Here is a 144,179-nt window from a genome sequence, read left to right on the forward strand (position 1 = left end):
CAAAGTCAGAAATACAGAAAAGACAAAGTCAGAGAATTAGAGAAAAGACGTAGTCAGAAATGGAGAAAAGTCAAAGTCAGAAATAAAGAAAAGACAAAGTCAGAAATACAGAAAAGACAGTCAGAAATAGAGAAAAGACAAAATCTGAAATACAGAAAAGACAAAGTCAGAAATACAGAAAAGGCAAAGTAAGAAATACAGAAAAGACAAAGTCAGAAATACAGAAAAGACAAAGTCAGAAAAAGACAGAAAAGACAAAGTCAGAAAAAGACAGAAAAGACAAAGTCAGGAAAAGACAGAAAAGACGAAGGCAGAAAAAGACAGAAAGTCTGAAATGCAGAAAAGACAAAGTCAGAAATACAGAAAAGACAAAGTCAGAAATAGAGAAAAGACAAGGTCAGAAATACAGAAAAGACAAAGTCAGAAATACAGAAAAGACAAAGTCAGAGAAATAGAGAAAAGTCAAAGTCAGAAATAGAGAAAAGACAAAGTCAGAAATAGAGAAAAGACAAAGTCAGAAATACAGAAAAGACAAAGTCCGAAATACAGAAAAGACAAAGTCAGAAATACAGAAAACAGAAAGTCAGAAATAGATAAAAGTCAAAGTCAGAAATAGAGAAAAGGCAAAGTCAGAAAAACAGAAAAGACAAAGTCAGAAATAGAGAAAAGACAGAAAGTCAGAAAATGACAGAAAAGACAAAGTCAGAAAAAGACAGTAAGTCAGAAATACACAAAGGACAAAGTCAGAGAAATAGAGAAAAGTCAAAGTCAGTGAAATAGTGAAAAGACAAAGTCAGAAATACAGAAAAGACAAAGTCAGAAATACAGAAAAGACAAAGTCAGAAATAGAGAAAAGACAAAGTCATAAATACAGAAAAGACAACGTCAGAAAAATAGAGAAAAGTCAAAGTCAGAAATACAGAAAAGACAATGTCAGAAATACCGAAAAGTCAAAGTCAGAAATACAGAAAAGAGAAAGTCAGAGAAATAGAGAAACCTCAAAGTCAGAAATACAGAAACGACAAAGTCAGAAATACAGAAAAGAAAAATTCAGAGAATTAGAGAAAAGACGTAGTCAGAAATGGAGAAAAGTCAAAGTCAGAAATAAAGAAAAGACAAAGTCAGAAATACAGAAAAGACAAAGTCAGAAATAGAGAAAAGGCAAAGTAAGAAATACAGAAAAGACAAAGTCAGAAATACAGAAAAGACAAAGTCAGAAAAAGACAGAAAAGACAAAGTCAGAAATAGAGAAAAGTCAAAGTCAGAGAAATAAAGAAAAGACAAAGTTAGAAATACTGAAAAGACAAAGTCAGAAATAGAGAAAAGACAAAGTCAGAAATACAGAAAAGACAAAGTAAGAAATACAGAAAAGACAAAGTCAGAGAAATAGAGAAAAGTCAAAGTCAGAAATACAGAAAAGACAAAGTCAGAGAAATAAAGAAAAGACAAAGTTAGAAATACTGAAAAGACAAAGTCAGAAATAGAGAAAAGACAAAGTCAGAAATACAGAAAAGACAAAGTCAGAAATACAGAAAACAGAAAGTCAGAAATAGATAAAAGTCAAAGTCAGAAATAGAGAAAAGACAAAGTCAGAAAAACAGAAAAGACAAAGTCAGAAATAGAGAAAAGACAGAAAGTCAGAAAATGACAGAAAAGACAGTCAGAAAAAGACAGCAAGTCAGAAATACACAAAGGACAAAGTCAGAGAAATAGAGAAAAGACAAAGTCAGACACAGAAAAGACAAAGTCAGAAATACAGAAAAGACAAAGTCAGAAATACAGAAAAGACAAAGTCAGAAATAGAGAAAAGACAAAGTCATAAATACAGAAAAGACAACGTCAGAAAAATAGAGAAAAGTCAAAGTCAGAAATACAGAAAAGACAAAGTCAGAAATACCGAAAAGTCAAAGTCAGAAATACAGAAAAGAGAAAGTCAGAGAAATAGACAAACCTCAAAGTCAGAAATACAGAAACGACAAAGTCAGAAATACAGAAAAGAAAAATTCAGAGAATTAGAGAAAAGACGTAGTCAGAAATGGAGAAAAGTCAAAGTCAGAAATAAAGAAAAGACAAAGTCAGAAATACAGAAAAGACAAAGTCAGAAATAGAGAAAAGGCAAAGTAAGAAATACAGAAAAGACAAAGTCAGAAATACAGAAAAGACAAAGTCAGAAAAAGACAGAAAAGACAAAGTCAGAAATAGAGAAAAGTCAAAGTCAGAGAAATAAAGAAAAGACAAAGTTAGAAATACTGAAAAGACAAAGTCAGAAATAGAGAAAAGACAAAGTCAGAAATACAGAAAAGACAAAGTAAGAAATACAGAAAAGACAAAGTCAGAGAACTAGAGAAAAGTCAAAGTCAGAAATACAGAAAAGACAAAGTCAGAGAAATAAAGAAAAGACAAAGTTAGAAATACTGAAAAGACAAAGTCAGAAATAGAGAAAAGACAAAGTCAGAAATACAGAAAAGACAAAGTCCGAAATACAGAAAAGACAAAGTCAGAAATACAGAAAACAGAAAGTCAGAAATAGATAAAAGTCAAAGTCAGAAATAGAGAAAAGACAAAGTCAGAAAAACAGAAAAGACAAAGTCAGAAATAGAGAAAAGACAGAAAGTCAGAAAATGACAGAAAAGACAGTCAGAAAAAGACAGCAAGTCAGAAATACACAAAGGACAAAGTCAGAGAAATAGAGAAAAGACAAAGTCAGACACAGAAAAGACAAAGTCAGAAATACAGAAAAGACAAAGTAAGAAATAGAGAAAAGACAAAGTCATAAATACAGAAAAGACAACGTCAGAAAAATAGAGAAAAGTCAAAGTCAGAAATCCAGAAAAGACAAAGTCAGAAATACCAAAAAGACAAAGTCAGAAATAGAGAAAAGGCAAAGTCAGAAATACAGAAAAGACAAAGTAAGAAATACAGAAAAGACAAAGTCAGAGAAATAGAGAAAAGTCAAAGTCAGAAATACAGAAAAGACAAAGTCAGAGAAATAGAGAAAAGTCAAAGTCAGAAATACAGAAAAGGCACAGTAAGAAAAACAGAAAAGAAAAGTCAGAGAAATAGAGAAAAGTCAAAGTCAGAAAAACAGAAAGGACAGTCAGAGAAATAAAGAAAAGACAAACTTGGAAATACTGAAAAGACAAAGTCAGAAATAGAGAAAAGACAAAGTCAGAAATACAGAAAAGACAAAGTATGAAATACAGAAAAGACAAAGTCAGAGAAATAGAGAAAAGTCAAAGTCAGAAATACAGAAAAGACAAAGTCAGAGAAATAAAGAAAAGACAAAGTTAGAAATACTGAAAAGATAAAGTCAGAAATACAGAAAACAGAAAGTCAGAAATAGAGAAAAGACAATGTCAGAAATACAGAAAAGACAAAGTCAGAAATAGTGAAAAGACAGAAAGTCAGAAAATGACAGAAAAGACAAAGTCAGAGAAATAGAGAAAAGTCAAAGTCAGAAATACAGAAAAGACAAAGTCAGAGAAATAAAGAAAAGACAAAGTTAGAAATACTGAAAAGACAAAGTCAGAAATAGAGAAAAGACAAAGTCAGAAATGCAGAAAAGACAAAGTCCGAAATACAGAAAAAACAAAGTCAGAAATACAGAAAAGACAGAAAGTCAGAAAATGACAGAAAAGACAAAGTCAGAAAAAGACAGCTAGTCAGAAATACAGAAAGGACAAAGTCAGAGAAATAGAGAAAAGTCAAAGTCAGAAATAGAGAAAAGAGAAAGTCAGAGAAATAGAGAAACCTCAAAGTCAGAAATACAGAAACGACAAAGTCAGAAATACAGAAAAGACAAAGTCAGAAATACAGAAAAGACAAAGTCAGAAATAGAGAAAAGTCAAAGTCAGAAATACAGAAAAGACAAAGTCAGAAATACAGAAAAGACAAAGTCAGAAATCGAGAAAAGACAAAATCTGAAATACAGAAAAGACAAAGTCAGAAATACAGAAAAGACAAAGTAAGAAATACAGAAAAGACAAAGTCAGAAATACAGAAAAGACAAAGTCAGAAATACAGAAAAGACAAAGGCAGAGAAATAGAGAAAAGTCAAAGTCAGAAATACAGAAAAGACAAAGTCAGAAATAGAGAAAAGACAGAAAGTCAGAAAAAGACAGAAAGTCAGAAATGCAGAAAAGACAAAGTCAGAGAAATAGAGAAAAGTCAAAGTCAGAAATACAGAAAAGACAAAGTCAGAGAAATAAAGAAAAGACAAAGTTAGAAATACTGAAAAGACAAAGTCAGAAATAGAGAAAAGACAAAGTCAGAAATGCAGAAAAGACAAAGTCCGAAATACAGAAAAAACAAAGTCAGAAATACAGAAAAGACAGAAAGTCAGAAAATGACAGAAAAGACAAAGTCAGAAAAAGACAGCTAGTCAGAAATACAGAAAGGACAAAGTCAGAGAAATAGAGAAAAGTCAAAGTCAGAAATAGAGAAAAGAGAAAGTCAGAGAAATAGAGAAACCTCAAAGTCAGAAATACAGAAACGACAAAGTCAGAAATACAGAAAAGACAAAGTCAGAAATACAGAAAAGACAAAGTCAGAAATAGAGAAAAGTCAAAGTCAGAAATACAGAAAAGACAAAGTCAGAAATACAGAAAAGACAAAGTCAGAAATCGAGAAAAGACAAAATCTGAAATACAGAAAAGACAAAGTCAGAAATACAGAAAAGACAAAGTAAGAAATACAGAAAAGACAAAGTCAGAAATACAGAAAAGACAAAGTCAGAAATACAGAAAAGACAAAGGCAGAGAAATAGAGAAAAGTCAAAGTCAGAAATACAGAAAAGACAAAGTCAGAAATACAGAAAAGTCAAAGTCAGAAATACAGAAAAGAGAAAGTCAGAGAAATAGAGAAACCTCAAAGTCAGAAATACAGAAACGACAAAGTCAGAAATACAGAAAAGAAAAATTCAGAGAATTAGAGAAAAGACGTAGTCAGAAATGGAGAAAAGTCAAAGTCAGAAATAAAGAAAAGACAAAGTCAGAAATACAGAAAAGACAAAGTCAGAAATAGAGAAAAGGCAAAGTAAGAAATACAGAAAAGACAAAGTCAGAAATACAGAAAAGACAAAGTCAGAAAAAGACAGAAAAGACAAAGTCAGAAAAAGACAGAAAAGACAAAGTCAGGAAAAGACAGAAAAGACGAAGTCAGAAAAAGTCAGAAAGTCTGAAATGCAGAAAAGACAAAGTCAGAAATACAGAAAAGACAAAGTCAGAAATACAGAAAAGACAAAGACAGAAATAGAGAAAAGACAAAGTCAGAAATAGAGAAAAGACAAAGTCAGAAAATGACAGAAAAGACAAAGTCAGAAAAAGACAGCAAGTCAGAAATACACAAAGGACAAAGTCAGAGAAATAGAGAAAAGTCAAAGTCAGTGAAATAGTGAAAAGACAAAGTCAGAAATACAGAAAAGACAAAGTCAGAAAAAGACAGAAAAGACAAAGTCAGGAAAAGACAGAAAAGACGAAGTCAGAAAAAGACAGAAAGTCTGAAATGCAGAAAAGACAAAGTCAGAAATACAGAAAAGACAAAGTCAGAAATACAGAAAACAGTAAGTCAGAAATAGATAAAAGACAAAGTCAGAAATAGAGAAAAGACAAAGTCAGAAAATGACAGAAAAGACAAAGTCAGAAAAAGACAGCAAGTCAGAAATACACAAAGGACAATGTCAGAGAAATAGAGAAAAGTCAAAGTCAGTGAAATAGTGAAAAGACAAAGTCAGAAATACAGAAAAGACAAAGTCAGAAATGCAGAAAAGACAAAGTCAGAAATAGAGAAAAGTCAAAGTCAGAAATACAGAAAAGACAAAGTCAGAAATACCGAAAAGTCAAAGTCAGAAATACAGAAAAGAGAAAGTCAGAGAAATAGAGAAACCTCAAAGTCAGAAATACAGAAACGACAAAGTCAGAAATACAGAAAAGAAAAATTCAGAGAATTAGAGAAAAGACGTAGTCAGAAATGGAGAAAAGTCAAAGTCAGAAATAAAGAAAAGACAAAGTCAGAAATACAGAAAAGACAAAGTCAGAAATAGAGAAAAGGCAAAGTAAGAAATACAGAAAAGACAAAGTCAGAAATACAGAAAAGACAAAGTCAGAAAAAGACAGAAAAGACAAAGTCAGAAAAAGACAGAAAAGACAAAGTCAGGAAAAGACAGAAAAGACGAAGTCAGAAAAAGACAGAAAGTCTGAAATGCAGAAAAGACAAAGTCAGAAATACAGAAAAGACAAAGTCAGAAATACAGAAAAGACAAAGACAGAAATAGAGAAAAGACAAAGTATGAAATACGGAAAAGACAAAGTCCGAAATACAGAAAAGACAAAGTCAGAAATACAGAAAACAGAAAGTCAGAAATAGATAAAAGACAAAGTCAGAAATAGAGAAAAGACAAAGTCAGAAAATGACAGAAAAGACAAAGTCAGAAAAAGACAGCAAGTCAGAAATACACAAAGGACAAAGTCAGAGAAATAGAGAAAAGTCAAAGTCAGTGAAATAGAGAAAAGACAAAGTCAGAAATACAGAAAAGACAAAGTCAGAAATACAGAAAAGACAAAGTCAGAAATAGTGAAAAGACAAAGTCAGAAATACAGAAAAGACAACGTCAGAAAAATAGAGAAAAGTCAAAGTCAGAAATACAGAAAAGACAAAGTCAGAAATACCGAAAAGTCAAAGTCAGAAATACAGAAAAGAGAAAGTCAGAGAAATAGAGAAACCTCCAAGTCGGAAATACATAAACGACAAAGTCAGAAATACAGAAAAGACAAAGTCAGAGAATTAGAGAAAAGACGTAGTCAGAAATGGAGAAAAGTCAAAGTCAGAAATAAAGAAAAGACAAAGTCAGAAATACAGAAAAGACAGTCAGAAATAGAGAAAAGACAAAATCTGAAATACAGAAAAGACAAAGTCAGAAATACAGAAAAGGCAAAGTAAGAAATACAGAAAAGACAAAGTCAGAAATACAGAAAAGACAAAGTCAGAAAAAGACAGAAAAGACAAAGTCAGAAAAAGACAGAAAAGACAAAGTCAGGAAAAGACAGAAAAGACGAAGGCAGAAAAAGACAGAAAGTCTGAAATGCAGAAAAGACAAAGTCAGAAATACAGAAAAGACAAAGTCAGAAATAGAGAAAAGACAAGGTCAGAAATACAGAAAAGACAAAGTCAGAAATACAGAAAAGACAAAGTCAGAGAAATAGAGAAAAGTCAAAGTCAGAAATAGAGAAAAGACAAAGTCAGAAATAGAGAAAAGACAAAGTCAGAAATACAGAAAAGACAAAGTCCGAAATACAGAAAAGACAAAGTCAGAAATACAGAAAACAGAAAGTCAGAAATAGATAAAAGTCAAAGTCAGAAATAGAGAAAAGGCAAAGTCAGAAAAACAGAAAAGACAAAGTCAGAAATAGAGAAAAGACAGAAAGTCAGAAAATGACAGAAAAGACAAAGTCAGAAAAAGACAGTAAGTCAGAAATACACAAAGGACAAAGTCAGAGAAATAGAGAAAAGTCAAAGTCAGTGAAATAGTGAAAAGACAAAGTCAGAAATACAGAAAAGACAAAGTCAGAAATACAGAAAAGACAAAGTCAGAAATAGAGAAAAGACAAAGTCATAAATACAGAAAAGACAACGTCAGAAAAATAGAGAAAAGTCAAAGTCAGAAATACAGAAAAGACAATGTCAGAAATACCGAAAAGTCAAAGTCAGAAATACAGAAAAGAGAAAGTCAGAGAAATAGAGAAACCTCAAAGTCAGAAATACAGAAACGACAAAGTCAGAAATACAGAAAAGAAAAATTCAGAGAATTAGAGAAAAGACGTAGTCAGAAATGGAGAAAAGTCAAAGTCAGAAATAAAGAAAAGACAAAGTCAGAAATACAGAAAAGACAAAGTCAGAAATAGAGAAAAGGCAAAGTAAGAAATACAGAAAAGACAAAGTCAGAAATACAGAAAAGACAAAGTCAGAAAAAGACAGAAAAGACAAAGTCAGAAATAGAGAAAAGTCAAAGTCAGAGAAATAAAGAAAAGACAAAGTTAGAAATACTGAAAAGACAAAGTCAGAAATAGAGAAAAGACAAAGTCAGAAATACAGAAAAGACAAAGTAAGAAATACAGAAAAGACAAAGTCAGAGAAATAGAGAAAAGTCAAAGTCAGAAATACAGAAAAGAATAAGTCAGAGAAATAAAGAAAAGACAAAGTTAGAAATACTGAAAAGACAAAGTCAGAAATAGAGAAAAGACAAAGTCAGAAATACAGAAAAGACAAAGTCAGAAATACAGAAAACAGAAAGTCAGAAATAGATAAAAGTCAAAGTCAGAAATAGAGAAAAGACAAAGTCAGAAAAACAGAAAAGACAAAGTCAGAAATAGAGAAAAGACAGAAAGTCAGAAAATGACAGAAAAGACAGTCAGAAAAAGACAGCAAGTCAGAAATACACAAAGGACAAAGTCAGAGAAATAGAGAAAAGACAAAGTCAGACACAGAAAAGACAAAGTCAGAAATACAGAAAAGACAAAGTCAGAAATACAGAAAAGACAAAGTCAGAAATAGAGAAAAGACAAAGTCATAAATACAGAAAAGACAACGTCAGAAAAATAGAGAAAAGTCAAAGTCAGAAATACAGAAAAGACAAAGTCAGAAATACCGAAAAGTCAAAGTCAGAAATACAGAAAAGAGAAAGTCAGAGAAATAGAGAAACCTCAAAGTCAGAAATACAGAAACGACAAAGTCAGAAATACAGAAAAGAAAAATTCAGAGAATTAGAGAAAAGACGTAGTCAGAAATGGAGAAAAGTCAAAGTCAGAAATAAAGAAAAGACAAAGTCAGAAATACAGAAAAGACAAAGTCAGAAATAGAGAAAAGGCAAAGTAAGAAATACAGAAAAGACAAAGTCAGAAATACAGAAAAGACAAAGTCAGAAAAAGACAGAAAAGACAAAGTCAGAAATAGAGAAAAGTCAAAGTCAGAGAAATAAAGAAAAGACAAAGTTAGAAATACTGAAAAGACAAAGTCAGAAATAGAGAAAAGACAAAGTCAGAAATACAGAAAAGACAAAGTAAGAAATACAGAAAAGACAAAGTCAGAGAACTAGAGAAAAGTCAAAGTCAGAAATACAGAAAAGACAAAGTCAGAGAAATAAAGAAAAGACAAAGTTAGAAATACTGAAAAGACAAAGTCAGAAATAGAGAAAAGACAAAGTCAGAAATACAGAAAAGACAAAGTCCGAAATACAGAAAAGACAAAGTCAGAAATACAGAAAACAGAAAGTCAGAAATAGATAAAAGTCAAAGTCAGAAATAGAGAAAAGACAAAGTCAGAAAAACAGAAAAGACAAAGTCAGAAATAGAGAAAAGACAGAAAGTCAGAAAATGACAGAAAAGACAGTCAGAAAAAGACAGCAAGTCAGAAATACACAAAGGACAAAGTCAGAGAAATAGAGAAAAGACAAAGTCAGACACAGAAAAGACAAAGTCAGAAATACAGAAAAGACAAAGTAAGAAATAGAGAAAAGACAAAGTCATAAATACAGAAAAGACAACGTCAGAAAAATAGAGAAAAGTCAAAGTCAGAAATCCAGAAAAGACAAAGTCAGAAATACCAAAAAGACAAAGTCAGAAATAGAGAAAAGGCAAAGTCAGAAATACAGAAAAGACAAAGTAAGAAATACAGAAAAGACAAAGTCAGAGAAATAGAGAAAAGTCAAAGTCAGAAATACAGAAAAGACAAAGTCAGAGAAATAGAGAAAAGTCAAAGTCAGAAATACAGAAAAGGCACAGTAAGAAAAACAGAAAAGAAAAGTCAGAGAAATAGAGAAAAGTCAAAGTCAGAAAAACAGAAAGGACAGTCAGAGAAATAAAGAAAAGACAAACTTGGAAATACTGAAAAGACAAAGTCAGAAATAGAGAAAAGACAAAGTCAGAAATACAGAAAAGACAAAGTATGAAATACAGAAAAGACAAAGTCAGAGAAATAGAGAAAAGTCAAAGTCAGAAATACAGAAAAGACAAAGTCAGAGAAATAAAGAAAAGACAAAGTTAGAAATACTGAAAAGATAAAGTCAGAAATACAGAAAACAGAAAGTCAGAAATAGAGAAAAGACAATGTCAGAAATACAGAAAAGACAAAGTCAGAAATAGTGAAAAGACAGAAAGTCAGAAAATGACAGAAAAGACAAAGTCAGAGAAATAGAGAAAAGTCAAAGTCAGAAATACAGAAAAGACAAAGTCAGAGAAATAAAGAAAAGACAAAGTTAGAAATACTGAAAAGACAAAGTCAGAAATAGAGAAAAGACAAAGTCAGAAATGCAGAAAAGACAAAGTCCGAAATACAGAAAAAACAAAGTCAGAAATACAGAAAAGACAGAAAGTCAGAAAATGACAGAAAAGACAAAGTCAGAAAAAGACAGCTAGTCAGAAATACAGAAAGGACAAAGTCAGAGAAATAGAGAAAAGTCAAAGTCAGAAATAGAGAAAAGAGAAAGTCAGAGAAATAGAGAAACCTCAAAGTCAGAAATACAGAAACGACAAAGTCAGAAATACAGAAAAGACAAAGTCAGAAATACAGAAAAGACAAAGTCAGAAATAGAGAAAAGTCAAAGTCAGAAATACAGAAAAGACAAAGTCAGAAATACAGAAAAGACAAAGTCAGAAATCGAGAAAAGACAAAATCTGAAATACAGAAAAGACAAAGTCAGAAATACAGAAAAGACAAAGTAAGAAATACAGAAAAGACAAAGTCAGAAATACAGAAAAGACAAAGTCAGAAATACAGAAAAGACAAAGGCAGAGAAATAGAGAAAAGTCAAAGTCAGAAATACAGAAAAGACAAAGTCAGAAATAGAGAAAAGACAGAAAGTCAGAAAAAGACAGAAAGTCAGAAATGCAGAAAAGACAAAGTCAGAGAAATAGAGAAAAGTCAAAGTCAGAAATACAGAAAAGACAAAGTCAGAGAAATAAAGAAAAGACAAAGTTAGAAATACTGAAAAGACAAAGTCAGAAATAGAGAAAAGACAAAGTCAGAAATGCAGAAAAGACAAAGTCCGAAATACAGAAAAAACAAAGTCAGAAATACAGAAAAGACAGAAAGTCAGAAAATGACAGAAAAGACAAAGTCAGAAAAAGACAGCTAGTCAGAAATACAGAAAGGACAAAGTCAGAGAAATAGAGAAAAGTCAAAGTCAGAAATAGAGAAAAGAGAAAGTCAGAGAAATAGAGAAACCTCAAAGTCAGAAATACAGAAACGACAAAGTCAGAAATACAGAAAAGACAAAGTCAGAAATACAGAAAAGACAAAGTCAGAAATAGAGAAAAGTCAAAGTCAGAAATACAGAAAAGACAAAGTCAGAAATACAGAAAAGACAAAGTCAGAAATCGAGAAAAGACAAAATCTGAAATACAGAAAAGACAAAGTCAGAAATACAGAAAAGACAAAGTAAGAAATACAGAAAAGACAAAGTCAGAAATACAGAAAAGACAAAGTCAGAAATACAGAAAAGACAAAGGCAGAGAAATAGAGAAAAGTCAAAGTCAGAAATACAGAAAAGACAAAGTCAGAAATAGAGAAAAGACAGAAAGTCAGAAAAAGACAGAAAGTCAGAAATGCAGAAAAGACAAAGTCAGAGAAATAGAGAAAAGACAGAAAGTCAGAAAATGACAGAAAAGACAAAGTCAGAAAAAGACAGCAAGTCAGAAATGCACAAAGGACAAAGTCAGAGAAATAGAGAAAAGTCAAAGTCAGAAATAGAGAAAAGACAAAGTCAGAAATACAGAAAAGACAAAGTCAGAAATACAGAAAAGACAAAGTCAGAGAAATAATGAAAAGACAAAGTTAGAAATAGAGAAAAGTCAAAGTCAGAAATAGAGAAAAGACAAAGTCAGAAATAGAGAAAAGACAAAATCAGAAATACAGAAAAGACAAAGTCAGAAATACAGAAAAGACAAAGTCAGAAATACAGAAAAGACAAAGTCAGAGAAATAGAGAAAAGTCAAAGTCAGAAATAACGAAAAGACAAAGTCAGAGAAATAAAGCAAAGACACTACACATGTAGTGTCTCCCACCCATCCTCCTCCTCTAACCTAATAATAAGACCCTTTTTACCCTCCTCCTCTAACCAAAAAGGACTGAACAGGTAAGCTATTTCACTGTTTTTGTTAATATCTATATTTGTACTTAATTAAGGGGTAATTGAGTAAAAGAAATGGCAGCCAGGGGAGTGCAGTGCTCCTCCTGCAGTATGTTCGAGGTGAGGGGAACCTCCGGGAACCCTGCCGACTTTACCTGCTGGAAGTGCATCCGTCTCCAGCTCCTATCAGACCGTGTTAGGGAACTGGAGCTGGAGCTGGATGAACTGAGGATCATTCGGGAAGCTGAGGGGGTGATAGATAGAAGCTACAGGGATGTCGTTACTCCACAAAACAAAGGAAGCTGGGTAACAGTTAGAGGTGGGAAGAGGTCAGTGCAGGGATCTCCTGTGGTCGTTCCCCTCAACAACAAGTATACAGTTTTAGATACTGTTGGGGGGGGGCGGCCTATCGGGGGCAGGCTGCAGTGAACGGGCCTCTGGCACGGGGTCCTGCACTGTGGCTCAGAAGGGAAGGAGGGAGAACGGGAGAGCACTAGTCATCGGGGACTCGATGGTGAGGAGTACCGACAGGCGGTTCTGTGGGAGCAAGCGAGACGCACGGATGGTTTGTTGCCTCCCTGGTGCCAGGGTCAGTGATGTTTGTGATCGCGTCTTCAGGATCCTTAAAGGGGAGGGGGAGCAGCCAGAGGTCGTGGTGCACATTGGCACCAACGACGTAGGAAGGAAGGGTGGCACAGATGTTAGAAGTGAGTTTAGGGAGTTAGGCTGGAAGCTGAAAGCTCGGACGGACAGAGTTGTTATCTCTGGTTTGTTGCCGGCGCCACGTGATAGTGAGGCTAGGAATAGGGAGAGAGCACAGCTGAACACGTGGCTGCAGGAATGGTGTAGGAGGGAGGGCTTCCAGTTCTTGGATAATTGGACTGCATTCTGGGGAAGATGGGACCTGTTCAAACAGGACGGGCTGCATCTGAACCAGAGGGGCACCAATATCCTGGGAGGGAGGTTTGCTAGTACTGTTCGGGAGGGTTTAAACTAGTTTGGGAGGGGGATGGGAACCGGACTTGTAGTCCAGGGACCAGTGGGTCCACTCAGAAAGACAAAGAGTGTAGTGAGGTATTGGGGAAGGTAGCACTGTCGCAGAGGACAGATGGGCACGGAGAAGGGTTAAAGTGCGTATACTTCAACGCAAGAAGCATCAGGAATAAGGTGAGTGAATTGAAGGCGTGGATGGGCACTTGGGACTACGATGTTGTGGCCATCACTGAAACGTGGATAGGTGAGGGGGAGGAATGGTTCTTGGAGGTACCTGGTTATAGATGTTTTCATAAGATTAGGAATGGTGGTAAAAGAGGTGGGGGGGTGGCATTGTTAGTTAGAAATAGTGTAACAACTGCTGAAAGAATTTTCGAGGAGGATCTGCCGACTGAGGCACTGTGGGTTGAGGTCAGGAACAGGAAAGGAGCAGTCACCTTGATGGGAGTTTTCTATCGGCCCCCCAATAGCAGCAGGGAGGTGGAAGAGCAGATTGGGAAACAGATTTTGGAAAGGAGCAGAAGTCACAGGGTAGTAATTATGGGGGATTTCAACTTCCCAAATATTGATTGGCAACTCTTTAGATCGAATAGTTTGGATGGGGTAGTGTTTGTGCAGTATGTCCAGGAAGCTTTTCTGACTCAGTATGTTGACTGCCCGACCAGAGGGGAGGCAATATTGGATTTGGTACTAGGTAATGAACCAGGGCAAGTGATAGAGCTGTTGGTGGGCGAGCACTTTGGAGATAGTGATCACAATTCTGTAGCATTCACTGTGGTAATGGAGAGGGATAGGTATGTGCAACAGGGCAAGGTTTACAATTGGGGGAAGGGTAGATATGATGCTGTCAGGCAGGAACTGAGGAGCATAAGTTGGGAGCATATGCTGGCAGGGAAGGGCACGGTCGAAATGTGGAACTTTTTCAAGGAGCAGATAGTAGGGGCCATTGATAAGCATGTCCCTGTCAGACAGGGAAGGGATGGTCATGTGAGGGAACCGTGGTTGACAAGAGAGGTTGAGAGTCTTGTTAGGAAGAAGAAGGATGCGTATATAAGGTTGAGGAAAAAGGGCACAGGCATAGCTCTGGAGGGATACAAGATGGCCAGGAAGGATCTGAAGAAAGGGATTAGGAGAGCTAAGAGAGGGCATGAAAAATGCTTGGCGGGTAGGATAAAAGAAAACCCCAAGGCCTTTTACGCGTATGTCAGAAATATGAGGATGACTAGGGGGACCGTAGGTCCGGTCAAGGACAATAGCGGGAGACTGTGTGTTGAGCCGGAAGAGATAAGTGAGGTTTTGAATGAGTACTTCTCTTCGGTATTTACGAATGAGAAGGGGTGTATTACTGAAGAGGACGGTGTGAAACAGACTGGTAAGCTCGAGGAAGTGCTCGTTAGGAGGGAAGATGTGTTGGGGTTTTTGAATAACTTGAAGATAGACAAGTCTCCCGGGCCTGACGGGGTATATCCAAGGATGTTATGGGAAGCAAGGGATGAAATTGCAGAGCCGCTGGCAATGATCTTTTCATCTTCTCTGTTGACGGGGGTGGTACCAGGTGATTGGAGGGTGGCAAATGTTGTGCCCCTGTTCAAGAAAGGGAATAGGAACAACCCTGGGAATTACAGGCCAGTTAGTCTTACTTCGGTGGTAGGCAAGTTGATGGAAAAGGTGCTGAGGGATAGGATTTCTGAGCATCTGGAAAGACACTGCTTGATTCGGGACAGTCAGCACGGTTTTGTGAGGGGTAGGTCTTGCCTCACAAGCCTGATTGAATTCTTTGAGCAGGTGACCAAGCAAGTGGATGAGGGTAAACCAGTGGATGTGGTGTACATGGATTTTAGTAAGGCATTTGATAAGGTCCCCCATGGTAGACTTATGGAGAAAGTCAGGAGGCATGGGATAGTGGGGAATGTGGCCAGTTGGATTAAGAATTGGCTAACTGATAGAAGGCAGAGAGTGGTCTTAGATGGTAAATACTCAGCCTGGAGCCCAGTTACCAGTGGCGTGCCACAGGGATCAGTTCTGGGTCCTCTCCTGTTTGTGATTTTTATTAACGACTTGGATGAGGAAGTCGAAGGGTGGGTCAGTAAATTTGCAGATGATACAAAGGTTGGTGGAGTTGTGGATACCGAGGAGGGCTATTGTCGTCTGCAAAGGGACTTGGATAGGTTGCAGTGCTGGGCTGAAAAGTGGCAGATGGAGTTTAACCCTGAAAAGTGTGAGGTCGTCCATTTTGGAAGGACAAACACGAATGCAAAATACTGGGTTAACGGTAGGGTTCTTGGGCATGTGGAGGAGCAGAGAGACCTTGGGGTCTATGTGCATAGATCGTTGAAAGTTGCAACTCAAGTGGATAGGGCTGTGAAGAAGGCATATGGGGTGTTAGCGTTCATTAGCAGAGGGATTGAATTTAAGAGCCGTGAGGTGATGATGCAGCTGTACAGGACCTTGGTAAGGCCTCATTTGGAGTACTGTGTGCAGTTCTGGTCGCCTCATTTTAGGAAGGATGTGGAAGCCTTGGAGAGGGTGCAGAGGAGATTCACCAGGATGTTGCCTGGAATGGAGAATAAGTCTTACGAGGAAAGGCTGAACATTCTAGGCCTCTTCTCATTAGAACGGAGAAGGATGAGGGGTGACATGATAGAGGTTTATAAGATGATCAGGGGAATAGATAGGGTAGACAGTCAGAAACTTTTTCCCCGGGTGGAGCAAAGCGTTACAAGGGGTCATAAATTTAAGGTGAAGGGTGGGAGATATAAGGGGGATGTCAGGGGAAGGTTCTTTACCCAGAGAGTGGTCGGGGCATGGAATGCCTTGCCTGGGGAAGTTGTTGAGTCAGAAACTTTAGGGACTTTCAAACGGCTTTTAGATAGGTATATGGATAAAGGAGAATGATGGGGTATAGGTTAAATTGTCCTTGACAGAGGACAAAGGATCGGCACAACATCGTGGGCCGAAGGGCCTGTTCTGTGCTGTATTTTCTATGTTCTATGTTCTATGTTCTTAAAGTCAGTAATACAGAAAAGACAAAGTCAGAAATAGAGAAAAGACAAAATCAGAAATACAGAAAAGACAAAGTCAGAAATACAGAAAAGACAAAGTCAGAAATACAGAAAAGACAAAGTCAGAGAAATAGAGAAACGTCAAAGTCACAGTGGCGCAGTGGTAAGCACTGCAGCCTCACAGCTCCAGGGACCCGGGTTCGATTCTGGGTACTGCCTGTGCAGAGTTTGCAAGTTCTCCCTGTGCATGCGTGGGTTTCCTCCGGGTGCTCCGGTTTCCTCCCACATGCCAAAGACTTGCAGGTTGATAGGTTAATTGGCCATTATAAATTGCCCCTCGTATAGATAGGTGGTAAAGAAATATATAGGGACCGGTGGGGATGTTATTGGAATATGGGATTCGTGTCGGATTAGTATAAATGGGTGGTTGATGGTCGGCACAGACTCGGTGGGCCGAAGGGCCTGTTTCAGTGCTGTATCTTTAAACTAAACTAAATACAGAAAAGACAAAGTCAGAAATACAGAAAAGGCAAAGTCAGAGAAATAAAGAAAAGACAAGGTCAGAAATACAGAAAAGACAAAGTCAGAAATAGAGAAAAGACAAAGTCAGAAATACAGAAAAGACAAAGTCAAAGAAATACAGAAAAGACAAATTCAGAAATATAGGAAAGACAAAGTCCGAAATAGAGAAAAGTCAAAGTCAGAAATACAGAAAAGACAAAGTCAGAGAAATAGGGAAATGTCAAAGTCAGAAATGCAGAAAAGACAAATTCAGAAATACAGAAAAGACAGTCAGAAATAGAGATTTACTCTCTCATTCCACGTTAATCTCTTTCTCTTTATTTCATGCTGTACCTGTCGAAATTTCGTTCACCCTCTTTCTCTCCCTCTCATTTTCTCTCACCCTTTCTCTCTCTCTTTTTCTCATTTTCTTTGCCGACCTGTCTCGCTCAAACTATGACTCTCTCTACTGTCAGTCTGTCTGATTCCAAGTCAGCCCCTCTCTTTCTCTGTCTCATTCTCTCTCACTTTCCCTCTTTCTCTGTCACATTCCCTCTCACTCGCCTTCTCTTTCTCTCTAGCACTCTATCTATCTATCTAGCCTACTGGCTCTTGCTCTCTCTCTCTCGGATTTTGCTCTTTATGACTCTCTCACTTCCGTTCTCGTTTTTTCTCTCTCTCTCTCATTCCCTGTCTGTCTCTCGTGCACATTCCGTCTGCCGAACAGTCTTTTTCATTCCTCTCCCCACGTCTCTACCTCACTCTGTTTGGTGCTCTGTACTTTTCTTTCCTCTCTCTCTCTTCAATCTTTTTTCTCACTCCCTGTCTGTATTTCTGTATCAATCTGTCTGCTTCCTTTATCTCACTCTCTGTCACCTCGCCTCTTTCGTTCATGTGGTCTGGCAACCTGTCTCCTTCGTCCAGACAGTCTGCAACCCGGCTCTTTCGTCTCTCTCTCTCTCTCTCATTTTTTTTGTTATCCATACTTTCCCACATTGTAGCTCTGCCTTTTATCTGGGCCAGCGAGAGGATTTCCCATTGTACAATACACACTGTAGAATTTCGTCATTCACCTTTTGGAACTGCGTATATTCTGGGCCAGAGAGTGCAGGTTGCATAGTTAAATTGAGTTCTGATATATGTTCATTCACACATTGCAGAATTGCTATGTTACTGGACAAGATAAAGAGAGAGAGAGAGTGAGAGAGAAGCTGGGGTTGACCATTGGAGATGGGGAAGTTTTGTGTTGTTCATTCCCGAATTGTGGAAATGTCTGTTATCTGGGCCAGAGCGAGGAGCTGGAACTGATCATTGGAATTCGATGCTACTTTTATTGTAGCAAAGGTATTATTCTGGCTGGAGGGCTAAATATTAATCAGAGATCGTCAGTTCTTGGCTAATTGAAATGAAACGTTATATCATAGAAAGAGAATCATAGAACGTTTAATGCACAGAAAGAGGCCACTTGGCCCATTGTGTCTGTGCCAGCCCAAAAACGATCCACCTATTCTCATCCCACCTTCCAGCATTTGATCCGTAGCCCTGCAGATTACGGCACTTGAGGTGCATATCCAGACTCCTTTTGAATGAGTTGAGGATCTCTGCCTCAACTACCTTTTCAGGCAGTGAGTTCCAGGCGCACATCAGCCTCTGGGTGAAAACATTTTGCCTCATCTCCCCTCTGATTATTTTGACAATCACTTTACATCTATTCTCCCGAGTCACTGACCTCTCTGCTGAGGACAATAGAACCTTTACTTCCACTCTATCCAGGCACCTCAACATTTTGTACATTTCAATCAGATCTGTTCCAAGGAGAACAAACCCAGCCTATCCAATCTTTCCTCAAAGCTGCATTTTCCTGTCCTGGCAACATCTTCGTAAATTCCCTCTGTACCCTCCAAGGAGGTCTTGTTTGACCTCCCCAAATGCATCGCCTCACAATTCTCTGAGTTGAACTCCATTTGCCACTTTTCTGCCCATCTTACCAGATCATCAATATCTTCCTGCAGCCTACAACTATACTCCTCGCTATCTACTACAAGGCCAATCTTTGTGTTGTCTGCAAACTTCTTGATCATGCCCCCTACATTTCCATCCAAAACTTTAATATATACCACAAAAAGCAGGGGACTCAGTACTGAGTCCTGCAGAAGGCCACTGGAACATCCCTCCATTCACTAAAACACCCATCAACAATTACCCTTTGTGATCTGCCACTGAGACACTTCTGTATCCACATTGCTGCATTTCCCTCGATCCCATGGGATTTTAATTTTTTAACCAATCTGTCCTGTGGGACCTTATCAAAAGCCTAGCTAAAATGCTTGTAGACCACATCAACTGCACTACCCTCATCTATTTTTCTTGTTATTTCTTCAAAAAATTCAATCAGATTGGTCAAACAAGATCTACCCTTAATGAATCAATGCTGACTATCCGTGATTAAACTATGCCTTTCTAAGTGACAGTTTATCCTGTCTCAGAAAATATTCCAATTATTTGCCCACTACTGAGGTTATACCGACTGGCCTGTAATTAATCGGTCTATCCTTCGCTCCCTTTTTAAACAGAGGTACAATGTCAGCTGTTCTCCAATACTCCAGTTACACACCTGTGTCCAGTGAGCACCCAAACTCCCCATCTCTGTCAACTCCGCCAGCCCCTACCACCCTTACTATCTCTGTAACCTGCTCCAGCCCATACAATCCTCCCAACCCTGGTAACTTCCTCCAGCCCCTAAAACCCTCCTTATTTCTGTAACCGCCTCCATCCTCTACAGCCCTCCCAATCTCTGTTAACTCCTCAGCCGCAGAACAATCCCTATTACTGTGGTCTCCTCCAGCTCCTAAAACCCTCCTAGCTCTGTTACCACCTCAGCACCCCAATTCTCCCTATCTCTGTAACCTCCTCCAGACTGCATAAACCTCCCCATCTCTGCCAGGTCCTTCAGTCCCCACAACTATCCCTATCTTGTCACATCCTCCTGTCCCTACAACCCTCCCTATCTCTGTGACCTCCACCAGTGCGCACAACACCCCTCCCGCTTATCTGTGTAAACTCCTCCAGCCCTTACAACTCTCCCGGTCTCTGTCACCTACTGCAAACCTGTTAACCCTGCCTATCTCTGTAACCTACTCAGCCCCTACAACACTACCTAACTCTGTTATGTCTTCCAGCCCCTCGAAGAATCCCTATCGCTGTCATTTCCTCAAGCCCTTACAACATTCCCTCGCTCTGTCATCTCCTCTAGCCCCTACAGCCATTCCGATATGTGCAGCCTCCTACAATCCTCCCTATCTCCCTAACCCCCTCCAGCCCCTCCGACCCTCCCTATCTTTGTAATCTCCTCTCGCCCCTACAGCCCTCCCGATCTGTGCAGCCTCCTAGAATCCTCCCTATCATCGTAACCTCCTCCAGCCTCTCCAACTCTCCCTATCTCTGGCACCTATTCAAGCCCCTACAACGCTCCTTATCGCTGTAACCTCCTCCAGAGCTACAACCCTCCCTAACTCTGCCAACTCCTCCAGCCCCTACAATCCTCCCTCTAAATGCAACCTCCTCCAACCTCTAAAACCAACCCTATCTCTGTAACCTCGTCCAGAGCTACAACCCTCCCTAACTCTGCCAACTCCTCCAGCCCCTACAATCCTCCCTATCTTTGTAACATCCTCCAGAATCCACATCCCTTCCGACCTCTCCAAACTCCACCAGCCCTGCAACACTCACTATCTCTGTAACCTCCTCCAACCCAACAACTGCCCCTGTCTCTGTAACGTCCTCCATCCCCTAGAAGCTTCCCTAAATCTGTCACCACCTCCAGTGCCTACAACTCTCCCTATCACTGTCCTCCCCTCCAGCACATCCAACCCTCGCGATCTCTCTAACATCCTGCAGCCCCTCCAAGCTCCCTATCTCTGTAAACTCCCCCAGCGCCCACAACACACCCTATCTCTGTGACCTCCTCCTGACCGTCCAACACACCCTATCTCTGTCACCTCCTCCAGCCCCTACAGCCATCCCTATCTCTGTAACCTCCTCCTGACCGTCCAACCCTCCCTATCTCTGTCACCTACTCCAGCCCCTACAACCCTCCCTATATGTGTAACTTCCTCCAGCCCCTACAACACTCCCTATCTCTGTAACCTCCTCCAGCCCGTACAACCCTCCCTATCTCGGTAACCTCCTCCAGCCCCTACAACCGTCCCTATCGCTATTACTTCCTCAGCTCCTACAACCCTCCCTATCTCTGTAACCTCCTCCAGTCCCTACAACCCTCCCTATCTCTGTAACCTCCTCCAGCCCCTACAACCCTCCCTATCTCTGTAACCTCCTCCAGCCCCTACAACCCTCCCTATCTCTGTAACCTGCTCCAGCCCCTAAAACCCTCCCTATCTCAGTAACCTCCTCCAGCCCCTACAGTCCTCCGTATAACTGTCAACCCTTCCAGCCCCTAAATCGATCCCTATCTCTCTAATTCCGCGCAGCCCCTAGAACACCACCCGCCCCGCCATGTCTGCAACCTCCTCCAGCCCCTAAAAACCTCCCGATCTCTGTAACCTCCTCCACCACGACAACACTCCCTACCTCTTTAACCTACTTCATCCCCTACAATCCTCCCTATCTCTGTTACCTCTTCAGCCCACGACACTCCCGACGTCTGTGACCTCCTTCACCCCCTACAACACTCCGTATTTCTGTAACCTCCTCCCCATCTCTGTAACCTCTTCCAGCCCCTACAACCCACCCTAGCTCTGTAACATCCTGTAGCCCCTGCAACACTCCCTTTCGCTATTGCTTCCTCAGCTCCTACAACCCTCCCTCTCTTTGTAACCTCCTCAGCCCCTACAACCCTGCCTAGCTCTGTCACCCCCACCAGCCCCTAATACCATCCATATCTCTGTAACCGCCTCCAGCTTCTATATTCCTTCCTATCTATCTAACCTCCTCCAGCCTCTACAGCCCTCAACATCTCTGTAAACTCCTCCACCAGCTACAACCCTCCGAATCTCTAACCTCCTCCAGCACCTACAGCCTTCCCTATCTCTTCAACGTCCTCCAGCCCCTACAAACCTCCCTATCTCTGAAACCTCCTCCACCAAGACAACCCTCCCGATCTCTGTAACCTCCTCCACCCCAACAAACTTCCCTGTCTCATGTTTCAGATCAGTGATGAAGGTTCTGATGAGGGGTCACCGTCATGCAAAGTTAACTCTGCTTCTCTCTCCACAGATGCTGCCAGACCTGCTGAGTATTTCCTTAATTTCCTGTTTTTGTTTCAATTTAGATCGATGCCCCCTTGTCACTGACCTCTCTGCGAAGGTAAATAGGCCCATCACGTACCCTCTATCCGGGCCCCTCAAAACCTACGACATTTCAATCTAACCTCACCTCAGACTTCTCTGTTCCAAGCACAACAGCCCCCGCCTATCCAATATTTCCTAACAGCAAAATTATTTTCCAGACCTGGCAACATCCTCGTAAATGTGCTCTGTACCCTCTCTAGTGCAATTAAATCCTTTCTGTAATGTGATGACCGGAACTGCACAAAGTACTCACGGTTCAGCCCAACCAATGACTTATATAGTTAGAGCATAACCTCTCTCCTATTCTACACCTCGGCTAATAAAGGAAACGTATTCCCTATGTCTTCTTAATTCTCTTCGTGACCAGTCCTGCTATCTTCATGGATCTGTGAACATTCACTCCAAGGTCCCACACTTCTTCTACACCTGGAAGGAGTCTCCCATTAATTGTGCATTCCTTTGCCTAGCTCGACCTCCCCAAATTCATCACCTCACAGTTCTCTGCGTTGAATACCATTTGCCACTTGTCTGCCCACCTGACTAGTCCATAAACATCTTCCTACAGTCGACAGCTATTCTGCTCTCTCTCAACCACACGGCCATTTTTTTGTATCACCTGCAATCTTTTTGATCATGCCCACTATAGGGGATACGTCTCCACTGACACGGTTATACCCCTGATCATTGCAATTAGTGACACTCAACAGAACAAACACATTATATCAGCAGTTCTGACTTTGATGTAAATAATGTGGTGGATAAAGCACAATAATTTCAATGTCAATGATATTTTCTGAGTAAGACCTCTCTCGGGAATAAACCTGAAATCTGTACTCATACTGGATAGATGGCAATTCTGAGAGGCGTAATTTACATTTTCCATATTATTGCATTGACCTTGTTAACTCCTGGCATTTCTATTGGAAATGTAACTGATCTGTCTGCAGTGGACACTGAATCCAGGGACAAAAGCAATCCCGCTTCACTCTGTTCCTCCCTTTTCCCAGTTAAAATGTGAACTTTGAGTCTCTGATTCGGGACCATGTTCAGGGTTACAGCCCAGAAACTACTGTGAGTGACATTACGGGACAGACAGTGTACGCATCCATTTGGGAGGCAGTTGGGTAGTGATAATATCACTGGTCACGTAATCCGGAGGCCCAATCTGATGGCCTGGGGACAGGGGCTCAAATCACCCCTTAACCTTCTAAATTCCAGGGATACAGAGTAAAGCTCCATCTACACTGTCCCATTAAACACTCCCAAGCCAAGCACAGTGTGGGGTTAGACACAGAGTAAATTTCCCTCTGTACTGTCCCATCACACACTTCCAGGGCAGGGGCAGCATGGGGCGAGATACAGAGTAAAGACAGGGCCTATTGTATTATAAACAGAGAAATGGTCTTGTGCAGTACAAACTGAGACCGGGTGAAATGCAGCATAAGCAGAGACGACTCCCAGGGCAGGAACATCATGGTGTGGATACAGAGTGAATCTCGCTCTACGCTCTCCGAAAAAGACAGAGAGAGAGAGATGGAAAGAGAGAAATAGAGAGACATACAAAGACAGGGTGACTGAGAGTGAAAGAAGGATATTGAACATCGGACATAGGAAGCGGGGAGGGCAATTTAACCCCTCAACCCTCTTTCAGCATTCAGTGAGATCAGGGCTGATGTGTGATCTAACTAACATCATTTACCCCACCTTTGCCCCTTACCTCTCAATACCTTTGGTTAAGAAGAATCTTATCAATCCCAGATTTAAAAATTAACAATTAAGTCAGCCTGCAGTGATGTCCTGAGACTGAGATGATTGACCTCCAACAACCACAACCATCTCCCTTTGTGCTCGGTATGACTCCAACCAGCGGATTCCTACTGACTTCAGTTTTACTCGGGCTCCTTGATGGAACACTCAGTCAAACGCTGCCTTGATGTTAAGGTCAGTCTCTCTTCCCAGTAGCAGACAGGAGTAAATCGTTCCCTTTGGCCCGTTGTGTACTGGGACATTTATTTCAGAGACTGACTCCTCACTAATGTAAGGTTAGTGCTTTAAACTTGACTGAGAAACTGATCCTGTGATTCAGCTGAATGCAGCTTCTCATCCTGAAAAGTGTTTGCCAACGTGTTGGGAAATGTGTCAAAAGCTGTTTCCATTCAGACATTCCTGCATTGTGGAAGTGTGGAGGAAGAGAGGGATCTTGGGGTCCGTGTCCATAGATCGCTCAAAGTTGCCACCCAAGTTGATAGGGTTGTTAAGAAGGCGTATGGTGTGTTGGCTTTCATTAATGGGGGATTGAGTTTAAGAGCCGCGAGGTGATGCTGCAGCTCTATAAAGCCCTGGTTAGACTACACTTGGAATATTGTGTTCAGTTCTGGTCGCCTCATTATAGGAAGGATGTGGAAGCTTTAGAGAGGGTGCAGAGGAGATTTACCACGATGCTGCCTGGACTGGAGGGCATATCTTACGAAGAAAGGTTGAGGGAGCTAGGGCTTTTCTCATTGGAGCGAAGAAGGATGAGAGGTGACTTGATAGAGGGGTACAAGATGATAAGAGGCATAGATAGAGTGGATAGCCAGAGACTTTTTCCCAGGGCGGAAAGGGCTATCACCAGGGGGCATAATTTTAAGGTGATTGGAGGAAGGTTGCGGGGAGATGTCAGAGGTAGGTTCTTTACACAGAGAGTGGTGGGTGCGTGGAATGCGCTGCCAGCGGTGGTAGTAGAAGCAGATACATTAGGGACATTTCAGTGACTCTTGGATAGGTACATGGATGATAGTAGCATGAAGGGTTTGTAGGTAGTTTGATCCTAGAGTAGGTTAAAGGTTCGGCACAGCATCGTGGGAAGAACGGCCTGTACTGTGCTGTACTGTTCTATGTTCTAAAAAGAGAATGTGTGTATGGAGGTGGGAGATGTGGGCATGGTTCCCCTTAAAATCTCAACAATTTGATCAAATCACCTTGATCCTCCGAAATTCCAGGGAATAAATCCCTAGTTTGTGTAATATCACCTCGTAATGTAACCCTTGGAGTCCAGTTATAATTCTGGTAAATTTACACTGCACTCAAATGGACAAGGACCCCTCAAGTCTCTTTGGACCTCCAGTGTTTCTAGTTTTTTACTATTTATGAAGTATTCGGTTCTCGTCTTTTTTTACTGACATTGAAATCTATCGACCACAGTTTTGCCCATTTGTTTAAGATATTAATAACTCTCTGTAATTTGATGCTTCCAGCTACACTGCTTACAATGCTGCCTATTTTTGTGTCATTGGAAAACTTGGGTATGTGTCATTCTACCCCATCATCTTAAATCGTTAATAAATACAGCAAAACTGAGACACACACGGACTTTGCACTAGTAGACAGGAGTGAATCATTCCATCCTAGAGGTTTTTTCATTCCAGATTTATGTTTTTTTAAAGAAAAAAACAGTTCAAATTCACAACAGCCCAGCGTGGGATTTGAATTCCTGCTTTTTCAATCATCAGCTCAGGCCTTCAAATTAAAACCCATAAAGAGATTCATTTTCCTCCTGCTGTTGTCTGACTGTCTCAGGTTTTGGATATTATTCCCTTCTCCTCTTCTTCCATGTGTCTGAAGTCTTTGAAGTTTGTCAGACATTGGTAAACTACTTCATGTGATGTTCTGTAAATACCTTCAATTCTGAGTATGTGCCAGGGACACAATTCAAATTCTTACCTTACTGCATCAACCAAAACCTGCAGGTCCTTTCAAGCACCCCTATTTCCTGTCTCTGCAAAGATAGCTCACACTTCCACAATGCAGGAATGTCTGAATGGAAACAGCTTTTGATACATTTTCCAACACGTTTGCTAACACTTTTCAGGATGAGAGGCTGCATTCAGCTGAATCCCAGGATCAGTTTCTCTGTCAAGTTTAAAGCACTAACCTTACATTAGTGAGGAGTCAGTCTCTGAAATAAATGTCACAGTGCTGTGGTAACATAAAATGGCCACTGAAAACAAACTTGAAATAGCTGACTGATGTTCTGAGAGAGGAGGGAAAGAGAGACAGACAGAAATACAAAGAGGGAGACATAGACCGAGAGGGTGTCTCAGACACAGAGAGTGATAGCAGGATATTTGTCAGAGGACAGAGGAAGAGGAGGAGGCCATTTGGCCCCTCAACCCTTTTCTGTCATTCAAAGTGATCATGGCTGATCTGTGATCTAACTGCATGTACTCGTCTTTGCCCCATACCATTTAATATCTTTTGTTCGCAAAAATCTATCAAACTCAGATTTAAAAATTAACAAATGTCTCAGGATCAATTGTTGTTTGTTGAAGAGAGTTCCAGAGTGAAACCACCCCTGGTGTGTTGAATTGTTTATCCATTTTACTTCTGAACGGTTTTTGGAATATGTTTAGATTTTTAGACTATGTCCCCAAGTTCAGGACTCTGCAGCCAGTGGGAATAGTTTCTCTCTGTCTACCCTATCAGTTTCCCTTAATGTTCTTAAAACTTTCATCAAATCACCCTTAATCTTCTAAATTACAGGGGTTAAGGGTAAAGCTCCATTTACACTGTCCCATTAAACACTCCCAAGAATAGCACAGTGTTGGGTTAGACACAGAGTAAATTTCCCTCTGCACTGTCCCATCACAAACTCCCAGCGCACGGGCAGCATGGGGTAAGATATAGAATAAAGACAGGGCCTATTGTATTATAAAGAGAGAAATGGGCTTGTGCAGGAAAAAAACTGAGATCGAGTGAAACACAGCATAAGCAGAGACACACACACAGATACAGACACTGATACTCACACAAACCAACACACAGAGACTGCACAATCTGCACATCGATAAAAATCAACCAACAGAACCTTCATAAAATATCCCCATGTTCTGTCCAATCCTATGTTGGGCGTTTTGTGTTCTTTTGTGTTCCATTTCACCAGACTACCTCTATCCTCCTGAAGTTTGCTCCCTGCCCCTTCCATGTTTATTGCATTGCAGATGCCACAAACATTGGCAAACTTTGAAGTTATGCCCTGTGAACAGAAGTCCAAGTCATTAGTATATATTAAAAAGATCAGTGGTCCTAATATGATCCTCCACTGTATACCTCCCTCCAGTCTGAAACAACCATTGTCCACTCTCTCAGCCAATGTCGTATCCACTCAGCCACTGCCCCTTTCATCCATGGAGCACCAAAATTGCTAACTAGTCAATTAGGAGGCACCATTAAGTCCTCCCCATGAGGACACTGGTCCCAGACCTCTCTGTTTGCACTCTCCCATCAATGTTTCCTGGGCAGGTACAGCATGGATTAGATACAGAGTAATGCTCCTTCTACACAGTCCCATCCAACACTCCCAGGACAGGAACATCATGGGGAGGATACAGAGTGAATCTCACTCTACTCTATCCGAAACAGAGAGAGAGACAGAAAGAGAGAAATAGAGAGACACAGACAGACAGGGTGACTGAGAGTGAAAGAAGGGTATTTAACATCGGACATAGGAAGAGGAGGAGGCAATTTAACCCCTCAACCCTGTTCCAGCATTTAGTGATATCAGGGCTGATCTGTGATCTAACTAACACCATATATCCCACCTTTGCCCCTTATCTCTTAATACCTTTGGTTAACAAGAATCTATCAATCCCAGATGTAATAATTAACAATTAAGCCAGCATGAATTCCTGTTTGCACATTACAGGAAGGATGTAATTGCAGGAGAGAGGATAAAGAGGATGTTTTCAGGAATGGAGAATTTTAGCTATGATGAAAGATTGGACAGGCTGGAGTTGTTTTCTTTGGAACAGAGGAGGCTGAGGGGAGATTTAATCGTGGTGTGGAAAATGATGATGGGCCCAGATAGAGTGGATAGGAAGGACCATGAGAACAACCCATGCTCTCCAATAAGTCCATATATCTGAAGGAACTAAAAAAAAGACAGAGAGAGAGAGAGAGATAGAGAGACAGAGTGAGAGACAGAGAGAGATAGAGGGGGGAAGGAGAGAGAGACAGAGATTCAACGACAGAGAGACAGGGCGAGGGAGAGTTAGAGTGAGGGAGCGGAGAGAGAGTGGGAGGGAGAGAGGGAGGGTGAGTGAGGGGGGTAGGGAGGGAGAGACAGGAAGAGAGAGTGGGAGGGAAAGAGTGGGGGAGTGGGAGAGAGAGAAGAAGAGAGAGAATTAAAGAGAGGGTGCGAGGGGATAGGTTCAGAGGGAGAGAGATAGAGAGGGGGAGAGGGGCCACCTGGGCCCCAAATTCATCTCCATTTCTCCCTCTATCCAGACCCTTCTCGAATATGTTTGTGCACACAGCAGTAAAGGAATAAATCAAATTAATATGTCTTACATTCTCCCTTTCAGTCCACCCCAACAATCGCTCTCCCTCCAACCTTGTCCATCTCGACAGCCCTCTCTTTGCCTGCATATCTAACCCTCTCTCCCTCTGACACCCTCTTCGTGTCAGAGATAGCAGGAGGGAGAGACAGAGAGAGGGGAAGACAGAGAAAGACACAGAGAACAACCCCAGCTTCTCCAATCTATCCACGTAACTGAAGTCCCTCATCTCTGGAACCAGGCTTGTGAATCTTTTCTGAACCCTCTCTAATGCCTCCACATCCTTCCTCAAGTGAGGCCAAACCAGTTTTTTACACAGGTGTAACATAGCCCCCTTGCTTTTGTACTCTATGTATCTATTTATAAAACCCAGGACACTGTATGCGTTTTCACCACATTCTCAACCTGCCCTGCCACCTTCAGTGATGTGTGCACAAATACCCCCCAAATCAGTCTGTTCCTGCACATCCTTGAGAATTCTATCCTTTTCTTTATATCGTCTCCCCTCCTTTTCCCGACACGTGGAGGCGGAAGATGCGGGCATGGTTTATTTATTTATTTTTATTTAGAGATACAGCACTGAAACAGGCCCTTAGGCCCACCGAGTCTGTGCCGACCAGCAACCACCCATTTATACTAATCCTACAGTAATCCCATATTCCATACCACCTCCCGACACTCGGGACAATTTACAATGGCCAATTTACCTATCACCTGTAAGTCTTTGGCTGTGGGAGGTTTTTAATGAATATATTGCGACTTTCTTCAGGAAAGAGTGGACGACACAAACAATGTAGTCAATGAGGAGGGGCTTGAAATATTGAATGGGATAAACAGTGAGAGAGGAAATATTAATAGTTCAGCATCTTTGAAAGCTGATAATTCACCAGGTTCAGACTGCCAAGAGGTGCAAGGGAGGAAATAGCAGAGGCTCTGACCATCATTTTCCAATCCACTCTGGTTATAGTCTTGCTGCCAGAGAACTGGAGGACTGTGTATGTTGAACTGTTGATTAACAAGGGATAAAGTAATAGACTGAGTAATTACAGGCCACCCAAGCTAATCACCGTGGAGGGAACATAATTGGGCACAAGGGAATGATTAATTCATTTCTAGTACTGTGTGTCTCAATGCCTCCATGTCTGTGTCTCTGTCACATTTTAAGCACTACCCTTACATTGGAGAGGAGTCCGTCTCTGAAATAAATGTCCCAGTGTTGTGTTAACATAAAATGCCCACCGACAACCAGCCTAAAATGGCTGACTAATGTTTGTGGATTTCCACAGATGTTTGAGAGAGGAGAGAGAGAAAGGCAAACAGACAGAAAGAGAGACAAAGAGAGAGACACAGACCGAGACAAAGAGAGTGATGGCAGGATATTTGTCGTAGGGAAGAGGAAGAGGAGAAGGCCATTTGGCCCCTCAACCCTCCGCTGTCATTAAATGAGCTCATGGCTGATGTGTGATCGAAATCTATGCACCTATCTTTGTCCCTTAATACCTTTGGTTAACAAAAATCTATCAAACTCAGAATTCAAAATTAACAAGTGTCTCAGCATCAATTGCCGTTTGTGGAAGAGAGTTCCAAACTGATACCACACCTGGCGTGTTGAAGTATTTCTTCATTTTACTCCTGAAAAGTTTTTAGACTGCGTTTAGAGTTTTAGACTATGCCCCCAAGTTCCTGACTCCGCAGCCAGTGGGAATATTTTCTCTCTGTCCACCTGTTCATTTTCCCTTATTATCTTGAAAACATTCATCAAATCATCCCATAACCTTCTAAATTCCAGGGATACGCAGTCAAGCTCCAGCTACACTGTCCCATTAAATATTCCCAAGCCAAGCACAATGTTGGGTTTGACGCAGAGTAAATTTCCCTCGATGCTGTCCCATCACACACTTCGAGGGCAGGAACATCATGGGGTGGATACAGAGTGAATCTCACTCTGCACAGACAGAGAGAGAGAGATAGAAAGAGAGAAACTGAGAGACATAGACTGACAGGGTGACTGGCAGAGAAAGAAGTATATTTAACAGGGGATATTAGAATAGGAGGATGCAATTTAACCCCACAACTCTGTTCCGGCATTCAATGAGATCATGGCTGATCTGTGATCTAAATTATGCCATAGATCCTGCCTTTGCCCCTTATCTCTGAATACCTTTGGTTAACACGAATCTATCAATCCCAGGTTTAAAAATTAACCGATAAACCAGCATGAAACTTCCACAACAACATATCATGAGGGTGTGATGGCTCCCACAGTGGAATAGCTTGCTGGATGTTTGAAATGGAGGATATTCCTTCTGGATCATCAAAAGTGTCCACCTGGGCCCCAACTTCATCTACATTTCTCCCTCTCCTGATGTTTTTTCTCTCCATACCTATCTCTTATATGTTTGTGTGCACGGCAGTGCAGGATTACATCAAATTAATATATCGTACATTATTCTTTTCATCCACCTCAACAATCTCTCTCTCTGCAACTTTGTCCCTCTCTACAGCCCTCTCTCTGCCTTCATATCGGACCCTCTCTCCCTCTGTCTCTCTCCAATTGTCAATGATAGTAGGAGGGAGAGACAGAGAGAATGTTGAAGGAACTGTACTCTGTTCCTACGCTGTGCTGAACCTGCTCTGGGAGTGTTTGATGGGCTACATTAATCAGCCGTGTACAGACCTGTATCAGGCTGTGAAGAAGCAGAACATGTTCAGTGCACAACGGGTCCATGCGAATGAATCACTCCTGTCTGCTACTGAGAAGAGAGACTGACCTTCACATCAAGGCAGCGTTTGACGAGTGTGACATCGAGGAGCCCGAGTAAAACTGAAGTCTGTGGTAATCAGGGGGAAAGCTCTCCACTGGTTGGAATCAAACCGAGCACAAAGGAGGATGGTTGTGGTTGTTGGGAGTCAATCATCTCAGTCCCAGGCCTTCACTGCAGGAGCTTATCAGGGTAGTGTCCTCAGCCCAAACATCTTCAGCTAAGATCCCAGCAGAAAATGCTGGATATACTGAGCAGGGCAAGCAGCTAATACACATTGTAGTTTAGAAGAATGAGAGGTGATCTTATTGAAACATACGATATTCTGAGGGGACTTTACAGGACAGATGCTGGGAGGATGCTCCCCTTGTGGGGGAGTCTAGAACTAGGGGGCAGGTATAGGGTGGGATTAGATACAGAGTAAATCTGCCTCTGTATATGCCTCTCTTTCTCCTCCTCCATCCAGATGGAGAGAGTAGCAGTGAGAAAGACAGGGATAAATATGGAGAATAACAGAGAGAGGGAAGGATAGCAATGGGGAGTGAGTACCAGAGAGAAAGAGGAAGAGAGTGGGATGGAGAGTGTTGGTCAATGTTCCTGCAAATCTGCATGCTGCAGCCTCAGAGGTCCCACGCAGATCCTGTTCCACAATAAATAGCACACGTCTTCAAAGATTCTGCAAAAATGTCAAGGGGCAGCTCACGGGAAAAAAAAACTGGACACGCACAACATCTAAATTTTCACGGGAACATCGGAGCCAACTGCGGAATATAGGTTTCTTACCAGCCTGCATAAGGCAGTGAAACCTCTGCAGATGTGGTGAAACCAAATGCAGCTGACTTCAAATGGTAAACTGATGTATGTGGAGTTTTCAAAAATGTCTGAGAGAGGAGAGAACCAGATAGACACACACACACACACACACACACACACACACACACACACACACACAGAAACAGAGTGACTCAGGGACAGAGAGTGAAAGAAGAATATTTCAATTTTTAAAAGGCATTTGATGAGATCAATCTTCGATTTAAAAATGACAATTGATTTTGCATCAATTTGCGTGTGCAGAAGACCCGTTCCAAAGTACTACCACCTTTTGCCTGGAGTGTCGGATTAACCCGGGTCACTCACTGTCCCCGGCTCCGGCTCAAGACTCACCTGCCTCAGTCACTGAGACTCTCCTGTATCACTTGCCATAATGCAAGCGGATGCCGGGTTTGGGAGCAGGACAGGACACGGGATTAGGACGACTGCTCATGTGGAGGATAAGCATCAGTAATCCCTCAGAGAATCCGAACAGATCAGCGAGACTCAGAAAAGTAAACTTGTGTTGAATTTGAGAGTCTTGCATTGTGGAATGCTTTAGTATTTGGCAGAATTTTGAGCCAGTGAAATTTTGCCCCAGTGAGTTGAATAGATACTATATGACTTTATTAGAACAATAAGGTACCGTGTGTACTGAAAATATATACTGAATTAACAATGTAACTGATCAATTGTCAGCTGAATACTATGACTACAGTTATACCTGCAATCCTGTCAGAATGTACACAAGACACGATGGGATGAAGTCAAAGTGGCCACTGTTGAATTTTCTAGCTTGATCTTTGTGGGAACACAAGGGTTAAGTAATATAAAAATATTAACTGTTCAATTCACTTGTTTAAGTAAACACTCAACAGAAATGCGTCTGGAATGTCCTGTGTGCTGCATTCCTACTCCTACATCTGTTCTGTCCGGACCCCTCATGATTTGGAATACCGCTATCAAATCTAATCACAAGTTTCTCTTCTCTCTGGAGAACAACCCCAGCTTCTCCAATCTATCCACGTAACTGAAGTCCCTCATCCCTGGAAACTTGCTCATAAATCTTTTCTGCACCCTCTCTAATGCCCCCACATTCTTCAAAGAACAAAGAACAGTACAGCACAGGAACAGGCCTGTCGGTCCTCCAAGCCTGCGCCGACCTTGATGCCTGCCGAAACTAACACCTTCTGCACTTCCGCGGCCCATATCCCTCTATTCCCTTCCTATTCATATATTTGTCAAGATGTCTCTTAAAGGTCGCTATCGTATGTGCTTCCACCACCTCCCCTGGCAGCAAGTTCCAGGCACTCACCACGATCTGTGTAAAAAGCTTGCCTCGCACATCCCCTCTAACCCTTGCCCCTCGCACCTTAAACCTATGTCCCCAGTAACTGACTCTTCCACCCTCGGAAATAGCTTCGGACTATCCACTCTGTCCATGCCGCTCATAACTTTGTAAACCTCTATCATGTCGCTCCTCCACCTCCGTCGTTCCAGTGAAAGCAATCCTCATAGCTAATGCCCTCCAGACCAGGCAACATCCTGGTAAACCTCTTTGGTACCCTCTCCAAAGCCTCCACGTCCTTCTGGTAGTGTGGCGACCAGGATTCTAAGTGTGGCCTAACGAAGGTTCTGTAGAGCTGCAACATGACTTGCCTATTTTTATACGCTATGCCCCAACCGATGAAGGCAAGCATGCCGAATGCTTTCTTGACTACCTTATCCACCTGCGTTGCTGCTTTCAGTGACCTGTGGACCTGTAAGCCCAGATCTCTCTGCCTGTCAATACTCCTAAGGGTTCTCCCATTTACTGTATACCTCCCACCTGCATTAGACCTTCCAAATTGTATTACCTCACATTTGTCTGGATTAAACTCCATCTGCCATTTCTCCGCCTAAGTCTCCAACTGATCTATGTCCTGCTGTATCCTCTGACAATCCTCATCATTATCCGCAACTCCACCAACCTTTGTGTCATCCGCAAACTTACTAATCAGAACAGCTACATTTTTCTCCAAATCATTTATATATACTACAAACAGCAAAGGTCCCAGCACTGATCCCGACGGAACACCACTAGTCACATCCCACCATTCAGAAAAAACACCCCTCCACTGATACCCTGTCTTCTATGACCGAGCCAGTTCTCTATCCATCTTGCCAGCTCACCTCTGATCCCATGTGAATTCACCTTTTGCACCAGTCTGCCATGCGGGACCTTGTCAAAGGCTTTACTAAAGTCTATATAAACAACATCCAGGGCCTTTCCTTCATCAATCATGTTCGTCACTTCCTCAAAAAACTCAATCAAATTTGTTCGACACGACCTCCCCTTCACAAAACCATGCTGCCTCGCGCTAATACGTTCGTTTGTTTCGAAATGGGAGTAAATCTTGTCCCTAAGAATCCTCTCCAATAGTTTCCCTACCACTGACATAAGGCTTACCGGCCTATAATTTCCTGGATTATCCTTGCTAGCCCTCGTAAACAAAGGCACAACATTGGCTATTCTCCAGTCCTCTGGGACCTCACCTGTAGCCAATGAGGATGCAAAGATTTCTGTCAAGGCCCCAGCAATTTCTTCCCTTTCCTCCCTCAGTATTCTAGGGTAGATCCCATCAGGCCCTGGGGACCTATCCACCTTAATGCTTTGCAAGACACCCAACACCACCTCCTTTTTGATGATGAGATGACTGAGACTATCTGCACTCCCTTCCCTCGGCTCATCATCCACCAAATCCTTCTCCTTGGTGAATACTGATGCAAAGTCCTCATTTCGCACCTCGCCCATTTCCTCTGGCTCCACCCGTAGATTGTTGCTTGTGGGATCTTGCTGTGCATCTCGTGCCCTGCCGCATTTCCTACATTCAAGCAATGAGGACACTTTAAAATTCAGCTTCCTGAGGGTATAAGTGTGGATTTCTCTGTGTTTTCTCTCCATCTTCCTCTGCTTTTCTCTCCCCTGCACGTTGCCTATTTTAACCATTAATCAATAGGAGCCACAATGTGACGTGTGGTTATTTTAAACGGTGACAGAAACACTTCAGAGGACGTTTCAATCCAGATTAAATCCCAGATCGAGAGAATAAGAAACAGATGTGGATGGGGTGTGGGGCGGGAGCAGGAGAAAGACAGGGAGAGGGGTGTTTGAGTTTTCAAACAGCAGGAATGTTCCTCCCTCTGCGATCTCTAAACTTACATGACTAAAAACAGATTACCTGCATATTGTCATATTGCTGCCTCTGGGATCTTGCCAGATTGCCTGCAGGTTTCCTGCATTGAAACATTGAGGCCCACTTTAAAATTTAATTCATTGAGTGTCAACTGCTCCTGAGGGGAACATGAAGCTGTATACAGGTTTGTAATATGTTTAAAGATGGAGTTTAGCATTTTCTGAGGACTGTATTGGGATATCTGGCTCTGATCGCATTGTGGCATCCTGCTGTGCATACATTCCCTTCATCAATTCCTGCATTGCAACACCGAGGCAGACACAGATGGAGAGAAAACGAGGGAGAGTGAGAAACAGCTGGAGGTGGCAGGTTAAACAGAGAGAGAGAATGATGTGGAGTGTGGGTGAGGGAGCGAAGGCGGAGAAAGATGGAGAAAGACAGAGAGAGAGAGAAATCCACACTCAAAACCTTGGTTGAAGTGTCACCATTGCTGGGATCTTGCTGTGCACAGCTTGCCGGCTGTTATCACACTGCTGCTCGTGGGATCTTGCTGTGTACCAATGGCCAGCAGCATTTCCAACTTTGCAACAGTGACGAGCACTTTAAAAATTAATTCATTGAGTGTCAAATACTGCTGTGAATCAGAAATGAAATGGATGAAATGTGAAGGTTTGTGAAGGCTTGTTCTCATTTCCGAATAATGTTGGTGTGTGAGGCTGTGGGCTGAATTTGACAGTGAAATGAAACACCTGGGGACCATTTGAATTCACATTTTCAGGGATGGAAATGTGGATTTCTCTCTCTATCCTTCCATTGGATAGGGGATGGGGGTTACCAGTGTGTGTGTGCTTTTACAATGAGGCAGAAACAGATGCAGAGAGACACACAGAGAAATAGAGAGAGAGAGCAGGAAATGACAGGGTAAACACATCCACACTTCCCAGTCTCTGGCTCTGTGCCGGGGATGTGTTTGTTAAGACAGGGAGTCACTGAGAGATTGTTTTATGTCAGTGGGTGAGAGAAAGAGCCCTGGGTTCTTGCTGTGTTTTATTTCTGTTCAAAAATGCTTTGCTTTGTTTTAAATCAATTTTATTTCTCTTATTCCCAAGGAGAATCTTTTCGGAAGCTGCAGCTGTGATGATGCAGAGGGAGAATCTTTCGGCCACGTGGAATTCACAGACAAGAGCTTTAACGAGGGAGGGAAAATAATAATACATATATATTTGTCATTGTCAAATTCATTTCTAAATACAAAAAAGAAGACTGTGTATGATTTCGGGGCTGATAGAAAAACAAAGTGCTGGAAATGCTCAGCATTTCCAGCACAGTTTTTATTTCAGATTTCCAGCATCCGCAGTATTTTGATTTTGTGTTTTCGGGGGTCTGTGGGTTTTTTACCAATAGGGAGGGGGCTGGAGAGCGCTCCCGAAGGGAATAGTTTGGGAAGCGCTGCTCGAGAACAGTCAATGTAATCCCATAGATTTCCCTCTCTCCATCTCTTGCTGCAACTTGTTCCCTGCACCTTCCTCCTTGTTCCTAGCTCTGTTTCTTCACATCTTTAAATCCCTATCTCTGTTTCTCTCAACATCCTCTCTATCCCTGCCTCTCTTGAGAGTCTCCCAGGTTTCCATTGTCACTCTCTTTCTGCGACTTTCTGCATCTTTATCTGCCTCTCTCTCTTCTCCCACTCACTTCCAAATCCCTGAATCTTTCCATCTCTGCTCCTCCTTTCCTGCAAAATTATCTCTGCATTTCCCCCAACCCGGGACACCCCTCTCTATTCTGTAAACGCATCTTACTTTGCATCTCTGCCCCTCCACTTCTTTCTGTCTTTGCATCTCTCTCTTTGTCTGAGATCTTTCTCAATATCAACATCTCCGTGTATGTCTCCATTTCTCTCTCTCTTTGCCCTTCTCGGTATTTCTGACCCTCTGTTCTCCGTTTCTCTAACTGGTTTCGGACTCCCTGCATCTCATTCTCCAGCTCCCTTTCCATTTATTTCTCTATCTGTTCTGTCCGAATCCTGGGATTTGTTTTCTGTGTCTCTCTCCCTCTGTCTGGGGGTGGATTTGAACTCGTTGCCTTGGTGTTGTACGGGGTGATTGTGCACCGGGATCCTGCTTTCCACCTCCCCCAAGTTTTGCTCCCATTGAGGTAAAAACAGGGGAGAGATGCTGAACGGACAGCCGATTAACAACCACCCTCCTCCCCTCCACCCTGGTTTGCACCATTGGCACCAAGTCCGAGTCCAGCCCAGTGTTTCTTTGAGACTCTGTGTATCTGCTCCCCGACTGTCTCTGCCTGTCTCCTTGTGGCTCAATGGGGGAAGGGACAAGTCAGCCATTATCAAACATGGGTGGGATAAGGTCAAAGGGCTGAATGGCCTCCTCCCGTCCCTCTGCCAGTCAGTGTGTGTGTGTTTCTATGTATCTCCCTGTTTGATTCCCTGAAGCCGATGGGGAGAGCAGGTGAAACACCTTTCTGCAGAGAGGGATGTGTCCGGGGCTGGGATCTTCCTGTGCGTTAAAGGCTCATTTTGCCAATTACCCTCTGGAGGCCCTTGCTTTATGCCCGGCCCGGTGTTTGGCCGGACAGGGGGTAAAGGTGCCGGGGGTAAGGGAGCAAGTTGATGGAATTCTGGCTTATCCAGATAAGGAATTAAAGTGAATGAAAGATTGTCGGGAGACGGAGCCAAACCCAGGAACGTGATGAGGTGGGAATAACACGGGGGGTGGGGGGGAAAGGGGGCTGTTCACGGGGGAGATGATACCAGGTGGGAATTAGTAGAGGGGGGGCTTTTACAGGACAGGGAGGGTATTTAGAAAGGAGGAGTGATTACAGCGGAGGGCAGGGAGGAGAATTAGATTAGGGGTCAGTAAATGGGGGGGTATTTAGATGGGAGTCTCTTCCTGGAGGTATTTAGATGAGGGTCTGTTCCGGGGTGGGGGGGATGGTATTTAGATGGGGGTCTGTTCCGGGGGTTATTTAGATGGGGGTTTGTTCTTGGGTGGGGGGCGGGCTTTGGATGGGAGTTGTTCCTGTGGGGGTTCTTTAGATGGGAGTTTGGTCCTGGGGTTGGTGTTATTTAGATGGGAGTTTGTTCCTGGGGGGTTCTTAGATGGAAATCTCTTCCTGCAGGGGGTATTTAGATGAGGGTCAGTTCTGGGGGTTATTGAGATGGGATATTGTAACTGTGGTGGTTATTTAGATGGGAGTTTGGTCCTGGGCGGGTGTTATTTAGATGGGAGTTTGTTCATGGGACTTTATTTAGATGGGAGTTTGCTCCTGAGTGGTACTTAGATGGAAATCTCTTCCTGCTGGGGGTATTTAGATGGGGGTCAGCTCTGGGGGGTTATTGAGCTGGGAGATTGTTACTGTGGGGGTTATTTAGATGGGAGTTGGTTCCTGTGGGGGTTATTTAGCTGGGAGTTTGTTCCTGTGGGGGTTATTTAGATGGGAGTTTGTTCCTGTGGGAGTTATTTAGATGGGAATTTGTTCCTGTGGGAGTTATTCAGATGGGAGTTTGTTCCTGTGCGAGCTATTTAGATTGGAGTTTGTTCCTGTGGGAGCTATTTTGATGGGTATTTGTTCCTGTGGGAGTTATTTAGAAGGGAGTTTGTTCCTATGGGAGGTATTTAGATGGGAGTTTGTTCCTGTGGGGGTTGTTTCGATGGGAGTTTATTCCTGTGGGTGTTGTTTAGAAGGGAGCTTGTTCCTGTGGCGGTTATTTACATGGGAGTTTGTTCCTGTGCGAGTTATTTAGATTGGAGTTTGTTCCTGTGGGAGCTATTTTGATGGGAAGTTGTTCCCGTGGGAGTTATTTAGAAGGCAGTTTGTTCCTGTGGGGGTTATTTAGATGGGAGTTTGTTCCTGTGGGGGGTATTCAGATGGGAGTTTGCTCCGGTGAGGGTTATTTAAATGGTAGTCTGTTCCTGTGGGGGTTACATAGATGGGAGTTTGTTCCCGGGGGCAGTTAGATGCGAGTTTGTTCCCGTGGGAATTTAGATGGGAGTTTGTTCCTGGAGGTATTTAGATGGGAGTTTGTTCCTGGGGGTATTTAGATGGGAGTTTGTTCCTGGGGGATTATTTCGCTGGGAATTTGTTCCTGTGGGGGACACTAAGATGGGAGTTTGTTCCTGGGGGGGTTATTTAGATGAGAGTTTGTTCCTGTGGGGATTATATAGATGGGGGTTTGTTCCTGTGGTGGTTATTTGGATGGGAGCTTATTCCTGTGGGGGTTATTTAGATGGGAGTATATTCCTGTGGCGGTTATTTAGATGGGAGTTTGTTCCTGGGGGAGTTATTCAGATTGGCGTTTGTTCCTGTGGGTGTTATTTAGATGTGAGTCTTTTCCTTTGGAGGTGGAGTGGGGGGGGGGTCCTATTTCTTTTAGAATATTACAGCGCAGTACAGGCCCTTCGGCCCTCGATGTTGCGCCGAGCTGTGAAACCATCTGACCTACACTATTCCATTTTCATCCATGTGTCTATCCAATGTCCACTTAAATGCCCTTAAAGTTGGCGAATCTACTACTGCTGCAGGCAGGGCATTCCACGCCCTTACTACTCTGAGTAAAGAAACTACCTCTCACATCTGTCCTATATCTATCACCCCTCAACTTGAAGCTATGTCCCCTCGTGTTTGCCATCACCATCCGAGGAAAAAGACGCTCACTATCCACCCTATCTAACCCTCTGATTATCTTATATGTCTCTATTAAGTCACCTCTCCTCCTCCTTCTCTCCAACGAAAACAACCTCAAGTCCCTCAGCCGTTCCTCGTAAGACCTTCCCTCCAAACCAGGCAACATCCTAGTAAATCTCCTCTGCACCCTTTCCATAGCTTCCACATCCTTTCTATAATGCGGTGACCAGAACTGCAAGCAATACTCGAGGTGCGGTCTCACCAGAGTCTTGTACAGCTGCAGCATGACCTCGTGGCTCCGAAACTCGACCCCCCTACTAATAAAAGCTAACACACCATATGCCTTCTTAACAGCCCTATTAACCTGGTTAGCAACCTTCAGGGATTTATGCACCTGGACACCAAGATCTCTCTGCTCATCTACACTAACAAGAATCTTCCCATTAGCCCAGTACTCTGCATTGCTGTTACTCCTTCCAAAGTGAATCACCTCACACTTCTCCGCATTAAACTCCATTTGCCATCTCTCAGCCCAGCTCTGCAGCCTATCTATGTCTCTCTGTACCCTACAACATCCTTCGGCACTATCCACAACTCCACCGACCTTAGTGTCATCTGCAAATTTACTAACCCACCCTTCTACACCCTCTTCCAGGTCATTTATAAAAATGACAAACAGCAATGGCCCCAAAACAGATCCTTGCGGTACACCACTAGTAACTAAACTCCAGGATGAACATTTGCCATCAACCACCACCCTCTGTCTTCTTTCAGCTAGCCAATTTCTGATCCAAAGCTCTAAATCACCTTCAACCCCATACTTCCGTATTTTCTGCAATAGCCTACCGTGGGGAACCCTATCAAACGCCTTACTGAAATCCATATACACCACATCCACTGCTTTACCCTCATCCACCTGTTTGGTCACCTTCTCGAAAAACTCAATAAGGTTTGTGAGGCACGACCTACCCGTCACAAAACCGTGCTGACTATCTCTAATGTACTTATTCTTTTCAAGATGATTATAAATCCTGTCTCTTATAACCTTTTCCAACATTTTACCCACAACCGAAGTGAGGCTCACAGGTCAATAATTACCAGGGCTGTCTCTACTCCCCTTCTTGAACAAGGGGACAACATTTGCAATCCTCCAGTCTTCCGGCACTATTCCTGTCGACAATGACGACATAAAGATCAAGGACAAAGGCTCTGCAATCTCCTCCCTAGCTTCCCAGAGAATCCTAGGATAAATCCCATCTGGCCCAGGGAGTTTGTTCCTGTGCGGTTATAGAGATGGGAGTTGGTTCCAGTGATGATTATTTGGATGGGAGTTTATTCCTCTGGGGTTATTTAGATGGGAGTTTGTTCCTGTGGGTTATTTAGATGGGAGTTAGTTCCCGTGGATTATTTAAATGGGAGTTTGTTCCTGTGGGGGTTATAAGTATGGGAGATTGTTCCTGTGGGGGTATTTAGATGTGAGTCTTTTCCTTTGGAGGTGGAGGCGGGGGGGGCTGCTATTTGAATGGGAGTTTGTTCCTGTGCGGTTATATAGATGGGAGTTTGTTCCAGTGATGACTATTTGGATGGGAGTTTATTCCTGTGGGGTTATTTAGATGGGAGGTTGTTCCTGTGGGGGTTATATGTATGGGAGTTTGTTCCTGTGGGGGGTATTTAGATGGGAGTTTGTTGCTGTGGGGGGTATTTAGATGGGAGTTTGTTGCCGGGGGTATATAGATGGGAATTTGTTCCTGTGGGGGTTACTAAGATGGGAATTTGTTCCTGGGGGGGTTATTTAGATGCGAGTTCGTTCCTGTGGGTGTTATTTAGATGGGAGTTTGTTCCTGTGGGGGTTATTTAGATGGGAGTTTGTTCCCGTGGGTTATTTAGATGGGCGTTTGTTCCTGTGTGAGTAATTTACGTGAGAGTTTGTTTCCGGCGGTATTTAGATGGGAGTTTGATCCTGTGGGTGTTATTTAGATGGGAGTTTGTTCCTGTGGGAGTTATTTAGATGGGAGTTTGTTCCTGTGGGAGTTATTTAGATGGGAGTTTGTTCCTGTGGGGGGTATTTAGATGGGCGTTTGTACCCGGGTGTACTTAGATGGGAGTTTGCTCCTGTGGGGATTATTTAGATGGGAGTTTGTTCCTGTGGGGATTACTAAAATGGGAGTTTGTTCCTGCCGGGGTTGTTTTGATGGGAGTTTGTTCCTGTGGGGGTGATAGAGATGGGAGTTTGTTCCTGTGGGGGATACTAAGATGGGCGTTTGTTCCTGTGGGAGTTATTTAGATGGGAGTTTGTTCCTGTGGCGGTTATTTAGATGGGAGTTTGTTCCTGTGGCAGTTATTTAGATTGGAGTTTGTTCCTGTGGGAGCAATTTTGATCGGAATTTTATCCTGTGGGAGTTATTTAGATGGGAATATTTCCTGTGGGGGTTATTTAGATGGGAGTTAGTTCCTGTGGGTGTTATTTAGATGGGAGTTTGTTCCTGTGGGGGTTATTTAGATTGGGGTTTGTTCCAGTGGGAGCTATTTTGATGGTAATTTGTTCCTATGGGTGTTATTTAGATGGGAATTTGTTCCTCTGGGGTTTATTTAGATGGGAGTTTGTTCCTGTGGGAGTTATTTAGATTGGGGTTTGTTCCAGGGGGAGCTATTTTGATGGTAATTGGATCCTATTGGTGTTATTTAGATAGGAATTTGTTCCTGTTGGGTTTATATAGATGGGAGTTTGTTCCTGTGGGAGTTTTTCAGATGGGCGTTTGTTCCTGTGGGGGTTATTTAGATTGGAGTTTGTTCCTGTGGGGGTTATATAGAAGGGAACTTGTTCCTGTGGGAGTTATTTAGATGGGTGCTTGTTCCTGTGGCGGTTATTTAGATGGGAGTTTGTTCCTGTGGTTGTTATTTGGATTGGAGTTTGTTCCTGTGGGAGAAATTTTGATGGCAATTTGATCCTGTGGGAGTTATTTAGATGGGAATTTGTTCATGTGGGTTTATTTAGATGGGATTTTGTTCCTGTGGGGGGTATTTAGATGGGGGTTTGTTCCAGTGGGGGGTATTTTGATGGTAATTTGTTCCTATGGGTGTTATTTAGATGGGAGTTTGTTCCTGTGGGAGTTATTTAGATTGGAGCTTGTTCCAGGGGGGGGCTATTGTGATGGTAATTTGTTCCAATGGGTGTTATTTAGATGGGAACCTATTCCTGTGGGGTTTATTTAGATGGGAGTTTGTTCCTGTGGGAGTTATTTAGAACAAAGAACAAAGAACAAAGATAATTACAGCACAGGAACAGGCCCTTCGGCCCTCCAAGCCTGCGCCGATCCAGATCCTCTCTCTAAACATGTCGCCTATTTTCTAAGGTTCTGTATCTATTTTCTTCCTGCCCATTCATGTATCTGTCTAGATACATCTTAAAAGAATCCATCGTGCCCGCATCTACCACCTCCGCTGGCAATGCGTTCCAGGTGCCCACCACCCTCTGCGTAAAGAACTTTCCACGCATATCCCCCCTAAACTTTTCCCCTTTCACTTTGAACTCGTGTCCTCTAGTAATTGAAACCCCCACTCTGGGAAAAAGCCTCTTGCTATCCACCCTGTCTATACCTCTCATAATTTTGTACACCTCAATCAGGTCCCCCCTCAACCTCCGTCTTTCTAATGAAAATAATCCTAATCTGCTCAACCTCTCTTCATAGCTAGCGCCCTCCATACCAGGCAACATCCTTGTGAACCTCCTCTGCACCCTCTCCAAAGCATCCACATCCTTTTGATAATGTGGCGACCAGAACTGTACGCAGTATTCCAAATGTGGCCGAACCAAAGTCCTATACAACTGTAACATGACCTGCCAACTCTTGTACTCAATGCCCCGTCCGATGAAGGAAAGCATGCCGTATGCCTTCTTGACCACTCTATTTACCTGCGTTGCCACCTTCAGGGAACAGTGGACCTGAACACCCAAATCTCTCTGGACATCAATTTTCCCCAGGACTTTTCCATTTACTGTATAGTTCACTCTTGAATTGGATCTTCCAAAATGCATCACCTCGCATTTGCCCTGATTGAACTCCATCTGCCATTTCTCTGCCCAACTCTCCAATCTATCTATATTCTGCTGTATTCTCTGACAGTCCCCTTCACTATCTGCTACTCCACCAATCTTAGTGTCGTCTGCAAATTTGCTAATCAGTCCACCTATACTTTCCTCCAAATCATTAATGTATATCACAAACAACAGTGGTCCCAGCATGGATCCCTGTGGAACACCACTGGTCACACGTCTCCATTTTGAGAAACTCCCTTCTACTGCTACTCTCTGTCTCCTGTTGCCCAGCCAGTTCTTTATCCATCGAGCTAGTACACCTTGGACCCCAAGCGCCTTCACTTTCTCCATCAGCCTGCCATGGGGAACCTTATCAAACGCCTTACTGAAGTCCATGTATATGACATCGACAGCCTTCCCTCATCAATCAACTTTGTCACTTCCTCAAAGAATTCTATTAAGTTGGTAAGACATGACCTTCCCTGCACAAAACCATGTTGCCTATCACTGATGAGCCCATTTTCTTCCAAATGGGAATAGATCCTATCCCTCAGTATCTTCTCCAGCAGCTTCCCTACCACTGACGTCAGGCTCACCGGTCTATAATTACCTGGATTATCCCTGCTACCCTTCTTAAACAAGGGGACAACATTAGCAATTCTCCAGTCCTCCGGGACCTCACCCGTGTTTAAGGATGCTGCAAAGATATCTGTTAAGGCCCCAGCTATTTCCTCTCTCGCTTCCCTCAGTAACCTGGGATAGATCCCATCTGGACCTGGGGACTTGTCCACCTTAATGCCCTTTAGAATACCCAACACTTCCTCCCTCCTTATGCCGACTTGACCTAGAGTAATCAAACATCTGTTCCTAACCTCAACATCCGTCATGTCCCTCTCCTCGGTGAATACCGATGCAAAGTACTCGTTTAGAATCTCACCCATTTTCTCTGAGTCCAAGCATAACATTCCTCATTTGTCCTTTAGTGGGCCAATCCTTTCTCTAGTTACCCTCTTTCTCCTTATATATGAATAAAAGGCTTTGGGATTTTCCTTAACCCTGTTTGCTAAAGATATTTCATGACCCCTTTTAGCCCTCTTAATTCCTCGTTTCAGATTGGTCCTACATTCCCGATATTCTTTCAAAGCTTCGTCTTTCATCAGCCGCCTAGACCTTATGTATGCTTCCTTTTTCCTCTTAGCTAGTCTCACAATTTCACCTGTCATCCATGGTTCCCTAATCTTGCCATTTCTATCCCTCATTTTCATGGGAACATGTCTCTCCTGCACGCTAATCAACCTCTCTTTAAAAGCCTCCCACATATCACATGTGGATTTACCTTCAAACAGCTGCTCCCAATCTACATTTCCCAGCTCCTGCCGAATTTTGGTATAGTTGGCCTTCCCCCAATTTAGCACTCTTCCTTTAGGACCACTCTCGTCTTTGTCCATGAGTATTTTAAAGCTTACGGAATTGTGATCACTATTCCCAAAGTAGTCCCCTACTGAAACTTCAACAACCTGGCCGGGCTCATTCCCCAACACCAGGTCCAGTATGGCCCCTTCCCGAGTTGGACTATTTACATACTGCTCTAGAAAACCCTCCTGGATGCTCCTGACAAATTCTGCTCCATCTGGACCTCTAACACTAAGCGAATCCCAGTCAATGTTGGGAAAATTAAAATCTCCGATCACCACCACCCTGTTGCTCCTACATCTTTCCATAATCTGTTTACATATTTGTACCTCTATCTCACGCTCGCTGTTGGGAGGCCTGTAGTACAGCCCCAACATTGTTACCGCACCCTTCCTATTTCTGAGTTCTGTCCATATTGCCTCACTGCTCGAGTCCTCTATAGTGCCCTCCTTCAGCACAGCTGTGATATCCTCTTTGACCAGTAATGCAACTCCTCCACCCCTTTTACCTCCCTCTCTATCCCGCCTGAAGCATCGATATCCTGGGATATTTAGTTGCCAATCATGCCCTTCCTTCAACCAAGTCTCAGTAATAGCAATAACATCATACTCCCAGGTACCAATCCAAGCCCTAAGTTCATCTGCCTTACCAACTACACTTCTTGCATTAAAACAAATGCACCTCAGACCACCAGTCCCTTTATATTCATCATCTGCTCCCTGCCTGCTCTTCCCCTTAGTCACACTGACTTCATTATCTAGTTCCTTACAGGCTTTTGTTACTACCTCCTTACTGTCAACTGACCTCAATTGGTTCCCATCCCCCTGCCACATTAGTTTAAACCCTCCCCAACAGAGTTAGCAAAAGCACCTCCAAGGACATTGGTTCCAGTCCGGCCCAGGTGTAGACCGTCCAATTTGTAATAGTCCCACCTCCCCCAGAACCGGTCCCAATGTCCCAAAAATCTGAACCCCTCCTTCCTGCACCATCTCTCAAGCCACGCATTCATCCTGGCTATTCTTTCATTTTTACTCTGACTATCACGTGGCACTGGTAGTAATCCTGAGATTACTACCTTTGAGGTCCTACTTTTTAACTTGGCTCCTAACTCCCTGAACTCTGCTTGTAGGACCTCATCCCGTTTTTTACCTATATCATTAGTGCCTATGTGCACAATGACAACTGGCTGTTCACCCTCCCCCTTTAGAATGTTCTGCAGCCGATCTGAGATGTCCCTGACCCGTGCACCTGGGAGGCAACATACCATTCGGGAGCCTCGTTTTCGACCACAGAACCGCCTATCTACTCCCCTTACAATCGAATCCCCTACGACTATAGCCCTTCCACTCTTTTTCCCGCCCTTCGGAACAGCAGAGCCAGCCACGGTGCCATGGACCTGGCTACTGCTGCCTTCCCCTGGTGAGCCATCTCCCTCAACAGTATCCAAAACGGTATACTTGTTTTGGAGGGAGATGACCGCAGGGGACTCCTGCGCTGCCTGCCTGCTCTTTCTCTGCCTTTTGGTCACCCATTCCCTTTCTCCCTCAGCAATCCTAATCTGCGGTGCGACCAATTCACTAAACGTGCTATCCACTACCTCCTCAGCATCGCGCATGCTCCAAAGTGAGTCCATCCGCAGCTCGAGAGCCGTCATGCGGTCTAACAAGAGCTGCAGCTGGACACACTTCCTGCACGTGAAGGAGCCAGGGTCATCAGCCATGTCCCTGAGCTCCCACATTGAGCAAGAGGAGCATGATACGGGTCTGAGATCTCCTGCCATTTTTAATCTTAAGTTTAAACTTAGTTAAATGAAAAAGGAACGAAAAGTTTTTACCAATCACAATAAAACCAGAGAAATCGAAAAAGCCTTACCTTATAAACACCCCTCCGAGTCCTTTTTTTTGGTTAGAGGAGGAGGGCGGGTGGGAGACACTACAAGTGTGGTGTCTCGGGTTCAGAAACCGCCCAAATATATAGTGTTTTACTTACCCAGCAGCCCCCTGGCCTCCGCCGAAAAACGAAAGGAAATTAAATTTACTTTCAAACTGACTTTTCCAGCTGCTCACTCGCTGCTCCCGAAAAAGCTGCTGCACTGAAAGGAAAGTTATTTTAAACCGCCCAAATATATAGTGTTTTACTTACCCAGCAGCCCCCTGGCCTCCGCCGAAAAACAAAAGGAAATTAAATTTACTTTCAAACTGACTTTTCCAGCTGCTCACTCGCTGCTCCCGAAAAAGCTGCTGCACTGAAAGGAAAGTTATTTTAAACCGCCCAAATATATAGTGTTTTACTTACCCAGCAGCCCCCTGGCCTCCGCCGAAAAACAAAAGGAAATTAAATTTACTTTCAAACTGACTTTTCCAGCTGTTCACTCGCTCACACGCTGCTCCCGAAAAAGCTGCTGCACTGAAAGGAAAGTTATTTTAAACCGCCCAAATATATAATGTTTTACTTACCCAGCAGCCCCCTGGCCTCCGCCGAAAAACAAAAGGAAATTAAATTTACTTTCAAACTGACTTTTCCAGCTGCTCACTCGCTCACACGCTGCTCCCGAAAAAGCTGCTGCACTGAAAGGAAAGTTATTTTAAACCGCCCAAATATATAGTGTTTTACTTACCCAGCAGCCCCCTGGCCTCCGCCGAAAAACGAAAGGAAATTAAATTTACTTTCAAACTGACTTTTCCAGCTGCTCACTCGCTCACACGCTGCTCCCGAAAAAGCTGCTGCACTGAAAGGAAAGTTATTTTAAACCGCCCAAATATATAGTGTTTTACTTACCCAGCAGCCCCCTGGCCTCCGCCGAAAAACAAAAGGAAATTAAATTTACTTTCAAACTGACTTTTCCAGCTGTTCACTCGCTCACACGCTGCTCCCGAAAAAGCTGCTGCACTGAAAGGAAAGTTATTTTAAACCGCCCAAATATATAATGTTTTACTTACCCAGCAGCCCCCTGGCCTCCGCCGAAAAACAAAAGGAAATTAAATTTACTTTCAAACTGACTTTTCCAGCTGCTCACTCGCTCACACGCTGCTCCCGAAAAAGCTGCTGCACTGAAAGGAAAGTTATTTTAAACCGCCCAAATATATAGTGTTTTACTTACCCAGCAGCCCCCTGGCCTCCGCCGAAAAACAAAAGGAAATTAAATTTACTTTCAAACTGACTTTTCCAGCTGCTCACTCGCTCACACGCTGCTCCCGAAAAAGCTGCTGCACTGAAAGGAAAGTTATTTTAAACCGCCCAAATATATAATGTTTTACTTACCCAGCAGCCCCCTGGCCTCCGCCGAAAAACAAAAGGAAATTAAATTGACTTTCAAACTGACTTTTCCAGCTGCTCACTCGCTCACACGCTGCTCCCGAAAAAGCTGCTGCACTGAAAGGAAAGTTATTTTAAAGCGCCCAAATATATAGTGTTTTACTTACCCAGCAGCCCCCTGGCCTCCGCCGAAAAACAAAAGGAAATTAAATTTACTTTCAAACTGACTTTTCCAGCTGCTCACTCGCTCACACGCTGCTCCCGAAAAAGCTGCTGCACTGAAAGGAAAGTTATTTTAAACCGCCCAAATATATAGTGTTTTACTTACCCAGCAGCCCCCTGGCCTCCGCCGAAAAACAAAAGGAAATTAAATTTACTTTCAAACTGACTTTTCCAGCTGCTCACTCGCTCACACGCTGCTCCCGAAAAAGCTGCTGCACTGAAAGGAAAGTTATTTTAAACCGCCCAAATATATAGTGTTTTACTTACCCAGCAGCCCCCTGGCCTCCGCCGAAAAACAAAAGGAAATTAAATTTACTTTCAAACTGACTTTTCCAGCTGCTCACTCGCTCACACGCTGCTCCCGAAAAAGCTGCTGCACTGAAAGGAAAGTTATTTTAAACCGCCCAAATATATAATGTTTTACTTACCCAGCAGCCCCCTGGCCTCCGCCGAAAAACGAAAGGAAATTAAATTTACTTTCAAACTGACTTTTCCAGCTGCTCACTCGCTCACACGCTGCTCCCGAAAAAGCTGCTGCACTGAAAGGAAAGTTATTTTAAACCGCCCAAATATATAGTGTTTTACTTACCCAGCAGCCCCCTGGCCTCCGCCGAAAAACAAAAGGAAATTAAATTTACTTTCAAACTGACTTTTCCAGCTGTTCACTCGCTCACACGCTGCTCCCGAAAAAGCTGCTGCACTGAAAGGAAAGTTATTTTAAACCGCCCAAATATATAATGTTTTACTTACCCAGCAGCCCCCTGGCCTCCGCCGAAAAACAAAAGGAAATTAAATTGACTTTCAAACTGACTTTTCCAGCTGCTCACTCGCTCACACGCTGCTCCCGAAAAAGCTGCTGCACTGAAAGGAAAGTTATTTTAAACCGCCCAAATATATAGTGTTTTACTTACCCAGCAGCCCCCTGGCCTCCGCCGAAAAACGAAAGGAAATTAAATTTACTTTCAAACTGACTTTTCCAGCTGCTCACTCGCTCACACGCTGCTCCCGAAAAAGCTGCTGCACTGAAAGGAAAGTTATTTTAAACCGCCCAAATATATAATGTTTTACTTACCCAGCAGCCCCCTGGCCTCCGCCGAAAAACAAAAGGAAATTAAATTTACTTTCAAACTGACTTTTCCAGCTGCTCACTCGCTCACACGCTGCTCCCGAAAAAGCTGCTGCACTGAAATTAGATTGGAGTTTGTTCCAGGGGGTGCTATTTTGATGGTAATTTGTTCCTATGGGTGTTATTTCGATGGGAATTTGTTTCTGTGGGGTTTATTTAGATGGGAGTTTGTTCCTGTGTGAGTTATTTCGACGGGAGTTTGTTCCTGCTGGTGTTATTTAGATGGGAATTTGTTCCTGTGGCGGTTATTTAGATGGGAATCTGTTCCTGTGGGAGTTATTTAGATGGGTGTTTGTTCCTGTGGCGGTTATTTAGATGGGAGTTTGTTCCTGTGGGAGTTATTTAGATTGGAGATTGTTCCTGTGGGAGCAATTTTGATGTGAATTTGTACCTGTGGGAGCTATTTAGATGGGAATTTGTTCCTGTGGGGGTTATTTAGATGGGCGTTTGTTCCTGTGGGGGGTATTTAGATGGGAGTTTGCTCCTGTGGGGGGTATTTAGATAGGAGTTTGTTCCTGTGGGGATTATTTAGATGGGAGTTTCTTCCTGCGTGGGGTATTTAGATGGTAGTTTGTTCCCGGGCGTATTTAGATGAGAGTTGTTCCTGGGGGATTATTTCGATGGGAATTGGTTCCTTTGGTGGTTATTTGGATGGCAGTTTATTCCTGTGGGGGTTATTTAGATGGGAGTTTGTTCCCGTGGGTTATTTAGATGTGAGTTTGTTCCTGTGGCTGTTATTTAGTTGGGAGTTTGTTCCCGGGGGTATCTAAGTGGGAGTTTGTTCCCGGGGGTATTTAGATGGGAGCTTGATCCTGGCGGTATTTAGATGGGAGTTTGTTCCTGTGGGGGTTATTCAGATGGGAGTTTGTTCCCGGGGGAATTTAAATGGGAGCTTGCTCCTGGGGGTATTTAGATGGGAGTTTGTTCCTGGGGGTATTTAGATGGGAGTTTGTTCCCGTGCGTTATTTAGATGGGAATTTGTTCCTGTGGGGGTTACTAAGATGGGACTTTGTTCCTGGGGTGGTTATTTAGATGGGAGTTTATTCCTGCGGGGGTTATATAGATGGGAGTTTGTTCCTGTGGTGGTTATTTGGATGGGAGTTTATTCCTGTGGGGGGTATTTAGATGGAAGTTTGTTCCTGTGGCGGTTATTTAGATGGGAGTTTGTTCCTGTGGGAGGTATTTAGATTGGAGTTTGTTCCTGTGGGAGCAATTTTGATGGGAATTTGATCCTGTGGGAGTTATTTAGATTGGAATTTGCTCCTGTGGGGGTTATTTAGATGGGAGTTTGTTTCTGTGGGGGGTATTTAGATGGGAGTTTGATCCTGTGGGAGTTATTTAGATTGGAGTTTGTTCCTGTGGGGGTTATTTAGATGGGAGTTAGTTCCCGTGGATTATTTAGATGGGAGTTTGTTCCTGTGGGTTATTTAGATGGGAGTTTGTTCCTGTGGGGGGTATTTAGATGGGAGTTTGTTCCCGGGGGTATATCGATGTGAATTTGTTCCTGTGGGGTTTACTAAGATGGGAGTTTGTTCCTGGGGGCGTTATTTAGATGTGAGTTCGTTCCCGTTGGTTATTTAGATGGGGGATTGTTCCTGTGGGAGTAATTTACATGAGAGTTTGTTCCCGGCGGTCTTTCGATGGGAGTTTGTTCCTGTGGGGATTATTTAGATGGGAATTTGTTCCTGTGGGGGTTACTAAGATGGGAGTTTGTTCCTGTCGGGGTTGTTTAGATGGGAGTTTGTTCCTGCGGGGGTGATATAGATCGGGGTTTGTTCCTGTGGGGGCTATTTAGATGGGAGTTTGTTCCTGTGGGAGTTATTTAGATGGGAGTCTGTTCCTGTGGCGGTTATTTAGATGGGAGTTTGTTCCTGTGGGAGTTATTTAGATTGGAGTTTGTTCCTGTGGGAGCTATTTTGATGGGAATTTGTTCCTGTGGAAGTTATTTAGATGGCAGTTTGTTCCTGTGGGGATTATTTAGATGGGAATTTGTTCCTGTTGGGGTTACTAAGATGGGAGTTTGATCCTGTCGGGGTTCTTTAGATGGGAGTTTGTTCCTGTGGGGGATATTTAGATTGGAGTTTGTTCCTGTGGGAGTTATTTAGATGGGAGTTTGTTCCTGTTGCGGTTATTTAGATGGGAGTTTGTTCCTGTGGGAGTTATTTAGATTCGAGTTTGTTCCTGTGGGAGCTATTTTGATGGGAGTTTGTTCCTGTGGGAGTTATTTAGATTCGAGTTTGTTCCTGTGGGAGCTATTTAGATGGGAGTTTGTTCCTGTGGGGGGTATTTAGATGCGAGTTTGTTCCCGCGGGTATTTGGATGGGAGTTTGTTCCTGGGGGATAATTTAGATGGGAATTTGTTCCTGTGGGTGTTACTAAGGTGGGAGTTTGTACGTGGGGGGTTATTTAGATGGGAGTTTGTTCCTGTGGGTGTTATTCAGTTTGGAGTTTGTTCATGTGGGAGCAATTTTGATGGGAATTTGATCCTGTGGGAGTTATTTAGATGGGAATGTGTCCCCGGGGGTCTTTAGATGGGAGCTTGCACCTGGGGGTATTTAAAAGGGAGTTTGTTCCTGGGGGTATTTAGATGGAAGTTTGTGCCCGTGGGATATTTAGATGGGAATTTGTTCCTGTGGGGGTTATTAGGATGGGAGTTTGTTCCTGGGGTGGTTATTTAGATGGGAGTTTATTCCTGTGGGGGTTATATAGATGGGAGTTTGTTCCTGTGGTGATTATTTGGATGGGAGTTTATTCCTGCGGGTGGTATTTAGATGGCAGTTTGTTCCTGTGGCGGTTATTTAGATGGGAGTTTGTTCCTGTGGGAGTTATTTAGATAGGAGTTTGTTCCTGTGGGAACAATTCAGATGGGAATTTGATCCTGTGGCAGTTATTTAGATGGGAAATTGATCCTGTGGGGGTTATGTAGATGGGGGTTTGTTCCTGTGGGGGGTATTTAGATGGGAGTTTGTTCCTGTGGGAGTTATTTAGATGGGAGTTTGTTCCTGTGGGAGTTATTTAGATTGGAGTTTGTTCCAGGGGGAGCTACTTTGATGCTAATTTGTTCCTATGGGAGTTATTCAGATGGGAATTTGTTCCTGTGGGGTTTATTTAGATGGGAGTTTGTTCCTGTGGGAGTTATTTAGATGGGAGTTTGTTCCTGTGGGTTTTATTAAGATGGGAGTTTTTTCCTGTGGAGGTTATTTGGATGGGAGTTTGTTCCCGTGGATTATTTAGATGGGAGTTTGTTCCTGTGGGTGTTATTTAGCTGGGAGTTTGTTCCTGTGGGGGTTATTTAGATGGGAGTCTTTTCCTTTGGCGGTGGAGGGGGGTGCTATTTCGATGGGAGTTTGTTCCTGTGCGGTTATATCGATTGGAGTTTGTTCCAGTGATGATTATTTGGATGGAAGTCTGTTCCTGTGGGTTATTTCGATGGGAGTTTGTTCCTGTGCGGGCTATTGAGAAGGGAGTTTGTTCCTGTGGAGGTTATTTCGATGGGAGTTAGTTCCCGTGGATTATTCAGATGGGGGTTTTTTCCTGTGCGGGTTATATGGATGGGAGTTTGTTCCTGTGGGGAGTATTTAGATGGGGGTTTGTTCCTGTGGGGGTATTTAGACGGGAGTTTGTTCCTGTGGCGGTTATTTAGATGGGGGTTTGTTCCTGTGGCAGTCAGTTAGATTGGAGTTTGTTCCTGTGGGAGCAATTGTGATGGGAATTTGATCCTGTGGGAGTTATTTAGATAGGAATTTGCTCCTGTGGGGGTTATTTAGATGGGAGTTCGTTCCTGTGGGTGCTATTTAGATGGGAGTTTGTTCCTGTGGGGGTTATTTAGATGGGATTTTGTTCCTGTGGCGGATATTTAAATGGAGGTTGTTGCTTTTTGAGTTATTTAGATTGTTGTTTGTTCCTGTGGGAGCTATTTTGAATGGAATTTGTTCCTGTGGGGGTTATTTAGATGGGCGTTTGTTCCTGTGGGGGGTATTTTGATGGGGTTTGTACCTGTGGGAGTTATTTGGATAGGAGTTTGTACCTGTGGGAGCAATGTTGATGGGAATTTGATCCTGTGGGAGTTATTTAGTTGTGAATGTGTTCCTGTGGGGGTTATTTAGATTGGAGCTTGTTCCTGTGGGAGTTATTTAGATTGGAGTTTGTTCCTGTGGGAGCTATTTTGATGGGAATCTGTTCCTGTGGGGTTTATTTAGATGGGTGTTTATTCCCGGGTATTTAGGTGGGAGCTTGCACCTGGGGGTAATTAGATGGGAGTTTGTTCCAGGGGGTATTTAGATGGGAGTTTGTTCCCGTGGGTTATTTAGATGGGAATTGCTTCCTGTGGGGGTTACTGAGATGGGAGTTTGTTCCTGGGGTGGTTATTTAGATGGGAGTTTATTCCTGTGGGGGTTACATAGATGGGAGTTTGTTCCTGTGGTGATTATTTGGATGGGAGTTTATTCCTGTGGGTGGTATTTAGATGGGAGTTGGTTCCAGTGGCGGTTATTTAGAAGGGAGTTTGTTCCTGTGGGAGTTATTTAGATTGGAGTTTGTTCCTGTGGGGGTTATTTAGATGGGAGTTTGTTCCTGTGGGTGGGTATTTAGACGGGAGTTTGTTCCTGTGGCGGTTATTTAGATGGGGGTTTGTTCCTGTGGCAGTTATTTAGATTGGAGTTTGTTCCTGTGGGAGCAATTTTGATGGGAATTTGATCCTGTGGGAGTTATTTAGATAGGAATTTGCTCCTGTGGGGTTTATTTAGATGGGAGTTCGTTCCTGTGGGTGCTATTTAGATGGGAGTTTGTTCCTGTGGGGGTTATTTAGATGGGAGTTTGTTCCCGTGGGTTATTTAGATGGGAGTTTGTTCCCGTGGGTTACTTAGATGGGAGTTTGTTCCTGTGGGAGTAATTTACATGAGAGTTTGTTCCCGGCGGTATTTCGCTGTGAGTGTGTTCCTGTGGGAGTTATTTAGATGGGAGTTTGTTCCTGTGGGGATTATTTAGATGGGAATTTGTTCCTGTGGGGGATATTTAGATGGGAGTTTGTTCCTCTGGGAGTTATTTAGATGGGAGTTTGTTCCTGTGGCGGTTATTTAGATTGGGGTTTGTTCCTGTGGGAGTTATTTAGATGGCAGGTTGTACCCGGGGGTATTTAGATGGGAGTTTGTTCCCGGGGGTATTTGGATGGGAGTTTGCTCCTGGGGGATTATTTAGATTGGAATTTGTTCCTGTGGGTGTTACTAAGATGGGAGTTTGTTCCTGGGGGGGTTATTTAGATGGGAATTTGTTCCTGTGGGGTTTATGTAGATGGGAGTTTGTTCCTGTGGCGGTTATTTAGATGGGAGTTTGTTCCTGTGGGAGTTATTTAGATTGGAGTTTGTTCCTGTGGGAGCAATTTTGATGGGAATTTGATCCTGTGGGAGTTATTTAGATAGGAATTTGCTCCTGTGGGGGTTATTTGGATGGGAGTTTGTTCCTGTGGGGGTTATTTACATGGGAGTTTGTTCCTGTGGGTTTTATTAAGATGGGAGTTTTTTCCTGTGGAGGTTATTTAGATGGGAGTTTGTTCCCGTGGATTATTTAGATGGGAGTTTGTTCCTGTGGGTGTTATTTAGCTGGGTGTTTGTTCCTGTGGGGGTTATTTAGATTCGAGTCTTTTCCTTTGGAGGTGGAGGGGGGTGCAATTTCGATGGGAGTTTTTTCCTGTGCGGTTATATAGATGGGAGTTTGTTCCAGTGATGATTATTTGGATGGAAGTCTGTTCCTGTGGGTTATTTCGATGGGAGTTTGTTCCTGTGGGGGCTATTTAGATGGGAGTTTGTTCCTGTGGAGGTTATTTCGATGGGAGTTAGTTCACGTGGATTATTCAGATGGGAGTTTTTTCCTGTGCGGGTTATATGTATGGGAGTTGGTTCCTGTGGGGGGTATTTAGATGGGAGTTTGTTCCCGGGGGTATATAGATGGGAATTTTTTCCTGTGGGGGTTACTAAGATGGGATTTTGTTCCGTGGGGGGGGGGGGGGGGGGGTTATTTAGATGTGAGATCGTTCCTGTGGGTGCTATTTGGATGGGAGTTTGTTCCTGTGGGGGTTATTTAGATGGGAGTTTGTTCCCGTGGGTTATTTAGATGGGAGTTTGTTCCCGTGGGTTACTTAGATGGGAGTATGTTCCTGTGGGAGTAATTTACATGAGAGTTTGTTCCCGGCGGTATTTAGATGTGAGTTTGTTCCTGTGGGAGTTATTTAGATGGGAGTTTGTTCCTGTGGGGATTATTTAGAAGGGAATTTGTTCCTGTGGGGGATATTTAGATGGGAGTTTGTTCCTGTGGGAGTTATTTAGATGGGAGTTTGTTCCTGTGGCGGTTATTTAGATGGGAGTTTGTTCCTGTGGGAGTTATTTAGATTGGAGTTTGTTCCTGTGGGAACTATTTTGATGGGAATTTGTTCCTGTGGAATGTATTTAGATGGGAGGTTGTACCCGGGGGTATTTGGATGGGAGTTTGTTCCTGGGGGATTATTTAGATGGGAATTTGTTCCTGTGGGTGTTACTAAGATGGGAGTTTGTTCCTGGGGTGGTTATTTAGATGGGAATTTGGTCCTGTGGGGTTTATATAGATGGGAGTTTGTTCCCGGGGGTATTTGGATGGGAGTTTGTTCCTGGGGGATTATTTAGATGGGAATTTGTTCCTGTGGGTGTTACTTAGATGGGAGTTTGTTCCTGGGGTGGTTATTTAGATGGGAATTTGGTCCTGTGGGGTTTATATAGATGGGAGTTTGTTCCTGTGGTGGTTATTTGGATGGGAGTTTGATCCTGTGGCGGTTATTAAGATGGGAATTTGTTCCTGTGGGAGTTATTTGGATTGGAGTTTGTTCCTGTGGGATCAACTTTGATGGGAATTTTTTCCTGTGGGAGTTATTTAGATGGGAATTTGTTTCTGTGGGGTTTATTTAGATGGGAGTTTGTACCTGTGGGGGGTGTTGAAATGTTGGTTTGTTCCAAAAGAGGTTATTTAGATGGGAGTTTGTTCCCGGGGGAATTTAGATGTCGAGTTTGTTCCCGGGGGTATTTAGATGGGAGTTTGTTCCTGGGGGATTATTTAGATGGGAATTTGTTCCTGTGGGGTTAACTAAGATGGGAGTTTGTTCCTGGAGTGGTTATTTAGATGGGAGTTTGTTCCTGTGGGGGTTATATAGATGGAAAATTGTTCCTGTGGTGGTTATTTGGATGGGATTTTATTCCTGTCGGGGGTATTTAGATGGGATTTTGTTCCTGTAGCGGTTATTTTGATGTGAGTTTGTACCTGTGGGAGTTATTTGGATAGGAGTTTGTTCCTGTGGGAGCAATGTTGATGGGAATTTGATCCTGTGGGAGTTATTTAGTTGTGAATGTGTTCCTGTGGGGGTTATTTAGATTGGAGCTTGTTCCTGTGGGAGTTATTTAGATTGGAGTTTGTTCCTGTGGGAGCAATTTTGATGGGAATTTGATCCTGTGGGAGTTATTTAGATAGGAATTTGCTCCTGTGGGGGTTATTTAGATGGGAGTTTGTTCCTGTGGGAGCTATTCTGATGGGAATTTGTTCCTGTGGGGTTTATTTAGATGGGTGTTTATTCCCGGGGGTATTTAGGTGGGAGCTTGCACCTGGGGGTAATTAGATGGGAGTTTGTTCCTGGGGCTATTTAGATGGGAGTTTGTTCCCGTGGGTTATTTAGATGGGAATTGCTTCCTGTGGGGGTTACTAAGATGGGAGTTTGTTCCTGGGGTGGTTATTTGGATGGGAGTTTATTCCACTGGGTGGTATTTAGATGGGAGTTGGTTCCAGTGGCGGTTATTTAGAAGGGAGTTTGTTCCTGTGGGAGTTATTCAGATTGGAGTTTGTTCCTGTGGGGGTTATTTCGATGGGGGTTTGTTCCTGTGGGTGGGTATTTAGACGGGAGTTTGTTCCTGTGGCGGTTATTTAGATGGGAGTTTGTTCCTGTGGCAGTTATTTAGATTGGAGTTTGTTCCTGTGGGAGCAATTTTGATGGGAATTTGATCCTGTGGGAGTTATTTAGATAGGAATTTGCTCCTGTGGGGGTTATTTAGATGGGGGTTCGTTCCTGTGGGTGCTATTTAGATGGGAGTTTGTTCCTGTGGGGGTTATTTAGATGGGAGTTTGTTCCCGTGGGTTATTTAGATGGGAGTTTGTTCCCGTGGGTTACTCAGATGGGAGTTTGTTCCTGTGGGAGTAATTTACATGAGAGTTTGTTCCCGGCGCTATTTCGCTGTGAGTGTGTTCCTGTGGGAGTTATTTCGATGGGAGTTTGTTCCTGTGGGGATTATTTAGATGGGAATTTGCTCCTGTGGGGGATATTTAGATGGGAGTTCGTTCCTCTGGGAGTTATTTAGATGGGAGTTTGTTCCTGTGGCGGTTATTTAGATGGGGGTTTGTTCCTGTGGGAGTTATTTAGATTGGAGTTTGTTCCTGTGGGAGCTGTTTTGATGGGAATTTGTTCCTGTGGAAGTTATTTAGATGGCAGGTTGCACCCGGGGGTATTTAGATGGGAGTTTGTTCCCGGGGGTATTTGGATGGGAGTTTGCTCCTGGGGGATTATTTAGATTGGAATTTGTTCCTGTGGGTGTTACTAAGATGGGAGTTTGTTCCTGTGGGGGTTATTTAGATGGGAATTTGTTCCTGTGGGATTTATATAGATTGGAGTTTGTTCCTGTGGGAGCAATTTTGATGGGAATTTGATCCTGTGGGAGTTATTTAGATAGGAATTTGCTCCTGTGGGGGTTATTTAGATGGGAGTTTGTTCCTGTGGGTGGGTATTTAGATGAGAGTTTGCTCCTGTGGGGGTTATTTAGATGGGAGTTTGTTCCTGTGGGAGTTATTTAGATTGGAGTTTGTTCCAGGGGGAGCTATTTTGATAGTAATTTGTTCCTATCGGAGTTATTTAGATGGGAATTTGTTCCTGTGGGGTTTATGGAGATGGGAGTTTGTTCCTGTGGGAGTTATTAAGATGGGAGTTTTTTTCCTCTGGAGGTTATTTAGATGGGAGTTTGTTCCCGGGGGTATTTAGATGGGAGTTTGTTCCAATGGGTATTTAGATGGGAGTTTGTTCCTGGGGCTATTTAAGTGGGAGTTTGTTCCTGGGGGATTATTTAGATGGGAATTTGTTCCTGTGGGGTTCTCGAAGATGGGAGTTTGTTCCTGGGGGGGTTATTTAGATGGGAGTTTGTTCCTGTGGGGGTTATATAGATGGGAGCTTGTTCCTGTTGTGGTTATTTGGATGGGATTTTATTCCTGTTGGGGGTATTTAGATGGGAGTTTGTTCCTGTGGCGTTTATTTTGATGGGAGTTTGTACCTGTGGGAGTTATTTGGATAGGAGTTTGTTCCTGTGGGAGCAATGTTGATGGGAATTTGATCCTGTGGGAGTTATTTAGATGTGAATGTGTTCCTGTGGGGGTTATTTAGATTGGAGCTTGTTCCTGTGGGAGTTATTTAGATTGGAGTTTGTTCCTGTGCGAGCTATTTTGATGGGAATTTGTTCCTGTGGCGTTTATTTAGATGGGTGTTTCTTCCCGGGGGTATTTAGGTGGGAGTTTGTTCCCGTGGGTTATTTAGATGGGAATTGCTTCCTGTGGGGGTTACTAAGATGGGAGTTTGTTCCTGGGGTGGTTATTTAGATGGGAGTTTATTCCTGTGGGGTTTACATAGATGGGAGTTTGTTCCTGTGGTGATTATTTGGATGGGATTTTATTCCTGTGGGTGGTATTTAGAAGGGAGTTGGTTCCAGTGGCGGTTATTTAGAAGGGAGTTTGTTCCTGTGGGAGTTATTTAGATTGGAGTTTGTTCCTGTGGGGGTAATTTAGATGGGGGTTTGTTCCTGTGGGTGGGTATTTAGACGGGAGTTTGTTCCTGTGGCGGTTATTTAGATGGGAGTTTGTTCCTGTGGCAGTTATTTAGATTGGAGTTTGTTCCTGTGGGAGCAATTTTGATGGCAATTTGATCCTGTGGGAGTTATTTAGATAGGAATTTGCTCCTGTGGGGGTTATTTAGATGGGAGTTTGTTCCTGTGGGGGTTATTTAGATGGGAGTTTGTTCCCGTGGGTTATTTAGATGGGAGTTTGTTCCCGTGGGTTACTTCGATGGGAGTTTGTTCCTGTGGGAGTAATTTACATGAGAGTGTGTTCCCGACGGTATTTAGCTGTGAGTGTGTTCCTGTGGGAGTTATATCGATGGGAGTTAGTTCCTGTGGGGATTATTTAGATGGGAATTTGTTCCTGTGGGGGATATTTAGATGGGAGTTTGTTCCTCTGGGAGTTATTTAGATGGGAGTTTGTTCCTGTGGCGCATATTTAGATGGGAGTTTGTTCCTGTGGGAGTTATTTAGATTGGAGTTTGTTCCTGTGGGAGCTATTTTGATGGGAATTTGTTCCTGTGGAAGTTATTTAGATGGCAGGTTGTACCCGGGAGTATTTAGATGGGAGTTTGTTCCCGGGGGTATTTGGATGGGAGTTTGCTCCTGGGGGAGTTATTTAGATGGGAGTTTGTTCCTGTGGGAGTTATTTAGATTGGAGTTTGTTCCAGGGGGAGCTATTTTGATAGTAATTTGTTCCTATGGGAGTTATTTAGATGGGAATTTGTTCCTGTGGGGTTTATGTAGATGGGAGTTAGTTCCTGTGGGAGTTATTAAGATGGGAGTTTTTTCCTGTGGAGGTTATTTAGATGGGAGTTTGTTCCCGTGGGTTATTTAGATGGGAGTTTGTTCCTGTGGGGGTTATTTAGTTGGGGATTTGTTCCTGTGGGGGTTATTTAGATGGGAGTTTGTTCCTCTGGGAGTTATTTAGATGGGAGTTTGTTCCTGTGGCGCATATTTAGATGGGAGTTTGTTCCTGTGGGAGTTATTTAGATTGGAGTTTGTTCCTCTGGGAGTTATTTAGATGGGAGTTTGTTCCTGTGGCGCATATTTAGATGGGAGTTTGTTCCTGTGGGAGTTATATAGATGGGAGTTTGTTCCTGTGGGAGCTATTTTGATGGGAATTTGTTCCTGTGGAAGTTATTTAGATGGAAGGTTGTACCCGGGGGTATTTAGATGGGAGTTTGTTCCCGGGGGTATTTGGATGGGAGTTTGCTCCTGGGGGATTATTTAGATTGGAATTTGTTCCTGTGGGTGTTACTAAGATGGGAGTTTGTTCCTGGGGGGGTTATTTAGATGGGAATTTGTTCCTGTGGGGTTTAGATAGATGGGAGTTTGTTCCTGTGGCGGTTATTTAGATGGGAGTTTGTTCCTGTGGGAGTTATTTAGATTGGAGTTTGTTCCTGTGGGAGCAATTTTGATGGGAATTTGATCCTGTGGGAGTTATTTAGATAGGAATTTGCTCCTGTGGGGGTTATTTAGATGGGAGTTTGTTCCTGTGGGTGGGTATTTAGATGGGAGTTTGATCCTGTGGGAGTTATTTAGATAGGAATTTGTTCCTGTGGGAGTTATTTTGATTGGAGTTTGTTCCAGGGGGAGCTACTTTGATGGTAATGTGTTCTTATGGGAGTTATTTAGATGGGAATTTGTTCCTGTGGGGTTTATGTAGATGGGAGTTAGTTCCTGTGGGAGTTATTAAGATGGGAGTTTTTTCCTGTGGAGGTTATTTAGATGGGAGTTTGTTCCCGTGGGCTATTTAGATGGGAGTTTGTTCCTGTGGGGGTTATTTAGCTGGGGGTTTGTTCCTGTGGGGGTTATTTAGATGGGAGTCTTTTCCTTTGGAGGTGGAGGGGTGGTGCTATTTCGATGGGAGTTTGTTCCTGTGCGGTTAGATAGATGGGAGTTTGTTCCAGTGATGATTATTTGGATGGGAGTCTGTTCCTGTGGGTTATTTAGATGGGAGTTTGTTCCTATGGGGGCTATTTAGATGGGAGTTAGTTCCCGTGGATTATTTAGATGGGAGTTTGTTCCTGTGGGTGTTATTTGGATGGGAGTTTGTTCCTGTGGGGTTTATTTAGATGGGGATTTGTTCCTGTGGAGGTTATTTAGATGGGAGTTCGTTCCCGTGGATTATTTAGATGGGCGTTTTTTCCTGTGGGGGTTATATGGATGGGAGTTTGTTACTGTGGGGGGTATTTAGATGGGAGTTTGTTCCCGGGGTTATATAGATGGGAACTTGTTCCTGTGGGGGTTATTTAGATGTGAGTTCATTCATGTGGGTGTAATGTAGATGGGAGTTTGTTCCTGTGGGGGTTATTTAGATGGGAGTTTGTTCCCGTGGGTTATTTAAATGGGAGTTTGTTCCCGTGGGTTATTTAGATGGGAGTTTGTTCCTGTGGGAGTAATTTACATGACAGTTTGTTCCCGGCGGTATTTAGATGAGAGTATGTTCCTGTCGGCGTTATTTAGATGGGAGATTGTTCCTGTGGGGATTATTTAGATGGGAATTTGTTCCTGTGGGGGATATTTAGATGGGAGTTTGTTCCTGTGGGAGTTTTTTAGATTGGCGTTTGTTCCTGTGGGAGCTATTTTGATGGGAATTTGTTCCTGTGGAAGTTATTTGGATGGGAGTTTGCAAACGGGGATATTTAGATGGGAGTTTGTTCCCGGGGGTATTTGGATGGAAGTTTGTTCCTGGGGGTTTATTTAGATGGGAATTTGTTCCTGTGGGGGGTATTTAGATGGGAGTTTGTTCCTGTGGGTGCAACTAAGATGGGATTTTGTTCCTGGGGGGCGTTTATTTAGATGGGAGTTTGTTCCTGTGGGGGTTATTTCGATGGGAGTTTGTTCCTGTGGGGGTTATTTAGATGGGAGTTTGTTCCCGTGAGTTATTTAGATGGGAGTTTGTTCCCGTGAGTTATTTAGATGGGAGTTTGTTCCCGTGAGTTATTTAGATGAGAGTTTGTTCCCGTGGGTTATTTAGATGGGAGTTTGTTCCTGTGGGTGCAACTAAGATGGGATTTTGTTCCTGGGGGGCGTTTATTTAGATGTGAGTTCGTTCCTGTGGGTGTTATGTCGATGGGAGTTTGTTCCTGTGGGGGTTATTTAGATGGGAGTTTGTTCCCGTGAGTTATTTAGATGGGAGTTTGTTCCCGTGAGTTATTTAGATGGGAGTTTGTTCCCGTGAGTTATTTAGATGAGAGTTTGTTCCCGTGGGTTATTTAGATGGGAGTTTATTCCTGTGGGAGTAATTTACATGAGAGTTTGTTCCCGGCGGTATTTAGATGTGAGTTTGTTCCTGAAGGAGTTATTTAGATGGGGGATTGTTCCTGTGGGGATTATTTAGATGGGAATTTGTTCCTGTGGGGGATATTTAGATGGGAGTTTGTTCCTGTGGGAGTTATTTAGATGGGAGTTTGTTCCTGCGGCGGTTATTTGGATGGGAGTTTGATCTTGTGGGAGTTATTTAGATTGGAGTTTGTTCCTGTGGCAGCTATTTTGATGGGAATTTGCTCCTGTGGACGTTATTTAGATGGGAGTTTGTACGCGGGTGTATTTAGATGGGAGTTTGTTCCCGGGGGTATTTGGATGGAAGTTTGTTCCTGGGGGATTATTTAGATGGGAATTTGTTCCTGCGGGTGTTACTAAGATGGGAGTTTGTTCATGGGGTGGTTATTTAGATGAGAATTTGTTCCTGTGGGGGTTATATAGATGGGAGTTTGTTCCTGTGGTTGTTATTTGGATGGGGGTTCATTCCTGTGGGATTTATTTAGATGGGAGTTTGATCCTGTGGCGATTATTTAGATGGGAGTTTGTTCCGGTGGGAGTTATTTGGATTGGAGATTGTTCCTGTGGGATCAACTTTGATGGGAATTTGTTCCTGTGGGAGTTATTTAGATGGGAATTTGTTCCTGTGGGGGATATTTAGATGGGAGTTTTTTCCTGTGGGGTTTATTTAGATGGGAGTTTGTTCCTGTGGGGGGTGTTGAAATGTGAGTTTGTTCCAAAAGAGGTTATTCAGATGGGAGTTTATTCCCGGGGGTACTTAGATGGGAGTTTGTTCCCGGGGGTATTTAGATGGGAGTTTGTTCCTGTGGGTATTTGGATGGGAGTTTGTTCCTGGGGCTATTTATATGGGAGCTGGTTCCTGGGGGATTATTTAGATGGGAATTTGTTCCTGTGGGGGTTACTAAGATGGGAGTTTGTTCCTGGGGGGGTTATTTAGATGGGAGTTTGTTCCTGTGGGGGTTATATAGATGGGAGTTTGTTCCTGTGGTGGTTATTTGGATGGGATTTTATTCCTGTGGGGGTTATTTAGATGGGACTTTGTTCCTGTGGGGGTTATATAGATGGGAGTTTGTTCCTGTGGTGGTTATTTGGATGGGATTTTATTCCTGTGGGGGTTATGTAGATGGGATTTTGTTCCTGTGGTGATAATTTAGATGGGAATTTGTTCCTGTGGGGGTTATTTAGATTGGTGTTTGTTCCTGTGGGAGCTATTTTGATGGGAATTTGTTCCTGTGGGAGTTATTTAGATGGGAATTTGTTCCTGTGGGGGTAATATAGATGGGAGTTTGTTCCTGTGGGGATTATTTAGATGGGAGTTTGTTCCTGTGGGGGTTATTTGGATGGGGGTTTATTCCTGTGGGGGTTATTTTGATGGGCGTTTATTCCCGTGGGAGTTATTTAGATATGAATTTGTTCCTGTGGGGTTTCTTTAGGTGGGAGTTTGTTCCTGCAAAAGTTATTTGGATTGGAGATTGTTCCTGAGGGTTAGTTAGATGGGAGTTTGTTCCTGTGGGAGCAATCTTGATGGGAATTTGATCCTGTGGTAGTTATTTGGATGGGAATTTGTTCCTGTGGGGGTTATTTAGATGGGAGTTTGTTCCTGTGGGGTTTACTTAGATGGGAGTTTGTTGCCTGGGTTATTTAGATGGGAGTTTGTTCCTGTGGGAGCAATCTTGATGGGAATTTGATCCTGTGGTAGTTATTTGGATGGGAATTTGTTCTTGTGGGGCTTATTTAAATGGTAATTTGTTCCTGTGGGGGGTATTTTGATGGGAGTTTGTTCCTGTGGGTGTTATTTAGATTGGAGTTTGTTCCTGTGGGAGTTAGTTTGATGGTAATTTGTTCCTGTGGGATTTATTTAGACGGGAATTTGTTCCTGTGGGGTTTATTTAAATAGGAGTTTATTCCTGTGGGAGCTATTTAGATGGGAGTTTGTTCCTGTGGGGGTTATTTAGATGGGGGTTTGTTCCTGTGTGGGTTATTTAGATGGGAATTTGTTCCTGTGGGGGTTATTTAGATGGGAGTTTGTTCCTGTGGGGGGTATTTAGATGGGAGTTAGTTCCCAGGGGTTTTTAGATGGGAGTTTGTTCCCGGAGGTATTTAGATGGGAGTTTTTTCCTGGAGGATTATTTAGATGGGAATTTGTAGCTGTGGGGGTTACATAGATGGGAGTTAGTTCCTGTGGTTGTTATTTGGATGGGAGTTTATTCCTGTGGGGGTTTTTTCGATTGGAGTTTGTTCCCGTTGGAGTTATTTAGATATGAATTAGTTCCTGTGGGTTTTATTTAGATGGGTGTTTGTTCCTGTGGGAGTTATTTAGGTGGGAGTTTGTTCCTGTGGGGGTTATTTCGATGGGAGTTTGTTCCTGGTGGGGTTATTTAGATGGCAGTTTGTTCCTGTGGGAGTTATTTAGATTGGAGTTTGTTCCTGTGGGAGCTATTTTGATGGGAATTTGTTCATGTGGGAGTTATTTAGATGGGAGTTTGTTCCTGTGGCGCTTATTTAGATGGGAGTTTGTTCCTGTGGGGGGTATTTAAATGGGAGTTTGTTCCCGGGGGTATTTGGATGTGAGTTTGTTCCTGGGGGATTTTTTAGATGGGAATTTGTTCCTGTGGGTGTTACTAAGATGGGAGTTCGTTCATGGGGCGGTTATTTAGATGGGAGTTTGTTCCTGTGCTGGTTATTTGGATGGGAGTTTATTCCTGTGGGGGTTATTTAGATGGGAGTTTGATCCTGTGGCGGTTATTTAGATGGGGGTTTGTTCCTGTGCTTGTTATTTGGATGGGAGTTTATTCCTGTGGAGGTTATTTAGATGGGATTTTGATCCTGTGGCGGCTATTTAGATGGGAGTTTGTTCCTGTGGGAGCAATTTTGATGGGTTTTTGTTTCTGTGGGAGTTATTTAGATATGAATTTGTTCCTGTGGGGATTATTTAGATGGGAGTTTGTTCCTGTGGCGGTTATTTAAATGGGAGTTTGTTCCTGTGGGGGGTATTTAAATGGGAGTTTGTTCCCGGGGGTATTTGAATGGGAGTTTGTTCCTGGGGGATTATTTAGATGGGAATTTGTTCCTGTTGGGGTTATATAGATGGGAGTTTGTTCCTGTGCTGGTTATTTGGATGGTAGTTTATTCCTGTGGTGGTTATTTAGATGGGAGTTTTATCCTGTGGCGGTTATTTCGATGGGAGTTTGTTCCTGTGGGTGTTATTTAGATTGGAGTTAGTTCCTGTGGGAGCTATTTTGATGGGTTTTTGTTTCTGTGGGAGTTATTTAGATATGAATTTCTTCCTGTGGGGTTTATTTAGATGGGAGTTTGTTCCTGTGGGAGTTATTTAGATGGGAGTTTGTTCCTGTGGGGGTTATGTGGATGGGAGTTTGTTCCTGTGAGAGTTATTTAGATGGGAATTTGTTCCTGCGGGGTTATTTAGATGGGAGTTTGTTCCTGTGGCGTTTATTTAGATGGGAGCTTGTGCCTGTGGGGGGTATTGAAATGGGAGTTTGTTCCTTTGGGGGTTATTTAGATGGGAGTTTGTTCCCGGGGATACTTAGATGGGAATTTGTTCCTGTGGGTATTTAGATGGGAGTTTGTTCCTGGGGGTATTTAGATGGGAGTTTGTTCCTGGGGGATTATTGAGATGGGAATTTGTTCCTGTGGGGGTTACTAAGATGGGAGTTTGTTCCTGGGGGATTTATTCAGATGGGAGTTTGTTCCTGGGGGATTTATTTAGATGGGTGTTTGTTCCTGTGGGAGTTATTTAGATGGGAGTTTGTTCCTGTGGCGGTTATTTTGATGGGAGTTTGTTCCTGTGGGAGTTATTTAGATTGGGGTTTGTTCCTGTGGGAGCAATTTTGATGGGAATTTGATCCTGTTGGAGTTATTTAGATGGGAACTGGTTCCTGTTGGAGTTATTTAGATGGTAATTTGTTCCTGTGGGGATATTTAGATGGGAGTTTGTTCCTTTGGGAGTTATTTAGATTGTAGTTTGTTCCTGTGGGGGTTATTTAGATGGATGTTTGTTCCTGTGGCGATTATTTAGATGGCAGTTTGTTCCTGTGGGAGTTATTTTGATTTGTGTTTGTTCCTGCAGGAGCTATTTTGATGGGGATTTGTACCTGTGGGGGTTATTTAGATGGGGGTTTGTTCCTGTGGGGCGTATTTAGATGGGAGTTTGTTCCTGTGGGTGTTATTTAAATGAGAATTTGTTCCCGGGTGTATTTAGTTGGGAGTTTGTTCCCTGGGGTATTTAGATGGGAGTTTGATCCTGGGGGATTATTTTGGTGGGAATTTGTTGCTGTGGGGGTTATATAGATGGGAGTTTGTTCCTGTGGTAGTTATTTGGATGGGAGTTTATTCCTGTGGGGGTTATTTCGATGGCGGCTTGTTCCCGTGGGAGCTTTTTAGAAGATGATTTTTTTCCTGTGGGGTTTATTGAGATGGGAGTTTGTTCCTGTGGGAGTTATTTAGATGAGAGTTTGTTCCTGTGGGGGTTATTTCGATGGTAGTTTGTTCCTGTGGGGGTTATTTAGATGGGAGTTTGTTCCTGTGGGAGTTACTTAGATTGTGGTTTGTTCCTGTGGGAGTTACTTAGATTGGAGTTTGTTCCTGTCGAGCTATTTTGATATGAATTTGTTCATGTGGCGTTTATTTAGATGGGAGTTTGTTCCTCTGGCAGTTATTTAGATTGCAGTTTGTTCCTTTGGGAGTTATTTAGATGGGAATTTGTTCCTGTGGGGGTTATTTAGATAGGAGTTTGTTTCGGTGGGGTGCATTTAAATGGTAGTTTGTTCCTGTGGTTGTTATTTAGATGGGAGTTTGTTCCCTGGGGTATTTAGATGGGACTTTGTTCCCGGGGGTATTTAGATGGGAGTTTGTTCCTGGGGGTATTTAGGTGGGAGTTTGTTCCTGGGGGTATTTAGATGGGAGTTTGTTCCTGGGGGATTTTTTAGATGGGAATTTGTTCCTGTGGGGGTTACTAAGATGGGAGCTTGTTCCTTGGGGGGTTATTTAGATGGGAGTTTGTTCCTGTGGGGGTTATATAGATGGGGCTTGTTCCTGTGGAGGTTATTTGGATGGGAGTTAGTTCCCGTGGATTATTTAGATGGGAGTTTTTTCCTGTGGGGGTTATATGGATGGGAGTTTGTTACTGTGGGGGGTATTTAGATGGGAGTTTGTTCCTGTGGGGGGTATTTAGTTGGGAGTTTGTTCCCGGGGTTATATAGATGGGAATTTGTTCCTGTGGGGGTTACTAAGATGGGATTTTGTTTCTGCGGGGGGAGGTTATTTAGATGTGAGTTCGTTCCTCTGGGTGTTATGTAGATGGGAGTTTGTTCCTGTGGGGGTTATTTAGATGGGAGTTTGTTCCCGTGGGTTATTTAGATGGGAGTTTGTTCCTGTGGGAGTAATTTACATGAGAGTTTGTTCCCGGCGGTATTTAGATGTGAGATTGTTCCTGTGGGAGTTATTTAGATTGGAGTTTGTTCCTGTGGGAGCTATTTTGATGGGAATTTGTTCATGTGGGAGTTATTTAGATGGGAGTTTGTTCCTGTGGCGCTTATTTAGATGGGAGTTTGTTCCTGTGGGGGGTATTTAAATGGGAGTTTGTTCCCGGGGGTATTTGGATGTGAGTTTGTTCCTGGGGGATTTTTTAGATGGGAATTTGTTCCTGTGGGTGTTTACTAAGATGGGAGTTCGTTCATGGGGCGGTTATTTAGATGGGAGTTTGTTCCTGTGGGGGTTATATAGATGGGAGTTTGTTCCTGTGCTGGTTATTTGGATGGGAGGTTATTCCTGTGGGGGTAATTTAGATGGGAGTTTGATCCTGTGGCGGTTATTTAGATGGGGGTTTGTTCCTGTGCTTGTTATTTGGATGGGAGTTTATTCCTGTGGAGGTTATTTAGATGGGAGTTTGTTCCTGTGGAGGTTATTTAGATTGGAGTTTGTTCCTGTGGAGGTTATTTAGATGGGAGTTTGTTCCTGTGGGGGTTATTTAGATGGGGGTTTGTTCCTGTGCTTGTTATTTGGATGGGAGTTTATTCCTGTGGAGGTTATTTAGATTGGAGTTTGTTCCTGTGGGAGCTATTTTGATGGGTTTTTGTTTCTGTGGGAGTTATTTAGATATGAATTTGTTCCTGTGGGGATTATTTAGATGGGAGTTTGTTCCTGTGGCGGTTATTTAAATGGGAGTTTGTTCCTGTGGGGGGTATTTAAATGGGAGTTTGTTCCCGGGGGTATTTGGATGGAAGTTTGTTCCTGGGGGATTATTTAGATGGGAATTTGTTCCTGTGGGTGTTACTAAGATGGGAGTTTGTTCCTGTGGGGTTTATATAGATGGGAGTTTGTTCCTGTGGTGGTTATTTGGATGGGAGTTAGTTCCCGTGGATTATTTAGATGGGAGTTTTTTCCTGTGGGGGTTATATGGATGGGAGTTTGTTACTGTGGGGGGTATTTAGATGGGAGTTTGTTCCTGTGGGGGGTATTTAGTTGGGAGTTTGTTCCCGGGGTTATATAGATGGGAATTTGTTCCTGTGGGGGTTACTAAGATGGGATTTTGTTTCTGCGGGGGGAGGTTATTTAGATGTGAGTTCGTTCCTCTGGGTGTTATGTAGATGGGAGTTTGTTCCTGTGGGGGTTATTTAGATGGGAGTTTGTTCCCGTGGGTTATTTAGATGGGAGTTTGTTCCTGTGGGAGTAATTTACATGAGAGTTTGTTCCCGGCGGTATTTAGATGTGAGATTGTTCCTGTGGGAGTTATTTAGATTGGAGTTTGTTCCTGTGGGAGCTATTTTGATGGGAATTTGTTCATGTGGGAGTTATTTAGATGGGAGTTTGTTCCTGTGGCGCTTATTTAGATGGGAGTTTGTTCCTGTGGGGGGTATTTAAATGGGAGTTTGTTCCCGGGGGTATTTGGATGTGAGTTTGTTCCTGGGGGATTTTTTAGATGGGAATTTGTTCCTGTGGGTGTTTACTAAGATGGGAGTTCGTTCATGGGGCGGTTATTTAGATGGGAGTTTGTTCCTGTGGGGGTTATATAGATGGGAGTTTGTTCCTGTGCTGGTTATTTGGATGGGAGGTTATTCCTGTGGGGGTAATTTAGATGGGAGTTTGATCCTGTGGCGGTTATTTAGATGGGGGTTTGTTCCTGTGCTTGTTATTTGGATGGGAGTTTATTCCTGTGGAGGTTATTTAGATGGGAGTTTGTTCCTGTGGAGGTTATTTAGATTGGAGTTTGTTCCTGTGGAGGTTATTTAGATGGGAGTTTGTTCCTGTGGGGGTTATTTAGATGGGGGTTTGTTCCTGTGCTTGTTATTTGGATGGGAGTTTATTCCTGTGGAGGTTATTTAGATTGGAGTTTGTTCCTGTGGGAGCTATTTTGATGGGTTTTTGTTTCTGTGGGAGTTATTTAGATATGAATTTGTTCCTGTGGGGATTATTTAGATGGGAGTTTGTTCCTGTGGCGGTTATTTAAATGGGAGTTTGTTCCTGTGGGGGGTATTTAAATGGGAGTTTGTTCCCGGGGGTATTTGGATGGAAGTTTGTTCCTGGGGGATTATTTAGATGGGAATTTGTTCCTGTGGGTGTTACTAAGATGGGAGTTTGTTCCTGTGGGGTTTATATAGATGGGAGTTTGTTCCTGTGGTGGTTATTTGGATGGGAGTTTATTCCTCTGGGGGTTATTTAGATGGGAGTTTGATCCTGTGGCGGTTATTTAGATGGGAGTTTGTTCCGGTGGGAGTTATTTGGATTGGAGTTTCTTCCTGTGGGCTCAACTTTGATGGGAATTTGTTCCTGTGGGAGTTATTTAGAAGGGAGTTTTTTTCCTGTGGGGTTTATTTAGATGGGAGTTTGTTCCTGTGGTGGTTATTTGGATGGGAGTTTATTCCTCTGGGGGTTATTTAGATGGGAGTTTGATCCTGTGGCGGTTATTTAGATGGGAGTTTGTTCCGGTGGGAGTTATTTGGATTGGAGTTTCTTCCTGTGGGCTCAACTTTGATGGGAATTTGTTCCTGTGGGAGTTATATCGATGGGAATTTGTTCCTGTGGGGGTTATTTAGAAGGGAGTTTTTTTCCTGTGGGGTTTATTTCGATGGGAGTTGTTTCCTGTTGGGGGTGTTCAAATGTGAGTATGTTCCAAAAGAGGTTATTTAGATGGAAGTTTGTTCCCGGGTGTATTTAGATCGGAGTTTGTTCCCGGCGGTATTTAGATAGGAGTTTGTTTCTGTGGGTATTTCGATGGGAGTTTGTTCCTGGGGCTATTAAAATGGGAGTTTGTTCCTGGGGGATTATTTGGATGGGAATTTTTTCCTGTGTGGTTTACTAAGATGGGAGTTTGTTCCTGGGGGGTTATTTAGATGGAAATTTGCTCCTGTGGGGGTTATATAGATGGGAGTTTGATCCTGTGGTGGTTATTTGGATGGGAATTTATTCCTGTGGGGGTTATTTAGATGGGAGTGTGTTCCTGTGGCGGTTATTTAGATGGGAGTTTGTACCTGTGGGAGTTATTTGGATAGGAGTTTGTTCCTGTGGAAGCAATGTTGATGGGAATTTGTTCCTGTGGGGTTTATTTAGAAGGGAGTTTATTCCTGTGGGAGTTATTTAGATTGGTGTTTGTTCCTGTGGGAGTTATTTAGATATGAATTTGTTCCTGTGGGGTTTATTTAGATGCGAGTTTGTTCCTCTGGCAGTTATTTAGATGGGAATTTGTTCCTGTGGGGGTTATAAGGATGGGGTTTGTTCCTGTGGTGGTTATTTGGATGGGAGTTAGTTCCCGTGGATTATTTAGATGGGAGTTTTTTCCTGTGGGGTTATATGGATGGGAGTTTGTTACTGTGGGGGGTATTTAGATGGGAGTTTGTTCCTGTGGGAGTTATTTAGATTGGTGTTTGTTCCTGTGGGAGTTATTTAGATTGGTGTTTGTTCCTGTGGGAGTTATTTAGATATGAATTTGTTCCTGTGGGGTTTATTTAGATGCGAGTTTGTTCCTCTGGCAGTTATTTAGATGGGAATTTGTTCCTGTGGGGGTTATAAGGATGGGGTTTGTTCCTGTGGTGGTTATTTGGATGGGAGTTAGTTCCCGTGGATTATTTAGATGGGAGTTTTTTCCTGTGGGGTTATATGGATGGGAGTTTGTTACTGTGGGGGGTATTTAGATGGGAGTTTGTTCCAGGGGTTATATAGATGGGAATTTGTTCCTGTGGGGGTTACTAAGATGGGATTTTGTTCCTGGGGGGGGGAGGTTATTTAGATGTGAGTTCGTTCCTGTGGGTGTTATGTAGATGGGAGTTTATTCCTGTGGGAGTAATTTACATGAGAGTTTGTTCCCGGCGGTATTCAGATGTGAGATTGTTCCTGTGGGAGAAATTTAAATGGGAGTTTGTTCCTGTGGGGTTTATTTAGATGGGAATTTGTTCCTGTGGGGGATATTTAGATGGGTGTTTGTTCCTGTGGGTGTTATTTTGATGGGAGTTTGTTCCTGTGGCGGTTATCTAGATGGGAGTTTGTTCCTGTGGGAGTTATTTAGATGGGAATTTGTTCCTGTGGAAGTTATTTGGATGGGAGTTTGTACCCGGGGATATTTAGATGGGAGTTTGTTCCCGGGGGTATTTGGATGGAAGTTTGTTCCTGGGGGATTATTTAGATGGGAATTTGTTCCTGTGGGGGGTATTTAGATTGGAGATTGTTCCCGGGGTTATTTAGATGGGACTTTGTTCCTGTGGGGATTATTTAGATGGTAATTTGTTCCTGTGGGGGATATTTAGATGGGAGTTTGTTCCTGTGGGAGATATTTAGATGGGAGTTTGTTCCCGGGGGTATTTGGATGGAAGTTTGTTCCTGGGAGATTATTTAGATGGGAATGTGTTCCTGTGGGTGTTACTAAGATGGGAGTTTGTTCCTGGGGTGGTTATTTAGATGGGAATTTGTTCCTGTGCGGGTTATATAGATGGGAGTTTGTTCCTGTGGTGGTTATTTGGATGGGAGTTTATTCCTCTGGGGGTTATTTAGATGGGAGTTTGATCCGGTGGGAGTTATTTGGATTGGAGTTTCTTCCTGTGGGATCAACTTTGATGGGAATTTGTTCCTGTGGGAGTTATTTCGATGGGAATTTGTTCCTGTGGGGGTTATTTAGATGGGAGTTTTTTCCTGTGGGGTTTATTTCGATGGGAGTTGTTTCCTGTTGGGGGTGTTCAAATGTGAGTTTGTTCCAAAAGAGGTTATTTAGATGGGAGTTTGTTCCCGGGTGTATTTAGATTGGAGTTTGTTCCCGGCGGTATTTAGATAGGAGTTTGTTCCTGTGGGTATTTAGATGGGAGTTTGTTCCTGGGGCTATTTAAATGGGAGTTTGTTCCTGGGGGATTACTTAGATGGGAATGTTTTCCCGTGGGGGTTACTAAGATGGGAGTTTGTTCCTGGGTGGGTTATTTAGATGGGAGTTTGTTCCTGTGGGGGTGATATAGATGGGAGTTTGATCCTGTGGTGGTTATTTGGATGGGAATGTATTCCTTTGGGGGTTATTTAGATGGGTGTTTGTTCCTGTGGCGGTTATTTAGATGGGAGTTTGTACCTGTGGGAGTTATTTGGAATGGAGTTTGTTCCTGTGGAAGCAATGTTGATGGGAGTTTGTTCCTGTGGGGTTAATTTAGATGGGCGTTTATTCCTGTGGGAGCTATTTAGATGGGAGTTTGTTCCTGTGTGGGTAATTTAGATGGGAGTTAGTTCCTGCGGGGGTAATTGAGTTGGGAATTTGTTTCTGTGGGAGTTATTTAGATTGGTGTTTGTTCCTGTGGGAGCTGTTTTGATGGGAATTTGTTCCTGTGGGAGTTATTTAGATGGGAATTTGTTCCTTTGGGGATTATTTAGATGGGAGTTTGTTCCTGTGGGGATTATTTAGAAGGGAGTTAGTTCCCGGGTTTTTTAGATGGGAGTTTGTTGCTGTGGTGCTTATTTGGATGGGTGTTTATTCCTGTGGGGGTTATTTCGATGGGCGTTTTTTCCTGGGAGTTATTTAGATATGAATTTGTTCCTGTGGGGTTTATTTAGATGGGAGTTTATTCCTGCAAAAGTTATTTAGATGGGAGTTTGTTCCTGTGGGTTATTTAGATGGGAGTTTGTTCCTGTGGGAGCAATCTTGATGGGAACTTGATCCTGTGGTAGTTATTTGGATGCGAATTTGTTCCTGTGGGGGTTATTTAGATGGGAATTTGTTCCTGTGGGGGTTATTTAGATGGGAGTTTGTTCCCTGTGGTATTTAGATGGGAGTTTGTTCCTGGGGTGTTATTTAGGTGGGAGTTTGTTCCTGTGGGAGATATTTAGATTGGAGTTTGTTCCTGTGGGAGCAATCTTGATGGGAATTTGATCCTGTGGTAGTTATTTGGATGGGAATTTGTTCCTGTGAGGGTTATTTAGATGGGAGTTTGTTCCTGTGGGGATTATTTAGATGGGAGTTTGTTCCTGTGGGGGTTATTTAGAAGGGAGTTAGTTCCCGGGTTTTTTAGATGGGAGTTTGTTGCTGTGGTGCTTATTTCGATGGGCGTTTTTTCCTGGGAGTTATTTAGATATGAATTTGTTCCTGTGGGGTTTATTTAGATGGGAGTTTATTCCTGCAAAAGTTATTTAGATGGGAGTTTGTTCCTGGGGTGTTATTTAGGTGGGAGTTTTTTCCTGTGGGAGTTATTTAGATTGGAGTTTGTTCCTGTGGGAGCAATCTTGATGGGAATTTGATCCTGTGGTAGTTATTTGGATGGGAATTTGTTCCTGTGAGGATTATTTAGATGGGAGTTTGTTCCTGTGGGGGGTATTTTGATGGGAGTTTGTTCCTGTGGGAGTTATATAGATTGGAGTTTGTTCCTGTGGGAGCTATTCTGATGGTAATTTGTTCCTGTGGGATTTGTTTAGATGGGAATTTGTTCCTGTGGGGTTTGTTTAAATGGGAGTTTATTCCTGTGGGAGCTATTTAGATGGGAGTTTGTTCCTGTGGGGGTATTTAGATGGGAGTTTGTTCCTGTGGGGGTTATTCAGATGGGAATCTGTTCCTGTGGGGGTTATTTCGATGGGTGTTTGTTCCTGTGGTGGTGACTTAGATGGGAGTTTGTTCTTGTGGGAGTTATTTAGATTGGTGTTTGCTCCTCAGGGAGTTATTTTGATGGAATGTGTTCCTGTGTGGGTTATTTAGATGGGAGTTTGTTCCTGTGGGGGGTATTTAGATGGGAGTTTGTTCCTGGGGGATTATTTAGATGGGAGTTTGATCCTGTGGCGGTTATTTAGATGGGAGTTTGTTCCTGTGGGAGTTATTTAGATTGGGGTTTGTTCCTGTTGTTGTTATTTGGATGGGAGTTTATTCCTGTGGGCATTTTTTTGATTGGAGTTTGTTCCCGTTGTAGTTTTTTAGATATGAATTTGTTCCTGTGGGGTTTATTTAAATGGGAGTTTGTTCCTGTGGGAGTTATTTAGATGGGAGTTTGTTCCTGTGTGGGTTATTTAGATGGGAGTTTTTTCCTGGTGGGGTTATTTGGATGGGAGTTTGTTCCTGTGGGAGTTATTTAGATTGGAGTTTGTTCATGTGGGAGTTATTTAGATTGGAGTTTGTTCCTGTGGGAGCTATTTTGATGGGAATGTGTTCCTGTGGGGGTTATTTGGATGGGAGTTTGTTCCTGTGGCGGTTATGTAGATGGGAGTGTGTTCCTGTTGGGGGTATTTAAATGGGAGTTTGTTCCCGGGGCTATTTGGATGGGAGTTTGTTCCCGGGGGATTATTTAGACGGGAATTTGTTCCTGTTGGGGTTATATAGATGGGAGTTTGTTCCTTTGCTGGTTATTTGGATGGGAGTTTATTCCTATGGGGGTTATTTAGATGGGATTTTGATCCTGTGGCGGTTATTTAGATGGGAGTTTGTTCCTGTGGGTGTTATTTAGATTAGAGTTAGTTCATGTGGGAGCAAATGTGATGGGTTTTTGTTTCTGTGGGAGTTATTTAGATATGAATTTGTTCCTGTGGGGTTTATTTAGATGGGAGTTTGTTCCTGGGGGATTTTTTAGATGGGCATTTGTGCCTGTGGGGGTTACTAAGATGGGAGTTTGTTCCTGGGGGATTATTTAGGTGGGAATTTGCTGCTGTGGGGGTTATATAGATGGGAGTTTGTTCCTGTGGTAGTTATTTGGATGGGAGTTTATTCCTGTGGGGGTTATTTCGATGGCAGTTTGTTCCCGTGGGAGCTATTTATAATATGAATTTGTTCCTGTGGGGTTTACTTAGATGGGAGTTTGTTCCTGTGGGAGTTATTTAGATGTGTATTTGTTCCTGTTGTGGTTATTTAGATGGGAGTTTGTTCCTGTGGGGGTTATTTAGAGTGGAGTTTGTTCCAGTGGGAGGTATTTTGATGGTTTTTTGTTTCTGTGGGAGTTATTTAGATATGAATTTGTTCCTGTGGGGTTTATTTAGATGGGAGTTTGTTCCTGTGGGAGTTATTTAGTTGGGAGTTTGTTCCTGTGGGGGTTATTTAGATGGGAGTTTGTTCCTGTGGGTGTTATTTAGATGGGAGTTTGTTCCTGTGGCGGTTATTGAGATGGGAGCTTGTTCCTGTGGGGGTTATTGCATTGGGAGTTTGTTCCATTGGGGGTTATTTAGATTGGAGTTTGTTCCCGGGGGTATTTAGATGGGAGTTTGTTCCTGGGGGATTATTTAGATGGGATTTAGTTGCTGTGGGGGTTACTAAGATGGGCGTTTGTTCCTGGGGGGGTTATTTAGGTGGGAGTTTGTTCCTGTGGTGGTTATTTGGATGGGATTTTATTCCTGTGGGGGTTATTTAGATGGGAGTTTGTTCCTGTGGCGGTTATTTAGATGGGAGTTTGTTCCTGTGGGAGTTCTTTAGAAAGGAGTTTGTTCCTGTAGGAGCAATTTTGATGGGAATATTATCCTGTGGGAGTTATTTAGATGGGAATTTGTTCCTGTGGGGGTTATTTGGATGGGAGTTTGTTCCTGTGGGAGTTATTTTGATTGGAGTTTGTTCCTGTGGGACTTATTGTGATGGTAACTTGTTCCTGTGGGATTTATTTAGAATGGAGTTTATTCCTGTGGGAGCTATTTAGATGGCAGTTTGTTCCTGTGGGTGTTATGTATTTGGGAGTTTGTTCCTGTGAGCGTTATTTAGATGGGAATTTGTTCCTGTGGGGGTTATTTAGATGGGTGTTTGTTCCTGTGGCGGTTATTTAAATGGAGTTTGTTGCTTTTTGAGTTATTTAGATTGGTGTTTGTTCCTGTGGGAGCTATTTTGAATGGTGTTTGTTCCTGTGGGGGTTATTTAGATGGGCGTTTGTTCCTGTGGGGGGTATTTAGATGGGAGTTTGTTCCTGTGGGGAATATTTAGATGGGGGTTTGTTCCTGTGGGTTTTATTTAAATGGGAGTTTGTTCCTGTGGGTGTTATTTAGATGGAAATTTGTTCCTGTGGGGGTTATTTAGATGGATGTTTGCTCCTGTGGCGATTATTTAGATGGGTGTTTGTTGCTGTGGGAGTTATTTTGATTTGTGTTTGTTCCTTCAGGAGCTATTTTGATGGGAATTTGTACCTGTGGGGGTTATTCAGATGGGAGCTTGTTTCTGTGGGGGGTATTTAGATGGGAGTTTGTTCCTGTGGGGATTATTTGGATGGGAGTTTGTTCCTGTGTGAGTTATTTTTATTGGAGTTTGTTCCTGTGGGACTTATTGTGATGGTAACTTGTTCCTACCTAGGCTCAACTATCACCAGTAACCTGTCTCTAGATGCAGAAATCAACAAGCGCATGGGTAAGGCTTCCACTGCTATGTTCAGACTGGCCAAGAGAGTGTGGGAAAATGGCGCACTGACACGGAACACAAAAGTCCGAGTGTATCAGGCCTGTGTCCTCAGTACCTTGCTCTACGGCAGCGAGGCCTGGACAACGTATGCCAGCCAAGAGCGACGTCTCAATTCATTCCATCTTCGCTGCCTTCGGAGAATACTTGGCATCAGGTGGCAGGACTATATCTCCAACACAGAATTTTTTTTTTTTAGAATTAGAATATTACAGCGCAGTACAGGCCCTTCGGCCCTCGATGTTGCGCCGATCATCTGACCTACACTATTCCATTTACATCCATATGTCTATCCAATGACCACTTAAATGCCCTTAAAGTTGGCGAGTCTACTACTGTTGCAGGCAGGGCGTTCCACGCCCCTACTACTCTCTGCGTAAAGAAACTACCTCTGACATCTGTCCTATATCTTTCACCCCTCAACTTAAAGCTATGTCCCCTCGTGTTTGCCATCCTCATCCGAGGAAAAAGACTCTCACTATCCACCCTATCTAACCCTCTGATTATCTTGTATGTCTCTATTAAGTCACCTCTCCTCCTCCTTCTCTCTAACGAAAACAACCCCAAGTCCCTCAGCCTTTCCTCGTAAGACCTTCCTTCCATACCAGGCAACATCCTAGTAAATCTCCTCTGCACCCTTTCCAAAGCTTCGACATCCTTCCTATAATGCGGTGACCAGAACTGCACGCAATACTCCAGGTGCGGCCTCACCAGAGTTTTGTACAGCTGCATCATGACCCCGTGGCTCTGAAACTCGATCCCCCTACTAATAAAGGCTAACACACCATATGCCTTCTTAACAGCCCTATTAACCTGGGTAGCAACTTTCAGGGATTTATGTACCTGGATACCAAGATCTCACTGCTCATCTACACTACCAAGAATCTTCCCATTAGCCCAGTACTCTGCATTGCTGTTACTCCTTCCAAAGTGAATCACCTCACACTTCTCCGCATTAAACTCCATTTGCCATCTCTCAGCCCAGCTCTGCAGCCTATCTATGTCCCTCTGTACCCTATAACACCCTTCGACACTATCCACAACTCCACCGACCTTCGTGTCATCCGCAAATTTACTAACCCACCCTTCTACACCCTCATCCAGGTCGTTTATAAAAATGACAAACAGCAGTGGCCCCAAAACAGAACCTTGCGGTACACCACTAGTAACTAAACTCCAGGATGAACATTTGCCATCAACCACCACCCTCTGTCTTCTTTCAGCTAGCCAATTTCTGATCCAAAGCTCTAAATCACCTTCAACCCCATACTTGCGTATTTTCTGCAATAGCCTACCGTGGGGAACCTTATCAAACGCCTTACTGAAATCCATATACACCACATCCACGGCTTTACCCTCATCCACCTGTTTGGTCACCTTCTCGAAAAACTCAATAAGGTTTGTGAGGCACGACCTACCTTTCACAAAACCGTGCTGACTATCGCAAATGAAGTCCTTGAAGCGGCCAACATCCCCAGCTTATACACACTACTGAGTCAGCGGCGCTTGAGATGGCTTGGCCATGTGAGCCGCATGGAAGATGGCAGGATCCCCAAAGACACATTGTACAGCGAGCTCGCCACTGGTATCAGACCTACCGGCCGTCCATGTCTCGGTTATAAAGACGTCTGCAAACGCGACATGAAATCGTGTGACATTGATCACAAGTCGTGGGAGTCAGTTGCCAGCATTCGCCAGAGCTGGCGGGCAGCCATAAAGACAGGGCTAAATTGTGGCGAGTCGAAGAGACTTAGTAGTTGGCAGGAAAAAAGACAGAGGCGCAAGGGGAGAGCCAACTGTGCAACAGCCCCAACAAACAAATTTCTCTGCAGCACCTGTGGAAGAGCCTGTCACTCCAGAATTGGCCTTTATAGCCACTCCAGGCGCTGCTTCACAAACCACTGACCACCTCCAGGCGCGTATCCATTGTCTCTCGAGATAAGGAGGCCCAAAAAGAAAAAAAAGAACTTGTTCCTGTGGGATTTATTTAGAATGGAGTTTATTCCTGTGGGAGCTATTTAGATGGGAGTTTGTTCCTGTGGGTGTTATTTATTTGGGAGTTTGTTCCTGTGAGGGTTATTTAGATGGGAATTTGTTCCTGTGGCGGTTATTTCAATGGAGTTTGTTGCTTTTTGAGTTATTTAGATTGGTGTTTGTTCCTGCGGGAGCTATTTTGAATGGAATTTGTTCCTGTGGGGGTTATTTAGATGGGCGTTTGTTCCTGTGGGGGGTATTTAGATGGGAGTTTGTTCCTGTGGGGAATATTTAGATGGGAGTTTGTTCCTGTGGGTTTTATTTAAATAGGAGTTTGTTCCTGTGGGTGTTATTTAGATGGAAATTTCTTCCTGTGGGGGTTATTTAGATGGATGTTTGTTCCTGTGGCGATTATTTAGATGGGTGTTTGTTGCTGTGGGAGTTATTTTGATTTGTGTTTTTTCCTTCAGGAGCTATTTTGATGGGAATTTGTACCTGTGGGGGTTATTCAGATGGGAGCTTGTTTCTGTGGGGGGTATTTAGATGGGAGTTTGTTCCTGTGGGGATTATTTAGATGGGAGTTTGTTCCTGTGGGTGTCATTTCGATGAGAATGTGTTCACGGGTGTATTTAGATGGGAGTTTTTTCCCGGGGGTGTTTAGATGGGAGTTTGTTCCTGGGGGATTATTTAGGTGGGAATTTGTTGCTGTGGGGGTTAAATAGATGGGAGTTTGTTCCTGTGGTAGTTATTTGGATGGGAGTTTATTCCTGTGGGGGTTATTTCGATGGCAGTTTGTTCCCGTGGGAGCTATTTAGAATATGAATTTGTTCCTGTGGGGTTTATTTAGATGGGAGTTTGTTCCTGTGGGAGTTATTTAGATGAGAGTTTGTTCCTGTGGGGGTTATTTCGATGGTAGTTTGTTCCTGTGGGGGTTATTTAGATGGGAGTTTGTTCCTGTGGGAGTTATTTAGATTGTGGTTTGTTCCTGTGGGAGCTATTTAGATTGGAGTTTGTTCCTGTGGGAGAAATTTTGATGGGAATTTGTTCCTGTGGGAGTTATTTAGATATGAATTTGTTCCTGTGGGGTTTATTTAGATGCGAGTTTGTTCCTCTGGCAGTTATTTAGATGGGAGTTTGTTCCTGTGGGGGTTATTTAGATTGGAGTTTGTTCCAGTGGCGGTTATTTAGATGAGAGTTTGTTCCTGTGGGGTGTACTTAAATGGTAGTTTGTTCCTGTGGGGGTTATTTAGATGGGAGTTTGTTCCCTGGGGTATTTAGATGGGAGTTTGTTCCCGGGGGTAATTAGATGGGAGTTTGTTCCTGGGGGTATTTTGATGGGAGTTTGTTCCTGGGGAATTTTTTAGATGGGAATTTGTGCCTGTGGGGGTTATATAGATGGGGTTTGTTCCTGTGGTGGTTATTTGGATGGGAGTTTATTCCTGTGTGGGTTGTATAGATGGGAGTTTGTTCCTGTGGCGGTTATTTAGATCGGAGTTTGTTCCTGTGGGAGTTATTTCGATTGGATTTTGTTCCTGTGGGAGCTATTTCGATGGGAATTTGATCCTGTGTGAGTACTTTAGATGGGAATTTGTTCCTGTGGGGGTTATTTAGATGGGAGTTTGTTCCTGTGGGGGTTATGTAGGTTGGCGTTTGTTCCTGTGGGAGCTATTTTGATGGTACTTTGTTCCTGTGGGATTTATTTAGATGGGAATTTTTTCCAGTGGGGTATATTTAGATGGGAATTTGTTCCTGTGTTGGTTATTTAGATGGGTGTTTGTTCCTGTGGGGGTTATTTAGATGGGAGTTTTTTCCTGTGGGAGTTATTTAGATTGGAGTTTGTTCCAGTGGGAGCTATTTTGATGTTTTTTTGTTTCTGTGGGAGTTATTTAGATATGAATTTGTTCCTGTGGGGTTATTTAGATGGGAGTTTGTTCCTGTGGGAGTTATTTAGTTGGGAGTTTGTTCCTGTGGGGGTTATTTAGATGGGAGTTTGTTCCTGTGGGAGTTACTTAGATGGGAATTTGTTCCAGTGGGGGTTATTTAGATGGGAGTTTGTTCCTGCGGCGGTTATTTAGATGGGAGCTTGTTCCTGTGGGAGTTATTTAGATGGGATTTTATTCCTGTGGGGGTTATTTGGATGGGGGTTTGTTCCTGTGGGGGTATTTAGATGGGTGTTTGTTCCTGTGGCGGTTATTTAAATGAAGTTTGTTCCTGTGGGGGTTATTTTGATTGGAGTTTGTTCCTGTGGGACTTATTGTGATGGTAACTTGTTCCTGTGGGATTTATTTAGAGTGGAGTTTATTCCTGTGGGAGCTATTTAGATGGGAGTTTGTTCCTGTGGGTGTTATGTATTTGGGAGTTTGTTCCTGTGGGGGTTATTTAGATGGGTGTTTGTTCCTGTGGCGGTTATTTAAATGAAGTTTGTTCCTGTGGGGGTTATTTAGATTGGTGTTTGTTCCTGTGGGGAATATTTAGATGGGAGTTTGTTCCTGTGGGTTTTATTTAGATGGGAGTTTGTTCCCGGGGGTATTTCGATGGGAGTTTGTTCCTGGGGGATTATTTAGGTGGGAATTTGTTGCTGTGGGGCTTATTTGGATGGGAGTTTGTTCCCGGGGGATAATTTAGATGGGAATTTGTTCCTTTGGGTGTTACTAAGATGGGAGTTTGTTCCAGGGGGGATTATTCAGATGGGAGTTTGTTCCTGTGGGGTTTATATAGATGGGAGTTTGTACCTGTGGTGGTTATTTGGATGGGACTTTGATCCTGTGGGGGTGATTCAGTTGGGAGTTTGTTCCTGTGGCGGTTATTTAGATGGGAGTTTGTTCCTGTGGGAGTTATTTAGATGGGAGTTTGTTCCTGTGGGGTTTATTTAGATGGGAGTTTGTTCCTGTGGGAGTTATTTAGATGGGAGTATGTTCCTGTGGGGGTTATTTAGAACGGACTTTGTTCCTGTGGGGGTTATTTAGATTGGTGTTTGTTCCTGTGGCGGAAAGTTAGATGGGAGTTTGTTCCTGGGGGGGTTATTTAGATGTGAGTACGTTCCTGTGGGGGTTATTTAGATGGGAGTTTGTTCCTGTGGGGGTTATTTACATGGGAGTTTGTTCCCGAGGGTTATTTGGAATGGAGTTTGTTCCTGTGGGAGTAATTTACATGAGAGTTTGTTCCTGTGGGAGTTATTTAAATGGGAGTTTGTTCCTGTGGGAGTTATTCAGATGGGTGTTTGTTCCTGGGGGATTATTTAGATGGGAGTTTGTTCCTGTGGGGGTTATTTAGATAGGAGTTTGTTCCCGGGGGTATTTAGATGGGAGTTTGCTCCCGGGGGTATTTAGATGGGAGTTTGTTCCCGGGGGTATTTAGATGGGAGTTTGTTCCTGGGGGTATTTAGATGGGAGTTTGTTCCTGGGGGATTTTTTCGATGGGAATTTGTTCCTGTGGGGTTTACTAAGATGGGAGTTTATTCCTGTGCTTGTTATATAGATGGGAGTTTGTTCCTGTGGCGGTTATTTAGATGGGGGTTTGTTCCTGTGGGAGTTATTTCGATTGGGGTTTGTTCCTGTGGGAGCCATTTTGATGGGAATTTGATCCTGTGGGAGTTATTTAGATTGGCTTTTATACCTGTGGGAGCTATTCTGATGGTACTTTGTTCCTGTGGGGTTTATTTAGATGGGAGTTTGTTACTGTGGGAGTTATTTAGATGGGAGTATGTTCCTGTGAGTGTTACTTAGATGGGAGTTAGTTCCTGTGGGGGTTATTTAGAACGGAATTTGTTCCTGTGGGGGTTATTTAGATTGGTGTTTGTTCCTGTGGCGGAAAGTTAGATGGGAGTTTGTTCCTAGGGGGGTTATTTAGATGTGAGTTCGTTCCTGTGGGGGTTATTTAGATGGGAGTTTGTTCCTGTGGGGGTTATTTACATGGGAGTTTGTTCCCGAGGGTTATTTGGAATGGAGTTTGTTCCTGTGGGAGTAATTTACATGGGAGTTTGTTCCCGGGGGTGTTTAGATGGGAGTTTGTTCCTGTGGGAGTTATTTAAATGGGAGTTTGTTCCTGTGGGAGTTATTTAGATGGGAGTTTGTTCCTGTGGGAGTTATTCAGATGGGTCTTTGTTCCTGTGAGGGTTAAATAGATGGGAGTTTGTTCCTGTGGGGGTTATTTAGATGTGCGCTTGTACCCGGGGGTACTTCGATGGGAGTTTGTTCGCCTGGGTTATTTAGAATGTTGTTTGTTCCTGTGGGAGTAATTTACATGGGAGTTTGTTCCCGGGGGTATTTAGATGGGAGTTTGTTCCTGTGGGAGTTATTTAGATGGCAGTTTGTACCTGTGGGAGTTATTTAGATGGGAGTTTGTTCCTGTGGGGATTATTTAGATGGGAATTTGTTCCTGTGCGGGTTACTAGGATGGGAGTTTGTTCCTGGGGGGGGGGTTATTTAGATGTGAGTTCATTCCTGTGGGGGTGATTTAGATTGGCGTTCATTCCTGTGGGAGCTATTTTGATAGGAATTTGATCCTGTGGGAGTTATTTAGATTGGCGTTTATACCTGTGGGAGCTATTTTGCTGGTACTTTGTTCCTGTGGGATTTATTTCGATGGGAATTTGTTCCTGTGGGGTTTATTTAGATGGGAGTTTGTTACTGTGGGAGTTGTTTAGATGGGAGTATGTTCCTGTGGGGGTTATTTAGATGGGGGTTTGTGCCTGTGGGAGTTATTTCGATTGGGGTTTGTTCCTGTGGGAGCTATTTTGATGGGAATTTGATCCTGTGGGAGTTATTTAGATTGGCTTTTATACCTGTGGGAGCTATTCTGATGGTACTTTGTTCCTGTGGGGTTTATTTAGATGGGAGTTTGTTACTGTGGGAGTTATTTAGATGGGAGTATGTTCCTGTGGGTGTTATTTAGATGGGAGATAGTTCCTGTGGGGGTTATTTAGAACGGACTTTGTTCCTGTGGGGGTTATTTAGATTGGTGTTTGTTCCTGTGGCGGAAGGATAGATGGGAGTTTGTTCCTGGGGGGGTTATTTAGATGTGAGTTCGTTCCTGTGGGGGTTATTTAGATGGGAGTTTGTTCCGGTGGGGGTTATTTACATGGGAGTTTGTTCCCGAGGGTTATTTGGAATGGAGTTTGTTCCTGTGGGAATTATTTAAATGGGAGTTTGTTCCTGTGGGAGTTATTTAGATGGGAGTTTGTTCCTGTGGGAGTTATTCAGATGGGTGTTTGTTCCTGGGGGATTATTTAGATGGGAGTTTGTTCCTGTGGGGGTTATTTAGATAGGAGTTTGTTCCCGGGGGTATTTAGATGGGAGTTTGTTCCTGGAGGTATTTAGATGGGAGTTTGCTCCCGGGGGTATTTAGATGGGAGTTTGTTCCTGGAGGTATTTAGATGGGAGTTTGTTCCTGGGGGATTTTTTCGATGGGAATTTGTTCCTGTGGGGTTTACTAAGATGGGAGTTTATTCCTGTGCTTGTTATATAGATGGGAGTTTGTTCCTGTGGCGGTTATTTAGATGGGGGTTTGTTCCTGTGGGAGTTATTTCGATTGGGGTTTGTTCCTGTGGGAGCTATTTTGATGGGAATTTGATCCTGTGGGAGTTATTTAGATTGGCTTTTATATCTGTGGGAGCTATTCTGATGGTACATCGTTCCTGTGGGGTTTATTTAGATGGGAGTTTGTTACTGTGGGAGTTATTTAGATGGGAGTATGTTCCTGTGAGTGTTACTTAGATGGGAGTTAGTTCCTGTGGGGGTTATTTAGAACGGAATTTGTTCCTGTGGGGGTTATTTAGATTGGTGTTTGTTCCTGTGGCGGAAAGTTAGATGGGAGTTTGTTCCTGGGGGGTTATTTAGATGTGAGTTCGTTCCTGTGGCGGTTATTTAGATGTGCGCTTGTACACGGGGGTACTTCGATGGGAGTTTGTTCCCCTGGGTTATTTAGAATGTTGTTTGTTCCTGTGGGAGTAATTTACATGGGAGTTTGTTCCCGGGGGTATTTAGATGGGAGTTTGTTCCTGTGGGAGTTATTTAGATGGCAGTTTGTACCTGTGGGAGTTATTTAGATGGGAGTTTGTTCCTGTGGGGATTATTTAGATGGGAATTTGTTCCTGTGCGGCTTACTAAGATGGGAGTTTGTTCCTGGGGGGGTTATTTAGAAGTGAGTTTGTTCCTGTGGGGGTGATTTAGATGGGAGTTTGTTCCTGTGTGGGTTATTTAGATGGGTGTTTGTTCCTGTAGGAGTTATTTAGATTGGCGTTTATTCCTGTGGGAGCTATTTTGATGGGAATTTGATCCTGTGGGAGTTATTTAGATTGGCGTTTATACCTGTGGGAGCTATTTTGATGGTACTTTGTTCCTGTGGGATTTATTTAGATGGGAGTATGTTCCTGTGGGGTTTATTTAGATGGGAGTTAGTTCCTGTGGGGGTTATTTAGATTGGTGTTTGTTCCTGTGGCGGAAAGTTAGATGGGAGTTTGTTCCTGGGGGGGTTATTTAGATGTGAGTTCGTTCCTGTGGGGGTTATTTAGATGGGAGTTTGTTCCTGTGGGGGTTATTTACATGGGAGTTTGTTCCCGAGGGTTATTTGGAATGGAGTTTGTTCCTGTGGGAGTAATTTACATGGGAGTTTGTTCCCGGGGGTGTTTAGATGGGAGTTTGTTCCTGTGGGAGTTATTTAAATGGGAGTTTGTTCCTGTGGGAGTTATTTAGATGGGAGTTTGTTCCTGTGGGAGTTATTTAGATGGGAGTTTGTTCCTGTGAGGGTTATTTAGATGGGAGTTTGTTCCTGTGGGGGTTATTTAGATGTGCGCTTGTACACGGGGGTACTTCGATGGGAGTTTGTTCCCCTGGGTTATTTAGAATGTTGTTTGTTCCTGTGGGAGTAATTTACATGGGAGTTTGTTCCCGGGGGTATTTAGATGGGAGTTTGTTCCTGTGGGGATTATTTAGATGGGAATTTGTTCCTGTGCCGGTTACTAAGATGGGAGTTTGTTCCTGGGGGGGTTATTTAGATGTGAGTTCGTTCCTGTGGGGGTGATTTAGATGGGAGTTTGTTCCTGTGTGGGTTATTTAGATGGGTGTTTGTTCCTGTGGGAGTTATTTAGATTGGCGTTTATTCCTGTGGGAGCTATTTTGATGGGAATTTGATCCTGTGGGAGTTATTTAGATTGGCGTTTATACCTGTGGGAGCTATTTTAATGGTACTTTGTTCCTGTGGGATTTATTTAGATGGGAGTATGTTCCTGTGGGGTTTATTTAGATGGGAGTTAGTTCTTGTGGGGGTTATTTAGAACGGAATTTTTTCCTGTGTGTTTATTTAGATTGGTGTTTGTTCCTGTGGCGGAAAGTTAGATGGGAGTTTGTTCCTGGGGGGGTTATTTAGATGTGAGTTCGTTCCTGTGGTGGTTATTTAGATGGGAGTTTGTTCCTGTGGGATTTATTGTGATGGTAACTTGTTCCTGTGGGATTTATTTAGAATGGAGTTTATTCCTGTGGGAGCTATTTAGATGGGAGTTTGTTCCTGTGGGTGTTATTTATTTGGGAGTTTGTTCCTGTGAGGGTTATTTAGATGGGAATTTGTTCCTGTGGGGGTTATTTAGATGGGTGTTTGTTCCTGTGGCGGTTATTTAAATGGAGTTTGTTGCTCTTTGAGTTATTTAGATCGGTGTTTGTTCCTGTGGGAGCTATTGTGAATGGAATTTGTTCCTGTGGGGGTTATTTAGATGGGCGTTTGTTCCTGTGGGGGGTATTTAGATGGGAGTTTGTTCCTGTGGGGAATATTTAGATGGGAGTTTGTTCCTGTGGGTTTTATTTAAATGGGAGTTTGTTCCTGTGGGTGTTATTTAGATGGAAATTTGTTCCTGTGGGGGTTATTTAGATGGATGTTTGTTCCGGTGGCGATTATTTAGATGGGAGTTTGTTGCTGTGGGAGTTATTTTGATTTGTGTTTGTTCCTTCAGGAGCTATTTTGATGGGAATTTGTACCTGTGGGGGTTATTCAGATGGGAGCTTGTTTCTGTGGGGGGTATTTAGATGGGAGTTTGTTCCTGTGGGGACTATTTAGATGGGAGTTTGTTCCTGTGGGTGTTATTTAGATGAGAATGTGTTCACGGGTGTATTTAGATGGGAGTTTTTTCCCGGGGGTGTTTAGATGGGAGTTTGTTCCTGGGGGATTATTTAGGTGGGAATTTGTTGCTGTGGGGGTTATATAGATGGGAGTTTGTTCCTGTGGTAGTTATTTGGATGGGAGTTTATTCCTGTGAGGGTTATTTCGATGGCAGTTTGTTCCCGTGGGAGCTATTTAGTATATGAATTTGTTCCTGTGGGGTTTATTTAGATGGGAGTTTGTTCCTGTGGGAGTTATTTAGATGAGAGTTTGTTCCTGTGGGGGTTATTTAGATGGGAGTTTGTTCCTGTGGGAGTTATTTAGATTGTGGTTTGTTCCTGTGGGAGCTATTTAGATTGTGGTTTGTTCCTGTGGGAGCTATTTAGATTGGAGTTTGTTCCTGTGGGAGTTATTTAGATATGAATTTGTTCCTGTGGGGTTTATTTAGATGGGAGTTTGTTCCTCTGGCAGTTATTTAGATGGGAATTTGTTCCTGTGGGGGTTATTTAGATTGGAGTTTGTTCCTGTGTGGTGTATTTAAATGGTAGTTTGTTCCTGTGGGGGTTATTTAGATGGGAGTTTGTTCCCTGTGGTATTTAGATGGGAGTTTGTTCCCGGGGGTAATTAGATGGGAGTTTGTTCCTGGGGGTATTTAGATGGGAGTTTGTTCCTGGGGAATTTTTTAGATGGGAATTTGTGCCTGTGGGGGTTATATAGATGGGGGTTTGTTCCTGTGGTGGTTATTTGGATGGGAGTTTATTCCTGTGTGGGTTGTATAGATGGGAGTTCTTTCCTGTGGCGGTTATTTAGATCGGGGTTTGTTCCAGTGGGAGTTATTTTGATTGGATTTTGTTCCTGTGGGAGCTATTTCGATGGGAATTTGATCCTGTGGGAGTACTTTAGATGGGAATTTGTTCCTGTGGGGGTTATTTAGATCGGAGTTTGTTCCTGTGGGAGTTATTTCGATTGGATTTTGTTCCTGTGCGAGCTATTTCGATGGGAATTTGATCCTGTGGGAGTACTTTAGATGGGAATTTGTTCCTGTGGGGGTTATTTAGATGGGAGTTTGATCCTGTGGGAGTTATTTAGGTTGGCGTTTGTTCCTGTGGGAGCTATTTTGATGGTACTTTGTTCCTGTGGGATTTATTTAGATGGGAATTTTTTCCAGTGGGGTATATTTAGATGGGAGTTTGTTACTGTGGGAGTTTTATAGATCGGAGTTTGTTCCTGTGCGGGTTATTTAGATGGGAATTTGTTCCTGTGTTGGTTATTTAGTTGGGTGTTTGTTCCTGCGGCGTTTAGTTTGATGAGAGTTTGTTCCTGTGGGAGTTATTTAGATTGGAGTTTGTTCCTGGGGGGGGGGTATTTAGATTGTAGTTTGTTCCTGTGGGAGCAGTTTTGATGGGAATTTGTTCCTGTGGGAGTTATTTAGATGTGAATTTGTTCCTGTGGTGGTTATTTAGATGGGAGTTTGTTCCTGTGGGGGTTATTTAGATGGGAGTATTTTCCTGTGGGAGTTATTTAGATTTGAGTTTGTTCCAGTGGGAGCTATTTTGATGGTTTTTTGTTTCTGTGGGAGTTATTTAGTTGGGAGTTTGTTCCTATGTGGGTTATTTAGATGGGAGTTTGTTCCTGTGGGAGTTATTTAGATGGGAATTTGTTCCAGTGGGGGTTATTTAGATGGGAGTTTGTTCCTGTGGCGGTTATTTAGATGGGAGCTTGTTCCTGTGGGGGTTATTTAGATGGGAATTAGATGCTGTGGGGGTTACTAAGATGGGCGTTTGTTCCTGGAGGGGTTATTTGGATGGGATTTTATTCCTGTGGGGGTTATTTAGATGGGAGTTTGTTCCTGTGGCGGTTATTTAGATGGGAGTTTGTTCCTGTAGAAGCACTTTTGATGGGAATATTATCCTGTGGGAGTTATTTAGATGGGAATTTGTTCCTGTGGGGGCTTTTGGATGGGAGTTTGTTCCTGTGGGGGTATTTAGATGGGGGTTTGTTCCTGTGGGAGTTATTTTGATTGGAGTTTGTTCCTGTGGGACTTATTGTGATGGTAACTTGTTCCTGTGGGATTTATTTAGAATGGAGTTTATTCCTGTGGGAGCTATTTAGATGGCAGTTTGTTCCTGTGGGTGTTATGTATTTGGGAGTTTGTTCCTGTGAGGGTTATTTAGATGGGAATTTGTTCCTGTGGGGGTTATTTAGATTGGTGTTTGTTCATGTGGGGGGTATTTAGATGGGAGCTTGTTCCTGTGGGGAATATTTAGATGGGAGTTTGTTCCTGTGGGTTTTATTTAGATGGGAGTTTGTTCCCGGGGGTATTTCGATGGGAGTTTGTTCCTGGGGGATTATTTAGGTGGGAATTTGTTGCTGTGGGGATTATTTGGATGGGGGTTTGTTCCCGTGGGTATGTGGATGGGAGTTTGCTCCTGGGGGATAATTTAGATGGGAAATTGTTCCTTTGGGTGTTACTAAGATGGGAGTTTGTTCCAGGGGGGATTATTCAGATGGGAGTTTGTTCCTGTGGGGTTTATATAGATGGGAGTTTGTACCTGTGGTCCTTATTTGGATGGGACTTTGATCCTGTGGGGGTGATTCAGATGGGAGTTTGTTCCTGTGGCGGTTAGTTAGATGGGAGTTTGTTCCTGTGGGAGTTATTTAGATGGGAGTTTGTTCCTGTGGGGTTTATTTAGATGGGAGTTTGTTCCTGTGGGATTTATTTAGATGGGAGTTTGTTCCTGTGGGGTTTATTTAGATCGGAGTTAGTTCCTGTGGGGGTTATTTAGATGGGAGTTTGTTCCTGTGGGAGTTATTTAGATTGGAGCTTGTTCCTGTGGGAGTTATTTAGATTGGAGTGTGTTCCTGTAAGAGCTATTTTGATGGGAATCTGTTCATGTGGGAGTTATTCAGATATGAATTTGATCCTGTGGGGTTTATTTAGATGGGAGTTTGTTCCTGTGGCAGTTATTTAGATGGGGGTATGTTCCTGTGGGGGTTATTTAGATTGGAGTTTGTTCATGTGGCGTTTATTTAGATGGGAGTTTGTTCCTGTGGGGGGTATTTAAATGGGAGTTTGTTCCTGTGGGAGTTATTTAGATAGGAGTTTGTTCCCGGGGCTATTTAGATGGGAGTTTGCTCCCAGGGGTATTTAGATGGGAGTTTGTTCCTGGGCGTATTTAGATGGGAGTTAGTTCCTGGGGGATTTTTTCGATGGGAATTTGTTCCTGTGGGGTTTACTAAGATGGGAGTTTATTCCTGTGCTTGTTATATAGATGGGAGTTTGTTCCTGTAGCGGTTATTTAGATGGGAGTTTGTTCCTGTGGGAGTTATTTCGATTGGGGTTTGTTCCTGTGGGAGCTATTTTGATGGGAATTTGATCCTGTGGGAGTTATTTAGATTGGCTTTTGTACCTGTGGGAGCTATTCTGATGGTACTTTGTTCCTGTGGGGTTTATTTAGATGGGAGTTTGTTACTGTGGGAGTTATTTAGATGGGAGTATGTTCCTGTGGGTGTTATTTAGATGGGAGTTAGTTCCTGTGGGGGTTATTTAGAACGGAATTTGTTCCTGTGGGGGTTATTTAGATTGGTGTTTGTTCCTGTGGCGGAAAGTTAGATGGGAGTTTATTCCTGGGGGGGGGGTTATTTAGATGTGAGTTCGTTCCTGTGGGGGTTATTTAGATGGGAGTTTGTTCCTGTGGGGGTTATTTACATGGGAGTTTGTTCCCGAGGGTTATTTGGAATTGAGTTTGTTCCTGTGGGAGTAATTTACATGGGAGTTTGTTCCCGGGGGTGTTTAGATGGGAGTTTGTTCCTGTGGGAGTTATTTAAATAGGAGTTTGTTCCTGTGGGAGTTATTTAGATGGGAGTTTGTTCCTGTGGGAGTTATTCAGATGGGTGTTTGTTCCTGGGGGATTATTTAGATGGGAGTTTGTTCCTGTGGGGGTTATTTAGATAGGAGTTTGTTCCCGGGGGTATTTAGATGGGAGTTTGCTCCCGGGGGTATTTAGATGGGAGTTTGTTCCTGGGGGTATTGAGATGGGAATTTGTTCCTGGGGGATTTTTTCGGTGGGAATTTGTTCCTGTGGGGTTTACTAAGATGGGAGGTTATTCCTGTGCTTGTTATATAGATGGGAGTTTGTTCCTGTGGCGGTTATTTAGATGGGAGTTTGTTCCTGTGGGAGTTATTTCGATTGGGGTTTGTTCCTGTGGGAGCTATTTTGATGGGAATTTGATCCTGTGGGATTTATTTAGATTGGCTTTTATACCTGTGGGAGCTATTCTGATGGTACTTTGTTCCTGTGGGGTTTATTTAGATGGGAGCATGTTACTGTGGGAGTTATTTAGATGGGAGTATGTTCCAGTGAGTGTTATTTAGATGGGAGTTAGTTCCTGTGGGGGTTATTTAGAACGGAATGTGATCCTGTGGGGTTTATTTAGATTGGTGTTTGTTCCTGTGGCGGAAAGTTAGATGGGAGTTTGTTCCTGGGGGGGTTATTTAGATGGGAGTTCGTTCCTGTGGGGGTTATTTAGATGGGAGTTTGTTCCTGTGGGGGTTATTTACATGGGAGTTTGTTCCCGAGGGTTATTTGGAATGGAGTTTGTTCCTGTGGGAGTAATTTACATGGGAGTTTGTTCCCGGGGGTGTTTAGATGGGAGTTTGTTCCTGTGGGAGTTATTTAAATGGGAGTTTGTTCCTGTGGGAGTTATTTAGATGGGAGTTTGTTCCTGTGGGTGTTATTCAGATGGGTGTTTGTTCCTGTGAGGGTTATTTAGATGGGAGTTTGTTCCTGTGGGGGTTATTTAGATGTGCGCTTGTACCCGGGGGTACTTCGATGGGAGTTTGTTCCCCTGGGTTATTTAGAATGTTGTTTGTTCCTGTGGGAGTAATTTACATGGGAGTTTGTTCCCGGGGGTATTTAGATGGGAGTTTGTTCCTGTGGGAGTTATTTAGATGGCAGTTTGTACCTGTGGGAGTTATTTAGATGGGAGTTTGTTCCTGTGGGGATTATTTAGATGGGAATTTGTTCCTGTGCGGGTTACTAAGATGGGAGTTTGTTCCTGGGCGGTTTATTTAGATGTGAGTTCGTTCCTGTGGGGGTGATTCAGATGGGAGTTTGTTCCTGTGTGGGTTATTTAGATTGGCGTTTATTCCTGTGGGAGCTATTTTGATGGGAATTTGATCCTGTGGGAGTTATTTAGATTGGCGTTTATTCCTGTGGGAGCTATTTTGATGGTACTTTGTTCCTGTGGGATTTATTTAGATGGGAATTTGTTCCTGTGGGGTTTATTTAGATGGGAGTTTGTTACTGTGGGAGTTATTTCGATTGGGGTTTGTTCCTGTGGGAGCTATTTTGATGGGAATTTGATCCTGTGGGATTTATTTAGATTGGCTTTTATACCTGTGGGAGCTATTCTGATGGTACTTTGTTCCTGTGGCGTTTATTTAGATGGGAGCATGTTACTGTGGGAGTTATTTAGATGGGAGTATGTTCCTGTGAGTGTTATTTAGATGGGAGTTAGTTCCTGTGGGGGTTATTTAGAACGGAATCTGTTCCTGTGGGGTTTATTTAGATTTGTGTTTGTTCCTGTGGCGGAAAGTTAGATGGGAGTTCGTTCCTGGGGGGGTTATTTAGATGTGAGTTCGTTCCTGTGGGGGTTATTTAGATGGGAGTTTGTTCCTGTGGGGGTTATTTACATGGGAGTTTGTTCCCGAGGGTTATTTGGAATGGAGTTTGTTCCTGTGGGATTAATTTACATGGGAGTTTGTTCCCGGGGGTGTTTAGATGGGGGTTTGTTCCTGTGGGAGTTATTTAAATGGGAGTTTGTTCCTGTGGGAGTTATTTAGATGGGAGTTTGTTCCTGTGGGAGTTATTTAGATGGGAGTTTGTTCCTGTGGGAGTTATTCAGATGGGTGTTTGTTCCTGTGAGGGTTACTTAGATGGGAGTTTGTTCCTGTGGGGGTTATTTAGATGTGCGCTTGTACCCGGGGGTACTTCGATGGGAGTTTGTTCCCCTGGGTTATTTAGAATGTTGTTTGTTCCTGTGGGAGTAATTTACATGGGAGTTTGTTCCCGGGGGTATTTAGATGGGAGTTTGTTCCTGTGGGGATTATTTAGATGGGAATTTGTTCCTGTGCGGGTTACTAAGATGGGAATTTGTTCCTGGGGGGGGGGGGGGTTATTTGGATGTGAGTTCGTTCCTGTGGGGGTGATTTAGATGGGCGTTTGTTCCTGTGGGGGTTATTTAGATGGGAGTTTGATCCTGTGGGAGTTATTCAGATGGGAGTTGTTCCTGTGGGGGTTATTTAGATGAGAGTTTGTTTCAGTGGGGGTTATTTAGATGGGAGTTTTTTCCTGTATGGGTTATTTAGATGGGTGTTTGTTCCTGTGGGAGTTATTTAGATTGGCGTTTATTCCTGTGGGAGCTTTTTTGATGGGAATTTGATCCTGTGGGAGTTATTTAGATTGGCGTTTATACCTGTGGGAGCTATTTTGATGGTACTTTGTTCCTGTGGGATTTATTTCGATGGGAATGTGTTCCTGTGGGGTTTATTTAGATGGGAGTTTGTTACTGTGGGAGTTGTTTAGATGGGAGTTAGTTCCTGTGGGGGTTATTTAGAACGGAATTTTTTCCTGTGGTGGTTATTTAGATTGGTGTTTGTTCCTGTGGCGGAAAGTTAGATGGGAGTTTGTTCCTGGGGGGGTTATTTAGATGTGAGTTCGTTCCTGTGGGGGTTATTTAGATGGGAGTTTGTTCCTGTGGGGGTTATTTACATGGGAGTTTGTTCACGAGGGTTATTTGGAATGGAGTTTGTTCCTGTGGGAGTAATTTACATGGGAGTTTGTTCCCGGGGGTGTTTAGATGGGAGTTTGTTCCTGTGGGAGTTATTTAGATGGGAGTTTGTTCCTGTGGGAGTTATTCAGATGGGTGTTTGTTCCTGTGGGGGTTATTTAGATGGGAGTTTGTTCCTGTGGGGGGTATTTAGATGTGCGCTTGTACCCGGGGGTACTTCGATGGGAGTTTGTTCCCGTGGGTTATTTGGAATGGTGTTTGTTCCTGTGGGAGTAATTTACATGGGAGTTTGTTTCCAGGGGTATTTAGATGGGAGTTTGTTCCTGTGGAAGTTATTTAGATGGGAGTTTGTTCCTGTGGGAGTTATTTAGATGGCAGTTTGTTCCTGTGGGAGTTATTTAGATGGGAGTTTGTTCCTGTGGGGATTATTTAGATGGGAATTTGTTCATGTGCGGGTTACTAAGATGGGAGTTTGTTCCCGGTGGGGTTATTTAGATGTGAGTTCGTTCCTGTGGGGGTTATTTAGAGGGGAGTTTGTTCCTGTGTGGGTTATTTAGATGGGAGTTTGTTCCTGTAGGAGTTATTTAGATTGGCGTTTATTCCTGTGGGAGCTATTTTGATGGTACTTTGTTCCTGTGGGATTTATTTAGACGGGAGTTTGTTCCTGTGGGTGTATTTCGATGGGAGTTTGTTCCTGTGGTGATTATTGAGAAGGGAATTTGTTCCTGTGGGTGTTATTTGGATGCGAGTTTGTTCCTGTGCGGGTTACTAAGACGGGAGTTTGTTCCTGTAGGATTTGTTTAGATGGGAGTTTGTTCCTGTTGGGGTTATTTAGATGGGAGTTTGTTCCTGTGCGTGTTATGTAGATGGGAGTTTGTTCCTGTGGTACTTATTTAGATGGGAGTTTGATCCTGTGGGAGTTATTCAGATGGGAGTTGTTCCTGTGGGGGTTATTTAGATGAGAGTTTGTTTCAGTGGGGGTTATTTAGTTGGGAGTGTTTTCCTGTGTGGGTTATTTAGATGGGAGTTTGTTCCTGTGGAGCTATTTTGATGAGAGTTTGTTCCTGTGGGTGTTATGTAGATTGGCGTTTGTTCCTGTGGGAGTTATTTTGATGGAAACTTAGTCCTGTGGGGTTATTTAGACGGGAATTTGTTCCTGTGGGGGTTATTTAGATGGGAGTTTGTTCCTGTGGGGGGTATTTAGATGGGGGTTTGTTCCTGTGGTGGTTATTTGCATGGAAGTTTATTCCCGGGATTATTTAGATGGGAGTTTGATCCTGGGGGATTATTTAGATGGGAGTTTTTTCCTGTGGGGATTATTTAGATGGTGGTTTGTTCCTGTGAGGGTTATTTGGATGGGAGTTTGTTCCTGTGGGAGTTATTTAGATGGGAGTTTGATCCTGTGGGGTTTATTTAGATGGGAGTTTTTTCCTGTGGGAGTTATTTGAATGGGAATTTGTTCCTGTGGGAGTTATCTGATGGGAGTTTCTTCCTGTGGCTGTTATTTAGATGGAGGTTTGATCCTGTGGGAGATATTTTGATGGGAATTTGTTCTGGTGGGAGCTATTTAGATGGAAATTTGTTCCTGTGGGAGTTATTTTGATGGGAGTTTTTTCCTGTGGGGGGTATTTAGATGGGAGTATGTTCCTGTGGTGGATATTTAGATGGGAGTTTGTTCCCTTGGGTTATTTAGATGAGAGTTTGTTCCTGTGGGGATTATTTTGATGGGAGTTTGTTCCTCTGGTGGGGGGTGGGGGTAGGTGGTATTTAGATGGGAGTCAGTTCCCGGAGGTATTTAGATGGGAGTTTGTTCCTGGGGGACTATTTAGATGGGAATTTGTTCCTGTGGGTGTTACTAAGATGGGAGTTTTTTCCTGGGGGGTTTAGTTAGATGTGCGTTCGTTCCTGTGGGGGTTATTTAGATGGGAGCTGGTTCACGTGGGGGTTATTTAGATGGGGGTTTGTTCCTGTGGGTGTTATTTAGATGGGAGTTTGTTCCTATGGGGGGTATTTAGATGGGAGTTTGTTCCTGTGGGGATTATTAAGTTGAGAATGTGTTCCCTTGGGTTATTTAGATGGGAGTTTGTTCCTGTGGGGTTTATTTTGATGGGAGTTTGTCCCCGGGGTATTTAGATGAGAGTTTGTTCCTGGGGGTATTTCGATGGGAATTTGTTCCTGTGGGGGTTACTAAGATGGGAGTTTGTTCCTTGGGGGGTTTTTAAATGGGAGTTTGTTCCTGTGAGGGTTATATAGATGGGAGTTTGTTCCTGTGGGGATATTTGGATGGGAGTTTATTCCTGTGGGGGTTATTGAGATGGGAGTTTGTTCCCAGGAGGGGGGGCCGGTATTTGGATGGGAGTCTTTTCCTGGGTGGGGGTGTTTTTAGATGGGAGTCGGTTCCTGGAGGTATTTAGATGGGAGTTTGTTCCTGTGGGGGTTATTTAGATGGGAGTTTATTCCTGTGGGGGATATTTGGATGGGAGTTTGTTCCCGTGGGTTATTCAGAAGGGTGTTTGTTCCCATGGGTTATTTAGATGGGAGTTTGTTCCTGTGAGGGTTATTTAGATGGGAGTTTGTTCCTGTGGGGGTTATTTAGATGGGAGTTTGTTCCTGTGCGGTATATTTAGATGGGAGTTGGTTCCTTGGTGTTATATAGATGGGGGTCTTTTCCTGTGGTGGCGGGGTTGCTTTGATGGGAGTCAGTTCCCGGACGTATTTAGATGTGAGTTTGTTCCGGTGGGGGTTATTTAGATGAGAGTTTGTTCCCGGGGGTTATTTATATGGGGGTCTGTCCTGGGGGGTATTTTGATCGGAGTCTGTTCCCTGCGGGGGTGGGCGTATTTAGATAGGAGTCTGTTCCTGTGTGGGGGCAGTATTTTGATGGGTTCTCTTGTAACAGAGGGAAGGGGATAATTAGAGGGGGATCTGTTGATAATGAGTGTATTAAATGGGGTCAGTTAACAGGAGATATCAGATAGGGTTCTGCAGACGAGGATTATTTAGATTGGGGGAACTGTGCAAGGGGGGGATGTTTTCCGGGGGGAAATATTGCAGGGGAAAAAAAGCGTGAAAAAGAGACAAAGAGAGAGAAAAAGAAAGAGAGAAGATAGAAAAGATAGAAAGAGACAGAACGAGAAAAAGAGAAAAGACAGAATAAGTCAGAAATTGAAAAAGGACAGAAAGAGAGAGAAAAGGTGGAGGGAAAGAACAACGAAATTGCAGGCACCAAAGAGACAGACAGAAAGCCAGTGAGAAAGGCACAGAGAATTAGAGAGAGATTGAGAGAGAGAACAGAGAAAGCCATTGAGACGGAAAAACGCACTATCACTCAGAGAGAAAGAGATACACAAAGTGAGGGAGCGAGAGAGAGAGATGGAGGAACACAGAGAGAGAGAGTTTGAGGAACGGAGAGAGAGGGAAACAGGGACAGAAACACAAAGTGAGGGAGAGAGATTGAGAAATAGAGAGAGCGAGAGAGGTTGAGTGTGAGAGAGAGATTGAGTGCGAGAGAGATTCAGTGAGAGAGACCGAGCGAAAGAGACTGAGTCAGAAGGAGGGAGAAAGGCAGAGGGAGACAATAAAGATGTGATACTCACCATCCCACACTGCCTGCGTTCCATCGTTGGGCTCTAACACCTTCACTCCATTTGTTCATCCATGGGGAAAAGATCCTGGAGAGGGGCATTGGGGTGGTATTTGGAGAAAAGCGTCAGGACTGGGACAGAGAGAGGGGGGGATTCAGACTGGACTCTCTCACACACACACACTGTAATCAGCTTGCAATTCACCTGGGCACAGAGACACAGAGACTGAGACACAGAAACTCACCTTCAAAAATCAGCCGCATGGAAAGAAAGAATGGAGGCTGATGTTGTCCTAATATATCCCAGAACCTGTCACTCAAAACAGACAGTCCACCCAAAATGCAGCTCATCAAACCAGCTCTCAGCTTCCTTCATCTGAACACTCCCTCCCAGGTATGGGACAGTCCAATGTGAGTCTCTGTGTAAACAGGGAATGGGGCAGAGAGGGATATTCCAGCCATATCCCAAATGGACCATTCCAGACAGATACCTGTCTGTCTCTCTCTCCCTCCCCCAAACCCTCATTAACAGAACAGAAAAGCTGCTGTAATTTAAAACCTGGAGGGACCGGTTTGGATAATGACCATTTAACACTCATTGTATGAAATGTCTTTCACTATTCACCTCCATTCACCTCCAGGCCGCAACTTCAAAGCGCCCGCGGGAGATGGCTCGGAGAGCATCTGCAGCGCACTGTCGGCAATGCTGCATGCCTTTATTTAAACCACTGCAAAAAAAAAACCCTTAGCAAATGTAATCACCTCTAAGTCTGCCAAATGATGCTTCACCTCCCGAAGGACGTGGATGAGCTTTCCGGACGTCGATGGTGGGCACTGAGGAAATGGCTTATTACCTGCACCAGATTCCACCCCCCCCTCCCCCCCCCTTTTACCCCCCTTCCACCCCCCCCACCCCCGTCCCCTTCCCTGCTCCACCCTCTCAGCTCACCCCCTCACAACCCCGTCCCAGCCCGCCCCCCCCTCGCACCATCTTCACCCCGCACCCCCTTCCCCTGCACCCCCCCCACCCCCTCCCTCTACCCCTCCCCCTTGCATCCCCTCCTCCCACCGGCACCATCCTACACCTGTGTAGGGGCCCCAACAACCCCACTGCCTTGTGGGCGTCTCGGGAGAGTCCAAGGCTAAGGGAGTAAACCCTAACAGAAAATCCGGAGCGGAACCCCGTAGGCGGTCATGTGTCACCTTTGGCATGTTTCCGGCAGTTCCTGCAGCCATACTGGTGCCAAACGTCGTGTCCTGCACTCCTTTGGACCCCACCAGAAAGGCCGAGAGGGGGGTTTTGACGACTGGGCAACTCTCAACCTCCATAAATTTGCCCAGGCATGCGCCATGGAGAGGTCACTCCATAGTTGCCTCACAGCGATTGAAACAACACGGAAGGCAGCAGTTACGGGTTATAAGTCCAGATAAATTGGCGTAGAAACTGGGCGCCACGGGTTGCCTTTGTCGGTGGGAGAGGTCATTGCACCTCACTGGACAGCTACCGCCCGCCTCAAACCGGGCAGCCCCCGGTCAATAAGGTTCTGTCCCGCCACAGTCTGCCTGCTTCAATGGGTGCTTGGAGCTCAAGGTCATTGCCCGAAAGGTGGACTGATACACCGCACCAAACAGCATGAAAAAAGGAAAGAAGGTACCAGCCCTTCGCTTTGCAAGCTGGAACGTCAGAACTATGTGTCCTGGCCTGTCGGAAGACCTTACACAAATCAACGATTCTCGGAAGACCGCCATCATTAACAACGAGCTCAGTAGACTCAATGTGGACATTGCAGCACTTCAGGAGACTCGCCTCCCCGCGAGTGGCTCTCTAGCAGAGCAAGACTACACCTTCTTCTGGCAGGGCAGGGATCCTGAAGAACCAAGACAGCATGGAGTGGGCTTCGCCATCAGAAACTCCTTGCTCAGCATGATAGAGCCTCCCTCAAATGGCTCGGAACGCATACTGTCCATCCGACTGCTCACCACCTCTGGTCCAGTACACCTACTCAGCATCTATGCTCCAACACTCTGTTCCGCACCTGAAGCTAAAGACCAGTTCTATGAACAACTCCATAACATCATTAGCAGCATCCCCAACACCGAACACCTATTCCTGCTGGGGGACTTTAATGCCAGGGTTGGGGCCGACCATGACTCATGGCCCTCCTGCCTTGGGCGCTATGGCGTTGGAAGGATGAATGAGAACGGGCAGAGACTGCTTGAGTTGTGTACCTATCATAACCTCTGCATCACCAACTCGTTCTTTCACACTAAACCCTGTCACCAGGTTTCATGGAGGCACCCAAGATCACGTCGTTGGCACCAGCTAGACCTCATTGTCACAAGGCGAGCCGCCTTAAACAGTGTTCAAATCACACGCAGCTTCCACAGTGCGGACTGCGACACCGACCACTCCCTGGTGTGCAGCAAGGTTAGACTCAGACCAAAGAAGTTGCATCATTCCAAGCAGAAGGGCCACCCGCGCATCAACACGAGCAGAATTTCTCACCCACAGCTGTTACAAAAATTTCTAAATTCACTTGTAACAGCCCTTCAAAACACTCCCACAGGGGATGCTGAGACCAAGTGGGCCCACATCAGAGACGCCATCTATGAGTCAGCTTTGACCACCTACGGCAAAAGTGCGAAGAGAAATGCAGACTGGTTTCAATCTCATAATGAAGAGCTGGAACCTGTCATAGCCGCTAAGCGCATTGCACTTTTGAACTACAAGAAAGCCCCCAGCGATTTAACATCCGCAGCACTTAAAGCAGCCAGAAGTACTGCACAAAGAACAGCTAGGCGTTGTGCAAACGACTACTGGCAACACCTATGCAGTCATATTCAGCTGGCCTCAGACACCGGAAACATCAGAGGAATGTATGATGGCATGAAGAGAGCTCTTGGGCCAACCATCAAGAAGATCACCCCCCTCAAATCTAAATCGGGGGACATAATCACTGACAAACGCAAACAGATGGACCGCTGGGTTGAGCACTACCTAGAACTGTACTCCAGGGAGAATGCTGTCACTGAGACTGCCCTCAATGCAGCCCAGCCTCTACCAGTCATGGATGAGCTGGACATACAGCCAACCAAATCGGAACTCAGTGATGCCATTGATTCCCTAGCCAGCGGAAAAGCCCCTGGGAAGGACAGCATTACCCCTGAAATAATCAAGAGTGCCAAGCCTGCTATACTCTCAGCACTACATGAACTGCTATGCCTGTGCTGGGACGAGGGAGCAGTACCCCAGGACATGCGCGATGCCAACATCATCACCCTCTATAAAAACAAAGGTGACCGCGGTGACTGCAACAACTACCGTGGAATCTCCCTGCTCAGCATAGTGGGGAAAGTCTTTGCTCGAGTCGCTCTGAACAGGCTCCAGAAGCTGGCCGAGCGCGTCTACCCTGAGGCACAGTGTGGCTTTCGTGCAGAGAGATCGACTATTGACATGCTGTTCTCCCTTCGTCAGATACAGGAGAAATGCCGTGAACAACAGATGCCCCTCTACATTGCTTTCATTGATCTCACCAAAGCCTTTGACCTCGTCAGCAGACGTGGTCTCTTCAGACTACTAGAAAAGATCGGATGTCCACCAAAGCTACTAAGTATCATCACCTCATTCCATGACAATATGAAAGGCACAATTCAACATGGTGGCTCCTCATCAGAGCCCTTTCCTATCCTGAGTGGTGTGAAACAGGGCTGTGTTCTCGCACCCACACTTTTTGGGATTTTCTTCTCCCTGCTGCTTTCACATGCGTTCAAATCCTCTGAAGAAGGAATTTTCCTCCACACAAGATCAGGGGGCAGGTTGTTCAACCTTGCCCGTCTAAGAGCGAAGTCCAAAGTACGGAAAGTCCTCATCAGAGAACTCCTCTTTGCTGACGATGCTGCTTTAACATCTCACACTGAAGAATGCCTGCAGAGTCTCATCGACAGGTTTGCGTCTGCCTGCAATGAATTTGGCCTAACCATCAGCCTCAAGAAAACGAACATCATGGGGCAGGATGTCAGAAATGCTCCATCCATCAATATTGGCGACCACGCTCTGGAAGTGGTTCAAGAGTTCACCTACCTAGGCTCAACTATCACCAGTAACCTGTCTCTAGATGCAGAAATCAACAAGCGCATGGGTAAGGCTTCCACTGCTATGTTCAGACTGGCCAAGAGAGTGTGGGAAAATGGCGCACTGACACGGAACACAAAAGTCCGAGTGTATCAGGCCTGTGTCCTCAGTACCTTGCTCTACGGCAGCGAGGCCTGGACAACGTATGCCAGCCAAGAGCGACGTCTCAATTCATTCCATCTTCGCTGCCTTCGGAGAATACTTGGCATCAGGTGGCAGGACTATATCTCCAACACAGAAGTCCTTGAAGCGGCCAACATCCCCAGCTTATACACACTACTGAGTCAGCGGCGCTTGAGATGGCTTGGCCATGTGAGCCGCATGGAAGATGGCAGGATCCCCAAAGACACATTGTACAGCGAGCTCGCCACTGGTATCAGACCCACCGGCCGTCCATGTCTCCGTTATAAAGACGTCTGCAAACGCGACATGAAATCGTGTGACATTGATCACAAGTCGTGGGAGTCAGTTGCCAGCATTCGCCAGAGCTGGCGGGCAGCCATAAAGACAGGGCTAAATTGTGGCGAGTCGAAGAGACTTAGTAGTTGGCAGGAAAAAAGACAGAGGCGCAAGGGGAGAGCCAACTGTGCAACAGCCCCAACAAACAAATTTCTCTGCAGCACCTGTGGAAGAGCCTGTCACTCCAGAATTGGCCTTTATAGCCACTCCAGGCGCTGCTTCACAAACCACTGACCACCTCCAGGCGCGTATTCATTGTCTCTCGAGATAAGGAGGCCCAAAAGATTCACCTCCAGTTAACAGAAAGTTCAGAAAATGAATCACTGCAATTACCTTGTAATTGTGACAGAGAGTTTTTGCTGGAGAGGCCTGTTTGACTGCAGTATAAACAGGCAGTTTTTATTCGGATTGTCAATTCCACTGTGTGACAAAACCTGAAACTAGAGCCAAGTTAATGATGCAGACAAGAGAACTTTTACAACTGGTGACATTTCACACAATTCTCGCCCATATTTACAGTTATATTTGTCAATGAGTCCTTTATTTGAAACTGCTGTATTTATGCATTAGCCTGTAATCAATCCACAAAACCTTCTTAATATTTACCAGTTTAATGTTACAAGGGTTTACAAAGCTTGGAAATGGCCATTTAACACAAATTGTATTGAAGATCGTCCACTTTACACCTCCAGTTGATATAAAGCTCAGTGTTAATGACCTCCACATTCCAACAAAGAGTTTTTGCTGCTGTCATAAAGTGTCACTTGTTACCCTTTGCTTCTTGACTGTTTCTATCCTCTGCTCTCCTGGGGGATTCAGCAGGATTTTTGTTCATTACTTGTCCGAATTCAGGAGGTTCCAGCTCCTCTGCAGCTGCTCTCCTGGTAGAGAGGTGGAACAAATAGGCAGGGAGTTGTTACGGTTTGGAATTCACTGTCTGACGTTCCTGAAAGCAGATCCAATATTAACTTTCAAAAAACAATTGGATCAGAACTTCAATTACTCTGAATTATAGCCGAAAAGATGCCCGTGGAGATACTATGATAACAGACCCACTCAGTGCCTCTCCTTGTTGAGATACTACAATAACAGTCCCACATAATGACAAATACAGTGTTGATGCTCTGATCAAAGACCCACTCAGTGGCACTCCCTAAAAAGAAAATATAATGAAAGATCATCTCAGCCTCCCTCACAGTGGGGATCTTATGAAAGCATACCCGATCAGTGACTCTCCCTGTGGAGATACCGGAATAACAGACCCACTCTCTGACTCTCCCTGTGGAGCTGCTTTTATAACATCCACTCAGTGAATCTACCTGAGGAGATCCGATAACAACAGACCCACTCTGTGACTCTCCATGTGGAGCTGCTATTATAACAGACCCACTAATTCACTCTCCCTGCGGAGATACTATAATAACAGACAAACAAAGTGACTCTCACTGTGGATATATTATAATCTTAGATCCACTCTGTGACTCGCTCTGTGGAGATTATGTAGTAATAGACCCACTCAGTGACTCTCCCTGTGGAGATACTGCAGTAACAGACCCACTCAGTGACTCTCCCTGTGGAGATACTATAATAACAGACCCACTCAGTGACTCTCCCTGTGGAGATACTATAATAACAGACCCACTCAGTGACTCTCCCTGTGGACAGACTATAATAACAGACCCACTCAGTGACTCTCCCTGTGGAGATACTATAATAACAGACCCACTCAGTGACTCTCCCTGTGGAGATACTATAATAACAGACCCTCTCAGTGACTCTCCCTGTGGAGATACTATAATAACAGACCCACTCAGTGACTCTCCCTGTGGAGATACTATAATAACAGACACACTCAGTCACCCTCCCTGTGAAAATACTTAATAACAGACCCACTCAGTGACTCTCCCTGTGGAGATACTTTAAGAACAGACCCACTCAGTGACTATCCCTGTGGAGATACTATAATAACAGACCCACTCAGTGACTCTCCCTGTGGAGATACTGTAATAACAGACTCACTCAGTCACCCTCTCTGTGGAGATACGATAATAACAGACCCACTCAGTGACTCTCCCTGTGAAGATACTACAATAACAGACCCACTCAGTGACTCTCCCTGTGGCGATTCGACAATAACAGACCCACTCAGTGACTCTCCCTGTGGCGATTCGACAATAACAGACCCACTCAGTGACTCACCCTGTGGTGATACGATAATAACAGACCCACTCAGTCACCCTCCCTGTGGAGATTATGTATAACAGACCTACTCAGTGACTCTCCCTGTGGCGATTCGACAATAACAGACTCACTCAGTCACTCTCCCGGTGGAGATACTAAAATAACAGAATCACACGGTGACAAACACAGTGCAGATATTATGATCAAAGAGCCACGATGTGACTCTCCCTTTGGAGATAGCCGTGAGTGAGAGAAAGGGGGTGAGAGAGAGTTTTTTGAGGATGAAACTAGCGGAATAGATAAGGGAAACAGGTGGATGCGGGATATTTAGATTTTCAGCAAGTTTTTGTTAAGTTACCACACAAGAGGTTAGTAATCAAAATTAGAGCACATGGGATTGGGGGGAATATACTGGCATGGATTAAGAACTGGTTAATGGACAGGAAACAGAGGGTAGGGATAAATGGGTCATTTTCAGGTTGGCAGCCTCTGATTAGTGGGGCACTGCAAAAAGAGAGAGAGGGGAGAGAGACAGAGAGGAGAGACAGAGACAGAGAGAGGCAGAGATAGAGGGAGACAGAGATAGAGGAAGAGACAGAGACAAAGAGAGAGAGAGAGACAGAGAAAGAGCCAAAGAGAGAGAGAGATGGAGAGGCAGAGAGAGAGAGAGATGGAGAGGCACAGAGAGAGGGAGAGATGGTGTGAGCAAGACACAGAATAATGTACAAAGGCAAAGAAAGAGAGAGGCAGAGACAGTGAAAGAGGGAGAGACAGAGAGTGAGACAGAAACAGAGAGGGAGGAGGGAGAGAGAGAGAAACAGATAGGGAGAGACAGAGAGAGAGAGAGAAAAACAGAGGGGGGAGAGAGAAAGAGAGAGAGGGAAGGAGAGAGAGACAAAGAGAGGGAGTGTGAGAGATGGAGAGACCAGTGAGAATGAAAGAAGGAAAGTACTGGAGGACTGCTAACCTTGTACCATTGATTAAAAAGGGAGAAAGGGATAGACTGAGTAATTACAGGCCACTCAGCCTAACTTCAGTGGAGGGCAAATGATTGAGATAAATTCTGATAAACAGTAGTAATGGTCATTTAGAAAGGTGCCGATTAATCAAGCTCAGTCGGCATTGATTTGTTTAGTGAAGATCGTGTCAGACTAGCTTGACTGTATTTTTTGTGGGGATAACTAGGAGGGTCGATGAGGGGAGCAGCTCATCGCCACCTTCTCAGGGAAATTAAGCAATAAATGCTGGTCTCGTCAGTGATGCCCATATCCCGGGAATGAATTTAATACAGTGTCAGCGCCTGAACACATCCAGTCCACAATGGGTACAAGGGAATGATTCACTCCTGTCTGGTATTGTATGTCTCACTGTCTCCATGTCTGTGTCTCTGTCACGTTTAAAGCACTAACATTACATTAGTGAGGAATCAGTCTCTGAAATAAATGTCTCACTGTTGTGGTAACATCAAGTGGCCTCCGTGAACAAACCTAAAATGGCTGACTGTTGTTTGTCGATATCCACAGATGTTCTGAGAGAGGAGGGAGAGAGAGAGACAGAGAGACAAAGAGGGCGACACAGACTGAGAGGGTGACCCAGACACAGAGAGTGACAGCAGGATATTTGTCGGAGGACATTGTAAGAGGAGGAGGCCATTTGGCCCCTCAACCCTGTTCTGTCATTCAAAACGATCATGGCTGATCTGTGATCTAACTCCATATACCCATCTTTACCCCATATCTCTTCATACCTTTAACAAGAAAAATCTATCAATGTCAGATTTAAAAATTAACAAGTGTCTCAGCATCAATTGCTGTTTGTGGAAGAGAGTTCCAAAGTGATACCACACCTGGTGTGTTGAAATGTTTCTTCACTTCATTCCTGAAAGGTTTTGAGACTATGTTTAGATTTTTAGACTATGCCCACAAGTTCTAGAATCTGTAGCCAGTGGGAATAGTTACTCTCTGTCCACCCTATCAGTTTCGTTTATTATTCTGAAAACTTTGATCAAATCACCCCTTAACCTTCTAAATTCCAGGGATACAGAGTAAAGCTCCATCAACACTGTCCCATTAAACACTCCCAAGCCAAGCACAGTGTGGGTTTGACACAGAGTAAATTTCCCTCTGCACTGTCCCATCACACACTCCCAGGGCAGGAGTAGCATGGGGTGAGATCCAGAGTAAAGACAGGGCCTTTCGTATTATGAACGGATAAATGGTCTTGTGCAGTACAAACTGAGACCGGGTGAAATGCAGCATCAGCAGAGATGACTCCCAGGGCAAGAGCATCATGGGGTGGATACAGAATGAATCTCGTTCTACGCTGTCCGAAACAGAGAGAGAGAGAGATAGAAAGAGAAACATAGAGAGACACAGACCGACAGGATGACTGAGAGTGAAAGAAGAATATTTAACATCGGGCATAGGAAGAAGAGGAGGTAATTTAACCCCTTAACCCTGTTGCAGCATTCAGTAAGGTCAGTGCTGATCTGTGATCTAACTAACACCACCTTTTCCCCTTATCTCTCAAAACCTTTGATGAACAAGAATCTATCAATCCCAGATTTAAAAATTAACAATTAAGCCAGCATGAATTCCTATTTACAGAAGAGAGTTCCAAAATTGTAAAGAAATACAAAGGAATGATTGGACAGGCTGGGGTCGTTTTCTTCAGAACAGAGGAGGCTGAAGGGAGATTGAGTTGAGGTGTATAAAATTATGAGGAGCCTCATAATAAGGACCTATTTCCCTCAGCTCAGAGGTCCATAAGCGGGGACATAGATTTCAAGTTGTCCACAACCAATACCATGACGGTGTGATGGCTCCCACAGTGGAAGAGCTTGCTGGATGCTAAAAATGGAGGATATTCCCTTTGGATCGCTCCTGATGTTTCTCTCTCCATATCTATCTCTTTTAAGTCTCTGCACACAGCAGTTAAGGATTATATCAAACTAATGCATCTTACATTCTCCCTTTCATTCCATCCCATCAATCTCTCTCTCTCCAACCTTGTCCCTCTCTGGTGCCTTCTCTCTGTCTGCATATCAAACCCTTTCTCCCTCTGTCTCTCTCCTAGTGTCAGAGTTAGCAGGAGGGAGAGACGGAGAGAGGAAGACAGAGAGAGAATGTTGTCGGAACTGTACTCTGTTCCTGTGCTGTTCTGAACCTGCTCTCGGTGTGTTTGATGGGCTGCATTAATCGGCCGAGTACAATCCTGTATAAGGCTTTGAAGAAGCAGAGCATATTCTGTACACAACTGGTCCATGGGAATGATTCACTCCTGTCGGATCCTGGGAAGGGAGACTGACCTTAACATCAAAGCAGTATTTGACTGAATGTGGCATCGAGGAGCCCGAGTAAAACTGAAGTCAGTCGGAAGCCGCTGGTTGGACTCATACCGAGCACAAAGGAAGATGGTTGTGGTTGTTGGAGGTCAATCATCTCAGTCCCAGGATATCACTGCAGGAGTTCATCAGGGTAGTGTCCCAGGCCCAACCATCTTCAGCTGCTTAATCAATGAACTGCCCTCCATCGTCAGGTCAGAAGTAGGGATGTTCACTGATGATTGCACAGTGTTCAATTCCATTCGCACCTCCTCAGATAATGAAATCCCAGCAGGAAATGCTGGAAGTATTGAGAAGGTCAGGCAGCGTCTGCGGAGAGAGAAACAGAGTTAATGATTCAGCTCAAGGGTTTCCAGATTTCCAGCATCCACAGTATTTTGCCTCAGATAATGAAGCAATCCATCGCCACATGCACCAAGAACCGGACAACATTCAGGCTTGGGTCGACCAGTGACAAGTAACATTCACGTCACACAAGTGCCAGACAATGACCATCTGCAACAAGAGAGAATCCAACCACCTCCCCTTGGCATTCAAAGCATTGTCCCATCGCTGAATCCCCCAGCATCAACATCCTGGGGAAACATTGACATGAAACGTAACTGAACGAAACACATCAATAGTTTCTTCACCCAGTGGCTGGTGGGTGTCTGGAACTCACTACCTGAAAGGGTTAGTTTAAAATGGGTGGTTGATGGCCGGCACAGATTGGGTGGGCCGAAGGGCCTATTTCAGTGCTGTATCTCTCTCTGCCTCTGTGACTCGAAAGGATAGTAGAGGCAGAAACCCTCATCACACTTAAAACAATCTCTTGGATATTCACTTCTCTTTCTTTAAAATGGGTAAGGAATAACTCTCCTCGTCTGCACTGCCCCATCAAACACTCTCAGTGAAGGTACAGCACAGGTTAGATACAGAGTAAAGCTCAGTTTAAACTGTCCCTCGAGTGTCGGATTAACCCGGGTCACTCACTGTACCCGGCTCAGCCTCAAGACTCACCTGCCTCAGTCACTGAGACGCTCCTGTATCACTTGCTTTAATGGAAGTGGATGCCGGGTTTGGGAGCAGGACAGGCACACGGGATTAGGACGACTGCTCATGTGGAGGATAAGCATCAGTAATCCCTCAGAGAATCAGAAAAGACCAGCGAGACTCAGAGAAGGAAACTTGCGTTGAATTTGAGATTCTTGCATTGTGGAATGCTTTAGTATTTGGTGAGAATGGTGAGCCAGTGAAATTTTGCCCCAGTGGGATGAATAGATACTATATGACTTTATTACAACAGTAATGTACCGTGTGTACTGTAAATATGGACTGAAATAACAATGTAACTGATCAATTTTCAGCTGAATACTATGACGACAGTTAGAGTCATAGAGTTATACAGCACAGAAACAGGCCATTAGGCCCATCGTGTCTTTGCCCACCATCAAGCCACTAACTATTCTAGTCCCATTTTCCAGCACTTGGCCCGTAGCCTTGTATGCTATGGCATTTCAAGTGCTCATCTAAATACTTCTTCAATGTTGTGAGGGTCCCTGCCTCTACCACCCCTTCAGGCAGAGCGTTCCAGATTCCAACCAACATCTGGGTGAAAAATATTTTCCTCAAATCCCCTCTAAACCTCCTGCCCCTTACCCTCAAATCTATTCCCACTTGTGATATACCCCTCCGCTAAGGGATAAAGTTTCTTGCTTTCTCACATATCAATTCCCCTCATAATTTTGTACACCTCAATCATTTCCCCCTCAGCCTTCTCTGCTCCAAGGAAAACAACCCCAGCTTATTCAGTATCTCTTCATAGCTGAAATGCTCCAGCCCAGGCAACATCCTGGTGAATCTCCTCTGCACCCTCTCCAGTGCAATCACATCCTTCCTATAGATTGGCGCCCAGAACTGTACACAGTACTCCAGCTATGGCCGAACTAGTGTTTTACACAGCTCCATCATCACCTCCCTGCTCTTATACTCTATACATCGGCTAATGAAGGCAAGTATCCCATATGCCTTCCGAACCACCTTATCTAACTGTGCTGCTGCCTTCAGTGATCTATGGACAAGTACACCAAGGTCCCTCTGACACTCGGTACTTCCTAGTGTCCTACCATCCATTATATGTTCCCTTGCCTTGTTAGTCCTCCAAAAGTGCATCACCTCACACTTCTAAGAATTAAATTCCATTTGCCACTGCTCCGCCCATCCTACCAGCCCATCTATATTGTCCTGCAATCGAAAGCTTTCCTCCTCACTATTTACAATGCCACCAATTTTCGTGTCATCTGCAAAATTAATGATCATGCCTCCTATATTCACATCAAATCATTAATGTACACTACAAACTGCAAGGGTACCAGCACCGATCCCTGCAGTACACCACTGGTCAGTTATCCCTATTATCTTGTGAGAATGCGCATAAGACACGATGGGATGAAGTCAGAGTGGACACTGTTGAATTTGCGTGCTTGATCTTTGTGGGAACACAAGGGTTAAGTAAGTTAAAAATATTAAATGGGCAATTCACTTGCACAAGTAAACACTCAACAGAAATGGGTCTGGCATGTCCTATGTGCTGCATTCCTAAGACAAGATATGGATAGTGAATGACCAAAGGCCTGGAATTACAAGAAGGCAGGATATAGAGAATAAAATGGAGTATTTTAATGACAAGAAATCAGGTACGGGCGAGGTTTGGAATGTAGAAGTAAATACAATGAGTGTTTGGGGTGCTCCAGGCAGTATAGGAAAATATATTGATCACACACAGGGATTGATCATGCAGCGAAAGACCCTAACACTGAGCCCAGTGACATGGTGCACGAGGGGAGAGTGAAGGTCAGCCCTGGATATAAGGGGGTCCTTTCCTTTATCTGTCACTGCAGTCCAGATAGCCGGGCCAGCTATTGGAAGAAGATCCCTCCTGAACGACTGATCATTGGTCAGTGGGCCTTGGTGAAATTGAAGACACAGACTAGGTGAGAGTCTGTGGGGAACCTTTGCAGCATTGCTTTTTCCAGGAATATTCACTGGGATTTTAGTGCTAATTTACTGGAATTCTATGTGACCTAACCTACATGTAACCTTTAATCTTGTAGTGCATGTGTAATGTTTAATTTCTGAAAGCCATACAGAGTAAAGCTTAAGGTACTCCAACAAACTCAGGAGTGTTGGCATTTATTCCCTTTCGGGGTCTAATCTGTAGTTAAGTTGGACTAGACTTGTGAATAATTGTTTTTAAGTTGCTTTTCCCACCGCACTGCAGCATCCCACCATATAATATACTTTGCTGTCTATATTGTCTGAATACAGACATAAAGTATCAACACATTTTGCTATTCATTCCGGGGCAGACAGGTGAAATGTTTATTTTGCCTGTGATTTGACTCTACCCCTAATGATAATCAACTCATTTTGTTCGCCACGATTGATTCACATTTTCTGTTGGGTTTTTGTTTCTTCGAGGAATGTACATTTGTTTTCAAGCGTGAAATAACTTCTTTAACTACTAGCCATTGTCTGGCTACTGTCAAATCGTTTACTGTATTTTCCCAATACACCATAGGCAAGTTGCCATTCATATCTTCATAGTTTCCTTTGTTCATATTTAAAAGCCTTGTTTCAGAATGAACTATATATATTTTTCAAATGTAAAATTCGATCATATTGTGGTCACGATTTCATAATGGCCCCTTTACAACAAGGTTATTAATTAGCCCTTTCTCATTACAAAATACTAAATCTGAAATATTTCAATCCCTAGTTGGTTCTTCAACATACTGCTCCAGTCATCCATCTCATACACATACTGGGAATTCATCCTCCACAGAATTAGTGCTAATTAGGATGAGACAATCTATCTGTAAATTGAAGATGTCCATTGTTACTGTATTGCCCATGTTACATACAGCTGTAATTTCCTGATGTTTACCGTCTCCAACATTACCACTGTAGTTTGGTGGCCGACAAAACATCTCCCACCAATGTTTGTTGCCCCTTCCTGTTTCTTCGCTCCACCCAAACTGATTCGACATCTTATTCCATCGGTCTAAGATACTGTCTCACTAAAGTACTGTCTCATCCTTCATTAACAACACTATCACACCTCCTTTTCCCCTGCACCTATCCTTCCTAAACGACTGCATCGAGGATTGACATGTCCATGTCGTAATGATGGGCTAGGCCTAAATTAACCAAAACTTTAATCCATTTTAAAACACAAGGACCACCACCCAACAGGCGCATGCTGAAATGAGAGATTAAAAACCAGACACAAATGCAGGAAGACACATCGAATCCTGCCTCTGGGTGAAGGACACTGTCCAAGGCGGATGGACAGCCTGTCCAATTACATTCCACATCCCAAACCTCTCTCACTCTCTTCATTTATTGTCATTATAGTTTTCAAAATAGAACAGATGCCCCCAGGAGCAGGGCAGTAAATAAATTAAATTGGATAAATCAAAGCAAACGATTCTCAGGAATAGGTGCAGCAAGATCCCAAAACTGTTTTCTCTCAGTTGTCCTGACAATCTCCCAGTAACATTCCAATTCAAACAAATGCTGGTGAGAAAGCAAAGGATCAAAAGTGATATCGATTGAGCTCACAATGCGAGCACACAACAAACACACACCAGACTGAGAGAAATATCCCTTCCAATGGAGAGAGAGGGAGGGAGAGGGTTTGGGATTTGAACTGGGACTCCTTTCCAATCAGACACAACCCAGCTCAGCAGTTTGCTTCACCAGTGAATATGTTTTAATTTAAAGCTAGTCTAATGATGGCCATGAAACCATTGTTAATTGTTGCAAAAACCCATCTGGTTCACAAATTCCTTTAGGGAAGGAAATCTGCTGTCCTTTCCTGGTCTGGCCGACGTGTGACTCCAGATCCACAGCAATGTGGTTAACTCTTACATGCTCTCGAAATGGCCTCGCAAGCCACTCAGTTCAAGGGCAATTAGGGATGGGCAATAAATGCTGGCCTGGCCTGCGACGCCCACATCCTATGAAAGAATTTTTAAAAATGTTACTCGTTGTGATGTTGTTCAATATGTTCCTCGGGGTCCTGTCCATTGACATGTTATTTCAGCACAATGTGAACAGAACCAGTTTGACCAGGGGACCTGTTTTGTTGATGTAAAACATTCAACTCTAAGCCCTTGTCGGGAACATTACTGCAGTTTGAAAATGTCTGATCCCCCTTTCAGGCCCCACTCAGGGATTGGAAAATGTTCGGGAGTCAGTGACACATGTCAATTCCAACCTCAGCTCAAAACTCACGTTGAACAAATTCAGATCCATCTGTCTGACTTTCTCTCTGTGTCTGTCTGTCTCTCTCCCATGCTCTGTCTCATTGTCACTCCCCCTCTCTCTCACTCGTTCCATGTCTGTCTCTCTCCGTGTCTGATTTACTCTCTCATACCACGTCAGTCTCTTTCTCTTTATGTCATGCTCGACTTGTCCAACTTTCGTTCGCCCTCTTTTGTTCCCTCTCTCTCTCTATCTATCTCTTGGTTTTGTGCTCTGTTTGACTCACTGTCACTTCCCGTCTCTCCCCCTCCTCGTCTCCGCCCCCCCTCCCCCCCCCCCCACTGTCTCCCCAACGTCTCTCCCTCACTGTTTGGTGCTCTGTACTTTTCTACTCTCTCTCTTTTTCTTCAATCCTTTCTCTCACTACCTGTCTGTATTTCTATATAAATCTGTCTGCTTCCTTTAACTCACTATCTGTCACCTCGCCTCTTTCGTTCATGTGGTCTGGCAACCTGTCTCCTTCGTCCATACGGTCTGGCACCCCGTCTGTCTCTCTCTCTCTCTCTCTCTCTCTCTCTCTCTCTCTCTCTCTCTCTCTCATTTTTTTGTTATCCGTACATTGTCACATTGTAGCTCTGATTTTTATCTGGGCCAGAGAGATGATCTCTCATTGTGCAATACACACTGTAGACTTTTGTCATTTATCTTTTGGAACGGCGTGTTTTCTGGGCCAGAGAGAGCAGGTTGCATAGTTAAATGGAGTTTTGATATATGTTCATTCCCACATTGCAGAATTGCCCTGTTACTGGGCAAGAAAGATAGAGAGAAGCTGGGGTTGATCATTAGAAATGGGGAAGTTCTGAGTTGTTCATTCCCGAATTGTGGAAATGTCTGTTATCTGGACCAGAGAGAGGAGCTGGAACTGATCATTGGAATTCGATGCTACGTTTATTGTAGCAAAGGTATTATTCTGGCTGGAGGGCTAAATATTAATCAGTGATCGTCAGTTCTGGGCGAATTGATCTGAAACGTTGAATCATAGAAATAGAATCATAGAAAGTTTAATGCACAGAAAGAGGCCACTTGGCCCATTGTGTCTGTGCCAGCCCAAAAAACGATCCACCTATTCTAATCCCACCTTCCAGCATTTGGTTCGTAACCCTGCAGCTTACAGCACTTGACATGCATATCCAGACTCCTTTTGAATGAGTTGAGGGTCTCTGCCTCAACTACCTTTTCAGGCAGCGAGTTCCAGGCCCACATCAGCCTCTGGGTGAAAACATTTTGCCTCATCTCCCCTCTGATTATTTTGGAAATCACTTTACATCTATTCCCCCTAGTCACTGAACTCTCTGCTGAGGAGAATTGAACCTTCACCTCCACTCAACATCCTGTACATTTCAATCAGATCTGTTCCAAGGAGAACAAACCCAGCCTATCCAATCTTTCCTCACAGCTGCATTTTTCCTGTCCTGGCAACATCCTCGTAAATTCCCTCTGTACCCTCTCCAGTGCAGTTACATCCTTTCTTAGTGTCGTGACCAGAACTGCACACAGTACTCAAGTTGTGACCTAACTAATGAATTATACTGTTCCAGCATAACCTCCCTGCTCTTATATTCTATACCTCGGCTAATAAAGGAAAGGATTCTATATGCCTTCTTAACCACCTTATCGACCTGTCCTTCTACCTTCAGGGATCTGTGGACATTCACTCCAAGGTCACTCACTCCCTCTGTACTTCTCAGTATTTCCCCATTAATTGTACATTCAGTTGTCTTGTTTGACCTTCCGAAATGCATCACCTCACAATTCTCTGAGTTGAACTCCATTTGCCACTTTTCTGCCCATCTTACCAGATCATCACTATCTTCCTGCAGCCTACAACTATACTGCTCGCTCTCTACTACAAGGCCAACCTTTGTGTTGTCTGCAAACGTCTTGATCATGCCCCCTACATTTCCATCCAAACCTTTAATATATACCACAAAAAGCAGGGGAATCAGTACTGAGGCCTGCAGAAGGCCACTGGAAGCATCCCTCCATTCGATAAATCTCCCGCCAACAATTACCCTTTGTGTCCTGCCACTGAGACACTTCTGTATCCACATTGCTGCATTTCCCTCGATCCCATGGGATTTTAATTTTTTAACCAGTCTGTCCTGTGGGACCTTATCAAAAGCCTTGCTAAAATTCTTGTAGACAACATCAACTGCACTACCCTCATCTATTTTTCTTGTTATTTCTTCAAAAAATTCAATCAGTTTGGTCGAACAAGATCTTCCCTTAATGAATCAATGCTGACTATCCGTGATTAAGCTATGCCTTTCTCAGTGACAGTTTATCCAGTCTCTCAGAAAATATTCCAATTATTTGCCCACTACTGAGGTTATACCGACTGGCCTGGAATTAATCTGTTTATCCTTCGCTTCCTTTTTAAACAGAGGTACAATGTCAGCTGTTCGCCAATACTCCAGTACCACGCCTGTGTCCAGAGAGCACCTAAACTCCCTACCTCTGTCACCACCGCCAGCCCCCACAACCCTTACTATCTCTGTAACCTGCTCCAGCCCATACAATGCTCCCTATCCTGGTAACTTCCTCCAGCCCCTAAAACCCTCCCTATTTCTGTAACCGCCTCAATCCTCTACAGCCCTCCCAATCTCTGTTAGCTCCTCAGCTGCACAACACTCCCTATCACTGTGGTCTCCTCCAGCCCCTGAAACCCTCCCGAGCTCTGTGACCTCCTCTGCACCCCAATCCTCCCTCGATCTGTAACTTCCTCCAGACGAGACAACACTCCCGAACTCTGTAACCTCCTCCAGCCAGTATAAACCTCCCTATCTCTGCTATGTCCTCCACTCCTCACAACTATCCCTATCTTATCACAGCCTCCAGCCCCTACAACCCTCCATATCTCTGTGACCTCCACCAGCGCCCACAACTCCATCCCGCTTATCTCTGCAACCTACTCCAGCCCCTACAACTCTCCCAATCTCTGTCACCTACTTCAAACCTGATAAACCTGCCTATCTCTGTAACCTACTCAGCCCCTATAACACTACCTAACTCTGTTACGTCTTCCAGTCCCTAGAAGAATCCCTATCTCTGTCATTTCCTCAAGCCCTTACAACCCTCCCTAGCTCTGTAATCTCCTCTAGTCCCTACAGCCCTCCCGATCTGTGCAGCCTCCTACAATCCTCCCTATCTCCGGAACCTCCTCCAGCCCCTCCAACCCTCCCTATCTCTGGCACGTATTCAAGCCCCAACAACGCTCCCTATCGCTGTAACCTCCTCCAGAGCGACAACCCTCCCTAACTCCACTAACATTGGGCAGCACAGTGGCGCAGTGGTTAGCACTGCAGTCTCACAGCTCCAGCGACCCGGGTTCAATTCTGGGTACTGCCTGTGCGGAGTTTGCAAATTCTCCCTGTGTCTGCGTGGGTTTCCTCCGGGTGCTCCCGTTTCCTCCCACATGCCAAAGACTTGCTCGTTGATAGGTTAATTGGCCATTATAAATTGTCCCTAGTATAGGTCGGTGGTAGGGAAGGTGGGGATGTGGTAGGAATATGGAGTTAGTGTAGGATTAGTGGAGATGGGTGGTTGATGGTCGGCACAGACTCGGTGGGCCGAAGGGCCTGTTTCAGTGCTGTATCTCTAAACTAAACTAAACTACTCCTCCAGCCCCAGCAATCCACCCGCTAAATGCAACCTCCATCAACCTCTAAAACCATCGCTATCTCTGTAACCTCCTCCAGCCTCTACATCCCTTCCGATCTCTCCAAACTCCACCAGCCCTTCAACACTCAATATCTCTGTAACCTCCTCCATCCCGACAAACGTCCCTATCTCTGTAACGTCCTCCATCCCCGAGAAGCTTCGATAAAACTGTCCCCGCCTCCAGTGCCCATAACTCTCCCTATCACTGTACTCCCCTCCAGCACATACAACCCTCCCGATCACTCTAACATCCTCCATCCCCTACAAATCTCCCTATCTCTGTAACCTCATCCACTCTCTACAACCCTCCCTATCTCTGTAACCTCATCCTGCCCGTCCAACACCCCATCTCTGTAACCTCCTCAAGCCCCTGCAACCCTCCCTATCCCTATTACCTCCTCAGCTCCTTCAACCCTCCCTACCTTTTTAACCTCCTCCAGCCCCTACAATCCTCCTGAACTATAACCCCCTCCAGCCCCTAAAACCATCCATTTATCTGTAACCTCCACCAGCGTCTATATTCCTTCCTGTCTCTCTAACCTCCTCCAGCCTCTACAACCTTCAATATCTCTGTAAACTCCTCCACCAGCTACAAACCTCCAAATCACTGTGCATCTCTTCCAGTCCCTACAACCTTCCCTAGCTCTTCAACGTCCACCAGCCCCGACAAACCTTCCTATCTCTGTAACCTCCTCCACCAAGACAACCCTCTCGATCTCTGTACCCTTCTCCACCAAGACAACCCTCCCTGTCTCTGTAACCTCCCCCATCCCCTACAACCCTCTCTTATCTCCGTTACCTCTTCAGCTCCACAACACTCCCTACATCTGTGACCTCCTCCTGCCCCGTCAACCCTCCCTATTTCTGTCACTTCCTCCAGCCCGGACAAACCTCCCTATCTCTGCTTCTTCGTCAGACCCCCCAACACTCCCTATCTCTAATTTCCTCCAGCCTGGAAAACCCTCTCTATCTCTGTAACCTCGTACAGCACCTGCCACCCTCCGTATCTCTGTGAATTCCTCCCGCCCCTACAACCGTCCCTGTCTAAGTAACCTCCTCAGCCACTCTAACCCTAACTATCTCAGTAACCTCCTCCAGCCCCTAAAGCAGCCCTAGATCTGTCATCTACTCCAGCCCCGACAACCCTCCCTACTCCATAAACTCCTCAGCTCCTGCAACCCTCCCTCACTCTGTCACCTTCTCAGCCCCTACAACCCTCCCTATCTCTGTAAACTCCTCCAGCCCATTCCAGCTTCTCGAGCTCTGCCACCGACCCCAGCCCCGACAGCCCTCCCTATCTCTGTGTTACTCTCCAGTTCCTACAAGCCTCCAGATCTCTGTAACTTCCTCCAGCCGTGACAGCACACCCTTTCTCTGCAATCTCCTCCCGGCCATACAGCCCTCCCGATCTCTGTCACCTCCTACAACAGAACAACATTCCCGATCTCTGTAACCGTCACCCCCTACAACACTTCGTATCTCTGCTGCCTCCTCCAGCCCTTACAACATTTCCTATCCCTGTCACCTTCTCCAGGCTTGACAACCTTCCCTAACACTGTAACATACTCCAGGCTCTACAACCCACCCTTTCACTGACGTCCTCAGCCCCACAGCCCTCCTGATCTCTGTCACCTCCTCCAGCACCACAACCTTCCCTCTCTCTGTAACCACGACCACCCCCTGCAGCACTCCACATCTCTGCTGCCTCCTCCAGCCCTGACAACATTTCTTATCTCTGTCACCTTCTCCAGGCCCGACACCCTTAGCTAACACTGTCACCTACTCCAGGCTCTTGAACCCTCCCTATCTCTAACGTCCTCAGCCCTACAACCCTCCTGATCTCTGTAACCTCCTCCACCCCTACAACCTTCCCTGTCTCATGTTTCAGGTCAGTGATGAAGGTTCTGATGAGGGGTCACTGTCATGCAAAGCTAACTCTGTTTCTCTCTCCACAGATGCTGCCAGACCGGCTGAGTATTTCCTGCATTTCCTGTTTTTATTTCACTTTACATCTCTGCCCACTTGTCACTGACCTCTCTGCGAAGGTAAATAGGCCCGTCACGTACACTCTATCCGGGCCCCCAAAACGTACTACATTTCATGTATCACCTCAGCCTCAGACTTCTCTGTTCCAAGCACAACAGCCCCAGCCGATCCAATATTTCCTCACAGCAACATTTTTTTTCCAGACCTGGCAACATCCTCGTAAATTTGTTCTGTACCCTCTCTCGTGCAATTAAATCCTTTCTGTAATGTGGTGACCGGAACTGCACAAAGTACTCACGGTGTGGCCCAACCAATGACTTATATAGTAACAGCATAACCTCTCTCCTATTCTGCACTTCAGCTAATAAAGGAAACGTATTCCCGATTTCTTCTTAACTCACTTAGCGACCAGTCCTGCTATCTTCATGGATCTATGAACATTCACTCCAAGGTCCCACACTTCTTCTACACCTGGAAGGATTCTCCCATTAATTGTGCATTCCTTTGCCTCGCTCGACCTCCCCAAAGACATCACCTCACAGGTCTCTGCGTTGAATACCATTTGCCACTTGTCTGCCCACCTGACTAGTCCATTAACATCTTCCTGCTGTCTACAGCGACTCTGGTCTCTCTCAACCACACGGCCATTTTTTTGTATCGTTTGCAATCTTTTTGAACATGCCCACGACAGGGGATAAGTCTCCACTGACACGGTTGCACCCCTGATCATTGCTATCAGTTACACTCACCTGAACAAACACATTACATCAGCAGCTTTGTCTCTGATGTAAATAATGTGGTGGATAAAACACAATCATTTCAATGTGAATGACATTTTCTGAGTAAGACCTCTCTCGGGAATAAACATGAAATCTGTACTCATACTGGACGGATGCTACAATTATGAGAGGCGTCATTTACATTTTCCATATTATTGCATTGAGCTTGTTCACTCCTGGCATTTCTATTGTAAATGTAACTGATCTGTCTGCAGTGGACACTGAATCCAGGGACAAAAGCAATCCCGTTTCACTCTGTTCCTCCCTTTTTCCAGTTAAAATTTAAAATTTGAGTCTCTGATTCAGGACCATGTTCAGGGTTACAGCCAAGAAACTAATGTGAGTGATATTACTGGACAGACACTGTACGCATATATTTGGGAGGCAGTTGGGTAGTGATAATATCACTGGTCACGTAATCCAGAGGCCCAACCTGATGGCCTGGGGACAGGGGTTCAAATCACCCCTTAACCTTCTAAATTCCAGGGATACAGAGTAAAGCTCCATTTACACTGTCCCATTAAACATTCCCAAGCCAAGCACAGTGTGGGTTTGACACAGAGTAAATTTCCCTCTGCACTGTCCCATCACACACTCCCAGGGTCGGGGCAGCATGGGGTGAGAAATAGAGTAAAGACAGGGCCTATTGTATCATAAACAGAGAAATGGTCTTGTGCAGTACAAACTGAGACCGGGTGAAACGCAGCATTAGCAGAGATGACTCCCAGGGCAGGAACATCATGGGGTGGATACAGAGTGAATCTCACTCTACGCTCTCCGAAACAGACAGAGAGAGAGACGGAAAGAGAGAAATAGAGAGACAGACAGACAGGGTGACTGAGAGTGAAAGAGGGATATTTAACATCGGACATAGGCAGAGGAGGAGGCAATTTAACCCCTCAACCCTCTAGAATTCGGTGAGATCAGGGCTGATCTGTGATCTAACTAACACCATATATCCCACCTTTGCCCCTTATCTCTTAATACTTTTGGTACTGATAAGCATCAATGATCCCTCAGAGAATCAGAACAGACCAGCGAGACTCAGAAAAGTAAACTTCTGTTGAATTTGTGAGCCTTGTATTGTGGAATGTTTGAGTATTGGTGAGAATGTTGAGCCAGTGAAATTTTGCCCCAGTGGGATGAAGAGATACTATGGATATTACTGATCAAATTTTAGTTAATACGGTGACTACAGTTAGACCTGCAATCCTGTGAGAATGTACATAAGACACGATGGGATGAAGTCAAAGTGGGCACTGTCGAATTTGCGAGCTTGATCTTTGTGGGAACACAAGGGTTAAGTAAGTTAAAATTATTAAATGGTCAATTCACTTGTACAAGTAAACACGCAACAGAATTGGGTCTGGAATGTCCGATGTGCTGCATTCCTACTCCAACATCTACTCTGTCCGGATCTCTCATGATTTTAAACACCTCTATCAAATCTAATCTCAGTTTCTCTTCCCTGTAGAGAACAACACCAGCTTCTCCAATCTATCCACGTAACTGAAGTCCCTCATCCCTGGAACCTTGCTCGTGAATCTTTTTTGCACCCTCTTTAATGCCCCCACATCCTTCCTAAAGTACGGTGTCCAGAATTGGACACTATACTGGATGAGGATGAACCAGTGTCTTTTTTAAGCTTCCTCATAACCTCCTTGCTTTTATACTCTAAGCCTTTATTTAAAAAGCCGTCTTCAAAGATTCTTCAAATATTTAAAGGCACAGCACAGGAAAAAAGAACTGACCCTGCACAACAACTATATTTTCTTGGAACATTGGAGCCAGCTGTGTCTCCGTGGGTAATAATCCTGCCTCTGAGTGATACGTTTGTGGGTTCAGGTCAGAACACAAAATCTAGTCTGATGCCACCAAACAGAAATTCAGAACTGACCAGCGAGACTCAGAAAAAGAAACTTGTGTTAAATTTGTGAGCCCCACTTTTTGGAATGTTTTAGTGTTTGAGTAAATTTTTAATATTTACCGATGATACCAAACTTGGAGGAGATGCAAAGCATGAGGATGACACCAATCGTCTGCAACAGGACATTGATAGTTGAGCAGAATGGTCAGACAAGTGGCAGATGGAATTTAATACAGGGAAATGTGAGGTGATGTATTTTGGCAGAAGTGACAGGAAGAGGCAATATAGACTGAATGGCACAATCGTAGAGAGTGTGCAGGGACAGAGGGACCTGGGGTTACATGTACATACATCTTTGAAGGTGGTAGGCCATATTGAGAGAGTAGTCAGTAAAGCCTATGGGATCCTGGGCTTCATAAATAGAGGTGTTGTGTACAAAAGCACGCAGGTTATGCTGAACCTTTCCAAAGCTCTTGTTTGGTCACAACTAGAATAGTGCACCCAGTTCTGGTCACCACACATTAGGAAGGATGTGAGGGTCCTTCAGGGGGATCAGAGGAGGGGAACTTATGTCAGATACAGATAGCTCAATACCACAGAAAGCCGAGAGGAGTGAAGAAAGTGCAGGGGTGAAATTAAAAGGCAAATTAGGAAAGCAAAGAGATAGTCAGAAAATAATATAACCAAGTAAAATCAAGGAAAGCACTGAGATGTTTTATAAATACACGAAGAACAAGAGGATAACTAAGGATAGAGTATCAGAGATCAAAAAGGGAATTGGTGTATGGAGGTGGGATTTGTGGGCATGGCTCCCCTTAAAATCTCAAACAACTTTGATCAAATCACCTTCATCCTCCTAAATTACAGGGAAAAGCTCCCTAGTTTGTGTAATATCACCTCGTAATTTAACCCTTGGAGTGCAGTTATCATTCTGGTAAATCTGCATTGCACTCAAATGGACATGGACGCCCCACAAATCTCTTTGGACCTCCAGTGTTTCTAGTTATTCACCATTTATAAAATACTATGTTCTAGTCTTTTTTACTGACATTGAAATCTATCTACCACAGTATTGCCCATTTATTTAAGATATTAATATCTTTAGTTTAGTTTAGTTATGCAGCACTGAAACAGGCTCTTCGGCCCACCGAGTCTGTGCCGACCATCAACCACCCATTTATACTAATCCTACACTAATTCGATATTCCTATAACAACCCCACCTGTTCCTATATTTCCCTACCACCTACCTATACTAGGGGCAATTTATAATGACCAATTTACCTATCAACCTGCAAGTCTTTGGCATGTGGCAGGAAACCGGAGCACCCGGAGGAAACCCACGCAGACACAGGCAGAACTTACAAACTCCACACAGGCAGTACCCAGAATTGAACCAGGGTCGCTGGAGCTGTGTGGGTGTAGTGCTAACCACTGAGCCATAATTTGATGCCTCCAGCTACACTGCTTACAATGCTGCCTATTTTGTGTCATTGGTAAACATGGGTATGTGGCATTCGACCCCATCATCTTAAATCGTTAATAAATACAGCAAAACTGAGACACACACGGACTTTGCACCAGTAGACAGGAGTGAATCATTCCATCCCAGAGTTTTTTCATTTCCAGATTTATGGGTTTTTTATTTGGATAAAAACAGAATTCAAATTCACAACAGCCCAGTGTGGGATTTGAACTGCTTTTTCAATCATCAGCTCAGGCCTTCAAAACCCATAAAAATGGATTCATTTTCCCACTGCTGTTGTCTGACCATTTCAGGTTTCGTATATTGTTCCCTTTTCCTCTTCTTCCATGTGTCTGAAGTCTTTGAAGTTTGTCAGACATTGGTAAACTACTTCATGTGGTGTTCTGTAAATACCTTCAATTCTGTGCATCTGCAAGGGACACAATTCAAATTCTCACCTTATTGCAATAACCAAAACCTGCAGGTCCATTCAAACACCCCGATTTCCTGTCTCTGCAAAGATAGCTCACGCTTCCAAAATGTCGGAATGTCTGAATGGAAACAGTTTTGACACATTTCACAACATGTCTGCTGACACTTTTCAGGGTGAAGCTAAATTCAACTTACAGATTGCAAGCCCCAAATTGAATCTTGACACAAATGAAAACCCAGGTCTCTCTGTCCCGGCACCCAATTTAACATTGGACCATTTAGTTTATGTTGCTTCTCCTCAGCCTTCCTTCCAAAATGCATTTCTCAGCATTAAAGTTAAGCTGCCATGTGTCTGACCATTTCACCAGGCTCCTGAAGTCTACTACTTTCCCTTCCCTGTTTATTCCATTGCAGATGGCACAATGTTGAAGTTATGCCCTGTAAACCCAAGTCCCAGTCATTCATATATATCAAAAAGATCAGTGTTCCGAATCCAAACCCCTGGGGAATATCCCTCCACCACAATGTACACTGTGTACAGTGAGTACAAAAGCAGGGAGGTTATGCTGAACATTTATCAAGCTCTAATTAGGCCCCAACTGGAAAATTGTGTCCAGTTCTGGTCACCACACTTTAAGAAGGAGGTGAGGGTCCTTGAGGGGGTGCAGAGAAGATTTACCAGAATGGTTCCAGGGATGAGGGATTTTAGCTACAAAGTTAGGTTGGAAAAGCTGGGTTTGGTCTCCTTAGAACTAAGGAGATAGAGGGGAGATTGAATAGAAGTGTATCAAATTATGTCAGGCAGAGATGAGTCCTCCAGTCTGAACCAACCATTCAGCACTACTCTGTGTGTTCTGTCCCTTAGCCAATGTTGTATCCACTCTGTCACTGTCCCGTTCATTCCATGAGCATTCATTTTGCGAACTAGTCAATTATGAGGCACCATTAAGACGTCCCCATGAGGAAATTGGTCCCAGAGCACAGAAAAAACCACAGACAGGCAATGAGCATCTGCAAAAAGAGAGAATCCAACCACCTCCCCTTGGCATTCAAAGCATTATCCCATCGCTGAATCCTCCAGCATCAACATCCTGGGGAGACAGTGACCAGGAACTGAATTGAAGAAATCACATCAGTACAGTGGCGACAGTGACTCACCCCTGACTCCTCAAAGCCTTTCCACCACCGACAAGACACAAGTCAGGTGTGTGATGGTATCTCTCCACTTGCCTGGATTAGTGTAACATCTACAACACTCCAGAAGCTCGACACCATCCAGGACAAAGCAGCCCACTTGATTGACACACCATCCAGCACTTTCAACTTTGATGAGATCACCCCTTAACCTTCTAAATTCCAGGGATACAGAGTAAAGCTCCATCTACACTGTCCCATCAAATGCTGCCAAGCTATTAGATAGCTATTGAGTAAATCTCTGTTCTCTCCATTCTATCAAACACTCCCAGGGCAGGTACAGTTTGGAGTTAGATACGGAATAAAGCTGCCTCGATATGTGCTTCTCTTTCCTTCCTCCATCCAGATAGAGAGAGTAACAGTGAGAGAGACAGGGATAGATATAGAGAGAGCAAAACAGAGCGAGGGAAGGATAGCAATGGGGAGACAGCACCAGTGAGAAAGTAGAAGAGAATGGGATGGAGAGTGTCGGTCAGTGTTCCTGCAAAGTTGTGTGCAGCAGACCGGAAGTTATGACACAGCGAGAGATTGGGATTGAGAGGGTACAGGGGGAGATCGAGGTAGAGAGAGAAGAGGAGAGGGATAAACATGGAGAGAGTAGCAGCGTGGGGAACTAGTGATTGAGGGAGTAAAAGGGAGGGGAAGACGGAGATGGAGAGAGATTACCAGTAAGAGTAGCTCTCTACTTCTCTCTCCAAGTCCATCTCTCCCTTTCTCACTGTTACACTCTCTCCATCTATATTTCTCCCTCTCTACTGATGTTTCACACTCTATGCCTATTTCTTGTACCTCTGTGTACTCATGTTTGCATCAAACTATGATTATATTTGACATTTGCCCTTTCGATCTAACCTAACAACGTGACTGTCTCCAACATTCTCTCCGTGTCTGTGGACAGCGGGACCTTGGAGTGAATGTTCACTGATTCCTGAGGGTAACAGACAGGGAGAGACTGGGATTCAGATGGTAACAGAGAGGGAGAGACTGGGTTTCAGAGGATAATAGAGAGACAGGGATTCAGAGGGTAACAGGGAAGGAGAGACTGGGTTCAAAATGTAACAGAGGGAGAGACTGGGATTCAGAGCATAACAGAGAGACAGAGACTGGGATTCAAAGAGTAACAGAGAGGGAAAGACTGGGATTCAGATGGATCAGAGAGGGAGAGACAAAGAGAGAGAGAGAAGGATAGAGGAAGAGCAAGTGACAGATGCAGAGACAGAGATAATGCCAGAGAGAGACAGACATAGAAGCAGAGAGAGAAAGAGTGACAGGGCGTGAAAGACTGATGGAGGGACAGAGAGAAAGAAGGAGAGAGAGGGAGAGACAGAGAGGGAAAGACAGATGGAGGGACAGAGAGAGGGACAGAGATGGAAGGAGAGAGAGGAATGGACGGGGAGGGAAAGACAGATGAGGGACAGAGAGTGAGACAGAGATAGAAGGAGAGATAGAGGGACTGACAGGGAGGGAAGGACAGATGGAGGGATCGAGACAGACAGACAGAGATAGAAGGAGAGAGAGGGAGTGACAGAGAGGGAAAGACAGATGGATGGACAGAGAGAGAGACAGAGAGAGGAGAGAGAGGGAGTGACAGAGAAGGAAAGACAGATGAAGGGACAGAGAGAGAGACAGAGATGGAAGGACAGAGAGGAATGGACAGGGAGGGAAAGACAGATGAGGGACAGAGAGAGAGACAGAAATAGAAGGAGAGAGAGAGGGAGTGAGAAAGCTAGGAAAGACAGATGGAGGGATAAAGAGTGATGGAAGGCGAGAATGGGACAGATAGGGAGGGATACAGAAAGAGGGAGAGAAAGAGACAGAGTGAGGGAGAGACAAAGGTAGAGAAAGCGAGAGTGGGAGCCACTGAGGGAGAGAGACAGGGATTGGGAGAGGGGGTGAGACAGAGAGAGAGAGAGAGTCATAAGTAGAGGAAGAGCCAATGATAGATGGAGAGACGGAGATAATGACAGAGACAGAGATAGAAGGAGAGAGAGGGAGTGACAGAGAGGGAAAGAGAGCTGGAGAGACAGAGAGAGACAGACAGAGATAGAAGGAGAGGGAGGGAGTGACAGGGAGGAAATGACAGATGGAGGGACAGAGAGAGAGTGAGAGACAGAGATAGAAGGAGAGAGAGGGAGTGACAGGGGAAGGAAGACAGATGGAGATACAGAGAGAGAGAGAGAGACAGAGAGGGAAAGACAGATGGGGAGACAGAGAGAGGGAGGCAAAGATGGAGGAGAGAGAGAGAGTGACAGGGAGGGAATGACAGATGGAGGGACAGACAGAGAGAGAAAGAGAGAGCGGCAGAGACAGAGATAGAAGGAGAGAGAATGAGTGACGGGGGCTGGTGGAAGACAGATGGAGAGATAGAGAGAGAGAGACAGAGAGAGAAGGAGAGAGAGGGAGTGACAGGGAGGGAAGGACAGATGGAGGGATAGAGAGAGAAGGAGAGAGATGGAGTAACAGGGAGGGATGGACAGATGGAGGGATAGAGAGAGAGAGACAGAGATAGAAGGAGAGAGAAGGAGTGACAGAGATGGAAAGACAGATGGAGGGACAGATAGAGACAGAGAGGGAGGTAGAGACAGAGAGAGGGGGAGAGAGAGGGAGAGAGAGGGAGGTATAAAGAAGGAAGGTAAAATGGTTGAAACCATTGCTGTCCTGGGAGCGAGGGAGGAAGGGAGAGATGAAAAGACCGAGGGGGGAAGAGAAAGGGAGAAATGGTGTCATAGAGACACAGACAGAGTTATGGACAGAGGCAGAGAAAGAGAAGGAGAGAGGGAGATAAAGAGACAGAGAGAAAGGAGAGGGAGCCAGAAGGACAGAGAGGGAGTGACAGGGAGGGAAAAACAGATGGAAGGACAGAGAGAGAGAAGAAGAGAGAGGGAGAGACAGAGAGAAGGAGAGAGGGAGTGACAGAGAGGGAAACAGAGATATAGAGAGGAAGATACAGAGACAGTGAAAGAGAGAGAGCGAGAGTAACAGAGAGAGAGAGAGATAGAGACAGAGACAGAGATAGAGAGAGATAGAGACACAGAGAGAGAAACAGAGAGAGAGGGAGCGGCAGTGAGAAAGAGAGAGAGAGAGGAGAGAAACCGAGACAGCGCTAGTGAAAGACAAACGAGAGGAAGAGATGGGGGGAGAGAAAGTTGTATGCGGGAGAGAGAGCAGGAGAGAGAGGGGAAGTGAGTGATAGAGGGGGAAGAGGGAGATGGAGGGGAGAGGGAGAGATAGAGAGGGGAGAGAGATAGAGGGGGCAGAGAGATAGAGGGGTAAGAGTGGAAGATAGAGGGCGAAGAGAGGGAGATAGAGGGGAAGAGAGGGAGATAGCGGGGGAAAAGAGGGAGATAGAGGGGGAAGAGAGGGAGATAGAGGGGGAGAGGGAGATAGAGGGGGAGAGCGAGATAGAGGGAGATAGAGGGGGATAGGGAGATAGAGGGGAGAGAGAGATAGAGGAGAGAGAGAGATCGTGGGGGAGAGAGAGATCGAGGGGGAGATAGAGATAGAGGGGGAGTTGGAGATCGAGGGGGAGTTGGAGATCGAGGGGGATTTGGATATCGAGGGGGATTTGGAGATCGAGGGGGAGTTGGAGATCGTGGGGGAGAGTGAGATAGAGGGGAAGAGAGGGAGATAGCGGGGAAGAGAGGGAGATAGAGCGGGGAGAGAGGGAGATAGAGGGGGAGAGGGAGATAGAGGAGGAGAGGGAGATAGAGGGGGAGAGAGAGATAGAGGGGGAGAGAGAGACCGAGGGGGTGATAGAGATCGAGGGGGAGATAGAGATCAAGGGGGAATTGGAGATCGAGGAGGAGAGTGAGATAGAGGGGGAGAGTGAGATAGAGGGGCAGAGTGAGATAGAGGGGCAGTCGGAGATAGAGGGGGAGAGGGCGATAGAGGGGGAGAGGGATATAGAGTGGGAGAGGGATATAGAGGTGGCTGAGGAAGACAGAGGGTGGAGACGGAGATAGAGGAGGAGAGGGAGATAGAGGGGGAGAGGGAGATAGGGGGAGAGGGAGAGATAGAGAGGGGAGAGAGATAGAGGGGGCAAAGAGATAGAGGAGTAAGAGAGGGAGATAGATGGGGAAGAGAGGGAGATAGATGGGAAGAGAGGGAGATAGAGGGGAAGAGAGGGAGATAGAGGGGGAAGAGAGGGATTTAGAGGGGGAGAGGGGGAGAGGGAGATAGAGGGGAGAGGAAGATAGAGGGGGAGAGAGAGGTCGAGGGGGAGATAGAGATCGAGGGGGAGATAGAGATCAAGGGGGAGTTTCAGATCGAGGAGGATTTGGAGATCGTGGGGGAGTTTTAGATCGAGGGGGAGTTGGAGATAGAGGAGGAGTTGGAGATCGAGGGGGAGTTGGAGATCGAGGGGGAGTGGAGGTAGAGTAGGAGAGGGAGATAAAGGAGGAGAGGGAGATAGAGGGGGTGAGAGAGATCGAGGGGGAGATAGAGATCGAGGGGGAGATAGAGATCAAGGGGGAGTTTCAGATCGAGGAGGATTTGGAGATCGTGGGGGAGTTTTAGATCGAGGGGGAGTTGGAGATAGAGGAGGAGTTGGAGATCGAGGGGGAGTTGGAGATCGAGGGGGAGTTGGAGGTAGAGTAGGAGAGGGAGATAAAGGAGGAGAGGGAGATAGAGGGGGAGAGGGAGATAGAGGGGGAGAGGGAGACAGAGGGGGAAAGTGCGATCGAGGGGGAGTTTGAGAGCGAGGGGATGTTTGAAATCGAGGGGGTGTTTGAGATCGAAGGGGAGAGGGAGATAGGGGGCAGACGGAGATAGAGGGGGAGAGGGAGATTGAGGGGCAGAGGGATATAGAGTGGGAGAGGGAGATAGAGGGGTGAGGGAGACAGGGGGGCAGAGGGAGACAGGGGGCAGAGGGAGACAGGGGGAGAGGGAGACAGGGTGGAGAGGGAGACGGGGGAGAGGGAGACAGCGGGGGAGAGTGAGACCGGGGAGAGGGAGATAGGGGGAGTGGGAGGCGGGGGGGAGGGATACAGGCGGGCGAGAGGGAGACACGGGGGGGGAGAGGGAGATGGGGGTGAGAGGGAGACAGTGGGGGAGGGGGAGACAGGGGGGAGAGGGAGATAGGGGGGAGGGGGAGAGACCGTGGGGGGAGAGAGAGAGACGGGGCGGGTAGAGAGAGATGGAGGCGGGTCGAGAGATACAGGAGAGGGTAGAGGGAGACGGGGGCAAGTAGAGGGAGACAGGGGGCTGAGGGAGAGAGACGGGGCGGGTAGAGAGAGCGGGGCGGGTAGAGAGAGGCGGGGGCGGGGAGAGGGAGATAGAGGGGGCAGAGGGAGACTGATTGGGGAGATGGAGACAGAGGCTGGAGAGAGAGTTAGAGGGGAGAGAGAGATAGAGGGGGGAGAGAGAGATAGAGGGGGAGACGGAGATAGAAGGGGAGAGAGAGAGATGGGGAAGAGGGTGGTGAACCTGTGGAATTCTCTACAGCAGAAGGCAGTGGAGGCCAAGTCATGAAATATATTCAAGGTGGAGTGAGCGATATTTCTTAATGTCAAAGGGATCAACGGCTAGGGGGAGAATGTGGGAACAGGGTACTGAATTAGACCATCGGTCATGATCCTTATTGAATGGCAGACCATACCCGAGGGACTGAAAGGCCTGCTTCTGCTCCTATTTTCGATGTTTCTATGAGAGAAGCGGACTGAGAGGGGGAGAGATAGAGAGCGAAGGAGAAACATAGAGAGAAGGAGAGATAGAGATGCAGAGAGGTGACCCTGAGATTCTCTCTCTCTCACACATAAACATGCAGACACACACTGACACACACATAAAGGGACACACAGACACACACACACACACAGAAACACACAAAGACAGATTTTACAATCCCCACTGATGACAGTAATAATGGCCAACAGAACTTCAGTAACAATCCCCAGTGTCTGCCCAGTCCTGTGAGAGACAGAGAGAGAGATAGGGAGTGAGGGAAAGAGACCGTGGAAGAAGTAGGGCAAAACAGCTTGTCGGAGAATCTTTACATTTATTTGTGTTCTGCAGATTTTATTTTAAGTTGAAAGGGACTGGACACTGAAAAAGCTGTCAGCACATAACAACAACCCTGAGAGACTTTAGAAGTGAGGGAAGAGGAGATACTTTACAATCCACACTGATGTCAGTAAAAATCCCCAAACACAAGCTCAGCAACAATGTTTGATATTTTCAAACTGCAGGGAAAGAATCAAATGTTTAAAGTTAACTAAGAGATGGCTGAAAGCATTGCTGTCCTGGGTTAAACATATCAATGGACTGGAAGAGTCTGGAAGGTCGTGTCCTGGGATTAACATATCAATGGACAGACCCCCTCCCCCGCCCCTGTGGCTGGAGATTGAGAGACAGCCCAACATGTCAGAGGTTCAATGGGTGGAGTTTGCAAACAACTCACTCTGAAAATAACTGAGTAGGAAGATCTCAGTTCCAATCACAAAACCCACCTTTCACTCTCGAGAGAGAGCGAGAGAGCAGACACATTCCCCAGTCTGGTTCAGTGTGTGTGTCTGTGTGTGTGCTCTCTCTGTCTCAATCTGATTTATAACTGTGATTTGATTGCATTTGAATATTGCTGATTGTCTGTGTAACAGAGAGGAAACCCTGGGCTCTTGCTGTGCTATTTTGTTTCAAAATGTCCTCGCTTTGTATTTTAATCCAATTTTTTTCTCCTTCTTTCCCCTGAGGAATTTTCATTCTGAAAACTGCATCGTGAAGGTGAAACTAGGGAAAGATTGGGACGAGGAATCCTTGGAGAGCAGCTTCCTCCAGAGGGGACGGACTGAGGCCTTGGCCACAGTCTGCACCCAAAGGGCCCACGTGAGTTGTCTCTGTTTATTAGCCCGAGGTTCAATGTCCTCTCTGGGGCCCACCTCGCAAGACTCTCTCTCTCTCTCCATCTGTCTCTCTGAATGAGAGTAACAGGAGGGAGAGAGACGCAGGAGAGTGAGGGAAACATGCAGGGAATCAGAGGGGGAGAGGAGGGGTATCCGTCTGTTATCAGTATGTTGCTTGTGGGATCTTGCTGTGCACCAATGGCCTGCAGCTTTTCCAACATTGCAACAGTGACGACCACTTTAAAACTTAACTCATTGAGGGTGAAAAGCTTGGAATTAAGTCACAAATGCGATAGTTTCTAAAGGCTTGTTATAATTCTAGAGTAATCCGTGTGCTTTGGGCAATGTTCTGAATCTTTACTGTTAAATAAGATGTACGGAGTTATTTTGTTTAACAATGCCTTTTAATCAATTTTCTCTCTCTCCCTCTTGTCTTCAGGAATTTTCATTCTGAAAACTGCATCGTGAAGATGAAAAGAGGGAAGGTTTGGACGAGGAATCCTTGGATAGGAGCATGCTCCCGAGGGGTCGGACTGAGGCCTTGTCCACAGGCTGCACCCAAAGGGCCCACGTGAGTTGTGTCTGTTTATTAACCCGAGGTTTAATTTCCTCTCTGGGGCCCTGGGTTAACTAGTTCCTGTCGGATTGGGGCCTTGGAGTTTTAAACAGGTTGAAAGCCTGGGGTTAAAGGAGCAGCCGCAGGAGGGAGACCCATTTGCACTTGCTCCATCCAGCCCTGTCTGTGAGGTTTGCTGATGTTTTGGGCAATGCTTCGTGAACTTAGTGAAATAAGATGCACGGTGCCCATTTTAATTCATTTTACTTTAGTTCTGAGGTTAGCTTTCTCTCTGCCTCCACATTCTTTCCCTCTGTCTCTATCTCCCTCCATGCTTTCTCTTCTCTGTCTCGGTTTCACACTCTCCTTCGCCATTTAAACCTTTAATAAATAAAAATAAACATACCACACACAGCAATGTAATTTGTCGTTATTTGAAATGGTGAGATGGAATCAGCAGCTTGTTCCCAGTTCAAAGAGGGAGTTTCACCCTTTCTAGGGACTGAAATGTGGCTATTATCACATTGCTGCTTTTGGGATCTTGCTATGTATCTAGTGGCCTGCAGCATTTCCAACATGACAACAATGAGGACACTTTAAAATGCAGCTTCCTGAGGGTCTGAGTGTGGATTTCGATGTGTTTGTACTAGAATTTTACAATAATTACATGAGCTGAATGTGAAGCTGGATAAAGACTTGTTATAAGTTTAAAGATGGAGTTTAGCATTTTCTGAAGACTGTGATGGGATATTTGACTATCATCACATTGTGAGATTCTGCTGTGCATACATTCCCTGCATCAATTCCTACATTACAACACTGAAGCAGTAACAGATGGAGAGAAAAAGAGGGAGAGTGAGAAACAGCTGGAGGTGGCAGGTTAAATGGAGAGAGAGAGAGAGAGAGAAACAGGATGTGAGTGGGTGAGGGAGGGAAGGCAGAGAAAGATGGAGAAAGACACAGAGAGAGAGATAAATCCACACTCAAAAGCTTGGTACACTGAATATTGAAGTGTCACCATTGCTGGGTTCTTGCTGTGCACTAAACACAGATTATCTGCATATTTGCATTATCTGAAGGCCTGGAATGAAAGTCCTGAGCTTGAAGCCGGTATGAATCCCGAATAATCCATGTGTTTTGGGCAGTGCCGTGAATTTGAGGGTGAAATGGAATGTGCAGCTGTCATTTGAATTGAGAGTGAGGGTCTGAGAGTGGATTTTCCAGTCTCTCTTTCTCCATCTGTCTCTCTGAATGAGAGTAACAGGAGGGAGAGGGACGCAGGCAAGTGAGGGAAACATGGAGGGAATGAAAGGGGTTGCCAGTTGTTATCACACTGCTGTTTGTGTGATCTTGATCTGCACAAATGGGCCGTTTCCAGTTTAAAGAGGGAGTTTCGCCCATTCTGGGGACTGAGGGAAAATCTAGCTATTGTATCATTGCTGCTTGTGGGATCTTGCTGTGCATCTAGTGCCCTGCAGCATTTCCTACATGACAATAATGAGGACACTTTAAAATTCAGCCTCCTGAGGGTCTGAGTGCGAATTTCTCTGGGTTTTCTCTCCATCCTCCTCTGCTTTTCTCTCACTCTGCACTCTTTCTATTTTAACCATTAATCAATAGGAGCCACGATGTGACGTGTGGTTATTTTAAATGGTGACAGAAACATTTCAGAGGACGTTTCAATCCAGATTAAATACCAGATCGAGAGAAAAAGAGACGGATGTGGATGAGATGCAGGGCGGGAGCAGGAGAAAGACAGGAAGAGGGGTGTTTGAGATTTTCAAGCTGCAGGTATGTTCCTCCATCTGGGATCTCTAAACTTACTGCACTAAAAACAGATTAAGTGCATCTTGTCATATTGCTTTCTGTGGGATCTTGCTGTGCTCAAATTGCTTGCAGATTTCCTGCATTGTAACAGTGATGACCACATTAAAAATTAATTCATTGAGTGTCAACTGATCCTGAGGGTAACATGAGGCTGTATAAAGGCTTGTTATCTGTTTAAGGATGGAGTTTAGCATTTTCTGAGGACTGTGATTGGATATCTGGCGATTATCACATTGTGAGATCCTGCTGTGCATACATTCCCTGCATCAATTCCTACATTACAATACCGAGGCAGAAACAGATGGAGAGAAAAAGAGAGAGAGATAAATCCACACTCAAAACCTTGGTTGAAGTATCACCACTGCTGGGATCCTGCTGTGCACAGCTTGCCAGCTGTTATCACACTGACGCTTGTGGGATCTTGCTGTGTACCAATGGCCTGCAGCATTTCCAACATTGCAACAGTGACGAGCACTTTAAAAATTAATTCATTGGGTCTCAAATACTTCTGTGAATCATCAATGAAATGGCTGCAATGTGAAGGTTTGTAAAGGCTTGTTCTCATTCCCGAATAATGCTGGTGTTTTAGGCTGTGGGCTGAATCTGACAGTGAAATGAAACACCTGGAGACCATTTGAATTCATATTTTCAGGGATGGTAATGTGGATTGCTCTCTCTATCCTTCTATGGAGAGGGGATGGGGGTCACCCGTGTTTGTGTGTTTTTACAATGAGGCAGAAACAGATGTAGAGAGACACACAGAGAAATAGAGAGATAGAGAGAGCAGGAAATGAAAGGGTAAACACATCCACACTTCCCAGTCTCTGGCTCTGTGTCGGGGGATGTGTTTGTAAGACGGGGAGTCACTGAGAGATTGTTTTATGTCAGTGAGTGAGATAAAGAGCCCTGGGCTCTCGCTGTGTTTTATTTCTGTTCAGAAATGCTTTGCTATGTTTGAATCAATTTTGTTTCTCTTATTCCCAAGGAGAAACTTTTCGGAAGCTGCAGCTGTGATGATGCAGAGGGAGAATTTTACTGGTACGTGGAATTCACAGACAAAAGCTTTAACCAGAGAGGAAAATTATAATAAATATATGTGTGTCATTGTCAAATTCATTTCTAAATACAAAAAATGAAGAGTGCGTGTGTTATTCCACATCCCCACCTGTCCTTAAATTTCCCTACCACCTATCTCTACTGGGGGCAATTTATAATGGCCAATTTACCTATCAACCTGCAAGTCTTTGGCATGTGGGAGAAAACCGGAGCACCTGGTGGAAACCCACGCAGACACAGGGAGAATTTCCAAACTCCACACAGACAGCACCCAGAATTGAACCCAGGTCACTGGAGCTATGCGGCTGCAGTCCGAACCACTGCGCCACTGTGCCGTCTGTGGATTTTTTTGACAAGGGAGGTCGCTGGAGGGCGCTCCCGATGGGAATAGTTTGGGAAGCGCTGCTCCAGGACAGTCAATGTAATCCCGTCGATTTCCCTCTCTACATCTCTTGCTGCAACTTGTTCCCTGCACCTTCCTCTTTGTTCCCAGCTGTTTCTTCACATCTTTAAATCCCTATCTCTGTATCTCTCAACATCCTTTCTATCTCCGCATCTCTCTCGAGTCTCACAGGTTTCCATTGTCACTCTCCTTCTGCGACACTCTGCATCTTGATCTGTCTCTCTCTCAGCACATTTCCTCGCTCACTCACTTCCAAATCCTTGAATCTTTCCATCTCTGCTCCTCCTTTCCTGCAAGATTATCTCTCCCTCTGTCTAGGATCTTTCTGACCCTCTGTTCTCAGTTCCTCTCATTCGTTTCAGACTCCGTGCATCTCATTCTCCAGCTCCCTTTCCATTTATTTCCCTCACTCTCTGTTCTGTCCTAATCCTGGGATCTGTATTCTGTGTTTCTGCCCCTCTGTCTGGGGGTGGATTTGAACTCGCTGCCTTGGTGTTGCACAGGGTGATTGTGAAGTGGGATCATGCTTTCTATCTCTGCCCAGTTTTGCTCCCATTGAGGTAAAAACAGGGGAGAGATGCTGAACGGACAGCCGATTCACAACCACCCTCCTCCCCTCCACCCTGGTTTACACCATTGGCACCAAGTCCAAGTCCAGCCCAGTGTCTTTGCCCTTCTGTGTATCTGCCCCCCGACTGCCTCTGCCTGTCTCCTTGTGATTCAATGGTGGAAGGGGCAGATCCGCCATGATCTAACGGGGTAGGACAGGCTCAAAGGGCTGAATGGCCTCCTCCCGTCCCTGTGCCCGTCAGTGTGTGTGGGTTTGTGTGTGTCTCCCTCTGTTTGATTTCCTGAAGCCGATGGGGAGAACAGGTGAAACACCTTTCTGCAGAGAGGGATGTGTCTGGGGCTGGGATCTTCCTGTTCGTTAAAGGCTCAGAATACCAGTTAGCCTCTGGAGGTCCTTGCTCGATGTCTGGCCCGGTGTTTGGCCTGACATGAGTTAAAGGTGTCGGGGGTCTGGGAGCCAGTTGTTGGAATTCCAGTGGCTTATCCAGATCAGGAATTAAAGTGAACGAAAGATTGTCGGGAGACGGAGCCAAACCCACGAAAGTGATGGAGGTGGGAATAACACGGAGGGGGGTGGGGGAAGGGGGCTGTTCACGGGGGTGATGATACAGGGTGGGAATTAGTAGAGGGGGGGGGGCTTTTACAGGACAGGGAGGGTATTTAGAAATAGGGAAAGTTTACAGTGGAGAGCGGGGGGAGAATTAGATTGGGTTCAGTTAATGTGGGTGTATTTAGATGGGAGTCTGTTCACAGAACGGGGGGTATTTAGATGGGGGTCTGTTCACAGAACGGGGGGTATTTAGATGGGGGTTTGTTGCGGGCGGGTATAGAGATGGGAGTTTGTTCCTGGGGGGTTATTTAGATGGTAGTTTGTTCATGGGGGGATATTTAGATGGGGGTTTGTTCCTGGGGGTGTATTCAGATGGGCGTTTGTTTCCGGGGGGTATTTAGATGGGAGTTTGTTCCTGGGGGTTTATTCAGATATGCGTTTGTTCCCGGGGGGTATTTAGATGGAAGTTTGTTCCTGGGGTTGTATTTAGATGGCAGATTGTTCTGGGGGGGGGGGGGGTATTTAGATGGGAGTTTGTTACTGGGGGTGTATTGAGATGGCAGTTTGTTCTGGGGGGTGTATTTAGATGGCAGTCTGTTCCGGGGTGGGTGTATTAAGATGGGAGTTTGTTCCCGGGGGGTATTTAGATGGCAGTTTGTTTTGGGGGGTGTATTTAGATGGCAGTCTATTCCGGGGTGGGGGTATTAAGATGGGAGTTTGTTCCCGGGTGGTATTTAGATGGGGGTCTGTTTCTGGGGAGTGTTGTTCAGATGGGAGTCAGTTACTGGTGGCTATTTGGATGGGAGTTTGTTCCCGGGGGGAATATAAATGGGAATTTGTTCCCGGAGTCTGTCTTGGGAGGGTGGTATTTTGATGGGTTGTCTTGTAACAGAGGGAAGGGGATAATTAGATGGGGGTCTGTTGATAATGAGGGCATTAGATGGGGGTCATTTAACAGGAGATATCAGACAGTTGTCTGCAGACGAGGATTATTTAGATTGGGGGGTCTGGACAAGGGGGAGATGTTTTCTGGTCGGGGGAAATTGCAGGGAAAAATATTTGCGTGGTGGATAAAAATTGCGGGCGGTGGATAAATTGAGGGCGGTGGATAGGTTCAGGAAAAGACAGAAAAAGTCGGAAAGAGAGAGAGAAATGATAGAAAGAGAAATAGAGAAAACAGAAAGATACAAAGAAAGAGAGAGAAAAAGAGAAGGGAAAAAAGTGGAGGGAAAGAACAGAGACACAAAGAAATTGCAGGCACCAAAGAGACAGACAGAAAGCCAGTGAGAAAGGCACAGAGAATCACAGAGAGATTGCGAGAGAGGACAGAGAAAGCCATTGAGACAGAAAGACGCACCATCACTGAGAGAGAGAGAGAAATACAAAGTGAGGGAGAGAGAGAGATGGAGGAACACAGAGGGAGAAATACACAGAGAGAGAGACAGATTGAGGAACAGAGAGAGAGAGAAACAGAGACAGAAATACAAGGTGAGGGAGAGATTCAGAAATAGAGAGAGTGAGAGAGAGATTGAGTGCGAGAGAGAGACTGAGTGCGAGAGAGAGACTGAGTGCGAGAGAGACTGAGTGCTAGAGAGATAGACTGAGTGCGAGAGAGAGAGATTGAGTGAGAGAGAGAGATTGAGTGAGAGAGAGATTGAGTGAGAGAGAGTTTGAGTGAGAGAGAGACTGAGTGCGAGAGAGACTGAGTGCGAGAGAGATTGAGTGAGAGAGAGATTGAGTGAGAGAGAGATTGAGTGAGAGAGAGTTTGAGTGCGAGAGAGACTGATTGCGAGAGAGACTGAGTGCGAGAGAGACAGTGTGAGAGAGAGATTGAGTGAGAGAGAGATTGAGTGAGAGAGTTTGAGTGCGAGAGAGAGTGAGTGCGAGAGAGATTGAGTGCGAGAGAAATTGAGTGCGAGAAAGATTGAGTGCGAGAGAGATTGAGTGAGAGAGAGATTGAGTGCGAGAGAGATTGAGTGAGAGAGAGATTGAGTGCGAGAGAGAGAGATTGAGTGAGAGAGAGAGAGAGATTGAGTGAGAGAGAGACTGAGTGCGAGAGAGACTGAGTGCGAGAGAGATTGAGTGAGAGAGAGATTGAGTGAGAGAGAGATTGAGTGAGAGAGAGTTTGAGTGCGAGAGGGACTGAGTGCGAGAGAGACTGAGTGCGAGAGAGACTGTGTGAGAGGGAGATTGAGTGAGAGATTCAGTGAGACAGAGTTTGAGTGCGAGAGAGAGTGAGTGCGAGAGAGATTGAGTGAGATAGAGATTGAGTGCGAGAGAGATTGAGTGAGAAAGAGATTGAGTGCGAGAGAGATTGAGTGCGAGAGAGATTGAGTGCGAGAGAGAGACTGAGTTCGAGAGAGACTGAGTCCGAGAGAGATTGAGTGAGAGAGAGATTGAGTTAGAGAGAGATAGAGTGCGAGAGAGACTGAGTGCGAGAGAGACTGAGTGCGAGAGAGATTGAGTGTGAGAGAGATTGAGTGAGAGAGAAATTGAGTGAAAGGGAGACTGAGTGCGAGAGAGACTGAGCGTGGGAGAGACTGAGTGCGAGAGAGATTGAGTGAGAGAGAGATTGAGTGAGAGAGAGATTGAGTGAGAGGGAGTTTGAGTGCGAGAGAGACTGAGTGCGAGAGAGACTGAGCGAGAGAGAGAGATTGAGTGAGAGAGAGATTGAGTGAGAGAGAGATTGAGTGAGAGAAAATTTGAGTGCAAGACAGACTGAGTGCGAGAGAGGTTGAGCGAGAGAGAGATTGAGTGGGAGAGAGATTGAGTGAGAGAGAGTTTGAGTGCGAGAGAGATTGAGTGAGAGAGAGATTGAGTGAAAGGGAGACTGAGTGCGAGAGAGACTGAGTGGGAGAGAGATTGAGTGAGAGAGAGTTTGAGTGCGAGAGAGATTGAGTGAGAGAGAGATTAAGTGAGAGAGAGATTGAGTGAAAGGGAGACTGAGTGCGAGAGAGACTGAGTGCGAGAGAGATTGAGTGAGAGAGAGATTGAGTGAGAGAGAGATTGAGTGTGGGAGAGACTGAGTGCGAGAGAGATTGAGTGAGAGAGAGATTGAGAGAGAGAGAGATTGAGTGAGAGAGAGTTTGAGTGCGAGAGAGACTGAGTGCGAGAGAGATTGAGCGAGAGAGAGATTGAGTGCGAGAGAGATTGAGTGAGAGAGAGATTGAGTGAGAGAGAGTTTGAGTGCAAGAGAGACTGAGTGCGAGAGAGGTTGAGCGAGAGAGAGATTGAGTGCGAGAGAGATTGAATGAGAGAGAGATTGAGCGAAAGAGAGATTGAGTGGGAGAGAGAGTGAGTGGGAGAGAGATTGAGTGGGAATGAGAATGAGTGACAGAGCGATTCAGTGAGAGAGAGATTCAGTGAGAGAGAGCTTCAGTGAGAGAGAAAGATTCAGTGAGAGATATTCAGTGAGAGAGAGAGATTCAGTGAGAGAGAGATTCAGTGAGAGAGATTCAGTGAGAGACATTGAGTGAAAGAGACTGAGTCAGAAGGAGGGAGAAAGGCAGAGAGTGATAGTAAAGATGTGATACTCACAATCCGACACTGTCTGCGTTCCATCGTTGGACTCTAACACCTTCCCTCCATCAGCTCATCCATGGGGAAAAGATCCTGGAGAGGGGCATTGGGGTGGGATTTGGAGATAAGCGTCAGGACTGGGACAGAGAGTGTGGGGGATTCAGACTGGACTCTCTCTCACACACACACACTGTAATCAGTTCCAATTCACCTGGCTACAGAGACACAGAAACTGAGACACAGAAACTCACCCTCACAAACCAGCCACAAGGAAAGAATGAATAGAGGCTGATGTTGTCCTAATATATCCCAGAACCTGTCACTCAAAACGGACAGTCACCCCAAATACAGCTCATCCAACCAGCTATCAGCTTCCTCCATCTGGACACTTCCTCCCCGGTCTGGGAAAGTCCAAGGTGAGTCTCTGTGTCAACGGGGAATGGGGAAGAAAAGGAGACACCAGCCATATCCCAAATGGACCATTCCACACAGAAATCTGTCTGTGTCTCTCTCTCTCTCCCTCGCACAAAAACCTCATTAACAGAACAGAAAAGCTGCTGTAATTTAAAACCTGGGGGGACCGGTTTGGATAATGACCATTTAACACTCATTGTATTAAATGTCTTTCACTATTCACCTCCAGTTAACAGAAAGTTCAGAAAATGACTCACTGCAATTACCTTGAAATTGTGACAAAGAGTTATTGCTGGAGAGGCCGGTTTGACTGTCGTCTAAACAGGCAGTTTTTATTCAGTTTTTCATTTCCACTGTGTGACAAAGACTGAAACTAGAACCAGGTTAATGAGGCAGCCAAGAGAACTTTTCTAACCAAGATATTTCACACAACAATTCTTACCCATATTTACAGTTATATTTGTCAATGATTCTATGCCTTGTATTTGATGCTGCTGTATTTATGTATTAGCTGTAATCAATCAATAAAACCTTCTTAACATTCACCAGTTTAATGTTACAAGGGATTACAAAGCTGAGAAATGGCCATTTATCACAAATGGTATTACAGATCTTCCACTTTTCACGTCCAATTTATATAAAGTTCAGCAATAAAGACCTCTACATTCAGACAAAGAGTTTTTGCTGCTGCAATAAAGTGTCACTTGTTTCCCTTTGCTTTCTGAATGTTTCTTTCCTCTGCTCTCCTGGGGGATTCGGAGGGATTTTTTTTCATTGTTTGTCCAAATTCAGGAGGTTCCAGCTCCTCTGCAGCTGCTGTCCTGGAGACATTAATTGCATTGTATTCAAAATCTTTCCCTCAGTTTGGAGATATGAGGAGGGACTGTTTACACTAGCAGAGGGGTAAAATAAATTGGCAAGTTTGAAAGGTTTCTGAAAGCAGATTCAATAGAAACTTTCAAAAGACAATTGGATCAAAACTTCAACTACTCTTAGTTATAGTAGAGAAGATACCAACATAGGACGTGTGTGAGAGAATGTCATAATGTCAGTGATCAAGAACTCACCACAAATTATATTGAGAGTATTTATTTATAAATGACTGAGTTTTATTTGATCCTGTTGTTTTATTTATACATTACCTTTAATCACTCAATATAACTTTCCAAACAGGAACGAGTTTCATGTTACAAGTGTTTACATAGTAGAAAAATATCCATTTTACAACAGTTGCATTAAATTATTTTATTTAGCGTATCAAGTTTACAATAAAGTAAATTCCTCAGATTTGTGGAAACTTTTAAACTCAGCAAGAGATTCTCCCATCTGTAATGGCTCAGCATCGCCATCTGCTGGTGTCCTTGCCTCACTGCAGTTAATGTTCCTCTCTCACCATCTCCATCTCCCAGTGTCCCTGTCTTACTGCAGTTACTGTCCCACTCTCACCATCTCGATATGCTGGTACCCCTGTCTCACTGCAGTTACTGCCCTGCTCACGATCTCGATCTGCTGGTGTCCCTGTCTCACTGCAGCTACTGGCATACTCTCACCATCTCCATCTGCTGGTGCCCCTGTCTCACTGCAGTTACTATCCCCCTCTCACCATCTCCATCTGCTGGTGCCCCTGCCTCACTGCAGTTACTGCCCCTTTCTCACCACCTCACAATCACTGCGATTTTCAGCTTTGTCCCCTGGCTGCGGGTGTTGACAAAGCAACCACAAAGTGGCGCTGTATTGGCACATGCGCAAACGTATCCTGTTCCAGTTATACATCATGGTCGGCCACGTGCAGGCAGCTGCCAGGACCAAAGATGGCGCCGTTCAAATAATCACATAGGCGGGTGGAGTGTGGGTGGTGGAGCGGGGTCGTGGGGGGGGGGGGAGGGGAGGGGGAATGGGATTTAGTTCCAGTGTTTGAAACCCTTCAGCTCTTTCTATGATTTCGCTAATTTAACAATGAGATTGAGAGGGTATTTCATCCCATTCTTCAGCTCCTGTCTGAATTTAGTCTGGGTCACAATGTAAATACATGTGTTGGTGCAGGAACTGAGATGCTGCAGCATCCTTGATGTGTGATCTGTGATAAAGACAGGGTCAGTGAAGGAGGAATAATAGTAAGTATATGTAATTCGAGTATAAAGGGTAAACACAACCAGTGTCACCCATAACAGTATAAAACTGCTTGATACACTGAAGAGTAAAATAATTGATTTCCTGCGATTCTCCATCTCTGGGTCCTTGTGATTCTCTGCATTGCTGTGGTGCCGGAATCCCCTGCGGACTTTACTGGAGAATAAAATCCGTCTGACAGTCAGAACATTGAGCAGCAAAATCAGAAAGACTGAGACACAAGTGGTTAAGATGTAAATAAACAATTCAAATGCCCCCCATATGGGGGAAGTAAAGAAGCTCGGCTTATAAACACAACCCATGGGAACATTATCAATAATGTATTGTTGTTTCAGTGTAAAGTACCAGGGGAGAGACTCTAAACAGCCCAGCACAGTCACTGTTCCCACAACCACAGCCGCCGTTTTCTCGCTGCAATATTTTGTTTTCAGCTTCTCACAACAAATGGCCACAAATCGATCAAAGGTGAAAGTGACTGTGAGCCAGACAGAAACAACTGTGGATGCAGAATACAGAACGACAATGAGAGAACACACAGGAGTAATTCTCAGGAATGAATATGGGAAATAAATTAAAACAATCCAGTACAATATGGGATTAGTGATAACGACCAGCAGATCAGACACTGCCATTCCCACCAAGTAGACAGTGATACATTTGGAGAGACCGCACTTTCCTCGGGACAGGATCACAATCGCCACCAAGTTAACTGGAAGAGAGAGAGAAAAGGAAGCAGAGAAATTACTGATCAGACCTGGAGAAAAAGCAGCAGTTTGACAGGATCTGGGCTGACATTTCCAGCTTTGTTGCTGCATCGAGCAGTGAAAACTGAGTCATTGACCCGGGCAGTTCTTTGTCACAGTGAAATGTTTGAAAACACAGTTCTTAATAATGAATTGGGAAATTGATGCAGAACATGAATAAAGTCAGCACCGGATCTACTGGAAGTACTGAGTGAGGATGGAGTGCCAGTAGGGGACTGAGAAGGGGCTTTACAGAGATGGAATCCAATGGGTTAATTGGGAATTTGTCTCCAGATTGTTGGTTGGGAAGTTTTGGGGAGGGCAGGATGTGTAGCTGGTTTGTTGCTCTGGGTTGAGGGTGCCGACAGGGACTGTTCCCACATGGGAAAAGGCAAAAAACCGCTGCACTGAGTTTGATTATCAGTCGTGATTTAGAATGGTGGAGCAGCAGAGAAGTGCTGAATGGCCTCCTCCTGCTCCTATGTTCCTGTATTCCTATCAGGTTGGACAAGGCAACTGGAGGTGGGGCGAGTGAATGAGATTGGGAGGGAGAGAAGGAAAAGTACATGTTGGAGCAGTAGGGGAGACTGGAGCAGATGGTTTGGCAAAGCGGATAAACTGAAGCAATGGATGAGGAGACTGAGGATTCAATACAGTGAGAGGAGA

This window comes from Heterodontus francisci, chromosome 21, assembly GCF_036365525.1.
Source record: "Heterodontus francisci isolate sHetFra1 chromosome 21, sHetFra1.hap1, whole genome shotgun sequence".
Taxonomy (NCBI): Eukaryota; Metazoa; Chordata; class Chondrichthyes; order Heterodontiformes; family Heterodontidae; genus Heterodontus; species Heterodontus francisci.